The 111024-nt window shown below is 35.9% G+C and overlaps 7 protein-coding genes, 1 long non-coding RNA gene and 2 pseudogenes across 8 annotated transcripts; 7 read left to right on the top strand and 3 right to left on the bottom strand.

The window, feature by feature from the left end:
• Positions 1-12397: 12397 nt before the first annotated feature.
• Positions 12398-19300, bottom strand: LOC129887121 (DNA replication licensing factor MCM7). Its single transcript, XM_055962081.1, has 15 exons — positions 19164-19300; positions 18995-19062; positions 18782-18841; positions 18462-18685; positions 17238-17415; positions 16940-17062; positions 16772-16861; positions 16404-16546; positions 15749-15926; positions 15472-15663; positions 15119-15291; positions 14711-14914; positions 14430-14595; positions 13747-13968; positions 12398-12795 (listed from the first exon to the last, which is right to left on the bottom strand). The coding sequence occupies exons 1-15, from the start codon at positions 19192-19194 to the stop codon at positions 12691-12693; spliced, it is 2157 nt and encodes a 718-aa protein (XP_055818056.1). The 5' UTR covers positions 19195-19300; the 3' UTR covers positions 12398-12690.
• Positions 19301-20828: 1528 nt separating this feature from the next.
• LOC129887120 (vacuolar protein sorting-associated protein 51 homolog) lies at positions 20829-41247 on the bottom strand. Its single transcript, XM_055962080.1, has 20 exons — positions 40858-41247; positions 35045-35184; positions 34706-34760; positions 34462-34569; positions 33020-33118; positions 32853-32930; positions 32534-32611; positions 31683-31820; positions 31185-31285; positions 30986-31053; positions 27969-28042; positions 27796-27862; positions 27157-27275; positions 26070-26336; positions 25868-25981; positions 22626-22697; positions 22472-22522; positions 22044-22274; positions 21789-21965; positions 20829-21482 (listed from the first exon to the last, which is right to left on the bottom strand). Exons 1-20 carry the CDS (start codon positions 41035-41037, stop codon positions 21366-21368), a joined length of 2334 nt encoding a protein of 777 aa, XP_055818055.1. The 5' UTR covers positions 41038-41247; the 3' UTR covers positions 20829-21365.
• Positions 41248-44160: 2913 nt separating this feature from the next.
• LOC129887119 (bZIP transcription factor 53-like) lies at positions 44161-45760 on the top strand. Its single transcript, XM_055962079.1, has 2 exons — positions 44161-44213; positions 44630-45760. The coding sequence occupies exon 2, from the start codon at positions 44997-44999 to the stop codon at positions 45429-45431; it is 435 nt and encodes a 144-aa protein (XP_055818054.1). The 5' UTR covers positions 44161-44213; positions 44630-44996; the 3' UTR covers positions 45432-45760.
• A 1989-nt stretch (positions 45761-47749) lies between these two features.
• LOC129887118 (calvin cycle protein CP12-2, chloroplastic-like) lies at positions 47750-48309 on the bottom strand. The gene has a single exon (XM_055962078.1). The coding sequence runs from the start codon at positions 48230-48232 to the stop codon at positions 47861-47863; it is 372 nt and encodes a 123-aa protein (XP_055818053.1). The 5' UTR covers positions 48233-48309; the 3' UTR covers positions 47750-47860.
• Positions 48310-50205: 1896 nt separating this feature from the next.
• LOC129884900 (uncharacterized) lies at positions 50206-51500 on the top strand. Its single transcript, XM_055959172.1, has 2 exons — positions 50206-50294; positions 50783-51500. Exons 1-2 carry the CDS (start codon positions 50243-50245, stop codon positions 51385-51387), a joined length of 657 nt encoding a protein of 218 aa, XP_055815147.1. The 5' UTR covers positions 50206-50242; the 3' UTR covers positions 51388-51500.
• A 1205-nt stretch (positions 51501-52705) lies between these two features.
• Positions 52706-67527, top strand: LOC129887117 (probable glutamyl endopeptidase, chloroplastic). The gene is made up of 15 exons (XM_055962077.1): positions 52706-53108; positions 54427-54646; positions 54938-55048; positions 56512-56557; positions 56753-56862; positions 56962-57465; positions 58114-58242; positions 58983-59282; positions 59357-59815; positions 59932-59997; positions 65375-65435; positions 65520-65669; positions 65793-65930; positions 66155-66459; positions 67243-67527. Coding segments are annotated over exons 1-15 (2922 nt in total). The 5' UTR covers positions 52706-52786; the 3' UTR covers positions 67244-67527.
• A 2472-nt stretch (positions 67528-69999) lies between these two features.
• LOC129887116 (uncharacterized) lies at positions 70000-72801 on the top strand. The gene is made up of 2 exons (XR_008766291.1): positions 70000-70186; positions 70331-72801. It is a non-coding gene; the product is annotated as an uncharacterized LOC129887116 (long non-coding RNA).
• A 1869-nt stretch (positions 72802-74670) lies between these two features.
• LOC129887115 (protein WHAT'S THIS FACTOR 1 homolog, chloroplastic) lies at positions 74671-78490 on the top strand. The gene is made up of 2 exons (XM_055962075.1): positions 74671-76920; positions 78284-78490. Exon 1 carries the CDS (start codon positions 75027-75029, stop codon positions 76365-76367), a length of 1341 nt encoding a protein of 446 aa, XP_055818050.1. The 5' UTR covers positions 74671-75026; the 3' UTR covers positions 76368-76920; positions 78284-78490.
• A 354-nt stretch (positions 78491-78844) lies between these two features.
• On the top strand, positions 78845-79986 carry LOC129884136 (uncharacterized; annotated as a pseudogene).
• Positions 79987-108810: 28824 nt separating this feature from the next.
• Positions 108811-111024, top strand: part of LOC129887114 (DUF724 domain-containing protein 6-like) — a 2457-nt pseudogene continuing 243 nt past the window's right edge.

Below are 111024 nucleotides of genomic sequence, written 5' to 3'. Positions count from 1 at the left end.
TTATTTATTATTTTTTCTCAAATTATTAATTAATTATCTTTATAATATTTAAAATTAAAAAATTCTAAAATATATGATAAAAAGAGAAATTTTAATTTTTCTATTATTTTTAAAAGAGTTATTCTTCATTAGTATTATTTATGTGACACTATTGTTTATGGAAGCCAAGTTGGGGAATTGAGTTAAAAAGGTAAGTATGTCAATTTATATATATATTACTATAATGTAAAGCTTTTTGATAGAGGACTTTTAATTTTCTTTCATTGCAACCTTAGGTTGTCATTCTCAACTTTATCGTATTCTTTTATGTTATTGTTAATTTGTTACAAGTAGTTGTAAGGGGCGGTTGGTTATTGGTTGGAGTTATACAGGTATTAGTAATACATGTATTAGTTATGCAGGTATTAGTAATGTAGCGTTTAGTTATGCAGACATTAGTAATGTAGGGTTTAGTTATGCAGGGTTTAATAATTTCGTTGGGTGTTGGTTTGTTATGTTAAAAATTAATAAACATTATATACTTCTTAAAATAAACTATTTGTTGACATTATATCCTTGAATCAAAAGTTTGGATCACAAGGTTTCTAGATGTTTGATCATGTCCTCGATAAACTAAAGTTGCGTCATATCATGCTTAATCACCTCATCCCAATACTTCTTAGGTCTACCTCTACCCTTCCAAAATTGCAACAACAACAAGGAACAACTTTAAATTACTCTACCCATGCGAAACAACAACAAGAAGGAATAACCTTAAATTACTCTACCCCTCCAAAACAACAATAAGGAACAACATTAAATTTTGGATCCACCAGAGCTTATCCCCAAGGGACTGAACACCACTGGTCATGTTGAATGTTTTATATATATATATATATATATATATATATATATATATATATATTAAAAAGGTAAGATATATATTAAAAAGGGAACAACTTTGCACTAAGGCGGAATAAATATCAGGAACCCCACCCCCTTGTACAATAAAGAACAAAATCCTACTGAAAAATTCCTACTATGAAAGTTTTATCTTTGTAAAAACAACATTGAGACAAAATTGAGAGTCAAGTGTTCAAGCAACAAAATAGTGACAAAATAGATTTCATAAGATGAAGAATACAACAAATCTAACACACTATTGAGACAAACTTGAAATTCTAGTATTGTGGCCTCAAGGAATCAAACTACACCCATCTTCATTTAACATGAATGAAACTTACATAATTCATTGTTAAATTACATAAACTGGCACATAGAACATAGACAAAATAAAAGTGAACCAGGGCATGATTAAACCTTACAAAGTAGCTACACCAAAAACCATTCAAAGGTTTAAAGTTATCATTAATAATCATTCATACCAAGTGTAACGATCAAGTTCATTGATGCTTAAAAAGCACTTCATGAACTTTGTGTTGCTTCAGTTGATACACCAGGTTCCTCTAGGACAATTTGATCTTCTCCTTCAGCTGGAGCATCATCTTCATCGACAACAATAATAGGAGATTTCAAAGATATGTCATTAGCAACTTCTTGAGCTTCAGTTCTTTCTATTTCTTCAACAACATCTTCTGGCCTCTCGGCAAACTGTCCAGTAGCTCTATCATTGCCAAATATCTCTTTCCAATCAACAAATAATGGTCATTTCTTAAAGTTCATTGATTTGACATTTGGATCAACCTAAGAAAAAATAAACAAGTACATGAAGTAACTGACAATATTCCAAAGACAGAGGTCATATTCACCAAGAAAAACTATAAGTAACTAGCTTTACTTTGCTAATAATTTAAAAATTATAAATCACCTTTATCAAGTCATTCCAAGCTGCTGGATCATTAACTAAGATAGATCCATCACTATATCGAAATCCTAAACCACTTTGACTCTTTACCAACGATATGGTCATATAACGCTTTTTCACTCTCTTATTTTAGAACAAATATGTGATAGAGATTGCAATGTGCAATTAGGATGACAAACATTCATGTGTTGTTCAAGTTTCATTAAATATCCATGTGTAAAAGTTTCATTATCTTCTTTCCAACCATTAACACACAACTTTTTAAATCCATCAACAAGAGTGAGTTCCTCTTCTGGAGTCCACACCCTTGTTGGCCTTTTTTGAGACATGTTCGACCTTCTTGCTGTGGGACTGCCAACTTTAATCTGTAAAAATATAAATAAAATCACAATTTATACCAACTTATGATTCACTTCAAAATTATACTAACTTATTTTCACATGTATTTCTCACAAAAAATTTAACATGTGATGCAATGGGATATCATAAGAGGATATCCAGCCAGTTTAAAACTCCAAAAATTATTTTTATCACTACAACAATAAACTTAATAATGATATTGCTACTCATAATTTCAATCAATTTATTTAACTTTGATTCTTTAAATACATATTTTTTTCTTGAAGTATTTGAAGTTAAAGGAACTAAATTAAAAGAATCCCTTTTTTATTGAAAAGATTTTATTTTTACAAACAAATCAAAACCCACACAAAATTTTGTTACCTGTTCAAAGAAAAAATTCACATTAAATTTGAATGTACTTAAAACTTCAACTTAACTAAAACATATTGAGAAGAGCTAGAATTCCATTTGTCTCTCACCAGATTAACAAGATAAGAAGAAGAAGAAGAAGAAGAAGAAGAAGGAGAAGAAGAAGAAGGAGAAGAAGAAGAAGAGAGAAGCAAAGTTTAAGATTACAAAAGTTTTTAACCTCAAAGAAAAAATTTGGATTGAACGTTTTTCAAGATTTGCCTGTGAGAAGATGGAGAAATTTTTGATCTACAAAAAAGCATATAATGAATCTAATTGTATCTTTAGAAAAGACTTATATTTAATAAGGAGTGATATTTAATTAGGCGTCAAACTTTGGCAAAAACTTCAAAGTTAAAACGGCTAACGACACAAACTAAAAACGAAAGCCTCAAAATTTGAACCAACCTTTCTATTAGACCAAAAAGAACCTTTCGGAGTTAAGCGCATTGGCAGAATTCTTATTTGAGCACTTTTACCAAAAATATTGGTCGAAGTCAAAGTTTGACCAAAACTTCAAAGTTAAAATGCCTAACGGCACAAACTCAAAATGAAAGCCTCAAAATTCAAACCAACTATCCTATTAGAATAAAAAGGACCTTCTGGAGTTAACCGCATTGAGAAAATTTACCAAGAATGTTGGCGAAGTTAAATTTTGTCCAAAACTTCAAAGTTAAAATGTCTAACGACACAAACTAAAAACGAAAACCTCAAAATCCGAACTAACCATCCTACCCAACAAAAAAGGACCTTTTGAAGTTAACCACATTGACGAAATTCTCATCAAAGCTTTAAAGCTTAGCATTAATAATCATCCACATCATACTATGACGTTCAAGTTCACTGATGCTTAAAAAGAAGTCCATCCTCTTTATATCTTGAGTAATTCTCATTGCTGCCTTGAATCGTTCATTCGAGTTGTATATTTCAATTGCAGGGGATCCAATAATAGAAAATATCGTATCACGAATATCAGATAGATCACGCTCTCCTAGCTTGTCTATTAAAGCAGCCATCCTCCTATCATGACTTTCAGTAAATTGCTTCATCACCTCCATTAAACCTTTGAGAACAGTCTCATCCTCTTCCTCAGTTGTTGTTTTTCTCTTTTTGCTTCTACCTTTTTCGTTGACTTTAGAAGATGATACTTTAAAATTATTACCTTGTTTCTTAGATTGTTGGGTTTCATCATTTTAAGTTGTGAATGAACTCTGTGCTCCTCGAGTTGATACATTAGGTTGATCTTGAGTTGTAAATAGATTGTGTGTTGCTTCAGTTGATACATTAGGTTCCTCTTGGGCAACTTGATCTTCTCTTGTGCCTAAAGCATCATCTACACCGACAACAACAATAGAAAATCTCAAAGACGTGTTTGTAGCAATTTCTTCAGCTTTAGTTTTTTCTATTTCTTCAACAGTATCTTCTGGGCCCTTGACAAACTGTCCAGTAGCTCTATCCTTGCCAAATACCTCTTCCCAATCAGTAAACAGTGATCATTTTTTTAAGTTCATTGACTTGGCATTTGGATCAACCTAAGAAAACAAGAAACAAGTACGAAGTAACTTACAATATTCCAAAGACAGAGATCATATTCACTATGAGAAAATACAAGTAAGTAGCAATTCACTAATGATTTGAAATAAATATAAATCACCTTTATCAAGTCATCACAAGTTTGTGGATCGTCAACTAAGATACTTTCATCACTATATTGGAATCCTAAACCACTTCGACTCTTTAGTAATGATATGGTTGCATAACTTTTTTTTATGATCTTATTTTAGAATCAACATGAGGTAGAGATTTCAATCCACAATTAGGATGACGAGCATTCATATAGTGTTTCAATTCCATTAAATATCCATGTCTAAAGGTTTCATTATCTCCTCTCCAACCATTAACACACAATTCTTTTAATCCATCTACAAGAGTGAGTTCCTCTTTTGGAGTCCATACCCTTCGAGACAAAGGTGTTGATTTTCTTACCCTCTTTTTGGACATGTTAGGCGTTGCAGCTGTGGGACAAGCCATTTCAATATGTAAAATTATAAATGAAATCACAATTAATAATAACTTGCAACTTACTAGTAAACTATTTTAATTATAACCAAGAATACTGTAATACAACTAGATTATTTTGAAAAACAAATAATGGGACACATACACACAAATTCACTGCTTATATATTCAAAATGTATAGATATACATTGAGATTCACTATTTATCTCTACAAACAACAATGTGAGACATACAAAAAGAGACCATTCGTTTTCACAAACTAATTAAAACTATTACATTTTACAGTAACGAAAAAAAAGTGCATGAGCACAACAAAAGTAACCACATAGTTTAAAATTATAAAGATTGAGTTTCAGATCTTTCATTCCACATAAACTGAGCTAGTTCATCTCTCCAAGTGGTCCACTCACCAAATGCTTTAACTGTGTTAATATTTTCATGTTTGTGTTGATTCTCCATGTGGAATTCCATTTCCACATCTAAGGGTCAACTTTTATCTCTCTTTGAATGAAATTGTGTATCAAACAACATGCACTAATAATTCTATTATGAACCTTAACCGAGTACCACGGAGGACTTCTAAGAATTCCCCAACGTCCTTTTAATAGACCAAATGCTCTTTCAATAATATTGCGTGTCCTAACATGCTTCATATTTAAGAGCTCTTCTCGACATCGAGGTGATGGATTGTCACCCTGCCAATCCTTTAGCCAATATCTATATGCTCGATAGGGAGACAGAAAACCATTTCCATTTGTATATCCTCCATCACATAGATAATAATTGCCTAAAAATGTAAACAATGATATAATTACTTTAAAATATAATTCTATTTTTGAAAGTTATGGAAATAGACAAGTGTTTGTGTTTTTAGCATACTTTGGGTACTTTCAACCTATTTCTTCGTACAATAGCATCTTGAAATACGCGACTATCAGCGGCTGATCCCTCCCAATTAGATAATACATAAATAAAGTTGAGATTTCTATCACAAACCCCCAAGACAATAGTGGTTATATCTCCTTTTCGTGTTCTGTATCTTGGCTTATATATTGCTTCAACTCTAATGGAAATGTAAGTACCATCCAATGCACCAAGACAACCTTATAAGATAAATTCAACTCTAAATACTAAAGGGCAATCAAAAATAAAAATACTTTCATTAAAATATTTCAAGTCTTTTTTGTAGTAAATCAAACGTTAGATGGAAATTTACCTACCTTACACCATTTTCATCGATCATTAGTATCATTTTCGAGCATCGAATTAGGTTTAACAAGTAACGCTGGAGTTAGTTTAAGAATAGCTCTTAGACATTCATTAAAGGCTCAACTTACACTTCACTCCGTTCTAATATAATCAACTTTGACAGGCCTGTTCTTCTCGTGATAAGTCAAAATATTTAAGAACAATGCTAACTTTTCAATACTCGACATATTTTTACTGTCAGTCAACTCTCCAATATTCTTGGCTAAGGAGGCTAAAATGTGAAAGGCATTTCTGTCCATCCTAAGCTTGTCAATACATACAATATTATTGTCACGAATGATAACATTCAAATGAGACAAGATTTTAGGAATAACACTCATACAATATCGAATGACCCGTCTATTTCTAGGTTGTTTTCTTAATAACATGCTGTAAATAGCCATAAAAAAGTAAATAAGGACAATATACGAATGCACCACAATCTCCTCAAGGATGATAAAGCATTCAACATCGCACAATTGCTGAGGATCCATAGACACCTATTTTACATTAAAAATTGCAACATCGTTATCAAATTGTATCCCAAAAAAATAAGTATCAATCATGTTACTTAACTATTTATTTTAAGTATGTGTAGTAGGAAGGTAGTAGATTGATTTCAAACAAGAATGTTCAATTTTATAAAAAAGGAAAAGTAATATTGAAAAACAGGGTAAAATGTAATATTTTTGATTGGCTTCAATAACTAGAATGCTAAAACTATTTTGTCATAATTCAAATATATGTTCATTTCTTGCAGTTTTAGAAGCTAAAGAAACTAAAATTAATGAACCCCTTTTCAAAAAGAAGGATTTTTGAACAAACAAAATCCACATCAAATTTGGGTGTACTCAAACTTCAACTTAACTAGAAAATATTGAGAAGATCTAGAATTTCATTTGTACCTCAATAAATTAACAAGAGGAAAAAACAAAAGGAGGAGAAGAAGAAGAAAATAAAAAAAGATAAGTCAAGTTTAAAGTTTTAGAACTTCTCACCTTAAAGAAAGAACGCAAGATTGAAGTTTTTTTTAATCTATTTGCGTCTGGGAGAAAGACGATTACTGCTATGGATGTTGTTTATGCGCTACAGGCAAGGAAGAAGTCTATGAAATTGAGAATTTTAGGGTTTCTGGAATTAGGATTATTTTTTTTGAGCTTGATGGTGAACTTCTCTATTATATATTCAAGATAATAGAAATTTTCTCTAAAATATGTGTAAATGTTTTCTATAAAGATGTGGAGTATATTTGATTGAGAGTGAAGGGTAAAATTGTCCATTTGTATTTTTATTCAGGTATTAGTTATTCATGTATAACTTATTCCATTTTCTACCCCGCATAAAATAATACATAGATTGACTCATAACTTATACATGTATTAGTTATGTGATTTTCTAATTTTCTAACCAACCATAGTATTATGTGTATTGAATTTTATACCTTACACAAAAATACTACCAAACATGGTAAAGCTTATTACAACATTTTATACATGAATAACCCAACCCTTATCCAGTAATCAAACGGCCCCTTATTGTTTATAGTGTATTTTAGTGCATTAATACCAATGTTTTTTTGACTTTTGATATCAATAATGAAATTTTGTTCATTATATTTACCTTTACTCTTTAATTGTTTGTGATATGGTTAGTTATCATATTTCTCTTAAAATATAGTTTTTATCTTAAAAATATTATATTTAATAACATAGCATACACACCATAACTTATACCGAACAAGACCGAAGGAGAATCATACATGAGGGGATCCAAATTCAGAAAAGTTTGTTCAATGAAGTCTTGTAATGATGGGATTCCATGAGCACATGGCAAATTGAAAAGAAAGAAATTTACAAACGCTTCAAATTCGAGATTCAAGCCTAAAATATGTCTAAAAATAGACAAGAAGCTAGGAAAACTACACATATATTTTGGATTTTCCATCTAACTGATAAATATTTAGCTATCTAAAAGTTCCCACACTTGTACCTTAGCCTTAATTTCAATTAACTTGCTTTCCTTTTTTATTTTTGTAAGTAGAAGATATCAATATATAGATAAGCCATTTGTTCTCACTCACCGGATCACTGTCCCGGCAGACCCACTGCCCGACGCCGCCGTCGCTACTCCGGCGGAACTCTATTTCGACAGATCTTCCTTTCTCTTTCTTATTGAGTTTATCCTTAATCTTTTTTTATATAGTGGATCTATTTATTTGTGTTGTGTGTTGACTGATTCAGTGAACCCAAAACAAGGAGATCTTGATTTATTTCTTTTGTTACTTCTTCTTCCTCCATCATACTCTTTGACCCTACAAAGGCCAGACCCCTTTTAACGTGCTCCTTGGGTTGTCACTATTGTGGAATCTCTTGTCCTTTTTTGCAGGTTAATTTGCTAAGCACCGTGGACAGTGCCTTGAAGGTGTTCGACAAAATTTCTCAACGAAATATTGCTTCATTAAATGCTATCATTTTTAGGTTTTGGGCCCAAAGATTCGTTCAATCCAAGATCTGCTACCCACACAATCCAAAAGTCTTTGTGAACAGCATCTTGGCAAGCCGACGTGGACAATAACTCCGACGTGAACAGTAACTCCAAAGTGAACAGTAACTCCGAAGTGAATAGTACTCCGATGTGAACATTATTTTTCGGCGGCAACCAGGTTCATTTCAACTGGAGTTGGTACCTCCGGTTTCCATATCTATTCTTTGCTCATACAATTGTAGTTACATTTTGCTGACTTTAAACCTTTGAATAATTTATTAGTTCATACACATTTTCATAACTTTGGATAGTGATGGTAAACTAGGGTCATGTTCTCGCTCAGGGACGGGGACGGGGATAAGGGTAAGGAGGGGTAAGTGGGTTAAAAAAACGTCTAGACTGAGAGTAGGTTCTTGGAACATTGGGACGTTGATGGAAAAATTCATAGAGCTAGTTAAGATTCTAAAGAAGAGGAAGATTAATATAGCTTGTGTACAAGAGACCAAATGGGTAGGTTCTAAAGTTAAAGAGGTAGATGGATATAAGTTTTGGTTCTCTGGTAAATCGAAGTATAGGAATGGGGTAGGCATTTTAGTAGACAGTAATTTAAGGGATCAGGTGGTGGAGGTTAGGAGAGTCACTGATAGGATGATGTTGATTAAGATGGTCGTTGAAGGCTTCACGTTGAACATTATTAGTGTTTATGCGCCGCAAACGGACTTAGGTGAGGAGGATAAGAGGCGCTTTTGGGAGGATTTGGACGAGTTAGTGGGAGGCATACCGCCTACTGAGAAGCTTTTCGTGGGAGGGGATTTCAATGGGCACATCGGGTCTATTTCGGGAGGATATGATGATGTGCATGGAGGCTTTGGCTTTGGGGATAGAAATGGAGGAGGAGTTTCACTTTTGGATTTCGCAAGAGCTTTTGGGTTGGTGATATCCAATTCGAGTTTCCCAAAGAAGAAGGACCGCTTGGTAACCTTCCAGAGTGCGGTGGCTAAGACTCAGATAGATTTTTTACTCCTTAGGAAGGATGATAAAGGTTTGTGCAAAGACTGTAAGGTCATTCCGATCGACAACCTTACGACCCGACATAAGCTCTTGGTGATGGATTTAGGGATCAAGATGATGAGGAAGAAGAGGGTCGGGGATGACCGACCTAGGATCAGATGGGGGAGTTTGACCACGGCTAGCGCCCTGAGATGGGAGAGAAATTGAAGGATATGGGGGCCTGGGATAGTAGTGGGGTTGCGAACACTATGTGGGATAGAACGGCTAGTTGTATTAGGGTTGTAGCAAGAAAAGTGTTGGGAGTCTCGACAAGTAGCAGTGGCCGGCATTGAGGGGACTATGGTGGAATGGAGAAGTGCAAGGGAAGGTGGAAGCAAAGAAGATAGCGTATGCGAAGCTGATAGAAAGCAATGATGAGGTGGAGAAGTGGACGAATAAGAACTTTATAAGATAGCGAGGAAGGAGGAGAAGTCGGCGGTTTCAACGGCAAAAACGACAGCTTTTGAACGCCTTTATGCTGAACTAGAAGAGAAAGGCGGGGATGGAAAATTGTTCAAGCTAGCCAGGGTGCGAGAGCAAAGGGCACGCGATGTGGATCAAGTGAAATACATTAAAGACGAGCATGAAAGAGTATTGGTAGAGGAGACCATCATTAAATAGAGATGGCAGTCGTACTTCCATAAACTCTTGAATGAAGACGGGGACAAAAAGATTGTGTTGGGAGATTTGGAACATACAGAGAGGCTTCATGATTTTGGGTGTTGTAGGAGTAATTCGGTCGAAGAGGTTAAGGGTGTTGTGCGTAGGATGCGCTAGGGAAGAGCGATCGGACCTGACGAGATTTCAGGGGAATTTTGGAAAAATGCAAGCTCGGTAGGTTTGGAGTGGCTGACTAGGTTATTTAATGTCATCTTTAAAACAACAACGATGCTCGAAGAATGGAGGTCGAGCGTAATGATCCCTCTATACAAAAATAAGAGGGATATCCAGAGCTGCAACAACTATAGAGGTATCAAGCTTCTAAGTCATACTATGAAAGTATGGGAAAGAGTGGTGGAGATGAGGGTTAGGAGAGGCGTGTCTATTTCAGAGAACCAGTTCGGATTTATGTCGGGACGCTCAACTACAGAAGCCATCCATCTTATGAGGAGACTGGTGGAGCAGTATAGGGAGAGGAAGAGGGACTTGCATATGGTATTCATCAATCTAGAAAAGGCTTACGATAAAGTTCCACGAAAGATACTATGAAAATGTTTGGAGGCTAAAGGTGTACCTGTGACGTACATTAGGGTGATCAAGGACATGTATGAGGGTGCCAAAACCAGGGTAAGGACAGTAGGAGGGAACTCAGAGCACTTCCCAGTTGTGATGGGGTTACATCAAGGATCAACCCTTAGTCCATTTTTATTTACCTTGGTGATGGATGGATTGACGCGAAAAATTCAAGGTGAGGTGCCATGGTGTATGCTTTTTACGGACGACATAGTCTTGATCGATGAGACTCGTAGCGGAGTTAACACTAAGCTGGAGGATTAGAGACATACCTTGGAGTCTAAAGGGTTTAAGCTGAGTAGGACCAAAACAGAGTACTTAGAGTGCAAGTTCAGTGAGACACCTCAGGAGGTTGGCGCGGAAGTTAGGCTTGGTGACCAGGCCATCCAAAAAAAAAAGTAGTTTCAAGTACCTTGGGTCTATCATGCAAGGCAGTGGGAAGATTGATGATGATGTCACACATCGTATTGAGGAAGGGTGGATGAAATGAAGGCTCGCTTCCGTGTGCTATGTGACAAGAAGGTGCCACCACAACTTAAGGGCAAGTTCTACAAAGTGGTGGTTAGACCGGCTACGTTATATGGGGCGGAGTGTTGTCTAGTTAAGGTCTCTTACGTTCAAAAGATGAAAGTAGCCGAGATGAGAATGTTGAGATGGATGTGTGGGCATACCGGGAGCGACAGGATTAGAAATAAGGTTATTCGGGACAAGGTAGGAGTGACCTCGGTGGAAGACAAGATGCGGGAAATGCGACTGAGATGGTTTGGGCATGTGAAGAGGAGAGACGCAGATGTCCCAGTGCGGAGGTGTGAGAGGTTGGCCATGGATGGTTTCAGAAGAGGTAGGGGTAGGCCGAATAAATATTGGGGAGAGGTGATTAGACATGACATGACGCAGTTACAGCTTACCGAGGACATAACCTTAGATAGGAGGGTGTGGAGGACACATATTAGGATAGAAGGCTAGTACATAGTCTCGTTATTCTTCCGTATTAGTAAGCACATTAGCGCACTATAATTTCTTGTGCTCTGACTTCTGTTATTATCTTTCTATTACTTTCTGTACTTTGATTACTCTATTTTATCTGTGTCGCTTTCGTTATTTGCGTTATTCGTTATTTGCTTTTACATAACGCTTTGAACTTTTTAGCTGTATCTGACCTCTTTTTATGCTTCTTTTAAACCGAGGGTCTCTCGAAAACAACCGTCTTATCTTGGTAGGAGTAAAGTCTGCGTACACTTAACCCTCCTCAGACCCCACGTTGTGGAATTTCATTAGGTTGTTGTTGTAAGTAGAAGATATTTTGTTTCAGAAGTATTCATTCTTACCGCTAAGGCTATATATAGCTTGTTCGGATAGATGTTACCAATTATATTATATCGAATTATTATTTTAAATATAATATTCATTTCAATTATTACTTGAATTTTATTATGTCATATTATTAAGTTCATTATTATACTTTTTTTTCATTTTGACCTAATTTATTATTTAATAATCTTATTTTATTATTTACCATGCCCTTTTAACTTTACCTTGTATCCTTCTGTCTTTGTAATTTTATTTGCTTATTCTTTAAATTCCCAGTATGTGGCATTATAAAACAACTGAAAACAATATAACTTATTCCAACATTGATTCATCAAAACTTAGTACATACCATCGAACAACCATCCAATCAAGCTGTTATCAAAGAAATTGTAAATCTTTTGAGGAAAAAAAAATGTTAACTGTTTCATTTCTAAGAAAAATGGGAATGAATATTGGTCTTTTAACTGGTAGTAAAATTGGAAATGCTTTCAGCCTCACTAAACAAGGCAATTTCAATTTGTTTCTCACATTGACTTGCATTGCCATGAAGAAGTTACAAGGGGCAATGAAACTTCCAGGAATAAATAACAGTTCAGCAAATTCTGGTACAGACTGACAACTCTGGTCATACACAGTTAGCCTCCCATATTGATCGGCTTTAATAATTTGATCTAAATACTATTCTTGATGCAATACTAGTTTTAATAACTGTAAGTAGTAACTTGACAGTCGAGGGAGATTCCGTGATACAAGCTTGTAACATTACTGGATTCATATTGATCTAGTGTCTATCATGAATCAATGAATCTAATGTTAAAGCTATCAGGATGAATCTGCCACACATTTAAGGCTGCATATTCTTCCAAACATTCCTTGAGTTGAGCTTCACTGTATCCCTGTTCCAAGATAAAGCAGCACACATCAAAGGCGAGAGAACTCATAGCAGAAAGTCAGTACCATGCCCAAGGAGGAAACAATTTAAGCCAGAATATAGGATTCATTGAGTTAGATGTTGAATGCCAGCAAGAAATGTATACAATGTCTCGAAATGAAAGAACCAAACGAGGTAGCCTTGAATAGATTTTGATAAAGCTAGAGACACATCCCAACTAGTTTGGCATGATCTTAGCTGATTACCATTACATGCAGGAAGATGAAAACCGATTCAGTTGGTTAAAAACATGGGTGGATCTGAGTATGAGTAAAGAAAGCTATGTAAATCTTTGTTCACCACAAAAGGACTCACTCTAAAGAATTCTGGGAATATACTGGTACTGTGTATCAATAGCCAGCTTGAGCTATTTAGTCTGTTGTGATTTGTTCTTTTTTTTCTCTTTTATATGGGGGATTTGACAGGGTGGGTGGAGGGAAGTTCAGCAACAATAAGATGAACTAGCAGATTTTGGCCTTGCATCAAGCAATACTTTTGCAAATAGCAAAAAAGATGTTCTGCCAAAGGCTAATTTAACAGAACATAAATAGTTCACAAGTAGTTGCCAAATGTATCAGTATTGTCACCCTAAAGGGTTTATCATTCTGCATGCTTCCTTCCCAAAAGCATGAAATCAATGCAGTTGGACACAACTTCATTGAGAAACCATAGCACAAACAATTCAGATAAGCTTGACAGATCATGCAAACTATTTTCTTGTTCTTTTCTCTGTCTTAATAACTATCCACCTTTATTTCTTCACAACTTTATCATCACAGAATGTGTAAATGTAAATTGTAACATATTTTCTAAGCTGTAATTTAGCATGCATGTGCACTAGATCCAAGTATATATTCAAGCTACCAACAAGGTTAATGCTTCCAGCTTGATCTGGCATAATTGCCCACAAACTAACCTTTCTAGAAATCCAGTTCAGAGCCTGGGCATAGCTTAGTTCCAGCCTGTTCATCCTAGCAGCCTCATCACGCAGGATTGAATAAATGTCAGATATTGCATCCAGGCCAGATTTTTGCCGATCATCTGAATACAAGGAGAACTTTGACATCTGCATTAGCCGAAGTGCCTCATCCACATCACTCTGAGCAACTTTTTCTGAGAAGCGTAGTCTGGCTAGTGCCTAATTTAACACAGTAAAATGACATCAACAAAGTGTAAAGAATGATTAAAAAGGAGGTACCATTATGACATTCATTTGACTAATTTGCCATCATCACTGTCTATTTGGCTTTGTGATTAAGGGAGACAACTATATTTATGACCAACTTAATATCAATTGAGCTGTAAAGCCTGCAATCAGGATTGTGAGGTCCAGAATTGTCTTGGAAAGTAAACCTTACATTTTCAAGGACCCTATTTCCTAATGATAGCTAACCAAATTTCTGCTTTTTAGCCTTTCAAACCGAGGAGAAAGCAAGAATGTTTCCTCATCCAGTTTCTTCAATGTGGCACTTGCCAACTGTCACGCTTGATTCAGTACAAGTTTTCCACTTTCAAATAAGAGTTGAATAGAAAAATAGGCCCAACTCTAACTATGAAGCAATGTGATACTTTATTCTGTAAATTGACGCAGAAACTTACAGCTGATATCCGCAGGATGCTTAGGAGTGTTCTGACGGTAGTATAGGAGTGAGGGGTGTTCGATTTTGCTTCTTCTTGCCTGATACTAGAATATGCACCAGCAATATACTCCTCTAGCTCCTTTGGAACAGAGGGAGACAATCTCCTTGCAGCTGATATATAAGCCCTGAAATAAAAGAAAATGGATGTAGGTTGCTCAGTCAATTCTAAGCCTCACTACTAACTAGTAAAGAGAGGTTCTCTTGAAGGTTAAAACACCAGAAAGATATTCTTGTATTTACCGAAGCACAGATGGTTCAAGTGGAGTGAATCCGAGAGCAGGAGATTCTCTGTTCTGATGCACATAAACAACATGTCTAGCCAATTCAAGATCGGAATCCATATCTGCTCGATCTAAGATTAGCCATAAAAGATCAAATCTTGATAGAAGAGCTGGAGGAAGATTAATATTTTCAGCTGGTGTCCTTCTCATATCATATCTTCCCCTAAGAATATTTTGAACAAAATATCATGAGTGTTTTAAAGTTTGTGCATTAACACAACCAACTGCCTCCACAAATAAATCAGATGACCATCTGTTGCAAAATTTAGCATATTTCTACATACAGGAAAAGTCAAAATTCTAAATGATAGCAGTTGCTTCTCAATGATTTCAACAAACCAAGTAGGGGGGGACAGTAAATGTTTACCATGCAGGATTAGCAGCAGCAAGCACTGCAGTCCTTGCATTTAGAGATGTAGTGATCCCAGCCTTTGCAATACTAACAGTCTGCTGCTCCATTACTTCATGTATAGCTGTTCTATCAGAGTCATCCATCTTGTCGAATTCATCAATAGCACATATACCCATATCTGCCAAAACCTGAGAAAAACATTGTCCACAGAATACTTGAGAAATAGATGGTTGTGAGATCAACTATCTGATGATACATCAATGAAAGACGCCTGATACAGTTCAAACTCCTAATGCACATTGCCCACACTATGATATTTTCCAAAACTCGATGAAGTAGAGGTTAAAAAAGAATTGATTTGTTCTCACCAGTGCTCCGCCTTCAAGAACCATCTCATTAGTTACTGGATCTTTCTGAACAGCAGCTGTTAGACCAACTCCACTGCTACCCTTACCAGTTGTGTAGACACCTCTTGGTGCAACATTGATTATGTGTTTGAGAAGCTGGCTCTTTGCTACCCCGGGATCACCCATCAAACATATATGTAAATCACCTCTGATCTGATTTTTTTTTCATAAAGATGAATCAGATTTTCTTAATCTGAATAGGCAGAAGATGGATTTCAATTTAGGTCACAGAGCTTACCTTCATACCATCCTTCAACTTTCGATGAGGAGCACCTACTAGAAGAAGAAGAAGAGCTTTCTTAATATCCTCATGCCCAAAAATTTCAGGAGCCAAGGAACGAGACAACTTGTTATATATATCTCCATCCTCAGCTAATCTTGCAATCTGCTCTTCCTCGTCTCCTCTAAGTTCATAACTGCATCCAAAAACCTATTAATCATATCTTCATCACTAAGAAGTTTAGCAAGTATAGAAACCTTATATTTTCTATTTCAATAGTGACCAAGTAAATTTTTCTTTGTGAGAAAAGGGTTATGCATAAATCAAATTTACAAGTAGTGTCCTCTAAACATTCCAAATAGGAAACCAGAAAAGATATAGAGTTGATGTGTAGTCTGAACCTATTCCAAGCATAATATTTCAAGAACACTCAAAGAAAAAATAATAAATAAACACATTAAATTAGATTATGTTTGAAATTTCATTTTTCTTTTAGAAATGTTTTGGATTTAAGCTCAATCTGGAATCAAGTTCCTCAATGTGCTAAAAGCAGACTCCGATTCTTCAAGGACAAGGTGATGTGAAAACAGAATCCATCTCAAAAAAGCTCTACTTGCAGAACATGAAGACAAAAGAAATACAGTAGAAAAGGGAAAAAGTAACAATAGCTTACTCTTCATATTTTTTCTTGAAATGGCTAACAGACATTGCTTCCAAGTAAGTATCTGCAATTAACCCAGCTCGCATAGCTCTAAATCCAGTGTAAGGCATAGGTAGAAAAATGCCTGACAGTTCAACAACATCACCAGGAGATACCTGCAATTTTTAGAAAAGCAGCAGCATATGTTACGCTTAAGTAGGTAGTGAAATCTTTAGAGGAACCCCTTTAAGAAGATGCTCACTGGGAGCTTTGAGTTTGTGGGGATCATTTGATCTCACCTTCTAACTCAATCTAGAAAACAGTTTACTGTCCTTAGCATTTACTCTACACTAGACAAGCTCCTTACAAAAAAATATAAATAAACAAAAAATATCACCAACCTTCCTTGTAAGTTCTCCTCTGAAGTGCACAGTCATTGATCGGGGAATGTGACCTTTGGGGACATGTTCAGCCAACTCTTGAATTTTGGCCTGAATCAATGTCAGAAATGTAAAACAATTGTGCTGCAGATTTGATATTGTAATCAAGATTTAATGCAACAGACAAACCTCTTGAAACTTTAAAAATTTTGATGCCCGAAGTTGAAGGATGAGGTTTCCTTTTGCTTTATTTACCGTGCAGCGTTTGGATGGGCATTCAAACAGAGGCATGAATACTCTAGCAGTTACTTCCTGTTCATCAAGTGCATTAAGATAGGCGCATTAGATCTGAAACAGAGTAGCTTTGCCATGCTACTTAACATTGTTGTGATTTAATTTAATGCTAGCAATGTGGCTCTCGTACTGCATTTAGCAAGTCAAAAATAAAGAGATAAGTTTTAAGACAAGCACAACAAAAAGATCATACCTGATAGATTTCAAATCCACATTCTTCACATGTATATACAGCCACCTGCATCAGCGGCTTGACGTCTGAACAGCGTGTCACAATACCAGATATCCTGACAAGCTGACCAATATATGAAGCCTTGACCTCCCTAATTGTAAATGGCCGACCTTTTGAAGATGCTTTAACGTACACTTCACTGGATTCAACAAATACAAACAGTTAGGCGACTAACCCATTCAGAATTTCCATTTCCTATATTTACTTAAGAATTAAGTTATGAGGCCAGACTACATAGAGGGGTGTGTAGCGGTCGGTTCGATTCGATTTTAAGTATTGTAGGTTCGTTTTATCGGTTTCTAAATACACTAAACCAATAACCAAACCAATAAGATATTTGTTATCAGTTTTCGGTTTTTGGTCTTTAACGATTCGATTTTTGATTTACCCAATAAGAAAAACTTTTAAAACAAATATACAAATCATAGAGCCGCCGTCGTAGCAACCTGCAAACCCTTGCCGCGGAACCTAAAGTGGCAAAGCCTAAAGGGTAAATACTAAAAAACTAAATACTAAATAGTATTATATAGTGATTAACTAATTATAAATTTATATTAGTATTTTTTGTTTGATATTTGTTTACGAGTAAAAAACTAAAAATTAAATTAGTAAGCTATTATAGTCTTAATGGGTTATAGGTTTACCTAATAAACCAATATTATAAAACAAATACCGAACCAATAACCCAATAATTATTTTTTACAAAACCATTAAATAATCGTTAACACAATAAACCAATAGCAATAAACCAATAACACTTTTTTCGGTTCAGTTTATCGGTAGGTTCGGTTTTTGTACACCCCTACACAAAAGGACATTCTATTTTCACCTGGGAACTTGACTGCCTAGTATATTAACATGAATATATTACCATGCATATCGTCATGCTGTTTTGAGATTAACTAAATAAGTCCATCTAATTCATATCATACAGTTAACAGAAGTACTCCTAAAAATGATGAAAGAGAGAACAAAAGACTTTCTTATTATTAGGTAAGGTAATTTATTGAAGAAAGTAGTACCAAGAAGGTACCATAAGGTTTACCAAATTACAGGACTAATGAGTTAGTACACAAATATAAAGTCCAGCTGAGAGAGAACAAGAGACATAATTATAGACACAGAAAAAAATTGGCAAATTAATTCATAAAGTTAGATCCTTGATGATAATTTAATGCTGCTTACTAGAACCGCTTGATCTCCGGGGGCATGTTTTGTTTTGGATCAGAACCATCAGTGTTCTCAGTTGCTTCCTCTGATCGCTGGGTCATCAAAATATCATGATCATCATCTGGAAGGGCCTCCGTTGGCTCTGGCATGAGCTCATCGATTGCACTTGCTAATATTGTGATATATCGTTTAGTGTTCTCAGCAATTCTTCGAAGAAACTCTTCATCCAAGTCCTTGTACTGAAAGAGAAGTTAAAATTCATGTTAAACCACTTTAGCACTAAATAGAGAACAACCACTCCATAAAAAGTAATTCAGAGGGGTGGTGGTACTTACGTCGGCTAAGTCTTCGAGCTCGATCTCAATAGCCTTGGTTTTACGATTAGCAACATCTTGCTAATTAAAAGATAAAACAGAAACAGCGAACAATTAACAAGTGTTCCACTGAGGCAAAAACAAAAACAAAAAAAATATTTCTAGGATGCATATATTCACTAAAACAGCGTAAATAAGGAGTTTTTCAAATTGAGAAAAATGAGAGAAACTTACGAGAATGTTGATGTATTTGGCTTCACCATTAGAATCAGCGAAGTTTGATAGAAAATCTTTGGCTAGATCTGTCAAATGAGAGACAAATTAGTGACAGCAAAAGATGATTGAATCAAAGGAAAGGCGAATCCAGAATTTGAAACCACTTGATGCAGTCGAAAACTGTTACCTTTGTCGCGGTTGAAGTCAAGGTCATTCATGGTGTTTGGATGGAGGCAGAGAGAATCGAGAGCAGTTTGTGAGAATGAGGGTTTGAGTTTGGGGGGAAATTGATAAAACACAAGCAATTTTGGCGGCAAAATGGTGAAGGTGTTTTGGCGGGAAAAAAATGAACTAGGTTATGTTCGCCTTGTGCTACGGGTGTACGTCGTCCACACCCGACCCGGGAAAACAAAATTGGACCAGCGGAAATGAAATGTAATTAGGTGCACTTCAATGGAATTGATAATCTCAAGTCAAATTTTAATTTTAAAAAATTAAAAGATATTCTTTAAATCTTATAATATTTAATATAGTTTCATTCTTATAAGAGGATATGATCTTACTGATAAAATGAAAAAGTAAGAATTAAAACTTACTAAATATAAAAATGCATTTTCCTAAATCAAACTATAAAGATTAAACTAGAATGAATTAAAACAAGGCTGATTGTGTTTCTTTTAAATCTGACTTATACCAAATTAATCATTCCATTTTTCCTGCATTTTAAGTCTCACTCCCTTTATTCCATATTAATTGAATTTGTGAGGTAATGCACACATATTAAGAAAAACATTCAAAGATATAACTTGAATCATTCTTTCCACTATTTTGTCCTTTGTAAAGTCATAAATATAACTCTGCAAGTAGTGTGACTTATTTACTAAAAAATATAAAACTTCAATAAATGAAAGGGCAAGTATGGAAAATATTTCAAACATCTATCTTGAACTTTGTATAATTCAATTATTTTGAACAATGAAAAATTCCTCAAAAATTCAATTAATATGAAATAGAGGGAGTATTATATATATAAATGATGGTCGTCAATTTAACCAATTTCATCGCACTCCACGTGTTAAATTATTCTATCCATTCCTTTTTAGTTCTACTGATAAATTTTTGTACAATCTTTAAGAAAAAATCAATGAGGAGTGTAGTTTGACTAATATATTCCTTGTTAATTTGTCAATATTTATCTCTTTATGTGTTTCTTAATTTTAAAATAATAAATGCTAAGGACAACATTGGAAAAAAATAATTAATCCTCTCTCGAGTCTTGATCGTTTAAATTGACAACTATTTTGAAATAAATATTTTTAGTATACATGATAACTAAAAAGTAACGGAGGAAGTATAACAGAATTGCTTTAAGTGACATTACTATTATTTGGAGAGTCAAATAATTTTTTTAAAATATTTTTTGTCTAATTCGAAATTACATATAAAAAATGATTGAGAAATTGATGTCTTAAGGCTAATTTTAACTCATACTCGATGATTTCATTTTTTGTTGGTCACTATACTAAAGTATAAAAATGCATTTTCACTTTTACCATATCTCTCGATGTGAATATATTTTTTCATGTTTTATCCTTAACATTAATTACTTATTTTCAAATAATTTCACAAGACCTTATGCTATAGATCAACTAATATGAATGTTGTGGTAAAATATTTATATTAATAATTATTTCTTAAGGGGCATGCAAATCTAAAGTGGACAAATAAAAGTGAACGAAGTAACTAGTTGCAAAAAGACTAAATACGTGAACAATAATTTGATGACCAAAAGTAGCAATGTTGACAATGAAAGTCAATATTAGCAGTTAATTTGGGGTTTAGGGAATAAAAATTAAACAAATGATCCATTGATTATAATGTAAATGAGGTAAATAAAAAAATTCACAAATTACAAAATCCACTTTACCCCTTCTTTCATTTGGCAAATGCTGCCCCTCAATGAACTCAGTTGCAATGTGATTGGTTATGAAACCAGGAGAGCTGATTGGCAATGCTTCTTATTCTCTATCAAAGAGATGCATGTGCTGTGGACCTATGTTGAATGCTAATCTATAGAGGATTCAGCTGGTTCAACTGAACCCATCACTTTCAACTCGAATCACTTGTACGTATGTAAAAAGAAAAAGAAAAAAGTGAACATATAACATGTTACATCCATTCTAAACTTGTTGACTCTAAATCTTTGAAATCATCTCTGCCTAGAAAGGCTTTAAAGCAAGGTTTTTCCTCTAATATGTACCTAGCATTGAGTGTTATGCTTTACCTATCCAAAAAAAAAAGCACTGGATGTTAAGCTTTCTGATTATGATTGCTGCCAGCTCAGAGTCGCAGTAGCACGATGCATTTGAGCTCCCAGCCTCCCAGATTATTATGAAGTAGAGTTCTGGTCCGAATTCTTTGCCAATTTTGCTTGGGTAAGCCTGTCCAAGATTGCTGGTTCCAGAGGAATGGCATCAAGACAACGTTCAGCAGCAGCAACAATCACCTTTTCAGCAAGAAACACACTGTCACATTTTGCTAGATAATAACAGTTGAAGCATTCAACTTTCAGTAAGTGCAGTGACAACCAACTTAATGATTTCTACTACAAAGTCAAATCTATTAGGGAGAGGGGAAAAGAGGTGGGGAAGAGTTTACGGAGGAAACAACTGATCGATAGCAACTAAGCACAGATGATATGGAACCCTTTAGGACTGCTTGAAGGTGGTCATTGAAGAGGACAATAATATAGGTAAAAGCCCATTAGCAGAGTAGCTGTTAAGTACAACAGGTGTGGAGATTCTGTCATTACCTCATCAAGCAAAAAATCAACAGCTGCTTCATCTTCAGCAGTATCTTTAAGAGCGGTCTTAAGAAAATGAATGTCCAACTGAATTTGTTGAAATCCACTCCGGTTAAAAGTCTGAAGTCGGACAAATTCTTGTAGACTCTTCAAGAAAAGTTTTATAATCGTAGTTATGACTGATTCCTGCAAAGTAAATAATTTTTATTCCACTGTTCTCCAAAATTAGTGCAGGTTGTTGAGTTACAAGCACTAGAACCAAACCTGTGTGTGTTCAACTTTAGTAAATATTTCCATCTTCTGCTTAAACAATTTTGCTAAATGGGACTCAAGAAGCTGACTCCTAGCCTTTTGGGTATTTGATCGTACCAGCCTATCATCTCTCAATGGATTACTACGAGAAGAAGTGGTACTCCCATTGCTGTCTGTACGCCGATGCTTAGAGTGGAGCCCTTCAGGCAATATTTGCTTTACTTCATTAAGGACTGTATCCAGCTGAATTATGATATCAAACAGAAAAAAGTTTAATTTTTCTGCTGAAGTAGTCATATTAACTATTATAGGAGAAGAAACTATAGTGTATATCCTATGAAGTCAAAAGGTGCCATTTTTCTCCCTCTTGGTGCTTCAATTCTTATTACAGAAACCTCATACTGGAAAGAGGAAGAGAAAATGAGAACTGCAAAAGTTACCTCTTGAAGAAGCAGATCAACGAACATATGAACTTCCCTGGGCTCTTTATGCTATACAAAGAGGGAACAAAAATAGAAAGGTAGGGCAAAATTACCACAAGCCATCATCTTGATGCTTACAAGTGATTAGTGTTAGCTGACCATGTCTGCTTACCTTAACCCAATTGGGGGTTGTAAACCTCTTCTTCAACACAATCAAGATCTTTTGAGTTTTCAAGCTTATATACTGAAACAGGAGATCCAAATAGAGTTAAAACTCGGTATTTTGATTAAACTCTAACTATTAGCTATCTACCAAGGAAGGTACATAATAACAAAAAGTATCATAAGCTTCATTTTTGTTGGCATGGATAACAAATACATAAAGAAAAAACTAGCACCACATGCTCAACCATTCAGATCCTTCCAATATTCACAAGAAAAAATGGACAATAGCAATTTAATCTCAGACATGTATGTTTTAATGGACTTCAACAGCTTCCATAATTAGTTAAATCAAATTTTCTATTTACTCATTAATGCAAATGTTGTGTTCTCAATGGTGAATAGATCAACACCAATGTTCAATCACACCCCAGAAATAACAAAATCTTTAGCTTGAGTGAAGAGAGTTCATCATGCATTGCAAAAAGATAATATGAAATTCAAGGAAGTCAACAAAGCAATAACAAGCATAAATGCAAGCCAGCCAGAATTTCATCATAAATCCCATATAATCAAAGCATCAAGAGAATTATGCTCTCTAACCATATAAAGACAACAATGGCATTTAGCAGTTCATGAAAGGTGTCCATTTTTGTCAAGAATGCCACGGTTTATGTATCCAGAGACCAAAAACAACGAAATGAGTAAATTAACTGAATTAATGGAGAGGCACATCATGAGCAAACAAGTGGAACTGTATTGATGGACAAATAAGTAGAATGCTGGTCATAAAAAATAATTATTTGTATTTTAAAAGATACTACAAATCTTGGTTTAATTGAATACTATTCATAATCCTTTTTTTTGTCATTAACTTGGAACTACGTGCAGCAAAAACAAGATCAATATAGTGGTACGTTAGACCAACTTTGTCGTATGGGGCGGAGTGTTGGCCGGTCAAGAACTCCGATGTTCAGAAGATGCAAGTTGCGGAGACGAGGATGCTGAGATTGATATGTGGGCATACTAGGAGAGATAGGATTAAGAATGAAGATATCCGAGACAAGGTGGGAGTGGCCTCTGTGGTTGACAAAATGAGGGAAGTGAGACTGAGATGGTTTGGACATGTAAAGAAGAGATGCACAGATGCCCAAGTAAGGAGGTGTGAGAGAATATCCGGGATAAGGTGAGAGTGGCCTCTGTAGTGGACAAAATGAGGGAAGAGAGACTGAGATGGTTTGGACGTGTAAAGAAGAGATGCATAGATGCCCAAGTAAGGAGGTGTGAGAGATTGGATATAGTTGGTATGAGGAGAGGTAAAGGTAGGCTGAAGAAGTACAATGAAGAGGTGATTAGATAGGACATGGCGCAACTTCTGCTCACCGAGGACATAACCTTAGATAGGTGGGTATGGAGGTTGTGGATTAGGGTAGAAGTTTAGTAGGTAGTTGTGCTTTGACTTGCTTTTCGACAAGTTTAGGCTTGATGGGAGCCTGGGAGCACCGGGTCTGTTGTAGTATTAGTCCTATACATATATTTTCTTTCCAGTTATCACATTTTCCTGTTATTCTTGTTTCTTTTCTTTGTAGACTTTGTACTGCCTTCCTTATTGATTGACATGTTTCACTGTCGTATTCCCTTTTCATATATACTTTGATTTGCTGCACTTGAGTGAGTCTTTCGAAAACAGCCTCTCTACCTCTCCAAGGTAAAGGTAAGATTTGCGTACACTTTACCCTACCCCACCTGCGGGATTGCACTGAGTATGTTGTTGAATGTATTGGTACGTCAAAGAGTCCCTCCAAATGATAATACAGACAATCGATACATGGAATTCAAAGAGATCAAATAGAAAATGATACTTTGATCATAGAACTATAATGAAATAAATGATCACAATAACACTTGGAGGTAAACCTATATACTGTATATGCCGTTTGGTTCTTTATTTCAGAATCTGCAAGTTTCTAAATTATCTATGAATTCAATTCATTGTTTTAAATCACAAGAAGTTCAATGAATCATGCATGTTGACTTTGTGATTGCAATCAATTTCACCCTTTTAATAAGGAAATAAATGTGAAATTGATTGCAATCATAAAATCAACATGCATGAAAAAAGTTAACAGGTTTTCATTGTTGCTTTAGTAGTGTATCAAAAGAAGTACAACAACAACAACATACCCAGTGAAATCCCACAAGTGGGGTCTGGGGAGGGTAAGATGTACGCAGACCTTACCACTACCTCATGGAAATAAAGAAGCTGTTTCCGAAAGACCCTCGGTTTATCAAAAGAAGTAATATTCTGATTTTTAAAACATTAGCATTGGAAAATGGTAACATATATGTGAACCTTATACTTTTAACCTTTTACTGTCCCAATCATTTATCTTTTCAAGGTCATTTACTCCAAAGTTAGCATCACAGGTTAAAGCAGTTCACAGCGGCCATTTGGCACTTAAATTGAGAGGGATGCATTGAGAAGATAGACAGATTTGCTCTAATGTTTGAGAGACATATTTAAGATGAATTTCTTTTGTTTCTTCTTTTATGATTGGAGGACGATATAATTTCATCAGTTCTATGTGTGGTTGGAGTTAGAAAAGGAAGAACAAACTTCTAGTTGTATACTTAGAATTGTATAAATCTTGCCGACACTCTATGAAATTATTATAATTACTTAATTAACGTGCAAAAATTTGCTTCTAGTTACATATATTATCCATTTGATTAATCATGATTCATGAACATGATGGGTAGAAGTTCAATTGAAAACAGAATATTAAAGTTGTAACTTAATTTCTCCAATTGACTGGGGAAATATGAATAATAAATGGAAATGACAAAAAAGTTTGTATGCTAGTCAAAAAATTCATTCCCTGAAAAAAAGAGTTAGCTATGCAATACAGGAAAAATAATTTTTTTGCAACTCGTCATATGAAATAAGAATTTTGGTTTTGCAAGTTCTCAGAAAAACAAAAGAAATGTTGTATTTACATACTGCAATACCTCTCTGTTACAATAAAAGATCTCTGTGGCGGTATACATTTGCAATGGCACAAGTTTATCATTGAAACCTAAATGGGATCAAAGCTACTTAACACAAGCATGAAAACAAGGAAGATTAGACGTGGTAAACTTCCGCTTTAGAGAAAATAAACTACTCCATACACCTTTAGCAAAAGCTAACCAGTAAAACAAATAACAAGATGTTTGTAGAAGTAAGAAAATGTTCAGAATCTAGATACATACATGCTGCAAGAATTCTTCACCAGCTGATCGAAAGATGCGACAGATTTCTGCAGGAATAAAAGCTGGACTATTTTCATAGCCCCGAGTCCCACCACCAGAAAAAGAAGATATTTCCTGAAATTTAAAAAAAATAATCAAAAAGCCCATTTAGATGGCCCATATCAGGTATCTACACTGAAGTACCAATCAGACAACTCCTTGCCTCAGTGATTCTGGTAATGGCATTTTGCTCAATGAAAACGGAGAGTTGAGCCAGTAAGAGAACAAGCTCAGGAAGTACTTTATCACCCTGCATTCCCTCCCCAAAGGTTAGATCCTGATTAGCTGAATCTTTCTTTCCCGAAAGCACGAAAAATTGATCATTCAGCTTCCTGAAGAAGTCCTGAAATCCTTCTCGCACCCACTCAATGATCAAGTCTGTCAACCGTGATAGCACTTCCAAGTTTTCATTAAGAAGTCGACGGGAATCCTGTTATACGAAGAATCAAAGTACAAGTACAATAAAGAAAACAATTGACTGGACAACTGGAGACTATACTCTGAAAGAGGATATGCTGAAATCATGATGCTAGTTTTACCCCTTGCTATTTTCTGATTTATACCCTTTTCAATTTTTTATTTTCTTTTTGGGAGGTAAGCTCAGCGAATTTCGCAACAATTTTGTTCAGTTGAGTCACCTTTCTGATATTTTTGGCAAAATTAAAACTGTCTGTCAGTCACTTGAGATCAAAACCAAGTGGCCAGTTATAATAGCAAAGACCAAAGTAGGTCAGTAGATATATTGGCAGAAAAATGTTAATGCACACTCATTTCATGCAGTAACATAACCTCATCAGTAAAGACTTTGGTTCACAGTAATCCACTATTCCAGAAGCTCTAGATGCATGTCAAAAGAACAAACCGCATGAAAGAACTCTCTTGATGTTACTGATGCATGGTTCTTACCTATCCCTATTCCCTTGTAAAACAAAATAGTTTAGTTCCCAAGGGGTTAGATAACTGTTTAGCTCCATTCATAGGTTTGGCAGCATCCTTTTTAATCTTTTAGTTACACGCGTTTCTACAATTCTTACTTAAATCATTCTCTGGGTAGAATCAAATAGTGAAAGAAAAACAGTATCGAGGCCAGGGTACGGAAACGATCAACAGATACCAACTACTTTAAGAACCATTCCCAGTGAAAACTAAAAATACATCTTTGATAACCTATGAAATCAACACAAGAATTATTTGATACAAGGATTCACAAGAACTTCTTAATTTATATAAAGCCACAGAACTACTTTTACCAGCAAGGCATCCATGCTGCCTTGAACTAATGCCTTTTTGCTGGTCTCAAGGGCAGACTGCAAAGGATACTCTTCTTCAACTACCCCCTTTTGATTATCATGGACTTTTACAAGAGCATCTGCCAATTTAAAATAAAGTAAAGCAACAGTCAAACTCAGAATAGCTTAGAGCTCATGTAAAATAAGTGGTTTGAGAATGAAGGTCATTTTCTATGAAGGAACTAATTTATCCTCCAAAGGTAGTTAAGATTTTGGATTATCACAAATAATATCATAAGCGGGTAGTTACATCTTGTGCATTAAGTTCCGAATGCCAGATGATATAACATATAAGATAAGGCCTCAGACTTCTGAAGAACCTCACCAGTTTTTATCCTCTAAAAGACAATTATCTTCTTAATAACCTTTGCTAAGTCACATGACTCACATCATGATTAACAAGCTCCACTTAGGACACAGTAGCTATCCAAGAAGAAATAACAAAGAGGTTCTGTGTTTATTTTGTGCAAATTAGTAGTTTTGTGTTTTGCACATCCTTCTTAGAGATTCCATCACGTCTCGTAAACCTAAAACCTAACAAATCTAGTTTGTGTCAAATGTATACTTTTTATCCGGAAGTACCAGTTTAACAAGACATACCTGAAATATCTAGCAGAAGCTGACTGAATCTGCAAGCAACATATTGTTTGATAGCATCATGAGCAGCCTGAAACCAACAGGATTTATCAGATATTCCAAACCCATCACTGTATCAATCGACCACAATCGAACAACATGAATCCATAAAGTGGTAATTTTCTATTGTAAGCAACCTCAAACGTAAAATCACGTAGTCCGGCCTCTGGCAGCACTTCATCCATCAGAAGCACATCTCTCCAAATTACTCCTGAGGAAAAATTGGGTGCAAAAGAATAGTTTATTATCAGACCAAAATTAGCATTCATTAAATGCAAAAGTGGTGTCTACAAAGAGCCAGAGTTACCAAAGGCGAAAAGGTAGAAAAGCGAGGTGCAGTAGGTTTTGAGTGCAAAGCTTAAATAAAGAACAATTGGTGAATAAAGGTCCAGAATAAAGAAAAACAAATAGATATATATGAACACACAGATCAATCAATAACCATCAATAACTAAGAACACAAACAACAATTACAACAGTATAAGAATTGAGACACTGTAATTAAGAGAAATATATCAAGTTAATAACATAGTCGATCAAATTCAAAAACCATTTTATATTCTGATGTAAATGCAGAGATGCACTCTGATTCAGATTTGTTTTTTTTTTTCATAAATAAAGATTTGCAGACTGATTTTCTGTACTAAATTTCTATTACCAACACCTAATTAATAATTACAACCATAGTCATCCATAATGTTCCTAATCAATCAATATACTCCCTTTGTTTCAATTTATTTGTCCGGTTTTGACTAGGCATAGAATTTAAGAAAGTAAAAAAGACTTTTGAATCTTGTAGTCTTAAGCTAAAGAGATGTAGAATGTACTAAAAATGTTCTTTAATTGTGTGATCTTAAATATGTCATGTGTAAAGATAGAATTAAGAAATTTCCACAAAAGGAAAGAGACATTATTTTTTAAGCGGACTAAAAAGGAAAGTAAGGCAAACATATTGGAACGGAGAGAGTATAATTTTCTTGGCTTTATTGTTTAGTGCTGCCTCCTAGTGACCTATACAACAACAACAACAACATACCCAGTGGCCAGTGTGATCCCACAAGTGGGGTCTGGAGAGGGTGGGGTGTACGTAGACTTACCCTACCTTGTGTGAGGTGGAGAGATTATTTCCTATAGACACTTGGCTCAAGAAAAATGTTTCCAAAAATAGTTTGGCAAATACAAAGGTAAAAGCTATAGTGAAAATACTGTAAAAAAGAAAAGTACTAACATTAAAGTAGTAGGAGATAACCCAAGTAAAAGAAACAATAATAGTAATACAGTTGAAGAATAAGATAATAATAGAATAATAATAATAAGGATACTGATAAGTAGAGGACGAAGCAGACAAGGTGCTCAAAGCTAGACCCATGCTTTCCCACGGGCAAGAGAGAAAACATATGACTACCTAATAACCCTCTACCCTAATCCTTGACCTCCATGTTTTCCTATCTAGGCCATGTCCTCCGTGAGCTGAAGCTATGTCGTGTCATGTCTAATCACATTTCCCCAATTCTTCCTCAGTCTACCTCTACCTCTCATTAGACCTATCATTGCTAACCTCTCGCACTTCCTCAATGGGGCATCTGTGCTCCTCCTCTTTATATGTCTAAACCATCTCAGTCTCACTTCCCGCATCTTATTCACCACTGAGGGCACTCCCACCTTGCCTTTTATTCCTAATCATCTCTCCCTATGACCTATGAGCTTGATAATTTTTTGACATTTCAAAAAAAAGGCGTTCATTGACAAGGTTTGTTGAAGAACACGTTGTAACACCTTGGCGTCTTTGCTGAAGCACCACCTAATCTAAGGGAAGATCCTAGCTTGCATTGCATCTCACTTTTAGGTTCAAGCGCAACTTTGACAAAACCCTGAATAACTAGGTTAGAGTAGCATTTTATTAGAATTTTGTTGTGCCAATTAGAAAAGTTAAATTCACACACAAGACAACACCAAATAAAAGAATCAGAGCTAATCGAGGCTTAAATGATCCTCAATAACAAGTGAAAATTGAAAGTATCAACTAGAAAGGATAACTAACCAATCGGATCTGTGGCGCAATGGTAGCGCTCTGACTCCAGATCAAAAAGGCACCCAAGGGTGTGGCCTAGTGGTCAATGAAGTGGCTAAGAGCCATGAAGTGTCAGGTTCAAATCCCAGCAAAGACAAATTAAACATTAGGTGATTCTACCTATCTGTCCTAACCTTAGTAACTAGTACCAGTTGCTGGTGGGAGGTGGCAGGTATCCCATTAAATTAGTCGGGGTGTGCGAAAGCTAGCCCGGACACCATGGTCATCAAAACAAAAAATAAAGGATAACCACAAATTCTTCAAAGTTTGGTCATTTGTTTAGCCTGGTATTATTTGCTTTTTTTCTTGTCCTTCTACATTCGCATGTCATAATATTTCCGATCCCAACTCCAGTCAAAGGAAAAAGAAGGCAATATCCTCCCTAGAGATGTGTTGCAGCCATGTTAGGATCAATATTTCGGGAAGGAGCTTTGCTCGTTTGGTATGCGGGATGGGATAGCAATTCCATGAGATAAATGCAGGATTATTTATCACGCATTTGGTTGTGGGATAAGGGATGGGATATCCCATTGGATGTACTAAAATGGTGTGATAAGCTATTCCAAATAGAAGGTGGATAGCTAATCCGATGGGATATCCTTGTCTATCTTATCCCGCATACCAAATGAGCCTTAGAGTTCAATCTTGAATAAACATCATTCTCCTTCCTGATATGACAAGTCAACAAAATTTTGCCAAAAAATAGGAACAACAATAAGAAGTACAAGTCAAAAAGGACTAGAGCTGCATCGCAAGTTGGAAGATGGTAAAATGGCCTACAGTGCATGATTATTTATAGTCAAATGAGAGAAGTAACAACAGTTTGTGTTGACAAAAAAGTAAAGAAGCATATGAAGAATTTAAACCTTCAGCCCTTGATCCTAGATGGCTAAACTAACCAGGCATAGAGCAGGTTGAACCATGTGTTTTTCTCAAGTGCTAAACATACATAGAAGATGGGAAATGGTAACAGATAATTATGGTTCTGAATCCCTAGAGAAAGGCCAAAGCGGACCTAACATTGAAAACAAAGTAAAGATTAACACTACATGTGATGCTGAAGTAAAGGTGAGTGGAACTTACGCAACATGGCAACAAGGTCTGTTGAAGAGACCTGCTTTTTGATGTGCTGTTTCGTGGCTTCAAAGTGCCTAAAGTTTTTGAAAGACGTGCTCTGTTATACTGATCAAATGTATAAAACTAATGCACAAACGATATCCAGAAAGCAAGATCAACTCCAGCTGTGAAGGGAGGAGAGAGGAAAAAAGAAGTGCATACATACTTTGTAGCTAACTCTTTTGCAAGCCTAAAGAGCTGTTGTTCGGAATCAGGGAAAATAACTCGATAAGCGCGGACAGCCTCAGCAAATTCACAAATAGAAGCCTAAAGTTGTGAACACGACAATTTGTCAAGCACAGTCAGATAACTGGAAAGGAGAAAATAAGTGATAACCCAAAAGGTTTCTGTCAGAAGCATTTTTAAGCTATCATATCTGTTCTCTTTTGGTATTGCCAGACTGACAAAAATCTTTTTTTTTTTGAGTGTAAATATGTGATACCGGCATGAGTGGACGCCACCTTTCTCAATGACAGCGTTCTCTTTCATACCAATGTGAACTCATGTCTGATGAAGTTTATTAAATGTTTATAGATGTTAGAAGTTCTGGCCACATTGTGCATATCACTGCTACATTCATAGATGTTAGAAGTTCTGGCCACATTGTGCAAATCACTGCAAGCATAGAATTTCCAAGCATATCAAATATATTGCTTTGACATACCTCATGAGCACTAGAAGAAGCTGATACAGGAATCCCACCAAGGCCTGATGAAGCATATCTTATTTCCTTATATTCTAGATGAAGATCCACAAGGAACTGTTCTAACTTTTCAAAGAGTTGCACCTTCAAATTATTAACCTGCAACACAGACATATAATTCCAAAGTCAAAGTCAGAACAACAAGACAATTGAACTTCCAGCCTTATATTGCACTACAAGTCTGAGATGCACTCAATTTTCTGTTCCTCAATGCACAAACTTGAATAGTTATTCTCAAGTTGTGTCCACCAGACTGAAGACCAACTAAGGTGGGTTTACTCTTTCTTTTTATTTCTCTCTTTTACCTTTGAGAGAAATTATTTTTGTCACGAGCCTGCAACATGTTCCATGTTCTGCGACCAGCATACGAAACAGTTATAGTTATCCCTATCCCAAGTCTCCAGCTATAGTAATTGGCCTCACAATAATTGAGCACTTCTGGTTTTTGCTTTACAATTATTTGACATATTCTTGCATTCTCCAACCTCTACTTGGAAAAGACAAAACAAAAATAAAAATGCAGTGATCTGTGTATATTACACAGAAAGAATATTCTAATTTTGAGGTGTTGAAGAGTGTGTTTGTGAATATCATGATCAAAGTAATTGAATTTTCAAAAAGATAAAGCGACTGTGACAAAATGGGAATGAGGGAACTTTTTACAATACATATTTGCTTCAATAGAAGTAGATAGTGAGTCTTATGAAAAATCAAAGAATTAATCTCAAATCAGTTCAAGACCAAAGTGAATTATGCACCAGAAGACAATAAGTAGATGAATCTGGGGAGAAAGGGAGAGGCGTGATACAGACCGGAAAATCTAATTGCTTAAGGAGCATAACAGCCTCTGCCCTGGCTTGTATGGATTCAGAATCTGAGAATACCTTGCCCTGAAAAGAAAACGAAAACTAATATGCATCATAAAGTCCAATTCACTAATTTCTTGACAGCAAATCCAAATAAGCAGGGTATATGTCCAGAAAATTGCATTCCCTACTTTATATTTTTCCTCTGCTCCATTAAAAATAGTCAGAGGGATCTACGTGGTACGTAGGAACTAAGCAAACACTATAACTTCCTCCACCAAATAAAGTTTCCACCCCCAATCAAGTAATCGGAGCACTTACAGACCTGCAAGGCTTTGCTAATGATAGCAATTGCTTCCACTGAGGCTCGTTTGCAGTCTAGGAATGAAGAGTCCCCATATATCTAGCACCGATAAATACTGTCAGCAAAATTTATAAACTCAACTATATCATGAAAAGGGAAAAGGTGTGGACCCAAGGATACTTACAAACCTTGAAAATGGGCATGGCTCCTATATAGTATTTTACTGCATCAGCATAGGCTTCTGACTTGATGCACTTTGCTAACCTAGCAGGTAGATCGTATATGAACTGTTCTTTTCCAAAGAAGAAGAACTCCGTGTCACTCAATCATAGATAGGAAGTATACTTACATTACATGTAGCAGAATAAACATAAAACTGAATTTTATCTTGTCAGCAAACAAAGTGATGCGATGAGACTGAATCAAAAGTCTATACCACTGCCAAATAATAATGCACTCTCTCCATCGCTATTTCTATGATATTCTTGTGATTTTGGGACGTCATTATATGTTTGACATCATACCATTTCTATACAACTTTATCAACTTTTAAGAAAGTACATTAAACTATTCAGATGTTAAATATGATATGATATTTTCTCTCAAACTAACTTTTCAACCATTTTACTTTATTGTTTCTTCCATTATACTAATACTAATACAAAATAATAACTAAGAGAATTAACATTTTAAACTCCAGTCAAATAGAGTTATATAAAATAGGATCGAGGGAGTAGTGTGTTATTCGATTAACATCAGGTACAGTTTACAACTTCATCAATCTTTTCATTGGCAATCACCTCTTCATACCCCTCTTACAATCATGCCATCACGTACAATGAAAAAATTAACTAGCTTCAAAGATCAGGCCAGTAAGTATGAATGGTTGCTAATTGTGTTCCACTTTCTCATCAGATACGAAACGGCATATCACTTTATTCATTACATTGTTAAGAAAATGGACCTTGAAACTAGCTGAACCCCAAAAGCTAGCTCATAAGGTAAAAATTGTCTAAAACTATATAAGGAGACAACAACTTATTTCCCCAACTAATGTGGGAACATGCCCTTGCCCTCCCTGTACACGACATGCCCAGGCATGGCAAACTAGAATGTGGATAACGTTGGGGACCAAGACTTATAGTTTAGTGGTATTAGTAGGACCTCCCATAAAATAGGGTGGGTTTGCTTCTCACTACCCTTTCCCTGATCCCCTATGTAATTGGGGAAAAAGTTATCCAACATTGGAAACACGATTACATGAATGTAGCTGCTTTGATACCATGTTAAAAAAGGCACATTTAGTCTAACTCAACCGGAAAGCTAGCTCATGAAGTGAGGAACTGAGGATTGTCCAAGAGCATATGAGAAGGCATCAGTCCATTCTCTCAACCAATGTGGGAGACTCTAACATACAATTCACTGCCAGTCACCATCTAATGCCCTTCAATCATGAACATTCCATAATTAACCAGTCCAGAAATCAGTAGAGTAGAAATGGAAATGACTTCTTTCTTTTTTTCCATATTCAAAAAACAGAAAGATTCACTCAGTTCTGAAAAGTGCTATATGAACACCTGCAGAGATGCAGCGAATTAAAATCTTTTAGATTTATACCTCACTTTAGTACCTGAACTTTCCGTAGAAGATTGCGGGTCCGATGCAATTTCTCTATGTGCTCTCTCTTTTCAAAAAGAGAAGTATTAACCCCATCACTTCTAGATTGAACAGACATTATCTGCAAGTAATTGAAAGAAATCTAACACTTCCCACACAATTCCTTTTCATCTTTTACTTCTTGGGTCAAAATTAAAACAAAATGAAGCAAGTAACTAGTTGGACAACTAAAGAAAAGAAAGAAAGAAACTACTAACCTTTTCAAGAAGCTGTTCCATATTTGTTTCCATGCCAACAATATTGTTCTTCATCCTGAAAAAGCAATCGCTAAGTGAGTTCTGAATCAACATGCCAAAGGAAAATACGACCCAATTGTGATATCAACGTATGATCTGAGGTCAGGCATAACAAGTGCAAGAAACTGACAATGTTACTTCATTTCTTCTGAATTATTCAGGACCCTTGACACATCCAATAATGTCATAACAAGCTCACCACACTAGGTTAGAATTTAGCTTCAATTGTACCCCAAGTGTCTGCCACTAACAGGATGAAATAGCTCATATTTTACAGGTACTTTCAAAGAAAAGGTTTACCTTTTAATAGCATCTGTGGCACTTACAAACTTGTTGTAATTTTCATATACCAACATCTGCAGGTCGGTATCCAGATTCTTTATCTCAGTAGCCATATCAACATGCCTCTGAAGCAGACCTTCCAAATTGGACTTCTGCACCTATATATTCAGAAAAATCATGTTATCTAGTCAATCTTTTCAAAGACACTAGCATCATTATGAGAATAGCTCACTCCAGGACAAAAGAGTAAGATAAATGATAATGTCTCTGATAAATATTACGTAAGCATGACGTGTGCGCACCAGAAGTCTTTCAGAAGAGCATATTAAGTTAAAGGCAAATAACCATGCTCTACACTTAAGGTTTTGTGAAGGAGCTCAGTAAGTGTGTTTATGTACCTTGAGGTACAATCACAAGCAGCAGCTTCCACTAGTTAGTTGGTTAGTGGTTAGGGAGCTAGTTATTTCATAACTGTAATTAGTTTTTAGGCTAAATACGCAGGATTAGTTTGTTAGCAATTTGCACATAGTCGGTTAGAAGGTCTTAGCTGTCATGAGCTGTCAATGTGTATATATGCAGCATTCTGCATTCAGTTAGAACTAATGCAAGATACTTTCACAAACAATGTGTTCTCTCTTTCTCCCTACGCCCAATGCATCTTCTTCTTCTTGCATTGTTGGCTGTTAATTGCAGAGATTCAATTACTTCAAATGGTATCAGAGCCATCGCGAGTCCAAATCGAGGGAATTGCTTTCACATGCAGTGAAGAATTCGAGGAATTTGCGACTCATTTGACATCTCTATGATTCTAGATTTTCATGGCGACTTCAGAAACTGTTGGAGAGGTTCAGCAGCTTCAGCAGCATCTATGACAGTTGATTATCATCATCCTCTATACTTGTACCCCTGAGATGCACCTGGTTCGTTATCTGTTGGAATCATGTTGACTGGATCATCTAATTACACGTTGTGGAACAGAGCAATGAAATTGGTCTTAAAGGGCAGCCCGGTGCATTAAAGCTCCGCTATGCGCAGGGTCCGGGGAAGGGCCCGACCACAAGGGTCTATTGTACGAGCCTTACCTTGCATTTCTGCCAGAGGCTGTTTCCAAGACTGAACCCGTGACCTCCTGGTCACATGAGCAATGAAATTGGCCTTATTGGGAAAAAATAAACTAGGATTCATCGATGGATCGATGGAAAGAGATCACTATGCAGGAGATTTTGGGCAACTATGGGATCGCTGCAATGCAAATGTGGTTTCATTGATATATGTGCAATGTAAGTACAGATGTACTTGGTGGAGTTCTTTTTTGTTCGAATACTCACTTAATTTGGGAGGATCTCAGGGAAAGGTTAGATAAAATCAACAATTCTCGAGCTTTTCAATTGCATAAAGAAGTTTTTACCTCTGTTCAAGGTGTTTCTTCAATTTCCGTTTACTATTCTAGTCTTAAGGACTTATGGAATGAGTATGATTCGATTATGCCCCCACCTTCTTGTGATTGTCCTAAGTCGAGAGGATTCCTTGAGCATTTACAATATCAAAGAGTATTACAGTTTTTGACAGGACTAACTGATAGTTAAAGTCAAGCTAGAAGCCAGATCTTGATGATACAGCAGGTTCCAGAAGTTAATCAAGCTTATGCAATGATCAATCAAGATGAAAGCCAAGGGATTGTGGCAGGAACAATAGAGTAATGCATGAGCACATGAGTTCCACAGCTATGTTCACTGCAAGGAATGGTAGTAGTGGTCAGAAACAGAAGAAAGTCTCTAATACCAACTCCTTCAGTGATTTCTGTCATATGAAAGGGCATGTTAGGAGTGATTGCTGCAAATTGATGAAGTGTGATTTCTGCCAGAGTGCCATCTCACTGAACATGTCAAGGAAGATTGATATAGGCTCATTGGCTATCCAGCAGACATTAAACGCAAGAAGAGAGCCAATGGCAGGTAGCAACTATCTGTTTGATTATAAAGATGCAGGTCAGCAGGAGCTTATGTATTCCCAACAGCAGTTGATATATCCACAGCAGCAGGGCAGATCCTCTCAATGTTATATCCCAAATCAGCATCAGCAGCAAGGGATGATGCCACAGCCTATGTTCACTCCAAACCAACATCAACAGCTTCTCCACATGATCAACAAGTCTAGCAATGGAGATACTCATAGTGGTGCAAGTGGAAGTGCTAATATGGCAGGTAATTAATTTTCAGATAAGGAAGCTTCCAGAAACAACCTCTGTACTTTCATGACGTAGTGGTAAGGTCTGCGTACATTCTACCCTACCAAGACCTCACTTGTGGGATATCACTTTCACTGGGTATGTTGTTGAAGCTTTTGTGAAATGGATAGTAGACACAGGTTCTACTAACCATATGATAAGTGATCACAAGCATTTACAAGATGAAGTTTGAAAGAAAATGCATGGCAAGTACAACTGCCCACAGGTGATTCAGCAAGAGTTTCACGTTGAGAATTATCACCTAGGAGGAGGTGATGTCCTTAAGAATGTTCTGTGTATCAGCTTCAAGTTTAACCTTATGTCAGTTTCTAAGATGACAAAAGACTTGAACTGTTGTGCAACTTTCTTTCCAAATTGTTGTGTGTTTCAGGATCTCTTGTCTGAAGGGGTGAGGAAGATTGGTCCTCTACATCCAGTGCTCACAAGGAGGGAATAAGGAAGCTGAAAAAACAGATGCTTGGCTGCAACACAGCAAGCAGATGCAGTCACGTGGCATCAAAGGATGTGTCATGTACCAATGAGTGTTTTGAGAAAGATACCTTTGTTCCACAGTACTAGTAAGACTAAGTCTTTTGCTTTGAATAACACCAATCCTAAGGATCCGTACGATTAATTGTGGATCTAAGACAACAATAGAAAGTGTGAGGTCTGTCCACTTGCTAGACAAACTAGATTTCCTTTTTCACATAGTGTTAATAGGACTGCTTCCATTTTTCAGTTGTTGCATATGGATGTTTGGGGACCATATAGACTAGAAAGGTTTGATGAAATGAAGTAATTCTTGACTATTGTTGATGATCACTCAAGATGGACATGAATTTCCTTAACGGGGCTCAAGTCTGATGTACTTGTTTTGTGAAAGAATTTATTTATTGAGGTAAAAACACAATTTGGAAAGAAGGATCAGAGGGTGAGATCTGATAATGGAGGTGAATTCTTCAATCATGGTTGAAAGGAACTATTTCAGAGTTGTGGTATCCTGCATGAGAGATGTTGTCCATACACACCACAGAAAAATGGTGTGGTAGAAAGGAGACATAGGCACATTCTTGAAACTGCAAGGGAAATTATGTTTCAAGGCAGTCTGCCAGATAGATTTTCGGGATTAGTGTTGAGGCTGCTGTGTATATATTGAATAGAATACCTTCCACTGTGTTGAGTGGTAAGTCACCATATGAAAATTTATATGATAATCATAAACCTCCTTCACTATTACAGCTGAGGATCATAGGTTGCTTGTGATTTGCCACAAATCTTACTCAGCAGGATAAATTCAGCCCAAGGAGAGTGACATTGTGCTGGTTGGTTATAGTGCATTTCAAAAAGGCTACAAGTTGTATGACCTTGCAAACAAGATTTCTTTGTTAGTAGATATGTGGTATTCACAGAGACAGCCTTTCCTTTTAAAGGAGGTGTAACAGATCAACAGAGCAACACAGTGCCACATGATATATTTTTCTATGATGATCTGGTTGCAGCTCCAGATTCTGACTTGTTTGTTATTCAGGAGGGACCTCAGGTTGAGACACCATCATCCCTTGTGGCACCTTCCATTTCATCTGTGGATACTGTTATGACAGATCAACCACCAGAAATGATGCCAGTGGTTGACAGTACAGCTCCTCCTGAGATTGTTAGAAGATCAACTAGAGGTTCCAGACCTCCTATTTGGCACAAGAACTATGTGACCAAAGCAGATTCCACCAGCTGCTTGTACTTCATTGCTAAAACCATAGATTGCACTGGTCTATCAGCCAAGTACCAAAGCTTTGTGTCCAAATTTTCAGCAGAAGTTGAGCCTACTAGTTACTCAGAAGCTGCTATTGATGAGAGGTGGGTGCGAGCCGTGAAAGCTGAGATACAAGACTTGGAGGACAATAAAACTTGGAAAATAATGACACTTCCCAAGGGGAAGAAGGCAATAGGCTGCAGATGGGTGTATATAATTAAGTACAAAGCAGGTGAAGAGATTGAACGATTGAAGGCCAGGATGCTAGCAAAGGGATATAGTCAAAAAGAGGGTCTAGATTACCAAGAAACCTTCTCACCAGTGGTCAAAATGGCCACTGTCAGAGCAGTCATTTCACATGTTATAGCTAAGCAATGGAAGTTATACCAAATGGATGTTTACAATGCCTTCTTGCAAGGGAATTTGTATGAAGAAGTATACATGTCTGTCCTAGAAGGTTTTTGTGACAAGGATGGCAACACTGGACAAGTTTGCAGGCTATTGAAGTCATTATATGGCTTAAAGAAAGCTTCCGGGCAATGGAATATCAAGATCATTACAACCTTGACTTCATCTGGTTTTCACAAGAGACTATTATTTGTTCACAAAGAGGGAGGGTGACAAAACTGCCATAGTTTGGTGCATGTAGATGACTTGTTACTGACAGGGAATGATCATGCCATGACTCAGGATACTAAGGAAGCTTTATACACAGCTTTTAAGATCAAGGATCTGGGAGAGCTTAGATATTTTCTTGGGATTGTGAAGGAGCTTAGCAAGTGTGTTGATGTACCTTGAGGTACAATCACAAGCAGCAGCTTCCATTAGTTAGTTGGTTAGTGGTTAGGGAGCTAATTATTGTATAACTGTAATTAGTTGTTCGGCTAAATACGCAAGATTAGTTAGTTCGCAATTTGCATATAGTCGGTTAGAAGGTCTTAGCTTTCATGAGCTGTCAATGTGTATATGTGCAGCATTCTGCATTTAGTTAGAACTAATGCAAGATATTTTCACAAACAATGTGTTCTCTCCTTCTCCCTACGCCCAATTCATGTTCTTTTTCTTGCATTGTTAGCTGTCAATTGCAGAGATTCAATTACTTCACATGTTCTATGCCATTTCTTTAAAGAGTTGCAACAGTTGTATTCCCAGGTAGATATTTTTTTTTCAAAAGTAAAAGTATGTTTCCAGGTAGATATATGTCACACCCTCTTTTTTTTGTTATAAGGTTACATAAATGTGATACTTAAATGCAGATAAGTACATCAAAAGACATCTTGTCAATCGTATTAAAGGGAACTATACTATACAGAGATTATGAAAAAGAGGATACACACTATTGAGAAAGGGGTCGCTATAACCACCTTTCTCAGTACTCTTTCCATTCCAATTTATTCGGCAGTTGTCCACTTTTGCAAATTTGTACAAGCAAAGATGCAGTGTGAATCACAATAAATGGACTAGACATGGGATCATAGCATGCTAGTACAGGGAACTATAACCCAAAAATGGGACACTGTAAAACCACCTCCTATAGTACTTGCCCTAATCCAACTTATGTCACTCTTCCATTTCAGAAGATTAGTACTACATCGAAAGAAAAGACTTATTATGAATCATAATAAAGAGGACTCAACATTGAATCATAACATGGTAACGCCTTTATGGGGGAACTATACCATTATGATCTCAAAAAGAGAATACATGCTAAGGAGAAAGTTGCCACTATAAACCATCTGTCACAGTAATCCCTCTATTCTTAGATATTTTACAACATAATGCATACATCAAATGACCGTCTAAACTCACTATAAATCAAACACAGTGAAGCAAAACAATAGATGAGAAGCATACGAGAAGGTTCATGTATTGATCGACGTCGAATGTGGTGGTGTTGATGGTGTCCAATGTAGCGAATCTGGAAGAAGCATTGGGCGTCTTTGAAGGAGAACTGGGGTCAGGAGAATAGAAGCTTGATAACAGATCTCTCATTCTCTTAGCTTTATCGTCCATCGGCACATCATCTACACCCATTTTTGTTTCAGAATTTGACAGTGAAAATTTTCAAACAGAATGACAACAGTGCTCTTCGTCTGCCAATTGTGATTTTCGACTGAGAACTCCCCGTTGGAAATGTGGATTGACGCTGAATCTGATAATTTCTGATTTGCTAATTCAATCCCCCTTTAATTTATAGTTAACGCTTTACAGGAGAAAGGGCCCAAAATAGTAGCTTATTTTTGGTTCAAATCTTTGAGTTTTAACACGGAAAACATTGATTTTTTCCACCATTTCATTTATGAAATGTTCAATTGACCTTTTATATATTTAGTAGAAATAATAATTTCATGCGAGAGAAGTTAAGAAGAAAAATACCTTGTTCTGTTTAGTAGAAATATTATTGTTGATATAATTCGAGAGGTCCATCAAGTTGATTTCACGTGCAATAGTACGAAAATTTCTTTTCTTGCAACGTCATATATCAAGGTTTTCTTAGTTAAGCTACAATAATATTTCTTCTCAACAGAATAACGTGTTCTTCTTCTCACCTTCTCTCACATGGAGTTATTATTATTATTAAATATATATAAAAAGATGATTGAACATTCCATACATAAAATTGTAGACAAAATTCATTTTTAAAAATAGGCAAAAGTTTGAGCGAAGACCAAAGGTACAGCAATATTCCAAACACGAGGGACTATTAGTGCTACATATGAAAACGCAAGGATGACTTTGAGTATTAATCCAAGATAAAGAACTAATTGGGGCTTTTTCTCCGCTTTACATGCACGGCCTTCTTTTTTATTATGAAAAAATATCAAAATTACTTTTATTTTTTATTTAATAGTTAGATTTACCTTTCGTTATATTATACAGTCATTCATATTTCTGTTGCGTCGTTTACAAATTTAGCACCTGTATTCCTACTTAGACGAAAACCCTCAAATCAATTAAAATTACTCGATTATTATATAAATAAAAAAATAACTCACCATCCTAATATAATCCAAACCCGACCCATCTAACTAAATTAACTTAAAAGAAAACATACTATTTAATCAAAATTATTGACCTATAATTTCCAAAGAAGAGAGAAACAATTCCCAATTTATGTCACATTTTTATATTGCGCACTGTCTCACAAATTTCAAAATGATATAGCCTTCCTTTGTGACTCAAGAATCCGTCAACTCGGGTTATTCAAAATTAAATCGAAATTGATAAATCGAATCAGAAAAAAGTTATTGGTTTATCGGTAATGGGTTATTGGTTTAGCGATTTCGGTAATGGTTTGAATTTTTTTTATTATACGGTTATCGGTTCTTAACGGTTTAAGTTTTTTTTCTTAATGGGTTAACCGATAACCCGATAGTAACTTAATAATTTATATTTATTACCATTCGATATATAAAATCGTTCACTTAGGGTTTAGTTTTCATACTTTTATTTCTTATTGTCTCAAACTCTTGATTATTATACAATGCTTTACATTTACTTTTGAGCAAGACGCAATTTATCAAGTCATGAGGATGAGATGATTTTGTCTGGGCTGCCGCAGATCATCTTATTTTTGATGTCTTTCTTTTCATACATTGAACCTATTTATAATTTAGTTATTGCTATACTTAAACTTTTTAGTTAGATGTTTTAGTACAGATAACTTTTAAATTTTAAGGATGTAATAGTTTAGACTTCTGCTATTTTATTTTAAGACTCAGACTTTACTTAGCCGTGCTTTCATATTATAGCTAGAATCGTTAGATGTTGCATGGCTTAGGATGTTAAAGTGTTGCTTCGTTCATTGCAGGATTGGAGTGAGTGTCAGTCATGACGATTTGGATAGTGGCACAAGATGACAGACTTCTGAAGATAAAACACACGTGACACTATAGATCTCTAAATCTCACATTAGATTATAAGAGGAAAGTAAAGAGTTTAGTGAGGCATAACTCGAGTTCATAAGGAATGCACAATATTTGGTACTAGATGTGGTGTAGCCCAAAAATAAATCTATGAAAGCCTAGTTATAAAGTAGACAATACATGTCACGAAAAATATAATATCAAAGTCTGTACATTTTCGATACGATGGAAGGGTAAAACTTAGCAAGGATGTTGAGTTCATGAGGGCGAGTCAATCAATACTGATATATTTCTAGGTTGACAAACTTGAACATGAGGTGATATATGATACTTTAGGCGAATCTCATATCTACGTGAAAGAGGAAAGTAAATAACTTTAAAAGACATAACTCAAATTCACACGATACATATACTTTTGAGGCTCGATATGTCAAAATCCAAAAGATAAATTGCCATGGACTTGAATTTTGACAATGTAATACCAAACTGATCGATTAACAATGATGTGACTAATGATAGTGGAATGAGTAGTAGCTAGAAGTGATAATGCATGATAATAGTGGTTGGTGGTGACAACTAATAGTTGTGCAGAATCATAGTTATAGCTAATAATAGTGGTAAATGATGACAGTAATTAACGATATATAATGAGGAACAATGATAATAATTGTTAATAGTAATTGATAGTTTTGTGGTAATGATGGTTGATGGTGATGATGGTTTGATGATATATCTTGGTGAACGATGATGATAATTGTTGTGGTTATAATAATCGATCAATGGTGGTGATTTTACTTAAATAAATGATTGGTTGTGATGACGACAATCGATTGATTATGGAAAACGAGTAATGATAGTTAATAATGATCCGCAATGAGATAAAATTGATGAAACACCATGTTTGTATAATTAAAATCTTTAAATAAACATCTGATTGTTATATATCTTAATCGTCTCATTAAGATATTATAATATTAGAAAAAATAAATGAGCTTAATAATTAAGAAAAAAAGAGAATAATTAAGCAAATTAGATGGTAAAATAAAATAAAAAATATTGCCCACAGAAAAGAGAAGATCCGTGGAAGATTCCTATGTCTTTTAGGATATACCGACAAGACAATCTTTCCTTTTGCTTAGCTGTCATCACTACTTTTTCAATTTACACGCCAACCACCTTATTGATTACGTCAATCACACTAACTTTTTCCTTATAAAATAAAAATTTACAAACATATGTGTATATTTACCAAAATACCCTACCTCCTCTGCCCCCCTATATAAATCCCTTCCTTACAATCATTTAGACCTTCTTTCGCCCACCTTTTGGTTCTACATCTCATAGGTATGTCTCAATTATCTTATCTTTTTATTTTTATTTTTGTTCTCTCTTTTCCCCAATTCCTGTGTTTTTTTTTTGCTTCAATTGTTGCTTTTCTTTTTAATTCTCTTTTCTAAATGATGATGAATTGGGTTGGCTTTGGGGTCATTTGGCAGGTGGACTAAATTAATTGGATCGTATGAATTTAATCTTAATTTAGCTTAGCGAAGACCTTTAGAGTTTTTGTAGAATTAGTTTAATTATGAGTAATCCTGAATTCCTTTTATGTTCGAATAGATCGAGAAGGATAAAGAAGATTTATATAGGCGATCTTAATTAAGTTGTGATTGTGTCGGGTTGATTGGTTTTTATACACCTGGTATTGTTGAATTTGTTCTATTTTTTCCTAATACCTTGATATTCTGTTTTCGGTCTTGCAGATTGATTTGCGTTTATAATTGCTGAAGTCACTGTTTGGATTTGGACCAACACAACAACCATTGAATTATTAGTAATTTGTTATAATCGTTTATTGATTCATTGATTGAGGTTTCGCAAATAGTTTCTCTATGTTAGTTTAAAATTCTTCATGACCCTTATGCGTCGAATTCGCATTATGCACTCTTTCTCTGTTGTCTTCCTGTACTGGTTCTATGTGTTTTCATGAATTAGCTCACCTCAACCCTTGAACATTCTTCCTGTTTGATTTTAGAAGTTAAAAGTACCAAATTCTAAACCGAATAAGAAAACAGTAGTTACCTTCCCCCTTCTTTGAATTCCTTTCCATTGAACAAACGACACAAAGACATGGCTTTGACTCAGCAACCAGCTAGTTCGGGTTCTGATGGCCAGCGATATGCTACTAATGATGAGAGAAAACGAAAGAGAATGGAGTCTAACCGTGAATCTGCAAAACGGTCACGGATGAGAAAGCAGCTGCATTTGGAGGAGTTGATGAGCCAATTGACGCAGATGCAGAATCAGAGCGCTGTTTGGCATGAGAGGATTGATTCTGTTGGAAGAAACTACCACACCATTGATGCGGAGAACAATGTCTTGAGGGCTCAAATGGCTGAACTGACTGAACGTTTGGATTCGCTGAATTCCCTTACTCGTTTCTGGGCTGATGCTAATGGACTTGCTGTGGACATCCCTGAAATTCCAGACACTTTGCTTGAGCCCTGGCAGCTGCCTTACCCAATTCAACCCATTACTGCCTCTGCTGATATGTTGCAGTTTTGAGCAAGCTCTTTGCATTTCTGAACTACCATGATCTTAGCTTGGGTTCTTGCTTAACTGGGCGTTCCTGGTATCCTCTTGGATTCGATTACATAAACAGTTGCAGCGGATGAGAACCTTGTTACTGGTTGCTTAAGTTTACCTTTATGCAATCACTACATTTTGTTTGTTTGTAATGTGAGTCGATAGCTTTTCTTTGTGCTAGCTTTGTGTCTGTGTATGGCTATAGATTCTCTCTTCAATGTTTAGCTTTGGTGGATTAGCAGTGTTTCTAGTACTTTGTTAATGATCTTTAGTCTCTGGTTTTATTAATAAATCTTAAGTTTTGTGAACGAGATGCCCCTTTTTTCGTTCTCCAAAGATTGGCTTCTTCTGTCAAACAAGTTGTGAGTAATTGTGTTTCTGCTAGTCACAATGTTGATTGTTTCTTTTGGATGTTGAATGCTACAGGGCGTTCAAGAATTAGAACTCCAAAATTACCATAGTCCTTAGCTGCAGATTAACTTTGTCCATCCCAGTCTAGTATATGTACCGAAGAGAAGAAAAAGTGTCTACCAACTCAGCTCTTGTGGAGAATCCGTTTTATATTTTCATGATCTCGTTGATATTTGTGTGTCAAAATACAAATTTTCTGACATGTATAATCTGTTTCTTAAAGATACAGGTTTGCCATTTCAGTACATCGCATGGGCCGAGGCCAACCATCATGTTAAGTTTTGTGCAAAGACTACCTTTTACTAGGACGAAAGATCTCGGCAAATATCCAATGTCACAGTGGAATGACTGGGCTAATTCATCATCCACTAATGAGTAATGACTACGAATTCTTATATTTGAATGCGTTTTTGTTAATCAAACCACCTAGCTAATTTTCTTGTTTAAAAGTGGTATATTTGAATGCGTTATTGTTGATCAAAACACCTAGCTTTTTATTGTTTATCAAGTTATTAGCTAAAATATCCAATAATGAATGATTAGACCGTAGAAAGTGGAAGCCAAATGATCTTTTTCTTTTTTCTTTCGCCATGGATTAGGTACGGGGGAGTTTGTCGGGACTTGGAAATGTTGCATCAAGCATGAAAGCAGCTACTGAATAGTAGCTTTTGATTTAAAGTTAAAAGTAAGATAGCACAAGTTGCAAAAGCATAAAAGATGATTCTCCGACTGACTAAGTCTTAGTGTGCAGAATTATTTGGTATTTATACTGGTGAAAATAAAAAAGGGAAAATTAGACAAAATGTCCATTGCCTAATTACTAAGAATCCGTTTGAATTGGCTTATAAATTATTTATAAACTGTTTTTAGCTTTTTTGAGTGTTTGACTGTCAAACTTAAAATTATTTATGCTTAAAATAAGTCTCAATAAATAATTGGATTTGTTTGAATGAAATAAGCAGCTTATAAATTGAAAACAACTTATAAGTTAAAAAAATAAATTGAGATGCACCTATTTTTTTAAAACTTATAAGCAGTTTTCAACTTATAAATTCCTCAAAACAAATCCATCCAAACAGATTCTAATTATTAGGATAAATGGCCATTTGCCCACTTTTAGTTACAAACTAAATGCAATTTCGCTGCCTGTTTTCCTCCTTGAAAATGTGGCAAGCATGCTCTAGTCAAATTACACGATCATCTTCTTCTCTTCCTTCTTCTTCCTTCCTTCTTCTTCAATCTTCTTCTTCCATGTTCAACATTAAAGCTTCTTACAAGCTCGTTTTTAAAATTTTAACGTGCCACAAATTTAATTTTTTTCAATTAAATAATATATAAAAAGATTTGAAATACCAAAAAGAGCTCATATCTAAAATTTTGAATATTTTAGCGGAAATTTTGAGTTGATCGGAATTGAATGTTCAATCATTAAAGCTTCTTCAAAGCTCGACTTACAAATTGACGTGCCGCTAGGCGCTAACATGAATTGTTTCGACGGACCATAGCAAAACGTCTTTAAAATCATCTTTTCGGACCATCTAAGAGCTAATAACAGACAAAAGGTTCTTGTTCACACAAAGATCGACGCAAAATTGATTTCAGAAATCCTGGCTTGAAATAGACGAATGCTTTCAAGCAGGGCCCGATCTAGGAGGGTGCGAGGGTGTATACGTGAACCCCTCAGGAAAAAATTATATATAAATTTTAACAAAAAGATTAGCTTAGCGGTCCAGGACATTTAAAACGCACCTCAACATCCAAGGTTCTATTTTTAGGGACTGCAAATGAAAATTTTGAATCGGCTACTAAATTTATTCCATCAATTCTGCATAGAGTTTATAACCTTAAAGACAACATCAAAATGTTTGTATAGTATTTGAGACTAATTTAAATAGGAAGAAACCTTTCATTATACATATCAATAGCCTAATTCATAGCATTCAAGATTCAAATTGGGAATAAATAAAGCACAAGGCTTAAATAACACAAAAGTAGTATCAATTATCATATGTACGGCACTCATCAGTCTCTGGATTTTCCTTGCAATAATTTTCCAAAGGATCTTCCTGCTTCTTCTTGTCCCTTGCATGACTAGCTGCTGCACTTGCCTCTTCCACAACATCCCAAGCAGCCGCGCATTCTCCACTAGCTGGATTCTCATTGCACGCTTCCTCTGCCCCCTTAACACTATCAGCCACAAGGTCAGAAAGCTTGTTATCTGGTGCTGCACACACAAGCCCAAATTTAGTTGATGATTTTTTCCATGGATTGTTAAGGCATTGGAACTTAAAGGGCTTAAAATTGGCAGAGTTGGAATTTTTGGCCAAGAGTTTTGGAGTAGTGAGATTAACACCAGCAATTGTTGCCATTTTTTTGTTTATGTGGTTACTCTGTTAGGATATGTTTAACGTGTGACAAGGTGGGTATATATAAGTAGAGGATGGAATGACTAGTGAGCACACATTTCTTATCATTTTTATAACCAAAGAAAGACATGCACGTCTTAAGAGATAGTATTGTGGTAAAATATCTTTATATTATGGTTGGTTTACTCTAAAAGATCTTTATGGTACAAAAATACAAAATCTAAAGCATCAACCTTGATATTATTTCGTGTATTAGTTGAATTTTTAGATGATGGTCCAGTTTAGTCACGGAAATTTTATCGTTCGCAGAAATATTCATATTAATATATTTTTAAAAGTTATAATAACTTAAATTCAAAATAATTATATATAGGTAATTGCTCATAATAAGTTGAGCGAGTTATCTGAAATGTAAAATAGAAAACTTGATACTATAATATGTTAGATTAAATTGATAAAGTAAAGTTTTTCTTTATATTGTATATAAATTAAATCCGAATGATTATAACTAGATGAATCTCAAGTTTAAAACTTCGATATTTCAGCACTTAAAAATCCAAACTATCGAAAAATCAAAGGAGATGCTTGTTTTTTTCTTATAGGGCACCACACACTTGTTATTCCATGTCATTCATGATGTCGACATAGGTACTTTTAGGGAAATAAATGACACGATCTTTTCTTGTAATCACAGAAAAAAAGAAGAAATAGTTTAGCTAGATGTGATTTAATTAATAAGCCAAACGCCATTGAAAAATTGGTCAGTTTCAAATTAACTATTTCAGCGCCAGTGAACAAGTTGATTTAAGCATCATTCTAATAAACAATCTAGCCAAGTTTTGGAAATTACCATTAGCCTATATATATGTATATATATAAAATATTATTTTATGGTTCAGACTCCGGAGAATGAAAAGAAAAAACAATAGAGCCCGTTTTGATGAGCTTTAAATTGGTCAAAACCAATTTAAAGCCCCTTTTTAACTTTTGGATGTGTCTGCCTAATGCTGACTTTAAGCCATAAAGTTCTTAAAGTCAGTTAAAAATGAAAAGTTAGGATTACTAACTTTTTTTCTCAAGTGCTTAAAGTCATTTTCTTTGACCATGAAAATTACTTTTATATCCCTTATATTTTAACTAAATTCTCAAACTACCTTTTTTAATTGTTTTAACCCTAAAATTCACATCATAAACACTTTTATCCAAACACTCAACTGCTTATTTATAAAAATAACTTTCAGCACTTCAAAGTTCTAAAAGCACTTCATACATAAAAGTTATTTTTTTAAGCCCATCCAAATGGGCTCATAGACTTTCTTGGCTCTTGTATTTTGGCAACCTTCAATAAAAGAACAACAGACATACAAACTAATGTCTCACGACTGAATATAAGGGGGAGTTCGGCATGAAGGAATTAGGAAAATAATCAGTAAGTTTTTTTGTTAATGTTCGATACATAACCAAAAATAAAATCTTAAAAGTATTTGTATATAATCAAGACAAATATTATGAGAGATGGGATGGTTGAGATGGGGCACCGGAGGTGAGGTTGAAGATAAGATGTATTGAAGAGTGGAGAGAAACAATCAATGTAATGTGGAATGCCACTTGTAAAACTTGAATGTTAAGGACTTATAAGTTCTAAGAAAAATGTTTTTTCAATTTTTTTAATCAAACGAACATGAGAAAATTTGAAAATTAGAACTAGGATGTGGTATCTATGGAAGGAGGAAACATGGAAATTTTAATTAAACATTGAAATGAATGTGCTTAATTTTGAACTCAAGTTTCCTGTTTTTGCTTGGTATCTTTGCTTCCTTTACCTGAACACTTTTATTTGCATTCCTTTTCCTTTAGGCCAAATGATTTCAGGATTCCTTTCCCTCTAGGATCTATATTCAATTGACATTTTAAAACTGATAAATAAATCCCTTCCCTCTTCTTCCTCATACATTTTTTTTTGTTGAGTCCTTGAGTTTAGAGACAAAAAAAGTAGTACAAATTTCTGCAAAGATGAGGGTACAGTTGCTCTCTTTGACAGCAATTTTGGTTCTGAGTTTCATAGGTATATCTTCGTACGCTCGCTTCCTACATCAACTTTCCTTTGCCTCATACTGACTCTGTTGAAATAGAGACAAATAAATGTGATTTTTATTATATGTATGTATGTATTTTTTTTTTGCGTATGTATACATTGTTCGAGGCAAAAGTAACCCATTGAACCCCTTAGATCCAAATCAATTCTTTATGTTTGCTGTGAACCTTTTAGAGTTGTTAGCAATTTATACGCTAGTAGAATATGTAGAATGCTTTTAGTGTTAGAGAAACTAATCATGATAATATTGAACTGAGAATGGACTTAAATGGAGGGACATGGATAATTAATGAGAATTCATATAGTCAATTCCAACTTGCTTAGAATTGAGACGTAATTCTTGTTTTTACTGTAATCTTTTCAAATTTTCCACTCTTTATGTTCTTGTGAGTTGATCATCTGCAAAGATGTCTAAGTCAGCATTTCCATGATCCTGTCCTCATGTTTGTTGCCTGCAGCTGAAAAATGTAGACAGTTGGTCGGAGAAGAATCAGCTTCAAGAAGCAAGACAGAAAGATTCACATTCGTAAATTGCTTCGACATGAGTTATGGAACCATAGGCTGCATACTCAAGGAAATAGTGAAGATTTATTTAAACTACATTAGAGCAACTCACGTGCACAAGGTAAGGAATGAAGCAACAAAAGAAGCAGTCCAAGAAAACTTGTCTAAAGGGCAAAGTCTTGAAGATGCAGTGAAAACAGGGCAGAAAGTTGGAAATGCTGCGGCAAAAAGGGCATCTTTACAAGCAAAACACATTATGGGGCCAATGGTGTCATCTGGATGGGACTTTTTTGAGACTATATATGTTGGTGGCACATTGTCTGAGGCAATTATTAGAAGTGTTGGCACATTGTTGGGGTCATATATTGGAGGAATTATTGGGGAAGGGAAAACTAGGTGGTTGGGTTTTCTTTTGGGAAGCCAATTTGGTAGTTGGATTGGTGGGAGGTTGGGTCTGATGTTGTATGATGTGGTAAATGGGCTGAAGTTTCTACTTCATTTCACCAGGACTAATAAGAATGATGGAGAAAGCAACTCACTCACGTTGATTTCTAGTTAGTGAAAGACCTTTCCTATGTAAATAGATCTTAATATTCCTTGATTATGTCAAAGTTTAAACTTGTTATAAATTCACTGCTTAATGTAAAAATCCTTTGCATTGGAAAATCAAGAAAGGAGACTTTCACTAATATCACTAGACTGTAAACTTTAAACTTTTGTTAAAAGTTATATCTCCTCTCAATCGAGTTTTAGCCATTGTCACATGACTCTATGTCTTTCCCAATTTTCTTTTTTTCTTTGTAATGGTCTTTTTTGGTATAGTGGCAAACATGGGCACGGCTAGTAAGATGAATCCCTTCGACGAAAAACTACACTTCTTATACATGATTAAAATCACTCTTTATATATATATATATATATATATATATATATATATATATAGGAGTGGCCTCGGTGGAAGACAAGATGCGGGAAATACGACTGAGATGGTATGGACATGTGAAGAGGAGAGACACAGATGCCCCAGTGCGGAGGTGTGAGAGGCTGGCCATGGATGGTTACAGAAGAGGTAGGGGTAGGCCGAAGAAGTATTGGGGAGAGGTGATTAGACAGGACATGGCGCAGTTACAGCTTACGGAGGACATGACCTTAGATAGGAGGATGTGGAGGACCCACATTAGGGTAGAAGGCTAGTTCATAGTCTCGTTATTCTTCTCTATTCATAGGTGTAGTAGTGCATTACGATCTCTTGCGCTTTGACTTCTGATTTCTGTTATTTCTGTTATTATTTATTACTTTCTATGCTTTGATTACTCAATTTTACCGGTGACGCTTTCATTATTTATTTAATCGTTATTTGTTATTAGTATTTATTTATTTGTATTTATTTGTTATCTATTCGTTATTTGTTTGTTGTTTTTCTCATAAAGCTTTTAATTTTCTATTCTTATCTAACATTTTTTATGCATTTATTCTTTTACTGAGCCGAGGGTCTCCAGGAAACAGCCGTCCTACCTTGGTAGGAGTAAGGTCTGCGTACATTCTACCCTCCCCAAACCCCATGTTGTGGGATTTCACTGGGTTGTTGTTGTTGTTGTAGTAAATATTGAATTATTTTTTATTTATTAGTATGTTTACTTATTTATTCGATAATGGATAATGGATGATGGCTAATGGCTATTGGCTAATTTTTTTTTTCACAATATAAAGGAATCTACAAATGATAGTGGCTAATGGGCTAACTTTTTTTTTTGTCACAATATAAAGGAATCTTGACTAACATTCACAACATAGTTCTCAAAGAATTCGAATTTCAATGTTTTTTTTTTCTCTTGTGTGTTTTCCACTCCCACTAAAAAATAAATATCTTGACAAAACAAGCATGAGATGCCTTGTCGAGTAAAAAAGGAAAAAACATAACTTTGGAATCTGTCAAATGGATTGATTGAATAATTGAAATGTATGAAGCGTTCGCCATGAGCCTTCCCAAAGTCTATCATCGTTTCTCTTTACTCTCTCTACACTCTACTCCTCCCTTTCTTCCCAAAACCCTCTTCTTCTCATCCTCTTCTCTCCCTCTCCCCGTCAAACGCCGTCACTCACCACCTTTATTTTCTAGAAGATACATCGCCGATAAGCAATTCAAGGCCAAATCCACCATGGCTTCCTCTAGATTTCACCATCTTGTCCCCGTCAACGCCCTTACTGCTGAGGACGGCGGCAATGACACTGGCTCTAATGGCGCTGCTGATGCTACTGCTTCTGTTGCTTATGATGACGGTACTTTGGAACAATTCTTCCTCCTCCTTTTTTTCCATTAGTGCTGCTAACTACTTAGGACTTAGCTAGTTATCCGTGCAGAGAAAAGTGTGTGATTTAGTGAACTATCACTTTGTCTTGATAGATAAATTTTGTAGGACTGGAATGAAATGGATCCTGAATAATCTGTTAGTAAATGATGGATTCCGTTCTTCCAATGATAGAACAGGGCTAAGTCCTTAACTTGATGGAATTAGGAGGAGCTTTGATGAATAAAAGAAGAATTCGTAAAATTCTCATAGGTGATCCCAAGGAATCCTGTTTTAGTCAGATAAAGTAAGAGAACTGCTGCTGTACTGCTATTTAGTTGATATATTGGGGTTAAGCTAGTTGTTCTCTTTTAAATAGAAATTCATAAAAAAAAATTAGTGAAGAGAACTAGAGAAGTGGGGGATTTAGAGTTTGTCTAGTTTGGTTTAAAAACCAGTTCTTTTTATTGGAATGGAAGGGACCTGATTTGAGCGGAATCAATGGAGGGGAATTTGTGTAACCGATTCAAACTGGTTTGGATTGCGGCATTGTTGATTGATTGATTTATATTAACCATTTAATTCTTGAAGAATTTTATGGGATTTGGGTCTGATGCTCTTTGGTTTTCATTCATGCAAGTTGTTAGCATATAAAAATTCTTTGAATGTGCTACTGAAGAAATGATTTCCTTACATCCTTAAATGAGAAACACAAAGAAAAGGAGAATCTTTTCCAAAGTACACGTGCACTGTATTCCAGATCTTAGGCCAAGGCAACTCGCATTTAAACAAACTCCTGAGTATGAAAGGATGCACTTTTTGTTCCTCATGTTTGAGGCAATTTAACTTCCTATTGAAGTAACATAGCTAATGCCTCCTTCAGTGGATTTATAAGCTGGAAAGCTTTGGATCTTAGATGAAAATTATCCCTCACTGTTTTAGTGCTTGTAGATAATAATAAAGTTATTCACTTTTCTCCATGCCCATCCGTAAAGCCTCTTCCTTTGCCTCATGTATTTTCTTCCCCCGTCACTGCACAGGCTTTATGTTAACATAGGATGTTTACCTTCCATAAATAAAACCGGATAGGCTAATTAAGTTCTTTTTTTTGGGTGGGGTGGGGTGTGTGATAATGTGTAAATAAAATAAGTTGATTTATTTTCCCATTTTTTTTCATTGTCCTTGTTTCCATGTTTACATACTCTAACATGTTTACATACTCTTTAACTCTTTTTTTCCTTCTTAGAATAGAATTAACATAATTTACAAATGGTGATTAAATCTTCTTGTTTTTTCATAAACTTTACCAGATATAGAATCAGCATCAGTCACGGGATATCGTCTTCCTCCCCTTGAGATTAGAGATATTGTTGACGCTCCACCACTTCCAGCACTATCATTCTCTCCATTGAGGGATAAAATACTATTTCTTAAGCGGAGATCCTTGCCACCTTTGTCAGATTTAGCCAGACCCGAGGAGAAGCTTGCTGGAATTCGCATCGACGGAAAATGTAATAGCAGGAGTCGCATGTGAGTAATGATGAAGCTTCTCATGATCTTTCCTTCAAGCACTCAAGTGCTGGAGACGCTATGTTAGGTTATTTTATTCCCTCTGGCTGTATAATTGGTGTCTCTTATGTTCTTTACATAGATTAAGCACTCCTTGCTGGTATAGTTCTTCTTCCTTCTTTTTTTTAAAAAAAATCTCAGAAAGAAATGTTTTCTTGTTTTAAAAAATAGTAATATTGATGCCTTGATGGTGATAGCACTTCAATCTTCAGTGAGCAGCACCCATACAGGATCTTATGATGTTTTTCTCAGGTCTTTCTATACTGGTATAGCGATCCATCAGTTAATGGAAGATGGTAGCCTAGGACCGGAAAAAGAGATCCAGGATCTCCCCGAAGGTGCTAAAATTAATTTTGTGACATGGTAATCTCCTTCAACATACTTTTGTATGTGTGCTTTTAGTTACTGTGTGATGGCTTTATTTTCATAATAGGCTTACCAGTTAATATGCACTGCATATAATACTCATTTGATCCCATTATTTTTGGTACCTTTTTTTGTGGGAGTCCATACTGAAAAGAGTGACCCTTTTCATTGAATTGCAAAGAAAGCTACACTCAGTAAAACAAATTTTACACATAATAACACTTTCTAGTAGTATTATTTTAAATTTGATGTGACATTTTTATACTTCTCCGAATATTATTTAACATCTCTAACGACTTAGACGATACTATCAAGTAGTTACACTAGATTTTCCAATTTGTGACAGTGACAAACTTACACAAATGAACAACTCCATGCATATATGACTGGCACAATTTAAAGATGTAAAATATTCTCTCTGATGATAAGGTAGGGTTAATCTAATTTTTTCTAAAAATTTAATGTTGGATAATAATATTAACTAATATTTCTCTATATTACTTTTATCTTTTATGCAATATGTTCCCACAAGCTAACCTACTTCACCATATTTGTCAAGTCAAATATGGCGAAAATACACTGGAAGTCAAAAAGGTATCTTTAACAGGTAGAGATAACAATCTAATTCAGTCTTCTAAGTTCTAATCTTCATGGAGATAGTAACCAGCTAGTTTTGTACTTTGGAAAATTCACCTCGTCCCAAATGGAAGGCAGATTTTCCTTAAGCGGGCAAGATTGTGATGAGTTCCAAGTGGTTTAAACTTTCAACCATTAACTGTTGCTACTTCGTTATTGAAATGAATTATCATTTATGAGAGGAGATAATCTGATAGGCTGAGCATCACATTTGCCGCTTGGTGAACCAGTAGATGGCTTGGATCTGCCAAAAGCATTTGAGTGACTTGCAATAAGTAAAACTATAAAAGCTTTTCATTTATAGTTCAGCATTTCCTATCTGAGGGAGGGATATTCTAGAAGTAAGAACCCTCCACCTCTAATGATAAGGTTGGGTTTCGAGTCACTAAGATAGCAAAGTTGGAAAGGACCATTGTTAGGCTCCTAGGTAAAGGGGGTTTGGATGGTGGAGTTTACCATATCTGAAAGAAAAAGCTAAGTCTTTTCTGTCAGTTATCTTACTGATAAAACCTGCATATCACTTTAATTACAAGAAGAAAATAGAAACTTTACCTAATGCGAAATGCAATGTGAAACTAGAGTAGAAAATGAGAAGTCATGGTTTACATGTCCGTGAAGGTTCATTGTGATGAGTGTTCTTTCTTAAGGCAACTTTATAAGTTTCTTCATCATCTCTTCTTTATCTTTTTCTCAAATGGAAAAAAATTTCTTCATCAAATTTTCTTTTATATAGATGTCTTCTTCATATAGAGACCTAATTTACCTGTATATTTGAATCAATTATTATGGTTCCTCTTAATCTGATTGTTTATTTGTTTATGAAGGTCAAATAATGGTCAGCATTTAGCCTTCAGTGTCCGCCTTGATGAGGTATTTTGATATATATGCAAAGCATGTCTCTGTGTATGTCTATAAAACTTGTATGTTGATGTTATGGAAAACTCAACCGTAGATTTTCCTTCAGCTATTTCACTTTGTATAATTCTGACATTTTTATGCCTAAGTTCACATAAGGTCCCTGTCCTTTGTCATAAGGTAGATTTGATGTTTTAATTTTTGTATCAGGATGATGGTAGCAGCAGCAAACTGAGAGTATGGGTTGCTAATGTGGATACTGGGAAAGCCAGACCTCTTTTCGAGTCACCAGATGTATATGTAAATGCTGTTTTTGATAAGTATGTCATTCTTCATTCTGTCTGTCATTAAGAGTAAAGTTTGCTGATTCCAAGCTACTATCCACCCTGTACTGACAACTCTGTTTCTGTTATTATCAGCTTTGTTTGGGTGAATGACTCAACTCTTTTGGTATGTACCATCCCATTATCTCGTGGCGATCCACCAAGGAAACCTTTGGTTCCCTCTGGTCCCAAGATTCAATCTAATGAGCAGAAGAATGTTATTCAAGCTAGAACCTATCAGGATCTGCTCAAAGATGAATATGATGAAGATCTGTTTGAGTATTATGCTACTACACAGCTGATTTTGGCTTCTTTAGATGGGGAAATGAAGCCCTTTGGTCCACCAGCTATATACACTTCAATGGACCCCTCCCCAGACCAAACATACATTTTGATCTCCTCAACTCACAAGCCGTTTTCATTTGTTGTACCATGTGGAAGGTTTCCCAAAAAGGTTGAAGTGTGGAAAGCCAATGGAGAATTTGTGAGAGAACTTTGTGATTTGCCCCTTGCCGAAGATATTCCTATTGCATTCAATAGTGTGAGGAAAGGGATGCGATCAATCAATTGGAGAGCAGATAAACCATCGACTCTCTATTGGTATGCACACAAGAACCTATTCTAGTAATTTTTCTTATGAACGAGAAATCCACCTTGAGCCAACCGTTTGGACCAACCACAACCTTTGAAACTCGGGGATTTTGGACTCGCTCCTCTACTTAAATACCGGACTTAGTTCGCTTGGCCCAGGGCTTGAACTTGTGATCTAAAACACAAGTCCCCCAACCTTTTCCAATTGAACTAACCCCTGAGGGCACTGGTTAACAAACCCTGCCTCGTTTCCCTGGTTTTGGGTGGGGTGGGGTCGAATAATAGTTTTATGACTTATCCAGATTTTGTAACTGATATTTGAGTTTATATTATGGGCTTATGATTCCTCAGATCAGAAAAACACAAAAGAAGTTTATATATATATATATATGAAAAAAAGCATAAAAGAAATATTGAATGATTACAGATCTATAAAGAGGGGAGAAGAAAGGTAGGTGTTCTCTCATGTGAATGACTTGTTTCTGTTATCCACTAATATCTGGATGCTAGACCTAATGTAGTACTTATTGCCCTTTAGAAGTGACAATTTATGATAGTTGCACATTGATTTGTGGAATTGTCAGTATCATCACTTGTTTAATGCTTTATTGTCAGTATTGTCACTAATTTGATGCGCTTCTCCTGAAACTGTTTCAGGGTTGAGACACAAGATGGTGGTGATGCTAAAGTTGAAGTTTCTCCACGTGACATAATTTATACACAATCTCCTGCACCACATGAAAACGAACAACCTAAAATTTTACATAAACTGGACCTTCGCTATGGGTATGTACAAAATTGTACCTGCTGTGTTTTGTACAATTGTTGCTCAACAAATGTTATTTGTACATGTGGAATTCATATGTGTGTTGAAACAACTTTCTTTTTTCATTTTTCTTGATACATGCTTGAAGATGATTAATATTTTATGGTTGGAAGATATTACTTGTGGTATATTGGATTGCAAATTATACTTTGTATAAGAGTACGGAAATAGTTGATGGTTCAGTTTTTTATGTCCCGATGCCAATTGTTTATCCAGTATTTGGCCAACTACAGGTGAATTGATTGTAATGCTACTCAGAAGCAGTTGAATTTCAATTCATTGTGGTGGATGGATGCAATAAGCCAATAACATAATTTGAAGTCCTTAGAACATACCATTTAAGAAACATAATTCAAAGTCCTCAAGCGAACTTTTACTTAGTAAAAAAAACATATTTGACTTGAGTTGCCATGTTTAAAAAGAATTGATAACTTTTCCTTTTTCATTTTGCGAATAAATGGATATAAACTTCATTTAGTGATACTTGAAAGCACAAAGTACTTGTTATATAGGGATGTATGAGAATAGATGCTTTTGATAGTATTGCTATCAATGACTGCCTTTATAAGAAGCAGTTGTGAGTTATTCTCTATGTTTGACAAGGAGGTTCACTTGTCAAGTAAACAACTGAAATTATGAGCCAAGATTATTGTCCAATTAATTATGCTGTTCTTATATTGGGATCTTCTTACTCGTACAGAGGGATTTCCTGGTGTGATGATACACTTGCATTAGTTTATGAATCGTGGTACAAAACAAGGAAGGTGAGGACATGGGTTATATCTCCCGGATCAGAGGATGTAAATCCACGGATATTATTTGATCGATCATCAGAAGATGTCTATTCTGATCCTGGTTCTCCCATGTCGCGGAGAACTCCTGCTGGAACATATGTTATTGCGAAGGTGAAGAAGGAAGATGAGGAGGATGCTTATTTATTGTTAAATGGAAGTGGCGCTACCCCAGAAGGGAACATTCCGTTTCTCGATTTGTTTGACATGTAGGTCTAGTGGTGTATGCTTGTTTCCATATTTTTCATTTGCCAAAAAAATGACCTGACATGAATTATCTCAGTAATACAGGCAGTAAGGAACGAATATGGCAGAGTGACAAGGAAAAATATTTTGAGACTGTTGTTGCTTTGATGTCTGATCAGAAGGAAGGGGAGTTGTCAATAAATAAGTTGAAGATACTCATTTCTAAAGAATCCAAAACTGAAAACACTCAGTACTACCTTCTGAGCTGGCCAGAGAAAAGAGCATGTCAGATTACAAACTTCCCTCATCCATACCCACAGTTGGAATCGTTGCAAAAAGAAATGATCAGGTATCAGAGGAAGGATGGAGTTCAACTTACTGCGACCCTATATCTTCCACCAAGTTATGATCCCTCAAGAGATGGACCGCTTCCGTGCCTTGTATGGTCATACCCTGGAGAATTTAAGAGTAAAGAGGCAGCTAGCCAAGTTCGAGGTTCCCCTAATGAGTTTGCTGGAATTGGGCCAACATCCCCCCTCCTGTGGTTAGCTAGGAGGTGTGTCTCTGTTCTCTTTATTATCCATAATAATTTTGTTCATTATATCTGTTATTTTGCTAGTGTAGTCATATTCTTTTTCGGGGATCTGCTTGATTTGGAACCATAAATTTCAGGTTTGCGGTCTTGTCAGGGCCGACAATTCCAATCATTGGAGAGGGTGATGAAGAGGCCAATGACAGGTAAACTTGTGCACTAATAATTTAAGGATGTGACTTCTCTTTATCAGTTTGAGTAGCAGTATGACTACTTGACTAAATCTGTTTAATAATCATTGGCCTACTTGTGGGAAAACTATGCTGTCTTCTTTTTTTTTTTTTGATAAAGAAAACTATGCTGTCTTCTTGATACAAATACATAAACAAATAAGACCAATCTCAAGCTAGTTGGGGTAAGCTGCATGAATCCTCTCTATCAGTTTTGCTCCAATTTGGCTGTCTCATTTCATTATTTCTATATTCAATAATTTAGTTCTCTAACCTTAGAAGTCTTTTATGCTTTCTATTGACATATCAACCCCGCATCCCCCGGAAAAACAACAACAACAAGGAGTCTAATAGACTCCTGGCATTGATGAAGCATACCCACAAAGCTAAGCTTTAAGAGCAGAAGTGTAGCAAAGGTGAAGGAAAAGGTTTAAATCCAATTTATTTGAGGACTTAAAGAGTGTGTACACCTCGTTTATGATAAGGGTGCTTCACAGTCGAGTAGAAGCAAGCGTAGAACACCTCTAAAGAAATATGTGGCATATTTTTTTTTGGTATGTGAAATATGTTATTTCTATTTGAATCAAACTCAAAGAAATATTGCAAATGAAAAGAAGGAAGCACATAAGCCACATTTGCTAGGGAAAATGCCTACACATCCTTTTTATTTTATTTTAATTATGACAGAGCTTTGGAGTAACTGATAAAGTTGTTGCCATGTGACCAGGAGGTCACAGGTTCAAGCCTTGAAAACAGCCTCTGGCAGAAATGCAAGGTAAGACTGCGTACAATAGACCTTTGTGGTCGGGCCCTTCCCCGGACCCTGCGCATAACGGTAGCTTAGTGCTCCGGGCTGCCCTTTTTTTTAATTATGGCAGAGTTTGGGTCAGCCTCGACCAATTTACTGGGTAGCCTGCTAAAAGTCTACAAGCGCATGTGTCGAGCATGCCCAACATGGACTGAGAAGTTAGGTTCACAATAATTGTTTTAACAGGGTTTGAACTTGGGATCTCCTGAGTGTTACTCTTGTGCCTCAACGTCAATTAATTATGCACTTCTGATTGTTATTCCTATGCCTTAACTACTTACCTATTTGCCCACGGGGACTTTATCATGGGATTTTTTCTTGTTGATTTAAGAGAAATTGAGATGAACATGGCTTGGTTATTCCCTCAATCTATTGGGGTTTAATTAGCTGGGTTTACATGTCCTAGAAAGTAAAGGACAAATGAATACTTATTTTCAATAGGAGTAAATTAAGCTACCTACTCTATTTACATATATTCTAGAATATTCATAAGTACTCTTAACACTCCCCCTCAAGTTAGTGCATACAAATTATATATACCAAGCTTGCTACATGTATAACTTGTTCCGGGATAGGCTGGGAACTTGGTGAATATGTCTGCAAGTTGATCATTTGACAACACGAACCTTGTGACAATGTCTCTTGACAGTTTCTTCTCCGACAAATGACGATCAATCTCTACGTGTTTGGTTCTCTTGTGAAACACCAGATTCGATGCAATATGAAGTGTAATTTCATTATTGCACACAAGTTCCATTTCTTTAATCTCTCCAAATTTCAACTCCTGCATTCGTTGCTTGATCCATATGACTTTGCATGTCGCCACTTCCATAGCCCGATATTCTGCTTCTACACTAGATCAAGCAACCACGTTTTGTTTCTTACTTTCCTAAGACACCAAATTTCCCCCAACTAGAACACAATATCTAGAAGTGGATCGCCCGTCAGAGGGTGACCCTGCCTAGTCTACTTCTAAATATCCAACAATTTTCTCATGTCCTCGGTCTTTGTAAAGTAGTCCTTTCCTTGGAGCAAAAACTGACTTACAATACTAACGAGAAGGCAAGGACAGGTTGAGTCACAATAAGATAATTCAACTTTCTTACTCGCCTTCTATATCTTCCAGGATCACTAAGAGGCTCCTCTGACTTGGTAGGAGCTTAACATTTGCATTGGAGAATCAATAGACCTATAATCTGTCATTCATGTCCCAAGAATATCAAGTGCATACTTTCTCTGTGAAATGGCAATTCCTAATTTGGATTGAGCAACCTCAATGCCAAAGAAGTACCTCAATCAACCAAAGGTGATGTTTCAATTTGGTAATTCCCTCATCATCATTGCATGTGATGACTATGTCATCAACGTAAACCACCAAGTATATGCACAAACCTAGAGCGGAGTAACGATTAAACACTGAATGATCAACTTCACTTTGTACCATGCCAAACTCTTGAATAACCATGCTCGACGAGACTGCTTCAATCCATTAAGTGCTCATCGTAATTTGCACACCATGTTATTAGACTCCCTTGAGCAACAAAACTAGGTGGTTGCTCCATATATACCTCATCTTCTAAAGCCCATGAAGAAAGTCAGTTTTAGTATCCATTATCCAACTAGTAGAGAGGCCAATGTCGTCCAATGGCCATATATAAAAAGAGATGGACTGGAGCAATCTTAGCCATAGAAGAGAAGGTATCATAATAGTCAAGACCAAATAATTTGTGTATAACCCTTGGCTACTATTAGAGCCTTTAGGAGATCAATCTGTCCATCAGGGACAACCTTCACCATATATACCAAACTGTAGAGTTACTTAGAGGTAGAGGAACAAGCTCTTTAAGTACCACTAGAGTGTAAGACAGACATCACGTAATCATAGCTTGTTGCCAACCTGGATGAGAAAGAGTTTAAAATAGTCTATCATTAGGAATAAACACATATGATAGTGGTGATACAAAGAAAAAATGGGTTGGTGACAAATGATGATAGCTCAAACAAGTAGATAAGATAAAGGGTTATGAGTAGAGCCAATACCTTTTCAAGTGGCAATGAAAAAACTCTGTGTAGACAAGTTTGCATCGGGTAAGGACTCTGGTGGAGGGCATGATTTGTCTAGACCGCACGAGGAGCGTGAATGACGATGATAAGTGGTGGAGGTGCAACTGAGGAAGATGGAGCTGTAGAAGGTGAAGTGGAATGTTAGACTATTGCAGAACTCCAAATGATGGAACCAGTAGAACCTTAGAGATGCCTAAATGTTTAGCAGAAGAGGATGTATAGTGGTGATGACCTTTAAAGAAAGTAACATCAATGGACATAAGGTATCGTTGAAGGTCAGGTTGGAAGTATCGATATCCCTTCTAAGAAAATACTCAAACCCTATGAGGAACTAACTCTACTAGGACTCAAATATCAAAATGAACTAAATGAAAAAGACTCTACATGATTATTAAGATTTAAGCTACGTGGAAAAGTAGTTCAGGTGTGCTTCCATACAACTCATAGTCTAACTTAGACAATTTTGACAAGCTAGGTATCATCTTTTGAAGTTTAGATAAACTAGGGTGTCCCAATCGTCTATGGATTAAATTTGGAGAGTCGAAGACCAAACAAGCAGTAGTAAAGCTAGGTAAATAGAGATAATAAAGTCCATCTGGCTCATGCCCTTTGCCAATTGTCCTTCCCGTACTGAGTTCTTGTTTGACAAAGAAGTCACTAAAGAATGAGATAAACAATTTAAAGCCTTATCCAAACTACTGATTGTCAGAAGGCTATTGGGACTACTAGTGACAGAAAAACATTATTCAGAGTCAAATAAGGTAAAGGATTGACTTGACCAAATCAGTTGCCATGATATGAGAATCATTAGCTAACATAACAGTGGGAAGAGACGAAGGATAATAAATAATATCAGGAAATAAAGATTTTTACTAGAAATGCCGTCAGAAGCGTCTGAGTCCATGACCTAAGGACAAAATGTGGTGGACTATGAGATACAAGCAATAAGATTATCTGTCTGAGCAGCAGAAGCTATTGATGGAAATATGTGCTTATTTGCCTAATATTGAAGAAAGTCATTGTATTCTATCTCAGATAAAGAGAACAACTAATTGGTTGGATTACTAGTGGATTTTATCTGAGCAACATGAGCATTCTTTGGTTTATTGTGGAAGGATGAATTGTCTCGCCAGGGAGTGCTCGGGATCTGATGGAATCTGAATGGATGATCGAACAAGGAGGTGAGTCGATCTGGAAAAAAGAACTCGCCGGAAAGTGGCCAGAACAGTGCTCACGCGTAGGTGTGTGAGCAGATCTCAACAGAAAGTGCATTGGTCTGGTTGACGCATGGGAGGTCAGACGGCAGTGGAGCTGACTAGGGTTTGCTCGTGTTGGTTTGGTCGCAACACCTAGGGAAACGAAAAATCTCATTGGACAGCTAGAAAGGTTGCCTGAAACTTTTTCCGAGTTTGGAATTTTCTCTTCCAATGCCGTTAGCCTTAACCATACTTTGATACCATGTGAATCAGAGGAGAAATGAGAGGAACTCGGCTTGATTATTCCCTCAAGCTATTGGGGTTTAAATACCTATGGTTATGTCCTAAAAAAGAGAGAAAATCAATACCGAAGTACAATAGGAGTAAATTAAGTTACCTACTATATATACATATATTCTAGAATATTCACAAGGATTCTACTAGTTTATCTGGTAAAACTTACAGTACAATGAGCATCCATAAGTGAAATCATGCTCTCCTTGGTTCTTCCACTCTTTTTAATTGCTCTATTGGAAAATGATATGACTAGCTACTGTCTTTCATTTTAGATTTCCTTTCATTTGCCTTTTTTTCTCAGTTGCATCTTGATCAGTTAATCCTGTATTATGAGCCTGTTGGTGTTCTACTCTTTTTTATGAAATGAGTAACTGCTTAGTGCATGCTGAAAAATTGATCTTTATATTGTTTTTATGAGTCAGAGCCTGTGCTTTGTTTCTAGATGGTTAAGCCCATGCTAAGCTGATTTACTAAAAATTGGTCCCTCTAAAGTTGTTTGTTGGAGCGCATATTGGACTTCTCCATCAAAACCACGAATTCAATTCTTCTCAAAACACTTCACTTTGTGTGAGTATCGTGCTAGCCTCTGATACTCTAGGTGTATTTGTAATTTGTAGAGTTAATGATTGTGGAAGTAGTTTGAATGTAGAAACCTTTACTAAGTAATATGCTGAATACCATGCCATGTGTACCTATTCTACTGAAGTTTTCCTCCGTAAAATTTTTCCTGTTTGATTACTGACAAAGGTTGAAGCATTATTACACCCGTTTTTCTCTCTTTCTTGCTTTTCTTCGGGGTGGGGAAGGGAGGGTGTCGCGGGATGTTGAGTGGACTTGCTTCTCCACATGAGCTGTAGACTATTAATGTTCTGGAACTAATTTTAAGGATAAACCATGTCTCTGTCTTGTGCTGAAGTGTATTCTTTTGCTTTTCCATCTGCAACTTGGGAGACTTGGGTGTTCATTGAATAAATACTGGCTTAATTAGGTACATAGAACAACTTGTTGCAAGCGCTGAGGCTGCAGTGGAAGAAGTTATACGCCGTGGAGTAAGTTTTTTCTTCTTCTCGCTAAACATATGTTGCATGAAACTTAGAAATTACGGCTGAGTTTTCTGGTGCCTTGTTTTTAAGGTGGCTGATCCAAACAAAATTGCTGTTGGTGGTCATTCCTATGGAGCATTCATGACAGCAAACCTTCTTGCACATGCACCTCATCTTTTCTGTTGTGGAATTGCTCGTTCTGGTGCTTATAACAGAACACTAACACCTTTTGGCTTCCAGGTAGTCTTCCCTAGTCGTGTGTATGGCCAACCAATCTAAAGTCCTTATGAATTGGTGTTTCTCTCTGCATTCTAGGAGGATTTAGTTCATTACTTGCATTGCTAAGAACTTTTTTTTTTCTAGAACGAGGAGAGAACACTTTGGGAGGCGACCAGTACTTATGTTGAGATGAGCCCTTTTATGTCAGCCAATAAGATTAAGAAGCCTATCTTGCTCATCCATGGGGAGGAAGACAACAATCCAGGAACCTTGACTATGCAGGTAAACTGATGGTCCTCTTATTCTTCTTTCAGAATCCTGTTTCAAGATTGCCATATTTTCCTTGAATAGTGCCCGTCAACTAACATACGCTAGATAGTATCAGAGGTTCTTGGTTTACTCCGTACATTTTCTGGTTCTTCCAAGATTTATTTATTGAGTTTTCTAGTCTTGACTTCAAGAGTCTTGATCTTAAAACCATTTTTCTTTTTGCATAAAATATACAGTCAGATCGTTTCTTCAATGCACTGAAAGGTCATGGTGCACTTTGCCGCCTTGTAATTCTACCATATGAGAGTCATGGTTATGGAGCACGGGAGAGTATAATGCATGTACTCTGGGAGACTGATAGGTGGCTCCAAAAGCATTGTGTCTATTCTTCAGATGTCAAGGCAGATGTTATCGCGTGCAAGGAGAATGCAGACGGGACAGTAGATTCACAAAGCAAAACTGTTGGTGCTGCTGGAGGTGTTCAAGAGCTTGCCAATTTGGATGATGACAAATTTCACTCTATCAGAAGGTCTTTATTGTGGTAAATTCCTATTTCATGAAAATATCATCCTATGTTCTAAAATTTCTCATATCAAGAACTTTTTTTTCTGTCATGGAAATTTAGTCAAGTTGTTTGATTGTTTGCTTGAATAAAGTTTAACGTCCTGATTCCCCGCAGCTCATGTGGAGAATTTCTATTCAAAGTTACGCGCTTTGTGTTTCTTATTTTATTTATATTATCCACGCTAGTTAACACCAACTTCTTGAATTACTTTTCTCGGCACTTTATCACTCAGTAATGGCAGATTCACACATAGTTTTTGTCATTTCTCACCATCATGATAGTCCTCCTTTATCCTTGAACACCTTGAGAAGATCTATATTCTAATAGTTGAAAGTACAGAGATTGATGCAAGGTGTTGACTGGTTTGAAGGATAGGAAGGAAAGCATTAATTCCATTTGTTAATTTTTGTATATTTACATAGATATGTGTGCTTTCTTTTATGTAGAAATACACTTATCAATTTACTAATGTTCCTTTTTACTTTTCTTTCCATTGTTAGAAGCTTCCCAATAGACCCTCTCAAATACCTCTTTCCTTAACCCAAGTTGTCCTAATGCAAGTGTGTTGAATGACCAAAACACTTTCTAGTAACCTTCTTGATAACAAGATTACAGCATGAGTAACAGCTAAGCCTATCTACTACATCTTTATATTCTAGCAATGTACTATATATCGTTGGTGATCATTTTATTCACCTGAATTATACTTTTAATCTCTCTATTTTCTCATATTGCCCATATTTGTTTCTTGAACTGTAGATTTTGAGGGTGACAAGCTACCTGGAGATGAAGCCAGGAGTCCCCCGGTTAGGTCATATACAGCAATTCTATTGCAACAAATAAGAAACCTCATAAAGGAGTGCAGGTCACAGTATTTTCATAAAACATGGCGATTAAATCTACAAGTGTAAAGCTATTGTTCATCAACTAAAAGGGAAAGTTCGTATTGGATATGCTAAACATCTTTGTACTGTGTACAACGATTAGAAATTGTTGATGAAGTACTCAATGGATTGCTAGGTTATGATATTGTCTGACTTTTAATGTTTACTTATTTGGTTCTACTTTGACATTTACGTTGGGAGAGTCCCACAGTTGGCGCTAAAATTATAAAATTAGTTAACTTTCGTGGCACATATGGAAGTACGTAATAACTTTAGGGATCAAAAAGAAATAGTAAAAGTGTAAATATGAAGAGGTAGCAGAGGAAAATAGACGAATATAAAAATATTTGATTGAAATTGAACGATATTACAACAATATTAATGTAAAATATTATATCAAAATTAACTCTCGTATTTAATGTATAATTTTCACTGATCATTTATGACAAAAAATTCTCTACATACTAATAGTGTGAGTGGACAATCAACCGTCTTATTATGGTTGAAACTCGTATTTTTCTATCCCGTCTTATAATGGAATACTTGTATGTTATGTTTAGAGTTTAGGAAGCAGTACAAATTAATGGGTTAATTAGAATCCCTTTTAAGTATATTAAATTTAATAGTATTTTTTAGCATCTGTCACTCACACATAAAGGAATGTTCAGACTTTACCAAGCAAAGAAAAATATATTCTCTTTTAAAGTCTAACATCAATTTATACTGAATAAATCGTGCAATTAACATACTATGAAAGTACTTTGCTATATATTCTTAAGAAATATATATCCTTTTGTCATTGTCATGAAAATTATCAATTATATGTTCCATAAGTCATAATCGGATCGGTCGAACCTTGATAACTCCGATTTAGAGGAATTGGAGGAGTTATCAGGAATAGCAATGGAGACTGAATTTTAGGCTTCTCTAAAACTTACTCTTCGGCTACCAATAACCAAATAAAATTAATTGCTTTTCAAATTGTTGAAGTAAATAACTTTACTCCCATTAAAATTAACGTCAACTTGAAAAAGATAATTTTAATGTTTAACACAAGAAACTTTTACTATAATGTCATTATTAATGAATGCAAGTCACTGATAAGAAGGCTAGGAGGGTCATAGGTGCAACATAGCTACAGAGAGCACAACAACGTTACAGATGATCTAACTAAAGAAGGAGCAAGGAAGAAACTTTTTGAGAAAACAAGTTTTTTTGCTGTTTCTACGATCTTTACAAATAAAGTGGTTTGGACAGACATCTTAGAAACTAGTTCTAAAAAGAAAAACTATATATATATATATTGAGCCATCAAATGATTGTGAGATCATTTAATTTAACTAAAGATGTTTGGTGAAAAAATGTCTTATCTTAGTAAAATTGAGACATTAATGTATCTTGTCAATAGTACATAATAAATATAATTATTGAAGTAAGTTTGTTAGCAAAATTTAATGTCTTTATAATTTTCAAGATACTTTGAGAGACCATTAAATATTTTTTTACTATAATGATGATCCACATAGAGTCTGATCTAAAATATACTATCTATTTACTTATTTGGATATAGTTGTATCCTGATATTTAATGTATTTTTTTTTATTTGTTGTAACTTCAAATCACGTAAAAATAATAGTCATTAATAAAACTATCAAAAAAATGAAAATGATTGAGATTAATGACCCAATATACTATGCATACAATTGTGTGATCTTTCATAGAAGAAGAAGATTCTAACAATATTGGAAAAAAATAATGCTATTTACATAACTCAAGAAAAGGAAAGATACATAAAGAAGACAAAACAAATTAACATTTTACTAAAGTTTTTTTCATTCATGATCTTCAGTAAAATGGTAAAATTGATTCTTAACAAATTCATTCATAATAATTTGACATATTTATTAACTACGACATTAATAACATTGACTTTTGAAAAAGTTGTTCCACTAGATTAGAATATATATCGTCTTCGAAATATCAAATAAATAAATATATTAATGGGAGTTAAATACACAATGCATTCTTTTTTTACTATTTTTTCTTAATAAGGTTTTAATGAAATACATTGTTTATTGACATTTAAGGAGAGTTTTATAAGTGTTGACATCCAATTTTGGCCCTCAAAAATATAATTAATTTTCAAGCTTATTCAATTTCAAATAATTTGAAATAATTATTTTCAAAAAATAAAAATACTTTTAAAATCTTTTTCAAGGAACTTTTGTCCTTTTTGTATAAAATATATATTTTATGTACGTATAAAATATATTTTTTATATTTATTGATTTAATAGTAATTTAAAAAATCATCTCAAAAAATGGATTTTAACTCAAATATATATTTGTTTCCTTTTTATAGTTGAATTATAGTTAAATAGTAATTATTTTTTTTTGTTTCGATAATTTGATAATTATTTTACTTTGTTAAATTAAGAAGCTTGATCAGTTAATTTGAATTTGCTTCGTATCATATTCGTCGAATTCGAATTATGGATGAAAATTTTCTGAAAGAAACTGTTGGCTTGAAATCTTAATTCTAATTGGACTTTTACTATTATTTCAGTTCACAATTGAATCAATTTGAGACCCAATTTCTCAAACCCAGCTCATTTCCCCCTTTAACTCATGTTACTCTTCTCTCTGTCTTTTCCAAATATAACAAACATACATCTCGAGTGCACACCCTATACATACGTACGCGTCTTCTTCCTCACGCACGCTCAATGACCAATGCAACCTACAACACCAACAGCTCTTTCCTACAAAATTCGCCGGATTTAAAGGTCATCCATCTCTCTCAACTCAATATGGGAGTAGGTAACCCCATCCTTTGTCATCATTTTCTTCCTGCTTTTCTTAATCTTTGAGAAATTTTGAGAATTCAAACAAGATTTTGGTAGAAGATTTTCCTTTTCCCCTCTTAAACGGCTTCAATTTGAAATTCAAATTTGCTATTTTCAGCTATAAATCGGGCACTTGTCTCTATTGAAAAAGAGAGGGAAGGGGGATAGGAGAATTCGAAGAGGTTTCCTTTCTATACCGTTTTCCAAACTTTAGAATTGAGAACACCCCTGAAAAGTTTGGGAGTTTTTAGTTCGAAATCTTAAACTTTCCCTCTTGTTGGCTGTTTCAAGTCGAATTTGAAGGTGGAATCATCTTCTCAACTCGTCGCTCCGGTTGGCTGCCCAGAATCAGATAATTTCCCCCTTTTTCTCTTTAGTTTTCTTCATTTGATTCTTTTAGTTATTAATCTGGTTGATTAGTTCGTGTGTTAGCTTTAGCGGTTAACACGAATAGTCATGTAGATTGGCCTGATTTAGCTTTTTACTTTCATTAATGTCTCTGTGGAGATTTGTTTAGGACATTTCAATCCACTTGCTACTCATTTCTATTTTTTGTATCTTGGTAGTTAGATTTACTTTTGAGTGTTGGATGTGGTGTTTTAGCTCTTTTTTTCGTATGAAGTATGATTTCGTTTAAGATACCTATTTGAACTTGCCTGTTTTACTCTTTTCAGGGCTCTTTTCTTATGATTCGGAGTATAAAAAATGTGATTAGAGATCATATTGTTAGGATCTTGTTGTGTGCCCTGAATAAAGATTATATTTAGTGATTTTCGTTGTCCAGTCGCCTATTATTTTGTCTAAGTATGTGTTTTTATGTTATTCTTGTTGCTGTTATGGAAAATACTGAGTATCTGGACTCTTTTTTAATCTTTGCTCTCTTTCTGTTATTGTTCCGATCTTAGCTTAGTTCTTTTCTCATTTAGTATAAAAATATGATCTTGTTCTACTTTAAACCTAGATTTTAGATTATAGTTTGGCTCGAGTTCTTGGCTGTTTTAAATTGTAGATTCGTCTAAGCTAGCCTCATTTATTGTTCGATAATCTCACCATGTCGTTCTATGAATTATTTGCTCAGTTTGAAGGTTTGTTCAGTCCCTTCTTTATTATCTCTTCTCGAGTCGTGTTGATTGTTTACTAAACTTGATGTATATTCAAATACTGCTTGTGGCTCACTGTTCTTGTTATTAAGTATGATGCGCTTTAACGAAGTTTTCTGTGTGCTTGATTCTACCCCGGCAAGCTTATCATTTCTAGTTCATATTTTGAATCTCCTATCTTAAATAACTATAAGTTTTCTTAATTTCCTTTCAGTCGTTTGTCTACTTAGCATAAATTGTTTTAGTCTTTAAGGGATATAGTTACTACATTAAGTTAGACCTTAATCTGTCTTTAGTTGTTGGTTTTGTTCTCTTAAATTATATGTTGTCATTAGATCTTTTCTTAGTTTCATGCTCCCGATGATTTAATTCAGCTCTTATTTAGCTCAGTTTTCTCCCCTAGACTGCCTGGATTTTAAGCTTCCTTGGTCACCAGTTTGTATATGATTTTGTTTAGCTTGAGCTCGTCATGTTTATCTTACTCTCCAATGCTTCACGTTTTCTTTAATTGCATACTTATCCAGTAGTTATTTTCAGCATTAAGACACAATTCGAACTCATCTTTCTCAAGCATAAAATCTGATATTAGTCGCAGGTAGTTTGTTGGTTCAAGTTGATGGTTTCTCTTGGATTTTACAATAAGTATGAGCTATACTCTTTGTCGATAACGTTATGTATCATATAGTACTAATATGCATTTTTTGGTTGCCACTGATCCATTCGAAATTTCGAGTACTGTTTAATATGAACATGGCCACGTCTAAGGATTTTTTTCTTGTCATCCCAGTCCCTTTCTCATCGTCATTTGAGCTTTTGAAAGCCAATCAACCTATCTTATTCAGTTGCTTAAGTTCTCCAATGTATCCATCAAATTTATCTCTAGCTAATAGTTTTTTTTATAAGTTTATTCTCCCTTCTGCTTTGTGTGCTGTATGCTGGGCATTTATAAAGGAAATATGTTTCACTGTTTCCTGCGTTTGTTTGCTTAAAATGACTGAAGTTATTTTGTAAACTGTTAGGAATGACATTTGTTAAATATGATAGGTTCTAATACTAGTGGCATTTCATTTTGTGATCTAAATGTCTAACTTTTGCATCAGTTTGTCTCCTTCCTCGCTAATTTACTTTTTATTTGTTTGCTTCTGGGACTGCATTCTGAGTCAACTGGACTCCCCATCTCTTGCATACTCCTCTCCTCGAGTCGACCCCAACAAAGAAAGTTGCGAAATGAAAGCTAATATCATCAGGTTAAAACCGAAAGCGGTAGTTAGCAGCAGCAGCCAAAAGAGGCTAAAAGGAAGATTTTTGGACTCTTAAGAGTTGAGAATAGCTCTACAGGGACAAAGGCATTCTAGACCCAAAGTCTAAAATCTTTCGAATTATATTTTACCGCATCTTATGCGTTATTATTTGTTGATTACTAACTTTGTTAACTTAGATGAATCCTCAGCTTTTTGGGTTTTCAATGGTTATTTCACTTTCTCATTTACTCATGTTATTTATATTCAACATTTCTAATGTAAGTTTTCTAAAAACTAATTTAGTTTGTCATTTAGCCAAACTTAGGACTTTGTAAGAATGTCTTAATGATCTCCCATATCCTTTCATAGTTATTGAACAAGGTTCTCTTAATCTCTGTCTATGTCTTTGAACTAATTGTTTAATTCAAAAACTTGACTATGGATAAAATTGTTATCTTAAAATTATTTTGAGACTTTATAAGTAACAAAGGATTTTTAAGCATCTAACAAATATTTTTACAAGTAATTCTAATTTTCTTTAGAAATAGCCAAACTTTTTAATCTGTCAGTCAACCACTTGTTAGCGGATCCTTTAAAGTGCGTAAAATCTTCCTTAGAGAATTGCTTGAACCCCTTACCCGACTTTGATTTATTAAAAGTTTTTTTAAAAAATTTCTTTTTACATGGCTTCTTAGTTTTTCTAAAATTAAGTGACAGCTCTCTTTCCTTTATTTTCAAAATAATAAATAACCAAATTATTGAGACGGTTTCTAATAAGTTCAAAGAAACGGATCGTAACAATATTCATATGGACGTTCACGGCATAAACTTTCTTGGCTATTCATGTATCATTCAAATTGAATGAGTTCATTAATTGTTATAGTTTGAAGAATGCCTCAATACACTATAAAATAAAGGTACATTTGAAAAGTTATCTCGTAATTAAATTTGGTATTATTATTAAGATACTAATTATATAATCGAGTAACTACACTGTATAATAACTACAAAAGTAATATTTGATTGCACAATTATAATTATATTAGATCTTGTAAATTTTAAAAACAAATATTAATTATGAAAGAGTAAATGTCAATATTTGACAAATATGTATCAATAAAAAAATTCTACTAAGTATTTATATGTCACTGGGTATTTAATATACACATTATTTTTTAAATGTATATATAGTATTAAATAACTATAAATTTGTAATTAATAGTATAAAGTAATTGACATATGATTTTCAAATAAAAAATATTTTAATTAAATTAATTAATAAAAATTCCAACTAAGCACAAATTAACATTATGAACTACATATTTTACAAAAAGAAATATTTACAAACAAAATTCCATAATATTTATTAAATATTTCATAAAATACTCTTATCAACTCACTCATTACAAATCATCTTTATAGATACTCGTTCCTTCTAATATTAAAAGATATATAGTTTTAAGAGATTAAAATAACAACATAAGTGAAATGAAGAAAATAAAGAGAAATAAACAAGATTCTTTTTTTTTTTTTACATAAAATACATAAATTAAAAGTTGAACAAATAAGAAATAAAAATAAAAGATAAAAATTATATGTTTGAAAATAAAAAAGAAATTTAAAAGGAAAATATAATATAAATTAAAAAGAAAAAAAAACAAAAACAATATGCTCATGTTAACTCAAATTACGCATCAAAATTAATCAACTATACTAAAATGAGAAATTTCACAAATAATCATTATAATAAATTTAATTAGGCGTATTAGTTATAATTTGCATATTTACGAGTTGTATCTATAGTTTAAGCTATTTTGTTTGTATAATTTGCATGTTTGTATAATTAACGGATAATTTAAATATTTTTATATAAACTCGAAATAACGAATTTATACAAACATAAATATTTAAACTTTAAACAGTTATACAAATTATAATATGCAAAATTACATCATACAAAAGTTATACAAATTTTGAATAATACAAATATGAGAATTATACAAATTTAAACTGTAATTAAAACTAAATATTAATGATAATTACAAATTAGTTAAATTATAACTATATTAACTAATTAACCAGTTCACATTTATTTATTAGTTAATTTTCCCCAAAACAATAAATTAAACATGCCCTAGATAGTATGTTAGGATGTTAGACTTGGCCGCCATTACCCCACCGCAGATCCACCGTGATTTCAGCCACTGTTGCACCACCATAGATCCACGGTGAGCCTAGCCACCGTCCCGCCCTTTGCCGAAAACAGAGAGCTTCTTTTGTCGATGTTCCCTCAATAGGCCAATTTGGCTTCCCCAAACTTGCCGTGCCACATTTTGCTGTCTCTGGCCATTTTCCATTTGTGGCAAAGCATTGATCAGAGAAGCGAGTACATCCGTTTATATTTGGACTAACAGCTACAATACTCTCTTCCTTCTTCTGGGAGAAGCCTCTCTGGTTATTGTGGTTTGACGCAATGCTCAATTTTATTGGTAGACATCAATGTTTTTCTGCTGAACTAAATTCATCAAATGTGTTGTTGTTCATAGATTCTTCAGCAATCATGCAATGTCACCGAGCAATGACCACCAGTAAAAGAGTCCAAGACAGAAGCAAGAAGAAGCGGGTGCATAACCTTGAAATAGTCACGGAGAAGCACAAAATACTCTCCAAAGTCCTATTAATATTTGAAGTCCTTAAGCAGGAGCCTCAACAAATCATATCCATTAGGGAACTTGATGACTATAGAAGACAACTAAACCTCCCAAAACCCCATAAAATCTCGGCCTTCCTACGGAAGTCCCCCAAGCTTTTTGAACTGTACAAGGATGATAGAGGGATTTTGTGGTGTGGTATGACAAAGGAAGCTGAAGATTTAGTCCAAGAAGAGGAGGCTATTATTGAACAACACAGTGATAAAGCTGCAGAGCTTGTGACTAGGATGCTAATGATGTCTGTAGACAAGCGCCTTGCCTTTGATAAAATTGTTCATTTCAGAAGAGATTTGGGGTTGCCAATGGATTTTAGGAACCATTGGGTGCAGAGGTTTCCTCATCACTTTAGAGTTGTTCAGCCATTCAAGCCTTATGATGAAAGTGAGTACTTAGAGCTTGCTAATTGGAAATCAAGTTGGGCTATGACAGAGTTAGAAAGAAAGGCATTGGGGGTTATGCAGGCCTCAAATGATCACGTACCTGGTCCTCTTTCCTTGTCTTTCCCCATGAAATTTCCACCTGATTATAAACAAGTGTTATCCAGATATAAGGGGAAGATAGAGGATTTTCAGAAGCGGGAATACTTGTCACCTTATGCAGATGCCAAGGAATTAAAGGCTGGAACACTGGAATTCAATAAGAGGGCAGTTGCAGTGATGCACGAGCTGCTGAGTTTTACAATCGGAAAGAGGTTGGTGACAGATTACTTGACACATTTTAGAAAGGAGTTTGTAATGCCTCAGAAGCTGATGAGACTGTTACTTAAACATTTTGGGATCTTTTATATTTCAGAAAGAGGTAAAAGGTTTCATGTATTTCTCAACAGTGCGTATGAAGGTTCTGAGTTGATAGAGAAACACCCTCTGATTGTGTGGAGGGAAAAGGTTCTAAGCTTTGTTGGTTACAGAAAGAAAAAGGAAAAAATGGATACTCTTACAGATTTTCAGGAATTTGAGGATGATGATATGCTTGAGAATGATTCAGAAGATGAAAGTGTTCAAGTGGAAAATAACAAGCAGACTATGGGTAGCTTGGAGGCAGATTTTCTGGAAAATGAATCTGAGATGGAGATAGACGAAGTTTGTAGTGCATACAGGGAATGAGAAGTCAGCAATGCATACTAGAATGAAGAATCTTGAAGTCGGGAATCTTCTTTCATTGCATATTGTAGTTGCAGTTTGATCCTAATTGGCAGGTGTTTATCTGCACATTCATTGATTGCATAAAGTAGCAGATGTTCTTGGTTTACTCCGTAAATATGCTAGTTCTTCCAAGATTTATTTAATGAGTTTGCTAGCCTCGACTTCAAGAGTCCTGATCTTAAAACCATTTTTCGTTTTGCATAAAATATAGAGTCAGATCGATTTTCAATGCACTGAAAGGTCATGGTGCACTTTGTCACCTTGTTATTCTACCATATGAGAGTCACAGTTATGGAGCACGGGAGAGTATAATGCTTGTATTCTGAGAGACTCATAGGTAGATTCAAACGCATTGTGTATATACTTCAGATGTCAAGGCAGATTTTAGTGTGTGCAAGGACAATGCAGATGGGGCAGTAGATTTACAAAGCAAAGCTGTTGGTGCAGCTGGAGGTGTTCAACACCTTACGAATTTGGATGATGACAAATTTCACTCTATCAGGTCTTTATTGTGGTAAATTCCTATTTCATGAAAATATCTTGGTACATTCTAAAATTTCTCATATCAGGAACTTTGTTCTTCTGTCATGGAAATTTAGTCAAGTTGATTGATTGTTTGCTTGAATAAAGTTATTCCCCATAGCGTACGTGGAGAATTTCTATTCAAAATTGGGTGCATTCTGCTTTAGTATGGACAAATGTAGTCTCATTTGGACCCTTCGGGGTGGCCCAGTGGTTTGGGCCATGTTGGAGGTCTAAAGTTCGAAATCCCTTGCCAGCGGAACCAAGGGGTTTACCTTCTGGGTCGAGCTCGTCGCACCGGGCTTGCCTAGTGCGGGTTACCTTTCCTGTGTGGTTTGCGAGCTATTGCATAGGAGCGGGGGTTTTACCCTGTGCGCACTCAAAGGGTAGCGGCTACGGGTTTCCCTTGTCATGAAAAAAAAATGCAGTCTCATTTGATTTATATCCACATTTAATTTGACCAACTACAATACTTGAAATTACTTTTCTGCACCTTATTGCTCAATAGTGGCAGGTTCGCATATAGTTTTATCATTCCTTATTATCATGATACTCAGGACCTTTATCCTTGAACACACCTTAAGGAATCTAGATCTTTATGCTAATAAGTTGATATGGTATTGATTTGGTGGGAACCTTCTCCTCAAATTCATTGGGTACACTTCGTCCATGTTCAGTATGGAGTTAGATTTAGTTGGAGATTGGTGCCTTGCTTTCTATATTTGAATATGCTTGGGGTTGATTGCTTTGAAGGATTGGATGGAAAGGATTAATGCCATTAATTAATATTTGTAGATTTACATAGAGAAAAGTGTCTTCTTGTATGTGGAAATACACTCTCTCATTTACTAATGCTCCTTTTTACTCTTCCTTTCATTCTGACCAACCAACCAGCTAACTTTATTTTTCGTTTTCACCAATTGTTCTAATGCTAGTGTGTTGGCCGTAGAATGATCATAACACTAGTTGCAGCAACCTTCTTGAATAACGAGGTTACAACATGAGTAGCAGCAATGCCTATCTGCTGCATTTTAACTTTCAAGTCTTTGCAATAGAATCCTAACATTATGTAACATTTTTAACACTCAAGAAAAAAAACAGAAAAATTAATATCCAATAATTAACGGATTAATGATAAATTATAGTTGCCATAAATTTAGGAGTCTACAACTGACCTGATATTTCCATTCCTTATTTTACTCCCAATTAGTTTGATTTCGTTATTTCTTTTCCAATTAATCTCAAAGTTTGTTATTTTTTTTGTTTGTATTGTCTTCCCTGTCTTCTCTGTTCTACCTGTTTCCTTGTTTTATTTTTTTGTTATCTGAATTTTAATTTGTTTGATATTTTCATAGCAACTGATAGTTTGTTATCGATCCTTATACAACATGGTGGTAGATGGGATTGTACAGGTTAGTGATTTCTTTTGGATTGTTGTGTTCATTAAGATTGATGAGATTTGAAATAAGAAGTATCGTTATTTGAATGAATTGGTAGTAAGAACTTTATTAATAATGTACAAAATTTGATCGACTTTATTGAATATGTTTTTTTAGTGTTGTTATTTAATTTGATTTTTTTCCGAAGAATCATCCTTTCAAAACGTAAATCTGGATGAACTAATGTTCTATGTAGTTATTATTGTTCTTATACTTATAACAATTATAACTCGTTTGTATATCATTTATATAAATAAAGTATATATAAAGTTAAATGAATCTACATTAGTAATTCCAGATAACCTCTTTTTATACCGAATATTTGTACGCTATTTACTGATTTAATCCGTCTTAATTAGTGTATATAATGTGTTTATAATTAGATTGTCTTAATCTGTATGATGAAAATAGGGAGATACATTAATTTTCAGATGTAGGGAATTATATCCGATTTTGGCACGCTATATAATGGTCTGATTAAAGCGAATATCTTCGCAACTAGGGGTAGACACCACTGTTGAAGAAATAGAGATTAAGTACATTATTAAGGAAAAATACCCACCAATTTGTATACATAATGATGTGGGTGTCCATGTGTACTTGGATCATAAGAAAGTTGCCATTGATTTCTTTGTCAAATATACATTATGCATAACATTGAAAATTTGGGTTATGGAAAATCTAGAATATGGTGTTATGATGAAACAACTTGAAGGTTCAGTTGAAGGACCACGTAATATTGAAGATTTATATTCAAATAATTCAATCCGTTTGATCGGGATTAATCCTATTGAAGAGGTTGATGATTTGGATGATTTGGATGTGCTATAATCAGCGACACCACAAATTTATCAATTGATGTAAAACAAGTTTACAAAAATAAGAATACACTTGTGGAGTCATGAGACACTATACAGTGTCCAAAAATTTCAATTCATTGTATTGCGTTTCAGGTCATCGTGGTAAGACTTTAATGGTGTATCAAATTTTCATTTATAGTTTGTATATGAATTTGGTATATTATTTTGACATCTACTTTGTTACAATGTCTATGATTAACTAACTATTACCGTATTTGTCCTTCGAAAAATTGATCATGGTTAATGAATGCATTGTGTTTGAATCAATCTGAACTTTTCAAGATCAGAAATTTTTGTGTCAATCACACATGTTCAGTGAGTGACATAATTTATGCAAGACGACAAGTAATCACAGACGTGGTAGCTGTTATTATACTGGATAAGTTTATTGATGCAAAGACAGTATATATCCTTAGGGATATTGCCGCGAACATGTTGAAACTTCATGGTGTTTCGTTGACTTACATGCAAGCATTGCAAGCCAAGAAAAAAGCAATAAAGATGCTGCGAGGAGACCCAACTGAATCATATGTACAAATTCCACGTTACAAGTACATTTTGGAGAAAACTATCCTAGTTCTGTTGTAAGTTTGAAGAGAACAATAGAGGATAGATTTTTATATGCATTTGTTGTGTTAGAAGCATCTATTAGGGGGTGGGAGTATTGCAGACCATTAGTAGTTATCGACGGGGCAACATTGAAATGTACATATGGTGGGACAATGCTAATTCCAAGCACATTGGATCCATAAGGTATGATTAAAATCTAATTATACTTTTTAAAGTTTAATTTTGATTTATAAATTGGTTCTCTTAGTGTGTATTATTTAAGTATAATTTTGGTATTGAAATAGGTTACACATTTCACTTGCGTATGCTATAGTCAATTCTAAAAATGATGCATAATGGACATGATTCTTTGAAAAATTTAGGAGAGCATTTGGAGAACGAGAGAATATGTGTTTTGTGTCTGATAGGAATGAAAGCATATAGAAAGTTACTGCAAGGGTATATCCTGATCTAAGTCATCATGCTTGTATTTGACATTAGGGGTGCAATGTTCTCAAAAAATTTCATAAAAAAATGTGGAGGATTTGAAGAAGCTTTTTTTTTTAGTCATGGCAAAGGTGTACACACTTCAAGAATTTGAGGAGCTTATGGGTAGTGTAGACATAATCCATAAAAGAATACAAGGTTATTTATTCGGAATTAAATATCATAAGTGATCCAGGGTTCATTGAACAGTTAAACAAACTTGGACGATGACTTCAAACATAGCGAAATTCATTAACAACACTAACTGGTTAGCAAGGAGACTCTCAGTTGTATCACTGCTAGATTTTATGATTATAACAATTCAAACACAGAGTGCGAAACACAGTGATAATGCAAAAAAAATCACAAACGATCTAACAAAAAAATATGATGTTAAACTCAAAGATAATAGAGAGTTGTCTAACTGTATGATGGTTTGATCTGTTTTCAGCATTGTTTATATACACCTAAGAATTAAATTCAAAACTGTTTATTTAGCATGTTCAATTTGTGATTATTTTTATATTCAAAACTATTATTTAAGTAATATCATCAACACAATTTTTGCATACGGTGATTGATGGACCTAAGAGGTACATAGTGTGTATAAGGAGCAGGAAATGTAGTTATGGGCGATTTCAACTTGATGAGATACCTTGTAGATATGCCATGGTTGTTTTTAGGTACAAAAGTCTACACGGAGAAGACTATTGCTTTTCATATTATAGCAATAGAAATTTTCAATGCGCATATGCAATTTCTGTTGAACCTCTTTCATGTGATAGTACATGGGAGATACCAAGGGCGAAATCCATCGGTGGCCCCTTAAAGTTGGTACTAACTTTCACTTAGACACCTAAAGCAGGAGATGTTCATTTTAGACACCTCAAGTAAGGGCGAATGTGTCATCTTGACACTTTTTTGACAATCACCAAAACATATTAAGTGTGTGTAATACACTCGCCTGACGTGTCAAAAATAGCGAATTAAATAAAGACGTGACACACACACACATACACACACACATATATATATATATATATATATATATCAATATTAATTATCAAATAATGACTTTTGAATAGAAAAAATGACCAATAATTTGATGACACGTGACATTTGTTTTATCCAAAAAAAATAAAAATTAACAACTATTAACCCCCACCCACCCCGCCGTCATCTTCTCCAACCCCATCCACCCCAACCCCAACCCTCCCCCACCCCACCATATTTTCTTCTCCTCCAACACCCACCCAACACTATCCATATCATCTAAAGAGGAAAATATGGAGCTGTAATGGCAAACGAAAATATAAATCAAATTGGGTCAAAAAATCCGACGAACCTCCATTTTTTCCGGCAAGATTAATACAAATCTAAAATTACTCACTAATTAACCCCCACCCCCACACCCTATCAGTGGTCTTCCAACACCACCCACCCCGCCGTCGTCTTCTCTAAAATCGATATGCTTCGTTATTCGAGTTTTTTTTTTGGAAGATGGTTAAGTCGCCGGAAAATCTTGACAGAAATCCGGGCATAAAAAATAAACGTAAGAATTTAAAAGTAACAAGAACTAAAACAAGTAACTGTAAATATTGATGGATACACACTTCGATTCAGAGTTTATCTGGTTCATAGTAGAGGCCTGCGTGTTGGGGTGGTTACAATATTCCTTCTGTTTCTTCATAGTAGTCGTCCGCTCTAAGATCGTGTTTTGGGTGTGGATCCCTAGATTATTTGGTCCAACAGTGCCCTATGTAGACTCATTCTGGTTTATACTATTCTTAAACAGTAGTGGCAGTCAGGGGTTCAAGACCATCATCCAGAGGTTTAGCCCCATCGACTCGGGGTTGTGGTAGGGGTTAATTTGATAGAGGTGGGCATATCAGAGGTAGGGGACAGGTGATGCCCCAGCACAACAGGGTGGTGTAGGAGTCTTCCAGACAGGTGGCAGACGGAAAGCTCATTCTTATGCCTTTCCAGGTAGACTCAAGGATGAGGCCTCTGATGTAGTCATCATAGGTATTGTTTCAATTTTTCATTTCATCGCATCTGTGTTATTTGATCCTTGCTCCACTTATTCATATGTGTCTGCATATTTCTCTTTTGGGTTGGACTTGCCATGTAATAGTATGCTTGTTCTTGTACATGTTTCTACCTCAGTAAGATAGCCTTTAGTAGTGGATCGGGTGTAACGATCCTGTCTTGTAACCTTGGTGGGTTATGAGATGTGGGTGAATATGATTATTCTTCATATGGTAGACTTTGATATTATTTTTGGTATGGACTGGTTATCTCTGTATCATGTTATTCTGGATTGTTATGACAAGACTGTGACCTTAGCTAATCATAATAAGCCACATATAGAGTGGAAGGGTTCGAGTGGTTCATATTCTAGTAAGGTTATTTCTTGTATTCGAGCCCACCGATTGATCGATGGGGGTTGTTTGGTATATTTGCATTTATTCATAATACCTTTGTTGAGCCACCTTTTATAGAGTCTATTCATGTAGTTCGAGAGTTTTGGATGTGTGTCCTGGCGATCTTCCAAGGGTTCTACCTGATAGTGATATTAATTTTTCTATTGACCTTGATTTGGGCATCAAGCCCATATCTATTTCTCCTTATGGTATGACTGTAGCTGAGTTGAAGGAGCTAAAAGAGTAACTTTAGGATTTGTTGAGCAAAGGGTTTATTCACCCTAGTTTTTCACCTTGGGGTACCAGGTCTTATTTGTAAAGCAGAAGGATAGGTCTATGAGGATGTGTATCGACTATAGACAGTTGAATAAGGTGACTGTCAAGAATAAGTACCCTCTTCCCCGTATCGATAATTCATTTGATCAGATCTAGGGAGCGACCTTATTCTATAAGATCAACTTGAGATCCAGGTATCATTAGTTGAGGATTCAACCTCCAGATATTCCTAAGACGGCCTTCCGAACCAGATTTAACCATTATGAGTTTCTTATTATGTGTTTTGAGCTAACTAACGCCCCAACAATATTTATAGAGCTGTTGAATTGGGTGTTTTATTCATATATAGATTCATTCATGATTGTGTTCATTGCTGATATCTTAGTTTACTCCAAGACTGAGGCAGATCATGTGCAACACTTGAGGATTGTGCTCCAGAGACTTAGGGAGAAGAAGCTCTATGCAAAGTTCTCTAAGTGTGAGTTTTGGTTGAGTTCGATGGCACTCTTGGGCATATGGTGTCTAAGGAGGGCATTAGAGTCGATCTGACTAAAATTGAGGTAGTTCGAGGATAGATTAGGCCCACTTCAACTACAAAGATTCGTAGTTTATGGGCTTGGCTGGATATTATCTCCATTTTGTTTAGGGATTCTCTACGATAGGAGCTCCATTGACCAGGCTCACTCAGAAAAATATGGTATTTTATTGGTCAAAAGAGTGTAAAGAGAGCTTCCAAAAGCTCAAAGTCTTATTGACTATTGTGCCTGTGTTGACCTTGCTTAAGGAGGGTGTTGACTTCATTGTGTATTGTGATGCATCGAGGGTGGGTTTAGGTGGAGTGTTGATGCAAAAAGGGAAGGTGATTGCATATGATTTGAGGCAGTTGAAGATACATGAAAATAATTATCCCACCCATGACCTAGAGTTGGTAGCAGTTATCTTTGTTTTGAAGTTATGGTGACATTATTTGTATGGAGTCTATTGTGAGATATTCACCGATCACCAGAGTCTATAATAAATCTTGAGGCAGCGGGACTTGAATTTGAGGCAAAGAAGGTAGATTGAGATTCTGAAGAATTATGACTAGACTATTCTATATCACCTCGAGAAGGCCAATGTGGTGGTCGATGCATTGAGTAGGAGGGATTCTAGCATGGGAAGTCTTGTGGATTTTGTGGTAGGTTTGCCCAATACCAAGGGAGGATATGATTCAATTTGGGTTGTGGTCAACTGATTAACCAAGGCTACTTATTTTATTCCAGTTAAGGTTAATTTCATGGTGAAAAGGTTGGCTCAACTCTATATTAGTGAGATTGTTAGAATTCACGGAGTTCCTGTGTGCATTATATCCATTGGGGCTCTATGTTCATATCTCACTTCTGGGAGGCCTTGAAACATGGGTTGGGTACCCGATTGGGTTTGAGTACCACATTCCACTCTCATACAGACGGATAATCTGAGAGGACTATTCAAGTGCTTGAGGATATGCTATGGACATGTGTGATTGATTTTGGTGCTCGATGGGATCAGCACTTGCCTTTGGCGGAGTTCTCTTACAACAACAGTTTCCATTCCAGTATCTAGATGGAGACTTTTAAGGCCTTGTATGGCCGGAGGTGTAGATCGCCCATTGGATGGTTTGATTCTGTGGCGGTGGATAGCCTAGGCATTTATTTGCTCAAAGATGCCATAGAGCGGGTTTGATTGATACAGGGTAGGTATTGACAGCTTAGAGTCGCCAGAAGAGTGTTGCTGACGGGTAGGTTCGACCTTTGGTGTTCATGGTTGGTGATCGGGTATGGTTGAGGTTCTCATGAGGTTCAGAAAGAAGGGTAAGCTTAATCCTATGTATATTGGCCCTTTTGAGATCCTAGATCTAGTAGGAGAGGTCACCTACAAACTTGCCTTGCAACCTAGTCTATTTCTATGCTACGATGTTATATCCTGGATGAGTCTCATGTGATTTTACTTGATTTCCTAGAGATGAGCCCAGATTTATCCTATGAGGAGGAACTATTGGCTATTCTGGATAGACAGGTCAGGAAGTTGAGGACTAAGGAGATAGCTTCAGTGAAGGTTCAGTGGCGATATCTGCCCATGTAAGAGGTTACTTGGGAGTTAGAGTCAGACATGCAGGCCCGTTACCCTCAGCTTTTTGAGACTCCAAGTATGTCTTTTGCCTTATGTTTGAAGACGAACATGGTTTTTAGTAGTGGATGATGTAATGACCCTGAAGGTTATTTTCAACTTTTTCAACCAAATTACCATTTTACTCCTCACATTAGTTTCCCCGAGTCACTTTTGATTGGGTCTGAAAGTTGGTTCTTAGAAATCTTGTGAAAAGTTAAGATTTTGCTAAAGAAATGAGTTTTAAAGGCTTAAATTATCAAATTTTGAGTTTCGGAGTCATTTGGAGTTTCTAGTCTCGGAATCGAATTCCATCAGTTCCTAAATGTGAAAATTGTTCTAGGAGAGTTGTCGAAACCAGATTTGGAGTTGAAATGTAGATTTTACGTCCGAAGTTGGAAATTGAGTTAAAGATTGATCCAAATTTGACTTTAGTCAATATTTATGATTTGGGTGCTCGGATTGGATTTTTGATGGTTCCAATGGTTTCAGATCAATGAGGTCTCGAATTCAAATTTTGATGATTCCATTGAATCTGAACATCAAATTTAGTAGCGTAGGATATATGGTTTGTGTATATGGGATTCCGAATGAATTTTGAGAGTTGTTTTGGAGACTTTGTGACTTAGTGAATTTCCTTGGGTTGTTGTACCTGGTGTCTTCTCTTTAGTGAAGAGGTGTCGCTTAAGCGACGTCCGCTTAAAAAAAGTCCCATCACTTTAGCGACGTGTGCTTAAGCGAGGTGTCCATTTATTTAGATAAGGGAGCCACTTTAGCAAGGTTCTCTTAAGCGACCTTAGGTCGTTAAAGCGAATGTTTGCGATAATAAATTCCTGGTCGCTTTTATGATACTTGAGAGGGGTTTTGGCTGGGGTTTAATATGTTTCCACCATTTTAAACCTTTCAAGCTCGGTTAGGAAATTATATTATGATTATTTACTCTGTATCCACTCATTACTTGTGCATATAACTATGTGTGATGATCAATAATGTGATATGAGTGAGATACTGTATATTGGGAATGAGGTTTCTATGAGTCAAGGTGATTGACTGAGGTCTTTTCCGGCGGATGTTATGGTCGAGGTCTTCCGGCGAATGTAATGGCCGAGGTCTTTTTCGGAAATGATGATTGATACATGGATCATGTGAGGCCTCCATAGGTTCCGGTTTGAGGTGATCAGTAGATGTGTATCGTAGGACAAACATGCATCACGATTATTTGATATTGCATTTGCGTATACTTCATCCTGTGGCTGTATATAATTGAGATTTCTTGTGTATGGCTAGTATGGTAATGAGAACATATATGTACTTCTTGGTGACTATTTGGTAGATTCAGAGATAATTGTTGTATAAACTATATAGCCTGGATTGTCTAAGTGTATGTGTGTAGTTATGGTTTCAGGAGTACCTGTGTACTGCATTGCTTTACTTAGGGTTTAGTTTTTATTTTCTTAGTATCGTGTTGTTTGGTATAAACCCCTTGATTATACATATGTGTAAGATCTGAGCTCGGTGCCTCCTATTCTTAGTACTCCCGTGGAATGGATCAAGCGTCTGGACGCGTGAGAGGTAGCAGCTTGTCTTCTTCTGCAGACTCTCGATGCCCATTTATTTTATGTTTAGTTCTATTTGAGGGCTGAGACATTTGCACTTGTATTTTCTCATTTCTATCAAAATTAGTGGCTTGTACACATGACACCAAGTCTTGGGTGGTTTAGACTGTTCTTCCACTTATCCCTATGTGTGTGTATATATATATATAGACTTTACTCTTCCGCTTTTATTTTTGTTTATTGACTTAGACTCTTAGGCTGACTTGCCTTTGGTGGGTTAGGCAAGTGCCATCACACTTCATTTCGGGTCATAACATAATGAGGGAATATGGTAGATTTTAAGGCTAAAAATGATTATGGCGGTAGTTATAGGTCTAAAACGACATAGTTTGAGTGTACATAGATTGAGAAATACCCAAGTATTTGTCCTTCTACGACTGCCTTCCTACGGGTCGTAGGTTGGCTCGTAGAAGCCTGCTCCAGATCAATTTTCTATAACATTTTCCTTTGTTTGGCCTTCCAACTTCTGGGGTCTTACAATAAGCACATGTAAACTATATTAACAAGTCAGAATTTTTTAAACTCACATCTGTAAAAAAAATATTTCAAATAATAGATTTGAAATCACAATTTCTTTGAAGATACTTGCTAATTTTCCAAATCTTTTATCAATATTGTTGTTGATGCTACTGGGATTGAAGAAACTGACCGTCATGCATGGGTTTTAGCATTTCAATTAGAGTTATTTTTCATATTGACTTGTATTTGCGTCCTTTAAACATTACCTTGCTTTTTGTTACTATAAAAAAAATTGAGAATCATTGATCTTTCTATCTTCACACACCTAATTTGATATGAAAGTAATCAACATATCAAGGAATTTAAGTGAAAACTTCACACAATTATTAGTATTTTATATCTTGCAATTTTAAAGTGGGAAAAAATTTCCTTGTACAGGGGTAATATACCTTCTAGCATTTAGGGGATAATAGATTTAGAAATGTTAGATTTTTGAAATAATCAATTTTCGCGTGAACTATAGACATAGTTTGCCATCCAACCACCATTAGAGGATTTGTGTTTAAATGGTAACAAATTCATATAAATATGAAATTAATTTTCTTCAGTGAATCATCAAAAATCTTTTATTCACTGAATTTGCCAATACTCAATATCATTAAAACGTAACTTTTCTTAGCATATTTTTGAAGTAGTGTGATTAGATTATGTTGGTGTAGTATAACATAAATTATAATAAGTTAAAGTTGAAAATAAAATGACAATAAAAAATATATTCAGATTGATGCACAGATATCTTGCTTTCTTTTAGGAGCTTCGAGCCTACTGCGGCATAATCTACACCGATCCAGTAGCATATCTCTTTACTTGTCCCCTCTAGGATACAATAATCGAATAACGTGTACAACTCAAACAACTCCTGATTAGTTGAAGATTCCAAAACTCCACATAAGAACACATTCCTTCAACATATAACTACTCTCTTTTATATAGTGAATATAGTTGAAGACTTAAATATATTTTTTTGTCTAAACTCTCTCTTTTATCACACTGACCTTTCTACACACTACAATATTTTTCTAGACTTCTCATCTCTTTTGACATACTCTTCACAAAGGAAGAAACATCATTATTTATAGGTGAGTGATTCTTCCTTGTATTGAATAGAAATAATATGGACAATAATGTAGGTAAATAAATAGGGTAACATAAGTGAAAAGACATAATGCGATAGAATAATGGGTGAATAATGAGTTAGGGGTTACAAGGGAATTTACGGTCATATTGTCATGACCCAACCCCCTAGCTATACGGGCACCTAATCTAACACCTACGTAGGAGAACTCTCAACCCCTTAAACAAAAGAACAAGTAGAAGTTTGACAAAATGCAGATTAAAAGTCTAAAAGATATAGGAGATCACTATATGTTAAATTAAAAACTCTCCAAGGTTTATTACAAGAAAATTTTAACACCCTCAAGAATACTAGTCTAAATAGGTACAAGAGTATCTAAGAGTACATTTTATAAAATAAAAAAAAGACACAACTCCCACCATAAGGAAGGAAGAGCAGAAGTTGTTGGAGATTCATCTTCACCTTCACCTATGAAACATCACTGATCTTGTAACCAGGCTATTCCAAGTAGCATAGCTAGAGTAGTATCAGTACAAATAACATGTACTGGAAGGAATTATCGGTCAACTCGATACCTATCGCATAATATAAAGAAATCAACAAAAAGAAAACATGCGCGGAAGGAAATACACTCGCCAAACCTTTATCCACAAATTCTTATCCTTCCCATTAACCTTATTAAAGTCTTTCAAGCCTAACTCTTATTCCTTCTAGTTGGTCTACTGCCAACTCTAATACAGACAAGGCCTAGACCTTCTATCACATAGATGAGTTTCAAAACTATGGGCCACCACTAACTTTATCTAACTAGTCTACTACCTTTAGTTTTCACACCAACACCTGACCCTAGAATAATTACCATCTTACTTGAAAGAGGAAAACATTAAGGTAGACTAAGGCTCATCTTCTAACTGCATTGGCCCATCATGGATGGACCTAACCTGATCTGGCGGCCTCTCCATAATGGGATTCCTCCCGCCAGGGCGGCCTGCCTGGAGGTAAAAGCTCCAAATCCTCCCTTTAACACATGTGCCCACAGGACATCAGCAATACCTGACTTTAAGTTACTAATCATACATAACAACACATAGGCTTCTTTCCATTTGTTTACCCACGATCTCACACCCATGATGCGGGCGCATCTAGCAACCATAACATAATACGAATAGGCATATACAGGAACACATTAGTAATTCACCATTTTAGGAGCAATATACAATTTTACAGGATAAACCTCAAGAGTCAACATGGTAACACTTGGACCTTTGGTCATTTCATATCAATTATTACACATGATGGGCATGCTCAATTATAATCGGGTCAATTTCTCTATCATTAAACATATAGTCAAGATCAATTCACAGATGATAGTCATATAATGGTTCTCTCATAGAATCCATACCAATAGTTATTATGTGTTAAAATATGACACTCGATCCAATATATTTGTCAGAACATGACACCCGATCCAATATATGTGTCAAAACATAATGCCCAATCCAACATATGTGTCGGAATGTGATACCCGATCGAATATCATAATATAAAACACAATAATCCATAATAAATAGTTCACATAATTGCACAATCAAGTAAAATATTCATTGCATGCAATTGATCACAAATAGTTATTACATTAGTTTCATTCTATCTTTTTCTTTATTAATAATATTTCATCAAGCCGTCTTTATTCAAGGCATCACTTTTGGTAGAGCAAGTTAAACAGTATGGATTTCACAATCTTGAGATTGTATACCAATCACAACAACATATCAATCATTCATCCACAACAATTAAATGCATAGAAAACTTCATACCATTACTCAATTACTATTAAAAGTCTCTCTATGATATAGACTAAACCATAACCTACAACCACCCATAATCAAATAGGTTCATGGCATGAGATTTATCAACACTAAGTTATTCACATTCACCCTTTATTTTACTATACGCATCGCTCAAGTATTTTACAGAGAATAACCAGCATGAAAACACATAATTATTGGTATAAACACATCCCTCTATATACATCAATAGCCTATAAACCACAAGTCTCAAGATATCCTAAAGGCCTAAAAATTTCCTTACACATTAACCTTACAAGGACATCAATCATTTCAACAAGAAGTATTAAGGTTAACAATCAATTACTAGACTATCATACTTGTCAAGATCCGACCTAGGACCTAGTCATAACACGACAATTAGAATTCCAAAGGACCCCAACCAAGCCTCTTAGGATAACATTTTACGAGCATACACAAGGTAAATAAAGTAAGTAAATAAGATCAAGAGTATGGAAGCATAAACTCAATAGAAACATAAGTCTCAAAATGAGAAAAAGATAATATAGACTTTTTACTATCTAACATGCCTCTACTACTAGATAGGGGCGTAAGACAATCACTTAACTCACCCAATATAAAAGGTAAAAGAAGTCATAAACTCATAAGAAATAAAATATCTCATCCTCAAAACATGAGAACTCACCAACAATACAATAATATTAACTCTAGCCAAGAGCGGTGGAAGGATGAACTTGATCATCGGTCCCAAAATTATGATATAATGTAGGAAAAAGTATGCATTATATGGAATGCACTAAGTATGTGAGAAGATGCATGGATAATAAACATGGGACATACTCAATATGTATCATGGGATGCAAGACCAATATTTTTAAAACATGAATGAAGTTATGAAAACATTAAAACATTTATCTCATTGTTCAATACATCGAAATCTTATAACTATCATAAGAACTCATAACTCAACTGAAAGTGATGTGGGATAGGATCTTTAACTGATATATAAGACCATGCGAGCTAATACATGGAATTTGATGACTCCTGCATCGAGACAGCTTAGGCTACCTTGCTAGGGCATACTCCAGTAAGTAACTCTTTTAACTTTGATTCGCCATATTGGAATCTTTGTAAACCTATGCGGGCAACATAATTATGGGACAATGGGTTCTTACTATGGGTCTCTTGCTTTAACTACGGGAGAGAATGCCTATTCCAAGGTCCACTCGATGCTTAGTCTTTATCCCAATGAAACATTTTAGGAAAAACATACTCATAGACATTATTAGGAAAGATAATAATATATATCTATCCATCTTTAGAAGATAACATAAGGATAGCTCATCTATCAACATCATAGTAAAATCATAGGATTATCTCATCTATCATATAACTCATGTAATGTGGGTGTAGGTCTTCCATCATTACATATCTTTAACTCATGAAAATATGTTTAGGGTATAACTTGCCCTATTATAAACTTGCTTGAAATATCATAGAATCATCTTTCATAAACTTCTTTGCATAAAACATCTTTAAACTCATTCATAAGCTTTCATAGAATATAACTTCAAAATCATGATCATAGCTCATAAATCATACTTGAAACTAGAATATAGCATGGGTCATTAAAATTCAACTTGAAATTATATAATATGATGTGAATTATGCATAATTAGACTAATATCATTGAAATATATCATAATTGAAAAGATCCAATATAAATCATGAAATTGGGGATTTAATTGAAGAAATCATAAGATAATTTGAGAAGAAATCTTTGGGATTCCATGGGTGAAAGGTACCCATGGATGAACTTACACATACCTTGACTTGTAGAAGCCCTAAACTGAAGAGAATGGAAGCTTGACCTTGAAGGGATCCTTTGAATTACTTGAGGAAGAAGAAGACTCTTGAGAGGAAACTTGGGAGAAAAGGTTTTATGATTTTTAGGAGTTAATGAGAGAATGAGAGGGTTAAGGGGATTTAGGGTAGTTAATAGGTAAGAATCTAGTCTCAAAAACCGTCAACATCCATTAATGAAATATAGATCAATGACCAAAATACCCTTTATTAAAACTAAAAACTAAGGCTACATGAAAGACCCACCACGGTCCGCGAACCTCACCACTGTCCAATGCCCATGGTCAATGCCTTAAACTTGGAAAAAAAGAAAAATTTGCAGGACCTCCTTCACAAAAACTATAACGGTCCATGAAGGTCACCACGACCCATGATGAGGGTCTTGGTAAGGAACCTGACACAGGGGTATGAAGAGGTATTCACCATGAAACCCACCACGGTCCGTGAAAGGCAAAACAACCCATAATGGTTGGGATGTGGTCCTAGCCCTGAAGTGAAATCTAAGGGTCTCAGTAGAGGGGTCACCACGGATGGCACCACGACTCGTGGTACTCACCAAGGCCCGTGGTCTTTATCGTGGACCTTTCACTGCAGGGTTTAATTTCTGAATCACCATTATGAGGGCACATCACAAACTTTGGTGTTGAATATGGCCTATGATGACCTTCGTAGTCATCAACTAATGCCAAAAACTACAATTTTCTAGAAATCCATCTTTTGATCCTTATTTTAGGACTTTCCAACTTCTGGAATCTTATAATATCTCTCCCTTGGGAACATTCTTCCTCAAATAGGACCCAAACTAGCTTGAATGGAATACTAAAGGAATATAACAGCCCAACATGAATGCAAAACATCTAGAAAATGCATAAAACTTGAAATCTTCAATCTCAAACTAAAACATGACTTTAAAATGCATTTCCTGAACATGTATGCATATGAAAGCATGAGAACAATTGAAACAGATGATTTGGGCTGATCGGATCATAAAGGAACTAGATACCTCAACTAGGCACATAAGAAAAAATATGAGGATATTAGGACATCATATCGGCTTTGGCTTTTCATGCAACATCCTCAACCTCTTGGTTCCTCCATAAAACTTTAATTGAAGTTATTTCCTTATTCCTCAACTTCCTAACTTATCGGTCTAAGATCTGAACCAAAATATCCTCATATGAAAGACTCTCTTTAACCTCAATATTGTTAAAGGGCACAATGGAGCTAGGATCAACAATAAACTTCATCAGTAAAACACATAGAACATCAGATGCACCGAGGCCAACTTGAAAGGCAAATCTAACTCATAAGCCACCTTACCAATCCACCTCAAATCTGATATGGCCCAATATAGTGGGTACATAGCTTTCTTTTCTTACCAAAATGCATCACACTCTTCATAAGTGAGATTTTAAAGTAAACCCAATCATTAACCTCAAATTCAAGTTCTTTTCTTCTCACATCCAAATAAGACTTTTATCCAACAAGCCTAACCTTCTCTATAGCCTCAAATACAAACTGGGATCCTATCAAAGCTGCTTCACCTACCTCAAACCAACCAATAGTTGATTTACGACTCCTACCATACAGAGCCTCAAAAGAAGCCATCTTAATACTAGAGTGATAACTGTTATTAAAGGCAAACTCTATCATTGGCAAATGATCATCCCAATTTCCTTTAAAATCAATAACACATGCTCTAAACATGTCCTCTAATGTCTGAATCGTACGCTCGACTTGACCATCCGTCTTTGGTAAAAAGGTGTACTAAGCTTCACTTGAGTACCAAGGCTCTTTTGGAAGGCCTCTAAAACTGAGATGTAAACTAAGTATCTCAATCTAAAATGATAGACGATGGAACACCATGAAGCTTAAACAACTCTCGGACGTACAATCTAGCATAATCCTCAGCTGTATATGAAGTCTTAACATGGGGAAAATGAGCCGACTTTGTTATTCGGTCAACGATCACTCAAATAGAATCATGTTACCTACGAGTATGAGGCAAACCAGTAATGAAGTCCATATACAAGGCTTTCCACTTCCAAGTAGGAATCTCAATATCTTGAGCCAAACCTCTAGTTTTTTATGCTCAACCTTCATTTGTTGTCAGTTAGGACACTTAGCTACAAATTCTGTAATGTTTCTTTTCATGCCATTACACCAATACACTTTTCTCAAATTACGATGCATCTTTATGGAAACCAGATGAATAGAATACTACGAACTATGAGCCTCAGGCAATATTATTTCCCTCAAGCCATTAACATCGGGAACATATACTCGACCTTGATATCTCAAAACGCCATCTCTCCCTTAGGAGAAAGACTCAATGGTCTTTTCAGCAACCACCTTGTTTAGTTCAACCAAAGTGGGATCACTATCTTGTTTTGCCTTAACATATGACAAAAAAGATGCTTCGGAACCATTTTGCACAATAACACCATCCTCTTCAAAATCAATCAATCGGACACGCAAATGGGCTAATCTATGCACATCCCAAAGTTCCTGCATGAGATAAATGCTAAACATGAGAATCCTTAGTATGAGAGGGATATCTAATCCCCTTAAATCGCTTAGAAGTATCTTCTTCTTCATCTTCATCACTTAGATTATCATAGTAAGTGAAATGTTTTCTATACCGAGTAGATCTTCGCTGATTTTCCTTACTGAGATATTAAAAATTCTACCCAGGCAGATGAACACTCATTTCAAAATTTATAACTTCTTCGGATCTATGCTTGTTAATTCTGTTGATGTCTTCTTTCTGTTTCCCATCATCTCTTCTCCAACCCCACCCACCCCAACCTCAACCCCTCCCCCACCCCACCAAATATTCTTCTCCTCCAACACCCACCCAACGCTATTCATATCATCTAAAGAGAAAAAAATAGAGCTATAATAGCAAACAAAAATATAAATCAAATTGGATCAAAAAATTCGACCAACCTCCATTTTTTCCGGCAAGATTAATACAAATCTAAAATTATTTTCTTTGAAATTATTAAAGAATTCAAACCTTAAAGAACCCACAACAAAATTCGAAGTCCAATTAAAAAACAAATGGGCTATTCTCTAATTTCTTAGATTTCTAAAAACAACTTCAACAATACAAGTAGTAATCTTTGAACCCAACTCATCAAGTTCTTGGCTTTTGATGAATCAAGAGGCTTAGTGAAAATGTGAACAAATAGATCAACGATTCTTGAATCGTCTGGAGAGATTGGGGGAGGGGAATTTATTGGTTTTGGGCAAATGGGTGTTGAAGAAAATGGAGAAAGATTGTGTTTTGTAAAAGAAGAACACGCAATGAAGAAGAAAAAAAAGAAGAAATGAAGAAGAAGAAGAACAACAAAAAAAAATATATTTTTAAAGAAAAAAACATTTTTCACGCGTTTAAAATGGGTGTAGCACACGCAATGTGCCAAGTCAGCACAAAGTGTCAAAATGATACATCGGAGCCTTACTTGAGTTGTCTAAAATGAACAAAGCCTAATTGAGGTGTCTAAGTGAAAGTTGACGCCAACTTTAGGGGGACCGATAGGTTTCGCCTATTGTCTTTGTATCAACAAACTTATCCAGTTTAATAACAGTTACCACGTCTGTGATTCCTTTTCTTTTTGCATCAATTTTGTCCCTCTGAACATGTGTAATTGCCACAAAATTTCATGTTCTTGAAAAGTCCAGATTAATTTAAACACGACGCATTCATTAACTATGAATAATTTTTCAAAGGACAAATAAGGTTGTTTAATCATAGAAATTGAAACAGAGCAGATGCCAAAATAATATACCAAATTCATACACAAAATATAATGAAAATTTGATACACCATTAAAGTCTTATTATGATGAACTGAAATACAGTACATCCTTTATCATCAACCTCTTCAATAGGATTCATTGCGAACTGAATTATTCGAGTATAAATCTACATTATTACGTGGTTCTTCAATTGAACCTTCAGGTCGTTATACCATATATCCGATTTTTCAATGTTATGCATAATGAATATTTGATAAAGAAAGCAATGGCAACTTTCTTCTGATCCAAGTACACTCGGACACCCACATCATTATGTATACAAATTGATGGGCATCTTTTACTAATAATGTACTTAATCTCTAATTCTTCAACAGTGGTGTCTACCCCTAGTTGCGAAGATATCGCATTAACCAAATCATTATATAGCGTGTCAGAATGTATATAATTCCCTTCATCTAGAAATCAACATATCTCCCTATTTTCATCATACAGATTCAGACAACCTAATTATATACACTAATTCATACAAATTAAATCACAAAATAGCGTGTGTGTGTATATATATTTGGTATAAAAGAGGTTATTTGGAATGACTAATGTAGATTCATTTAACTTTATATAATTGATATACAAACAGGTCATCATTGCTATAAATATAAGAGTGATAACAACTACATAGAACTAATCCATACTTACGTTTTGAATAAATGATTTTTCGAAGGAAAAAACATATCCAATAAAATCGATCAAATTTTATACATTATAAACAAAGTTCTTACTACCAATTCATTCAAAAAACGATACTTCGTATTTCAAATCTCATCGTTCGTAAATGAACACAACAATTCAAAAGAAATCACTAGCTTGTACAATTCCATCTACCACCATATTATAACAGGATCGATAACAAACTATCAATTTTCATGAAAATATCTAACAAATTAAAATCTAGATACCGAAAAAATAAAACAAGAAAAAAGGTGGAACAGGGAAGACGATACAAAAAAAAACTTTGAGATTAATTGGAAAACGGAGTCAAACTGATTGGGAGTAAAATAAGGGATGCAAATATCAGGTCAATTATAGACTCCTATATTTATGGCAACTATAATTCATCATTAGTTCTTAGATATTAATTTTTTTCCCAGATATTAAAAATGTTACATAATGTTACGATTCTACTGCTAGGACTTGAAAGTTAAAAAATCATGTTAGGACTAATAATAAGATATCCTAAATATGTTATTTAGTCAATTTTCTCTTGTTATAAATATAGTTTCTTTGATATGACGAATCTATACAAACTCTGAGAATGCATTACCAATGTAACATAAAGTTTGTCACGATTAATGTCTTTGTTAACAGTACTCCCTAGTAGAGCTATGATCTTGCTTGGTGGAGTGGTGTCATCACTAGAGAGCTTGCTGATAGTAGGTATATTGTCTTTTTTAAGCACGGAGTTAAATGACTCTGTTTTGAGGCCTCATATGGATTGGAAAGATGGGCAATAGTTTACTACCTCTTGGGTATGGTCCATTTGAATTCCTTTGATTTTCAGGTCTTGTTACTTTTATGGAATCAGACTACTACTTTGTTCTTTCTTTTCTGGTGGTCATAATGGTGGTTGTGATTTTACTTGTATCAAAAAAATAATAATGGTGGAAGTGGTTTTATTGTTGGCCTTATATAATACATCTGCTGCTGTAAGTTGTAAATAGCAAAGCACCAGTTTTAGTTTGCAGCGGCCTCCCCTTTTTCCCAAGTAACAAACCACACCAATGCAGGTGAAATGTGTTGATTTAAGTTGGAATATGAAAGCAGTCCATGCATCTGTATTTGAGGGATGACCCTCGGAGGAGATATTCTTTATTCCTAAGTTGTGAAAAGTTAATCCGTTCTTTGTTGTTAAATTGGGAGTTGGCATTGTGTCTATCAAGCTATTCCCAGTATCAGATTTTGGACATCAGAGTTGCATTGACTTTGAGCAAGATATTCAAATTAACTCAAGTTTTCCTCTGAAAAAAGTATATGTATAACAAAAAACAAATAATGATCTTCTTCTACTGTCATTGGGTATTCCTCTAAACTTACATGTTAGTATTTGCTTTATAAGTTGTTATGTCTTTTCCTTGCCTAATTCATTCTTGAGTTATTTGACTTCATTATGTATCTGATTGTGAATATGACTTGAGCTAAGAAGTGTATATGTGATAATGCTCTCAATTGATCTGACTTTGTACAGTGTAAGCAAAGTACATGGTATCAATTAAGCTAAATAGTTAGAAGTGAGGTTTGTGTTGACTTTCTGATTCCAGATCTTTGACCTACATTGTTGTTTGACAGGCCCTTAAGTATTATCTTCTTCACTATTGCTAAAGCTTATCTAAATTTACTTTCAGGACATTCCAATTCCTTTGGATTGCCAAACTGATGGGAGCAATAACTGCACTGACACTAGTATTTCAAAAAAGGATGTTCCACTTGGCAGATCAAGCATTATGAATGAGATCTCTGGGGAAAGAACACAACACTCTACAAAGTTTATAGAGGATCTTAATGAGCCACATTCAACTGATGAGATTTCCCCAGAAGAGACATTGCAAAACGCCCTTCCCAATTGTGATGCTGCATCTCCACAGTCCCTCGAACCACGCAAAGACATGTCACTTGAAGCATGTAATCTTAGTTCAAAGCCTTCTAAAAAAAACCGTACAAAGAGTCCCTTTGGTCATGCCAGCCCAAAATCAGAACGTCCTGAAATGAAGATTTCAGCACCTGTAGCTGGAGATGAGGAACCCCATAACCGCTTTTGGCAGAACAGAACATTAAGTCATTTCTCATTTCCAATTTTTTTCTTGCATATTGTGTGTGTGTGGAGATCAATGCTATTAAAAGCCGTCCAAAATGAATGTCACTTTTCCTTATTTGAAACTATTTAATGACATCATCCCCATTTTATCATTATTGGGTCCCACTTAACACTTTATTGCGAAGGAAAGTCAACTAAAAGTAAGAACCAAAGCAACTTTAATAAGGGCAATTTGGTGAACATAACAAAATCTTCTCTTATTTCTTAAACTTCATGCCCAACTAAAGGGTGTCACATAAATTAGGATGGAGGGAGTACTAAATAAATTCCTAAGTGTACGGCATCTTTTATCGTCCATAAATGGTGCACTTGATTCAAAGAATGTGCTCTTCAATTCTGCATTGAGCTTCAAGCTTCATGAAACTTGTCGTTTTTTGCACTTTTTGATCAATTAAAATGCCTGCCGAGTGCTGACTATGGGAGGAATCTGTTTCTCCATTAGCCACCTCTCTGGTTTGAGGTCTTGAAATTGATAAAGAAAGGAATGTGAGGTGTTGCTAGAAGGACAAAGTAAAGCTAGTTGTGTCCAGTGCAACATCATCTCTTATAATATTGTGTTAAATGAATGCTTATTGTTTGCTAAAACGTTTCTCGTAGAATTTACTGTAGCTTTGAAGCATAAACTAATACCGCTTTAGTAGTAGCATGACAGATGCTGAATCGTATCTCAACTGACCTGTTTGTACCAATAGAGCATCCTCTCTTTTTGTAGGAAGGTGCAAGTTAGTCTGATCACTTGTGAGCTAATTGGGTCTGGCTTTGCTCATAACCCTTCAAGCTGAAGATAGCCCAACTAACCAGACAAGCCAATATCGGGAACATAAATGTTCAATGTGCTCAGCTTATCTAATTTTTGCTTTTCCTTTCTTACCTGACTATATTAGCATACTGGTTTAATAACTCAATAGTAGTACATCAGCTTACTATTTTGCCGCTAACTATCTAAATGAATTAGTCAGTTGACCAGCCTAAACCCAATAGCTCTCAACATTTACTTAGAACTCACCTAATCGCGGTTATTTTCAGCCTCTGGCTTCCTCTTTTCCTTCAATGATGAAAGTTGAGCTTCTTCTTGGTTTGTTTGTTACGTTTTATTATTGTAATCTTTTCTCTTCATCTCTTCCACCTATCCTCCATCCATTTGAAGGGTACTTAACTACCTGCAGTCTCCATCTTCTAATCTGGATCAAAAGTTCCTAAACTGCAAACAGAATTATATTGCTACCCACAGGAAGTTTTCTTCTGCGGGGTGATTGCTATGGCTTTACTTTATTCTCTCACCAGAGGGTCTACAACTCCAATGAATTTGGTCTGAGCTGAAGTTATGGCTTCTTCCCCCCCCCCCCCTATCTTCCCTTTGTTCTTCTTTTACAATAATTATAGGCAAATGAGGAATTGCAATGGCTATTTGCTTCTTGTTGCTGATTCTTAGATTGCTCTCTTTTCAGAAGTTTCTTGGGTTCTTGTTTTAGTTGTGACTGCAAGAAAGTCAAAAGAATGCTGCACCATATGGTGCTCCTGTTTTGTTTCAGAAAAAGCAGGATGGAACGATGAGGATGTGCGTTGATTATAGGGCATTGAACAAGGTAACTGTTAAGAACAAGTACCCCGTTCCACTGGTGCAGAATTTGATTGACAGGTTGAGCAAGGCGAAATGGTTCACCAAACTGGATTTAAGGTCTGGCTACTGGCAGGTTAGGATAGCAGAAGGGGGTGATTCTAAAACTACTTGTGTAACTAGATATGGCTCATACGAATTCCTTGTGATGCCGTTTGGGTTGACTAATGCCCCGGCCACCTTTTGCAATTTAATGAACAATGTCTTGTTTGAGTACCTTGATGACTTTGTGGTAGTGTACTTAGATGACATTGTAATTTACAGTCGCTCGTTAGATGAACATGTTAACCATCTAAAAATAGTATTGTCTAGGCTGCGACAATACAAACTCTATGTGAAGATGGAGAAGTGTGAATTTGCACAGCAGGAAATTAAGTTTCTTGGTCACTTGGTGAGCCAGAATCAAGTGAGGATGGATCCAAAGAAGGTGCAGGCAATTGTGGATTGGCAGGCACCTCAAAATGTGAAAGATTTAAGATCTTTCCTTGGGCTGTCCAATTACTATCGCAAATTCATTGCAGGTTATTCAAAGAAGGTTGCTGCCTTAATTGATTTGTTGAAGAAGGATGAAATATGGGCGTGGTCTGATAAGTGTGCTGGGGCGTTCAAGCTGTTGAAGGAAGCCATTGCTTCAGAACCCATATTGAAGCTGCCTGACTTTGAATTACCATTTGAGGTGCATACTGATGCCTCAGATAAGGCTGTAGGCGGTGTGCTGGTGCAGGAAGGCCGCCCTATGGCCTTTGAAAGCCGAAAATTGAATGATGCTGAGCAAAGGTACTCTACTCACGAGAAGGAGATGGTTGATGTGGTACACTGTTTGCAAACGTGGCGTGTGTATCTGCTAGGAACTAAGTTTATTGTCAGGACGGACAATGTTGCTAATACATATTTCAATACGCAACCCAAACTTAGTCCCAAGAAGGCTCGTTGGCAGGAGTTCTTGGCAGAATATGACTTCACGTGGGAGCATAAGCCAGGAAAATTCAACCAAGTTGCGGATGCTTTGAGTAGGAAGCAGGTACTAGCTGCAATGTATTCAATTTCCAGGTTGGAGTCTGATTTTGTTGAAAAAATTAGACTGTGTGCGGCAAATGATTCATTATATGCCAAATTAATGAGTCAAGTGAAGGACGGGACAGTGCGGAGGTACTGGATCGAGGACGATCTGCTCCACTTCAAAGGGTGGAGAATCATCGTACCTCAAGGCAGTGGATTGCGCAAGGAACTGCTAAAAGAGGCGCATGACACAATATGGGCAGGACATCCGGGTGTTGAGCGGATGTTAGCACTACTGTCGCGTGGGTACTTTTGGCCGAAAATGGAAGATGACATAGAGGCGTATGTCAAAACTTGTTTGGTTTGTCAACTAGACAAAACTGAACGCAAAAAGGAAGTAGGTTTGCTGCAGCCTCTTCCTATTCCTGAAAGGCCATGGTTATCAGTTTCAATGGACTTTATCAGCGGATTCCCTAAGGTGAATGGCATGGCATCGGTGATGGTTGTGGTAGACAGGTTCTCAAAGTATGCTATCTTTGTTGCTGCTCCGGTTATATGTTCATCAGATGTTGCTGCAGATTTGTTCTTCAAGAATGTGGTTAAGTTCTTTGGTGTGCCAGCTGATATCATTAGCGATAGGGATACACGGTTCACAGGTCGGTTCTGGACAGCTTTGTTCAATATGATGGGGACTGATCTGAAGTTTTCAACTGCGAACCACCCTCAGACTGATGGGCAGACGGAAAGAATTAATCACTTACTGGAAGAATACTTGAGGCACTTCGTGACGGCCAGTCAGAGGAACTGGGTAGACTTGCTGGACAGTGCACAATTCTGTTATAATTTGCACAGGTCGTCAGCTACAGAGATGAGCCCGTTTGAGTTGGTCTTAGGCAGACAGCCTATGACACCACTAGATGTTGCCAAGCAGAAGGGGCAAGGAAAGTGTCCTACTGCTTACAGATATGCCAGGGATAAGCAGGAAGTGCTTGCTGAGGCGCAAGACAGTTTGCGCAAAGCCCAGAAACGAATGAAGAAGTATGCTGATCAGCACAGGAGGTCGCTGGAATTCAGTGTTGGTGACAAGGTGTTGCTGAAACTTACCCCTCAAATCTGGAAACAGATTACAAGTAAGTTTAGGCACCGTGGGTTGATTCCAAAATATTATGGACCATTCGAGGTGGTTCAAAAGGTTGGCGAAGTTGCTTATCGGTTGATGCTGCCTGAGAGGTTGAAATTGCATCCAACCTTCCACGTGAGTTTTCTGAAGCCATATTATGAGGATGCTGATCTGGATAGGAGCCAGTCAAAGCGGGCGCCGGCTGTGGTGCGCACACAGTTTGATGCCCAAATTGAGAAGATATTGGATCATCGGGTGTTGGGCGTCAAGAAGAATAGGCGGACAGAATTCCTTATTCAGTGGAAGGGTAAGCAGGAGGCCGACGCTACTTGGGAGAAAACCAAGTCACTATGGCAGTTCGACAAGCAGTTGGAGGACTACCTGAAAACAGCCTCAACAAGGACGTCGAGTTCAACGGGTGGGGGTGGTTTGTAAGACCCTCAGGTTCAGACTAGGCGGATGGGGCTAAGGCAGTGGCAAGGGCTTGTGCATTACCCCGTGTCATTGGCCGATGCGGGCGGAAAAGCAATGTGCGGCAGGCAGGCCTATGGCATGGCAGGCAGGCAAGGGCCAAGGGCCTTGAGTGTTGGCAAGGCTTGGCAAAGTCAGTTGGCTATGAAGGCACATGGCATCAGGCGGGCATGTGCTCAAGCAGTGGGGTTGGCGTTGGCCGGCATGCATGTTGGCATGGGCGAGCCAAGGCCAAAAGCTGAGGCAAAGGCAAGACAAGGCAAGGCAGTGGCAGGCGTGTGGGCTGCGCAGGCGCACGGGTGCGTACGGCAGACAGACACCTGATAACATCTGACAGGCGTGCAGACAGGCGTGCAGGCAGAGCACGTGGGCAGGCATGGGCAAGGCATGGGCTCAGACCAGGCGTGCAGATTGTTTATTATTTCCCTTGTACCCTTTGTAAGGTGCTGGCACATGGCCAAGCACCCCCCCTAGTTGGCTTGTAGCTGCTGGCAGCTTGTATATATATAGGCAGAGTTTGGAAGGGCAAAGGTTAGCAAGAGTTTTGTGAGAAAAGCTCCTGAGCCTTCCAAACTCCATTGAGGTGTTCTTTTGTATAAACTGAGGGAGAGTTATATAAAAGTTGGGCAGTTTGCCTGTATATGCTTGTGTTGTTGTTGTGTGTTTTCGCTATAAAGTATTTCCTTCGTGTTTGATATAATCTTGTGTCAAACGTGTGTTGGTAAGGCTGAAGTTGACTTGTGAAGTTGACTGCCGCGCGGGTTGTGATCTTGTGAAGGAAAAGAAAAATCACCCATGTGACAACAAAAAGTTGGCAAGAAAGCACCGTCCAAGACAATTTGGCAGCAACTTTTTCAAAAGTTGTTGCCCCTTTTTGACAGAAAGGAAATTAATGCGTAAATATTTTTACGCGTTTTCATCCTCCTATAAATAGAGGGTCTCATGACTTCATTTGATTCATCCCAAAAAGTGATAGAAAGAATACAAAGATAGTTATACATCAAGATAAATATTGTAGTCTTGAGTGTCCTCTTTAGTGAGTTGTTCATTTTACAAGAGAGGATTGTTAATTGTTGTTTTCTTCTCGTATTTGAGAGCAGTGTACTCTCATATTTGAATAGTAAAATCCTAGTGTACTCTCATATTTGAATAGTAAAATCCTTCTACTCCGTGTTTTTTTCCCTTTATCTGTTTGAGGGATTTCCACGTAAAATTCTCGTATCCAATTTATTTTCATTATTTATTATCATATCAAACTTTAGTTGTGGTGCTTCCTCCCCCAACAGTGGTATCAGATCCCTCAGTTATTTTATCTATTTTATGTGAAGGTATTATTCATAAATAGTAAATTTTCATGAATAGTAAAATTCGATGAATAGTACTATTCACGTGAATAGTAATTTTTGGTGATGGTATAATTTGTCACGATTTTTCGCAAAAATATTTAGAAATGATCTAGAAGGGTGTGAAGCAAATAACAATGTTGAGTACAATAAAGTTTGATGTTGAAAAATTCAATGGAACTAATTTTTCATTGTGGAAAATGAAAATAAAAGCGATATTGAGAAAGGACAATTGCTTAGCTGCAATTGAATGCAGGCCCACAGATTTTACTGATAACAGCAAGTGAAATGACATAGACAGCAAAGCAGTTGCTAATCTACACTTGGCACTACCTGATCAAGTATTGTCTAGTGTGGCTGAAAAGTGGACGGCGAAGGAAATATGGGATACTCTTATGGGATTGTATGAAGCCAAGTCTTTGCATAATAAAATCTTCTTAAAAAGAAGATTGTATACTCTTTGAATGGAAAAGTCTTTGTCAGTAACTGAACACATCAAAACTTTGAATACTCTGTTTTCACAACTTATAACAATGGATTGCAAAATAGAAGGGACTGAATGTGTAGAGCTTCTACTTCAAATTCTGCCTGACTCGTATGATCAACTCATCATCAACCTGACGAACAATACAGACAAACTAGTTTTCAATGAAATTGCAGCTGCTGTCTTAGAAGAAGAAAATCGATGCAAAAATAAGGAAGACAAACAAGCAAGTTCGTAGTAAGCTGAAGCTTTGATGATGGTGAGAGGAAGACCAACAGAACGTTGCCCCAGTGGGAGTCACAATCATGGTAGATCTCAATCAAGAAGTAAGAAGAATATCAAGTGCTACAACTATGGCAAGAAAGGGCAGTTCAAGAAAGATTGTCGGTTCAAAAAGAAGAGTGAACACCCTGAGCCATCAAATGCTCGAGGGAATGTTGCATGTACCTCGGATGATGGAGATATCTTATTTAGTGAAGCAATATCAAATAATGAAGGCATAAAATATTTCACTTATGTCTGGATCATGGACACAGGAGCAACATGGCACATGACTTCCCAGAGAGAATGGTTCCATCAATATAATCCTATCTCAGGAGGTTTTGTGTTTATGGGAGACGATCATGCTTTGGATTTTATTGGTATTGGGTACATTAAAATAAAAATGTATAATGGCACAATACGCACCATCTAGGAGGTACGACATGTTAAAGACTTGACGAAGAATCTATTTTCTTTGGGACAATTAGATAATAATGGATGTTCATATAAGACTCATAGTGGAGTCATGAAAATATTCAAAGGAGCGCTTGTAGTGATGAAAGCGGAAAAACTTGCTGTAATTTATATGTGCTTAAAGGTGAAACACACCAAGAAGGAGAAGCATCAACCGTGTCAGCAAATTTATTTGAAGAATCAACGATGATATGGAATCGTAAACTTGGTCATATGTCGAAACGAGGTTTGAAGATTCTTGCTGAACAAAAGCTTTTTCCAGGGCTCAAAAAGGTTTCACTACCCTTTTGTGAGCATTGTGTTACCAGTAAGCAAAACAGACTGAAGTTTAGCAGTTCCTCTGCTAAAAGCAAGGAAATATTAGATCTGGTCAACTCTGATGTCTGACAAGCACCGATGGAGTCTCTAGGAGGAGCGAAATATTTTGTGTCATTTATCGACAATTACTCTAGGGAAAGTTGGGTGTATACAATCAAGAGAAAGGCATATGTTTTTCCAGTTTTCAAATAGTTTAAAGCGCGGGTGAAACTTGAATCTGAGAAAAAAATCAAGTGTTTGAGGACAGATAATGGAGGAGAATACACTGGTAATGAATTTGATAACTTCTGTAAACAAGAAGGTATTAAAAGGCAGTTCACGGTGGCATATATTCCACAATAAAATGGAGTAGCAGAGCAGATGAACAGAACCTTGTTGGAATGAACAAGAGCTATGTTAGCAATTGCAGGGTTGGAAAAATAATTCTGGGCAGAAGTAGTCAAAATCGCTTGTTATGTGATCAATCGGTCACCATCAACTGCAATTGATCTGAAAACGCCAATGGAGATGTGGACAGGAAAACCAGCTGATTATTCTTGCTTACATATATTCGGAAGTCCTGCTTATGTTATGTACAACACCCAAGAAAAATTGAAGTTAGATCCAAAATCTAGGGAATGTATTTTCTTAGGGTATACTGATGGAGTCAAGGGGTATCGCTTGTGGGATCCCACTGCCTGCAATGTGGTAATCAGCAGGGATGTTGTATTTGTTGAAAATAAGATACAAGCAAAAGAAGGTAGCACTTCAAAATAAAAATCAGAGACTATTACAGTTGAAGTTGAAGAAATAGAAAAAGTTCCAGGATCTTCTGAAGCAGCACCAGAGCACGAAGAACAAGAGCAAACTGAAATCGAAACTCCACAAGTTCGAAGGTCAACTAGGGAGAGAAGAGAACCAGCTTGGCACTCAGATTATTCTATGGAGAGCAATGTTGCATATTGTCTATTAATAGAAGATGGAGAGCCTTCAATTTTTCACAAGGCTATGAAAGGCCAAGAATCATCTCTTTGGATGGCAGCAATGCAAGAAGAAATTGAAGTTGTTCATAAAAATAAAACATGGATCTTGTTCAACTACCACAAGAAAGAAAGGCCATTGGAAACAAATGGGTCTACAATATCAAACGCAATTGTAATGATCAAGTGGAGAAGTATCGCGCAAGATTGGTGGTGAAAGGATTCGCTCAGAAAGAAGGTATAGACTTCAATGAGATATTTTCTCCGGTGGTTCGACTTACAATAATTCGAGTGGTTCTGGCGATGTGTGCTACATTTGACTTGTACTTGGAGCAGTTAGATGTCAAAACTGCATTTCTTCATGGAGAACTTGAAGAAGAAATTTACATGCAACAACCAAAAGGTTTTGAAGAATAGGGAAAAGAGAACTTGATTTGCAGGTTGAATAAATCTCTATATGGTCTCAAACAGGCGCCGAGATGTTGGTATAAGAGATTTGATTCCTTCATTATAAGCCTTGGATACAACAGACATAGTTCAGATCCTTGTGTTTATTACAAGAGATTTGGTGATGAAGATTTTGTTATTTTGTTGTTGTATGTTGATGACATATTGGTAGCAGGCCCCAACAAAGATCATCTCACAAATTTAAAGGCACAGTTAGCTAGGGAGTTTGAAATGAAGGACTTAGGACCAACAAAGAAGATTCTAGGAATTCAAATTCACCGAAACAAAAATAATAAGAAGATTTGGCTTTCTCAAAAAAACTACTTGAAGAAAATCTTGAGACGCTTCAAGATGCAAGACTGTAAGTCAATTTCTACCCTACTTCCTATTAATTTCAAGTTATCCTCAAGTATGAGTCCTAGCAATGAAGTAGATAGGATGGAGATGTCTTGAGTACCGTATGTATCAGCAATGAGAAGTTTAATGTTCGCCATTGTATGTACAAGACCTGACATTGCACAAGCAGTGGGAGTGGTTAGTCAATACATGATTAATCCTAGTAGAGAGCATTGGAATATTGTTAAGAGGATCGTGAGATATATCAAGGGTATCTCAGATGTTGCAATGTGTTATAGAGAATCAGAATTTACTGTTAAAGGTTATGTTGATTCAGATTATGCAGGTGATCTTGATAAAAGCAAGTCCACCACAGCTACACAAGCTACGACGGAAGCAGAATATATAACAACTACACAAGCTAGCAAAGAAGCAATATGAATGCAGATATTACTGGAGGAGCTCGGGTACAAACAAGAAAAGGTTGCTCTGTTTTGTGACAGTCAAAGTGCTTTGCATCTTGCAAAGAATCCGACATTCCGTTCAAGGACAAAGCACATATGAGTTCAGCATCACTTTGTTCGTGAGAAGGTGGAAGAAGGCAGTGTGGATATTCAGAAAATTCACACTAATGACAACCTAGCAGATATGTTTACAAAGTCAATCAACAGTAACAAGTTTATATGGTATCGATCTTCTATTGGCCTAGCAAAAACGTAACATTGCAGTAATTGAATAGAAATGATGGTGTGAAGACTTAATTAATTCTCAATTAAATTTTCAAGTGGGAGAATACATGAAAGTCAAAGAATGCTGCACCGAAAAACTTGGCAAGAAAGCACTGTCCAAGACAATTTGGCAGCAACTTTTTCAAAAGTTGTTGCCCCTTTTTGACAGAAAGGAAATTAACGCGTTTTCATCCTCCTATAAATAGAGGGTCTCGTGCCCTCATTTGATTCATCCCAAAAAGTGAGAGAAAGAATACAAAGAGAGTTATACATCAAGATAAATATTGTAGTCTTGAGTGTCCTCTTTAGTGAGTTGTTTCTTTTACAAGAGATGAATGTTAATTGTTGTTCCTCTTTAGTGTACTCCCATATTTGAATAGTAAAATCTTTCTACCCCATGGTTTTCCCCTCGTAAAATTCTTGTGTCCAATTTATTTTCATTATTTATTATCATATCAAATTTTAGTTGTGGTGGTTCCTCGCAAAAACAGTGACATGTGCGCTCTTTGAAAACCTCGCTCAAACCTGAGCAATTTGTGCATTTTGGGGAGACAAAGAGCCTGGCCTTCAATCCGAGCTGCGTCTTCCAAGGTTTGGCTTGGGCCGCTTGGCTTGGGTTCACCACTAATTGGGTGGTGAAGGGTCAAAGAAAATTCTTTATTTACAATATGCATCCGGTTTTAATTGTCAATCAGAGTTCCTACTCTGCACATTCATCTAACTTATACATAAAAAAGAACAAGAAAAAATCTTAGTGCATTCATCCAAATATATGAAGAGAAAAAGATGCCAGGAACTTGTTGAAAAAAAAGATTGGGGCACTTGAGAAGTTGTGAGGCCTAAAATCACCTTCAAGAGTTACTATTTGTTTCCTTGGTACCTGTACTTTTGAAATTTAAATACAACTTTAGAGCTGCTCAACCGGTAACAAGGGTATTGCAATAGAAAATGCTACTGAAGTTACTCAAAAATGCTCTACACGTAAAGAAACTGATGTTCCTGTCATCATAGGGTTGGAGTGTACTAAGGTTAGGAGCTCGAAGGCTAAAAGATCTTGTCTGATTAATAATGTATCTTTGGAGCCTATTGGAGATCAGAAGCAGATTGATGCTGATGTAGATGGTGTAATAGTAAGCAGAGATTCAAAGGCTATAGTATCCCTCAAGCTATTATGTTTGCTGTTGTGTGCTTTGGGGGTTCTAACTTTATCACTTATACCATGCTGCTTAAACTTGATTCATTTAGAATGCTTGTAAGATTCTGTTCAAATCCATCATCTTTAATCAGACTGTTAAAACTGCTTTGTAGTTCTGATTCTGTCTTTTCTATAGGAGACCAAACATTTGGATGATGGAGAGGGCAGTAGTCCGAAAAGAAAAAGGGGATGGACAGCTAAGAAACTACCTTTAATAACCCCAGCAGGTATTAATGTAAATTCCTTGGGTTTTCAATTGGATGTGGAATTTGATTTTCAGTTTTCTCCTGAAGGTTCTCCGCTCTATTTTTGTAGATATGGAACCAAGTGGAGATCATTCAAAATATGAGAGGTCTGGTCCTGTCGAGCTAGCAATTATTCAAAATGAAGATGGTAAGGAGCAACTAGAGGTTCAAAAGGGGCACAGCAGAAAAAGAGGCAGGATGAAGAAGATAACCCAAACAAAAATGTCAAATGAGAAAGCAGTTCAGTCTTTGTCCCAGCAGCATGAGAAGCATTATGTGAAGAGGGAAAAACGGCAGGAAAAAAGTTCAAATATTGAATCTAAAGCTCTAGGTGAGTAATGGCTTCTGTAGTAGTAGTCACAATTTTGGGGGATGATGATGGCAATTTGGTGTATGATAACACTAGGTGTGTTGAATTTTAAATGCTGTATGCAGATTGTTTAGAACGTAGTTGATATGATGCAACAGAGAGTAACAACTTATATGTGCACTTCTCTTTGTTGAGTTTCTCAGCCCTTTTCTTATTTTTCAAAACCTCCCATTGGCCTTCTGTAGGTTCTGTCGACTCTTCTGGAGTGAAAACTGCTGAATCAAACAGGATAGCAACCAATGGTGAAGAAGTTCTTGCTGAAATACCCTTCAACGGATTTGATGATCAACTCCTTGCAAAGTGGTTTGAAGAAAACAGTCTCCGACTTCTTTTGATTGATTGAGTAAGCTACTGACCTTTCATTAGTTGCTTCCTGTTCTGGCTGTTTGTTGATGATATTTTTCTCCTCCAGGAGTTTCACCTGCACCTAGTCCGAAGTAATGTGCTGAGATGAGGGAGAAACAAGACATGACCATTTCACTCCATTGGAACAATCTAAAGAGAGCTCCCATGAAGGACAAGCTATAGGTTATATGGTAACTTTTTTAAGCATCATAGAGAGGACTTCTAGACTGCACTATGACGATCCTAGAAGGCACCTTTGAGGAAATTTTGGAGACTCAGCGACTTGGAAACCCATGGATTTGATGTGCAGGCTGTACAAGACCGTCTGACTGAGTTACTACTGATGTAATATAAGCAAGGAAAGCTTGAAACTCAGGTTGCAGATATTGATAATCAGATCATCACACATAATATGGAGAAAGAACGTATTGATGGAGAGATTGACGAAATCAATAAACAAATAGCAGAATTACAGGATAAACTGCCTGGCTACTTCGAGGAAGGAGGCTAAGGACCGTGAAATTGATGGTTTAAGGTCTAAGCTTATGGATATTCAAGCTGACACGAAGAAGACATACTGAATTTGACAGTCTTGCTAGTAAACCTCTGTAACTGCTGCCAGTATGTCACTGTGTTTCTCTTGAAGCATGGGTGTCTGCTATTGCATGAATGATATGTTCAAGTAGTATCATAGTTGGGTAGGTGTTTT

The sequence above is a fragment of the Solanum dulcamara genome, chromosome 4 (assembly GCF_947179165.1).
Source record: "Solanum dulcamara chromosome 4, daSolDulc1.2, whole genome shotgun sequence".
Taxonomy (NCBI): Eukaryota; Viridiplantae; Streptophyta; class Magnoliopsida; order Solanales; family Solanaceae; genus Solanum; species Solanum dulcamara.
This window is presented reverse-complemented; position numbering and strand designations above follow the sequence as displayed.

Excerpts from the sequence above, each read along its gene's own strand:
- LOC129887121 (XM_055962081.1), bottom strand. The coding sequence starts at position 19,194 with ATGAATGACCTTGACTTCAACCGCGACAAAG. Across the intron at positions 13,969-14,429 it reads GCATCCTGCGGATATCAGCT|GCACTAGCCAGACTACGCTT; the intron begins GTAAGTTTCTGC and ends GTGTTAAATTAG. Across the intron at positions 12,796-13,746 it reads TGAACTGGATTTCTAGAAAG|GGATACAGTGAAGCTCAACT; the intron begins GTTAGTTTGTGG and ends ATCTTGGAACAG.
- LOC129887120 (XM_055962080.1), bottom strand. The coding sequence starts at position 41,037 with ATGGGTGTAGATGATGTGCCGATGGACGATAAAGCTAAGAGAATGAGA. Across the intron at positions 34,570-34,705 it reads TGGAACAGCTTCTTGAAAAG|ATAATGTCTGTTCAATCTAG; the intron begins GTTAGTAGTTTC and ends AATTACTTGCAG. Across the intron at positions 22,698-25,867 it reads GTGAAGAATTCTTGCAGCAT|TATATAAGCTTGAAAACTCA; the intron begins GTATGTATCTAG and ends CTCCTGTTTCAG.
- LOC129887119 (XM_055962079.1), top strand. The coding sequence starts at position 44,997 with ATGGCTTTGACTCAGCAACCAGCTAGTTCGGGTTCTGATGGCCAGCGA.
- LOC129887118 (XM_055962078.1), bottom strand. The coding sequence starts at position 48,232 with ATGGCAACAATTGCTGGTGTTAATCTCACTACTCCAAAACTCTTGGCC.
- LOC129884900 (XM_055959172.1), top strand. The coding sequence starts at position 50,243 with ATGAGGGTACAGTTGCTCTCTTTGACAGCAATTTTGGTTCTGAGTTTC. Across the intron at positions 50,295-50,782 it reads TTTGGTTCTGAGTTTCATAG|CTGAAAAATGTAGACAGTTG; the intron begins GTATATCTTCGT and ends TGTTGCCTGCAG.
- LOC129887117 (XM_055962077.1), top strand. The coding sequence starts at position 52,787 with ATGTATGAAGCGTTCGCCATGAGCCTTCCCAAAGTCTATCATCGTTTC. Across the intron at positions 54,647-54,937 it reads TGTAATAGCAGGAGTCGCAT|GTCTTTCTATACTGGTATAG; the intron begins GTGAGTAATGAT and ends TGTTTTTCTCAG. Across the intron at positions 59,998-65,374 it reads GATGAAGAGGCCAATGACAG|GTACATAGAACAACTTGTTG; the intron begins GTAAACTTGTGC and ends TGGCTTAATTAG.
- LOC129887115 (XM_055962075.1), top strand. The coding sequence starts at position 75,027 with ATGCTCAATTTTATTGGTAGACATCAATGTTTTTCTGCTGAACTAAAT.